The 138,180-nt window shown below is 55.4% G+C and overlaps 6 protein-coding genes across 8 annotated transcripts in view; 3 read left to right on the forward strand and 3 right to left on the reverse strand.

Annotated features, from left to right (window-relative positions):
* Positions 1-4,783: 4,783 nt before the first annotated feature.
* TYMP (thymidine phosphorylase) lies at positions 4,784-19,018 on the forward strand. The gene is made up of 10 exons (XM_077807947.1): positions 4,784-4,908; positions 12,546-12,698; positions 13,508-13,710; positions 14,098-14,196; positions 14,643-14,772; positions 15,350-15,468; positions 16,013-16,175; positions 17,259-17,489; positions 17,810-17,950; positions 18,671-19,018. Exons 2-10 carry the CDS (start codon positions 12,557-12,559, stop codon positions 18,883-18,885), a joined length of 1,443 nt encoding a protein of 480 aa, XP_077664073.1. The 5' UTR covers positions 4,784-4,908; positions 12,546-12,556; the 3' UTR covers positions 18,886-19,018.
* Positions 19,019-20,233: 1,215 nt separating this feature from the next.
* Positions 20,234-22,390, forward strand: SCO2 (synthesis of cytochrome C oxidase 2). Its single transcript, XM_077807948.1, has 2 exons — positions 20,234-20,341; positions 21,344-22,390. The coding sequence occupies exon 2, from the start codon at positions 21,355-21,357 to the stop codon at positions 22,342-22,344; it is 990 nt and encodes a 329-aa protein (XP_077664074.1). The 5' UTR covers positions 20,234-20,341; positions 21,344-21,354; the 3' UTR covers positions 22,345-22,390.
* A 1,917-nt stretch (positions 22,391-24,307) lies between these two features.
* Positions 24,308-45,683, reverse strand: NCAPH2 (non-SMC condensin II complex subunit H2). Of its 2 annotated transcripts, XM_077807950.1 has the most exons (21): positions 45,633-45,659; positions 40,797-40,916; positions 40,188-40,289; positions 39,659-39,714; positions 37,912-37,993; positions 36,457-36,528; positions 35,918-35,997; positions 34,887-35,041; positions 34,156-34,251; positions 33,863-33,990; positions 33,635-33,706; positions 33,245-33,311; positions 31,298-31,405; positions 29,522-29,575; positions 28,636-28,706; positions 28,189-28,306; positions 27,637-27,702; positions 26,643-26,698; positions 25,912-26,013; positions 25,042-25,191; positions 24,308-24,711 (listed from the first exon to the last, which is right to left on the reverse strand). In XM_077807950.1, the coding sequence occupies exons 2-21, from the start codon at positions 40,902-40,904 to the stop codon at positions 24,574-24,576; spliced, it is 1,881 nt and encodes a 626-aa protein (XP_077664076.1). In that variant the 5' UTR covers positions 40,905-40,916; positions 45,633-45,659; the 3' UTR covers positions 24,308-24,573. The 2 variants fall into 2 exon arrangements, with proteins under 2 accessions (XP_077664076.1, XP_077664077.1); XM_077807951.1 differs by lacking the exon at positions 40,797-40,916 and having other exon boundaries at positions 45,633-45,683.
* Positions 45,684-45,806: 123 nt separating this feature from the next.
* On the forward strand, positions 45,807-65,747 carry LMF2 (lipase maturation factor 2). Of its 2 annotated transcripts, none has more exons than XM_077837734.1 (14): positions 45,807-45,963; positions 49,179-49,432; positions 53,172-53,200; positions 54,394-54,590; positions 55,063-55,241; positions 56,006-56,138; positions 58,208-58,342; positions 58,802-58,907; positions 60,010-60,106; positions 61,069-61,251; positions 61,875-62,043; positions 62,868-62,979; positions 63,703-63,811; positions 64,238-65,747. In XM_077837734.1, the coding sequence occupies exons 1-14, from the start codon at positions 45,867-45,869 to the stop codon at positions 64,589-64,591; spliced, it is 2,154 nt and encodes a 717-aa protein (XP_077693860.1). In that variant the 5' UTR covers positions 45,807-45,866; the 3' UTR covers positions 64,592-65,747. The 2 variants fall into 2 exon arrangements, with proteins under 2 accessions (XP_077693860.1, XP_077693869.1); XM_077837743.1 differs by lacking the exon at positions 45,807-45,963 and adding an exon at positions 46,839-47,533.
* Positions 65,748-67,718: 1,971 nt separating this feature from the next.
* Positions 67,719-90,404, reverse strand: MIOX (myo-inositol oxygenase). The gene is made up of 10 exons (XM_077807343.1): positions 90,225-90,404; positions 74,950-75,030; positions 72,549-72,629; positions 72,023-72,185; positions 71,660-71,772; positions 71,083-71,192; positions 70,479-70,546; positions 69,257-69,306; positions 68,693-68,805; positions 67,719-67,827 (listed from the first exon to the last, which is right to left on the reverse strand). Exons 1-10 carry the CDS (start codon positions 90,402-90,404, stop codon positions 67,719-67,721), a joined length of 1,068 nt encoding a protein of 355 aa, XP_077663469.1.
* Positions 90,405-133,343: 42,939 nt separating this feature from the next.
* ADM2 (adrenomedullin 2) overlaps positions 133,344-138,180 on the reverse strand; it is an 11,344-nt gene continuing 6,507 nt past the window's right edge. The window contains exon 2 of the mRNA XM_077807952.1: positions 133,344-133,713. Coding sequence (XP_077664078.1) covers positions 133,344-133,713 — 370 coding nt within the window. The remainder of the gene's footprint in view (positions 133,714-138,180) is intronic.

Consider the following 138,180-nt stretch of genomic DNA (forward strand, 5'->3'; position numbering starts at 1 on the left):
AAACTCTACAACTCCAGGAAAAGGGAGTAAGGGAGAGTCCTCAAATGAAAATCTTCCTTAACTCTTTCATTTCCAAATGCTTTCACTGTTTTTCCTTCTCTTTTTCTGTGTCTTTTATAAAACGTTGTGAAGGGTGTTAATGGAGTGTTTGCCATGTGACTAAGCAGGCTGAGGTCTCTATCCTCCAAACCCTGAAGTATGCTTTCCTGTCTAGTGTTGTACAGTGACAGGGTCCTGGTAACACCTTTGACTCTCTGGGCCCATTTATTCCACAAAAACTAACACAAGAAGCTCAGCTTTAACAACCAATTCAACCCCAGTGAAAACCCAGCCTCTGCCGTTCTCAACAGCCTCCTTGGGCACAGATGGGGACTCCAGTCTCGCCCAATCAAACAATGAAACTATAAACTTTCCACACTTATGATGTTTATTAATAATCCCCCACGTACACTATTTGTCAGGTATCACAAGTTCTTTACCAAGGTAGGCTCCACAGAAGGGACAGTGGGTCTGGTGGGATCTGTGACACATATTTATTCAATTAAACCCTTACTTAAAAACCATGTGATTCTACTCATCAGTATACCCAAACAACAGAAAGCCCCACACAGAGCCACTGCTTTTAACCCATCCGGAAGCATGACAGACTTACAACATACAGTAATTACAACAATCAGAAGACATAAAGAGATGAGGACATAGACAGTGAAATATTGCAGAAGGCCACAAATTAGTCGACAACAATTGAGGAACCTGCAGAACCCAAAAATAGGGAACTAGATTGGATTTTTTCATACCCCTTCTTTATGTCACTCTTCGGATACACAACCATGTTTGATCCATTTTCATGGATAACAAGATTAATACCTGCCTGTTACCCACATGTGGCATTCCAGGTGTTCATAACCTTACTTTAATCACTAATATTAGTAAACTGTCAATCATTCTTTAATCATTCCTATACATTATTGCGATCTAACTGCCTAGTTACCAAATTGCAAAAAACAAACCAACCCCAAAGCCGCATCTAACTTGTGCAACTTATGGTGTAACTGTCCTTTTGTGATTGTTTGTTTACTTGCGCACAATGAGAAGACATAACTTGTGACCTGAGGTTATGTCCTGAGGCCTTGATCATTTCAGCCAAAAACCCCTCCCTAACATGACTGTCACACAAGGCCTTACATTAATATAACAGGCCTTTAACAATAACAAAGCCCAATAACCCAATTATTGATATTTTCCTACTTCCTATTACAGCTTCAATAACTTTCATGGTTAATTCTATAAGCATGCTTAGCCGATAAATTATATTTTACCCAAAACTATAGCTCTCCATCATCATGTAAGGGGTCAACAGACCCCCATTGTTAGGGTGATAATCTTGACAGTAGCCCCAACACTTCACTAATTAGCAGTGACCTGATCTTCTTTTTCAGGTGATGTTCTCAAAAACAGGAACCAGAATAATGCCTGTGGGTCTCTAATAGTTTTTAACAATGATATAAAACAAAGCTTTGGAGTGATAACAGCACAGCTGGTTCCCCCAACAATTATAACATTTTAGTGAGTTACTAGGCAATACTGAGCATTCAGGGTATAGTTTAGTCTTTGCATGGAATCTTCCACCTTGTCAACTACACCAGACATGATGACATACCAGCTGCTGCTCCTTTGGACCCATCTTGCACGTTTTATTTCTCCTCCTGACCACACACAGGGGGATCACCTCAGAGACACTGCACCTGCATGAATACTGGTAGGCAGGGCTCTTCACATTGATCAGCCTTCTTTAACCACCATCTTTAACACAATTTGGTTTTGTTTCTTGTTACCCAACTGAATACCTATTGCATACAGACCTGACATATGTGTGGGAGTATTATACATTGGTACGAAAGTTTCATTGATACAAGCTGGACAGGCAACATATTTTGGTTATTAAAGCTCCTTAGGATGACATGTATAAACAGTTCCCAAATGCTATGACTGTCACAGGTTACAAGGTTGGATTCTGACTGATGTGAAATTGAATCTCAGTCCCAAAAGTTACCTCTCGATTGCTGCTTTCGGTGAAAACTTCTTTTTCTACGTGTGGCACGTCGCATGTGAAATTTCGCCTGGCTGTAGGTGCAAAGCAAATGACTCAGCCAGGCCCTGGTTGGTGAGCGCACCATGGAGACTGCTGATGCAGGATGAGCAGCCCCACCAGGATTTGGGATTCATCTGTGGCCCTTCTCTGTGGGGACAGACCTTCCTCCTGGTACAGCTTTAATTAATTAGCAAGGCAAAACCTATTTACGTTTTGTTTGTTACCAGTGATTTGAATTTATTATACAACTAAACTAAGCTTGTTAATAATGTGATATGATTTTAAGCACGTGTGGCACCAGCCATGCTCTGACACATCATATGAGAAGGGCTACCAACCTCCAAGGTTTTTGTGTTTTATTTTCCTTTTTCTCTTTTTGACAGCAACATACCGTTGGTAGATGTTTGCCTGTGTGTGTGTGTGTGTTTTCTCTGGGTGCTGTCCCAGCTCTGCACAGAAGACAGCACAGCAGTCCTTGAGCGAACCGCCCAATGACCACAAGATCCGTTAAGGTGCGAAGGTGCCCAGCCAGGTTTATTGTCAACAAAGCACGGTAATTGCACCTGGAAGACTACGAGGATACTAAGACATGTATGCCTATGACAATGGACGCGGCTCAGTGAATGGCGGGACTTTCCATTCCCCACTCAGTTAGCCAAAGACATTCCCTCTGAGACTCCATTTTACACATCGATACAAACAAGTTATGTACTGCCCCTCTGACGTAGTTAGTTGACACCCTCTGATGTAGCCACTTATCACCCATCACCTTGTTCATCTCTATCCATTGCACTGTTATTCTGATCTTGTCTTTAGGATAAGTCAGCGTGTTCCTGTTCTCTTTAGGGAATGTTTTGGTCCCAAGGTGTTCTGGTACCACCCTTCTGGAATGTGTTTGTATGAGTACTCTGTGCCTAGCACCTCTTAGGATTGTGTGTTTCTGCAATACCAGCCCTGGTCTTGTCAGATTCTGTGAGCTTGCACGCAGGCAGAGCCTGATTTCTGCGCACTTTGCTTCTTTGCTTTATATCAGCAAAGCTTGACCACTCCTTTAGTTAAGGGCTTAGGCCTCACACCAGTCCTCTGATACAAGGCCTTATGTTTCAGGCTCTCTTTCTACTACACATACCAATGCACCAGCTTAACCATCTTTTAATTTCATAATTTGGTTGGTGCTTTGCATTGCCCCAAAACCTGGGGCTGATAAGGGAAAGGGACCCTCTGTTAGAATTATAATAATCATCAATAACCTTGGAATACTTGACCAGTAATGTGAGTCTCTTGCTCTGATTTTATTTTTTATTATATTGGTTTATCTTTTGTGTAGGAAGCAGTGATCCTACAAAATCAACTGGAGGGTTATTTGGTCCCTGACGTTTTTCAGAGGGAACCTCTGTAGTCTAAGGCCTTTTTGGATTGAGGAGCAGTAGTAGCAACTGTGACAAAGCTCTGTCCTTGCCTCCGTGGGTCCTGTGTTTCCTGGCAGATTTCACTAGCCTCAGAGGCTCACTATGACCCTGCACGTAACCCTTCTGTCTCTCAGTCTACTGTCTCTGTCTCACAGTCTACTGAGCCATTTTCATCATAAGCCAGAGGGGGAGGTGAGGAGAAGTTATCCTTCCTTGCACAGTCTCTGTTGTCTCCCAGCCTCAGTGATTAATCAGGGGGCAAAGGTGTGTGCGGGGGGAGCCCGGGCCCACCCTCTACTCCGGGCTCCAGCCCAGGGACCCTAATAGTATCAGTTGTGGTAGCTGACCTTTTAGAAACATGACACGTACAATTCCCTGGGCTACTTCCCCCACAGCAGCCCCCACTTCCTCAAGCTCCACTTCACCCTCACCTCAGAGCCTCCTTCCTTGTGCCTGACATGGTATGTACTACTCAGACTTTCCAACAGCACAGCTTCCTCCCACAGCTCCTGACATTCACACCCACCTGACTGACTGGGAGGCTTTTATCTCGTTTCAGCCAGCCCCTGATTGGCTTCAGGTGTCCCAATCAACCTAGCATTCTCCCTGCCTTCTGGAAAGTTCTTAATTGGCCCCAGGTGTCTTAATTGACCTGGAGCAGCTTCCATTTCACTTAACCTGGTACCAGGGATTTGTTTAGCCTGGAGCTAATATATCTATCTCCCACTACTTTTCTATAGCCATCTGGCCTTGCCCCGTCACACAACCATTAGCTAAAAGTGGAGAGTCACGTCCCATCTAAACTGTACAAAACAATAGAATATCTGGTTGTTAAGAAAGCATTCCAGCCGTAAGGAAGTATAGCGCCAACAGTGGCCAGATCAACAGACAGACATTAAGATGTTTAAAGGAAAACTTTGCAAGATAACACTCTCTCTGGCAGAAACACATATCAGCAGTTTCAAGCTGGGAAAGCTAAACTTCCCTTTTGTTGTACTTTGTCTGGTCTTAAATTGTTTCTGTCTGTTGCGTAACTGGCTTCACAATATTTGAATTTACTCTTGTACGTAGAGGGGTAATGTGCTAGGACTAGTTAAAGAATTGTTTCGCAGTGTGCTAGGATTGGTTAAAGAATTGTTTCGCAATGTGCTAGGATTGGTTAAAATATTGTATTATAATACTTTAGTAAAAATGATTGGTTAAGGTACAGATAAGCAGGACCTACGTTTAACTATATAAACTGAGGTCCAAAAGGAAGTTCTTTGGAACCTTACTACTGGACACAGCCCAAGATCAAACCTTCCAGAACTCAATACTCTGCACCATCATTCCGTGCAGAAGCCAGAACCCCAGACAATCCTATCCTGACTGGCCATCAGGAGAAGTTAGTCTGCTGTATCGGGAGTGGTAAGCATTGTGTGCTTAGTGAACTTTGTTGATTAATTGTTAATAAATACAAGTTAAGGATATTATTGGGTAAAGGGTCTTTCACTGGGAAAAGGTCACACCAGCCCAGGGCTTGTCAGACTTTTGTACTTGTGACCCCTTTCACATAACAAGCCTCTGAGTGCGACCCCCCTTATACATTAAAATCACTTTTTTATATATTTAACACCATTATAAATGCTGGAGGCAAAGTGGGGTTTGGGGTGGAGGCTGACAGCTCACGACCCCCCGTGTAATAATCTTGTGACCCCCCTGAGGGGTCCCGACCCCCAGTTTGAGAATCCCTGCACCAAGCCATAGAGAGACATTGAACCGTAGGCCCAGGGAGGGTAGCGATTGGGAGCCCTAAATTGTGAAGGTAACGCCAACATTCAGAGTTTTAACTGCTAAATTGTTTTTTCCAATATTTTTATTTTCCTTTTGTGATGCTGGCAGGCCAAGGGCCAGTGCATGCTAAGATCCCCATGTCTCACCTGGATACTAGCAGATACATAGCTGGAGTCAATCTGACTCACCTGTGGATTAATATTAATAAAATAGGTATTACAATTATAAGAAAATGTTTAGCAGTTAGACTCTATTGAATGCTTGTGAGCCGCTGCCTGCATTAATCTAACTTGTAATAACTCGTATATCTGGACGTGACATATCTTGACTTTAGCAAAGCTTTTAACATGGTCTCCCACGGTATTCTTGCCAGCAAGTTTAAAAAGTATGGATTGGATTAATGGACTATAAGGTGGATAGAAAGCTGGCTAGATTGCCGGGCCGTAATGATCAACGGCTCAATGTCTAGTTGGCAGCCGGTATCAAGTGGAGTGCCCCAGGGGTTGGTCTTGGGGCCGGTTTTGTTCAACATCTTTATTAATTATCTGGATGATGGGATGGGTTGCACCCTCAGCAAGTTTGCAGATGACACTAAGCTGCGGGGAGAGGTAGATACACTGGAAGGTAGGGATAGGGTCCAGAGTGACCTAGACAAATTGGAAGATTGGGCCAAGAGAAATCTGATGAGGGTCAATAAGGACAAGTGCAGAGACCTGCACTTAGGACAGAAGAATCCCATGCACCGCTACAGGCTGGGGACCGACTAGCTAAGCAGCAGTTCTGCAGAAAAGGACCTGGGGATTACAGTGGACGAGAAACTGGATATGAGTCAGCAGTGTGCCCTTGTTGCCAAGAAGGCTAATGGCATATTGGACTGCATTAGTAGGAGCATTGCCAGCAGATCAAGGGAACTGATTATTCCACTCTATTCGGCATTGGTGAGGCCACATCTGGAGTATTGCATCCAGTTTTGCCCCCTCTCCCCCCCACTACAGAAATGATGTGGACAAACAGGAGACAATCCAGTGGAAGACAACAAAAATGATCAGGGGGCTGGGGCACATGACTTACGAGGAGAGGCCGAGGGAACTAGGCTTGTTTAGTCCGCAGAAGAGAAGAGTGAGGGGGGATTGACAGCAACCATCAACTACCTGAAGGGGGGGTTCCAAAGAGGATGGAGCTCAGCTGTTCTCAGTTGTGGCAGATGACAGAACAAGGAGTAATGGTCTCAAGTTGCAGTGGGGAAGGTCTAGGTTGGATATTAGGAAACACTATTTCACTAGGAGGGTGGTGAAGCACTGGAATGCTTTACCTAGGGAGGTGGTGGAATCTCCATCCTTAAAGGTTTTTAAGGTCCAGCTTGACAAAGCCCTGGCTGGGATGATTTAGTTGGGGATTGGGTCCTGCTTTGAGCAGGGGTTGGACTAGATGACCTCCTGAGGTCTCTTCCAAACCTGATACTCTATGATTCTATGATTCTATAATCTGTGTTCCGTATTCGACTGTAATATCTGAGCGGGTGGAGGGTGAACCTCTGTGACTGTATGAATCACCATTCAGGAAAGGGAACTGTGAAGAGCTACAGAAATTGTTACGCCCCTCCTGAAGGAGGAGACCCATCGATACAAGACCGGCTCAGTTTGGATTTTACAACTGGAAACTCCCCTGGATTGAGAAACCATCTGCATCAAACAGGACTAAAGACTCTTATTGTTCTGCTCTCCTCCCACTGAAGATAAATCAGGCAAGGGGACTTCTCCCAGCAGCTGAGTTTGCAGCTCAGAGCACAGGGAAGGAGGGAGATAAAAACCTCAAGCCAAAGGAACTAGGTATCTCTATGCTGCTTGGATTCGGGGGCTGAGGGGGGAGGTGTTTCTAGGCATAAGCAAGAGGTCCCCAGCTACTTAGCCTGGGTTAGCCCTAAAGGACAAATAGAGCTTGCTGATTATTGAAGCCTATATTACCTTTGGAAGCCTATGGGTGTAACTCACTGATGTGTCTATGGGCTTCTCTTCATGTATAGACCTGCAGCTTTAGTAAAGATGCTATAGTACTACACTTCTCCCATCAGCGTAGTTAAATCACCTCCCTGAGAGGCGGTAGCTATGCCAACAGGAGAAGCTCTCCCATCGCCTAGTGCTGTCTACAGTGTGGGTTAGGTCGGTGTAACTGCATCACTCAGGGGTCTGGATATTTCACTCCCCTGAGCGATGTAGTTAGACCCATATACGTTTATAATGTAGACCTGGCCTATGCTTGCTTGCTTTAACCTTGTAGATAACTCTCTGGTTATTTTGCCTGGTCCTTTGGGATTAGGAATAACAGGAATATTGCTGCGGTTCTTGATGTAAGGGGTGATCACAGAGATTCACTCACCTGGGTGACAAGACAGACAAGTGTGTCCAAGAGGTCGGTCTGTGATTTTGTGTTAAAGCTGATAAAGTGCCTGCAAGGTTGGCACTTGGAGCAGTTGGTTGGTGAAAATCTCAGGGCTTGGCTACACTTGCAAGTTAGAGCACATTAAAGCAGCTCCAGGCACCCTAACTCACTACCCGTTCACACTGGCAAGGCACTTAGAGCACCGGGACTCTGCTGCTAGAGCGCTCCTGGTAATCCACCTCCACAAGAAACATAACACTGGGTGTGCCTCAGCTGAAATGACCTGGCGTCAGTGTGAACAAGGTGCTGCATTACTGCACTGTGATTGGCCTCCAGAAACGTCCCCTAATCCCCTGAAGTCAAGTGGCCACCCTTGTCATTGTTTTGAACTCAGCTGTAGGAATGGGGATATGCCCTTTCAAAGCTCCGTTTCGGACAGCCGGCTGCTTATCTGCTCCGGGACAAAGCAACCATTAGTGTGATATGTTGCTGCTGTGAACGTGTGAGAGAAAGTCGGGCGGGAGGGGGGTCTGCTGCTGTTTGAACTTACAAGACAGCATGCTGACATGCTCTCAGCCCCCCAAAAACCCATTCTCTCTCCCCCCACATACACACAACACACTCCCTGTCACATTCCACCCCCCCCACCTCCATTTGAAAAGCACGTTGCAGCCACTTGCATGCTGGGATAGCTACCACAATGCACTGCTCTCTGTGGCATTGCAAGAGCTGCTCATGTGGCCACACCAGTGCACTTGAATCTGACAGTGTGGACACACTGCAGCGCTTTCCCTACTGCGCTCTCCAAGGGCTGGTTTAACTCAAAGCGCTCTGTAGCCATGCCCTCAGTTTCAAATTAACAACCAACTTAGGGTCTGTGCCCTGGTTTTTAACAATCTGCCCTGAGGTTAGTACTCACACTCTTGCATCACCGTGGGGAGTGCCACAACTTTTATAGGCCTTTTTATCAGGGACTAAATCCTTTGACTTCCCTGAACTGAAGAAAGTGCATGGGAGTCACAGGCTGGCTCACAAACACGTGACAGCCTGTTTGCATTCCCACTCCCTTTCTGGTTACTAAATTAGCTCTGTTGTTTTGGAGATACAAAGCATTCATTCACAATGACCTTTTACCTTGTGTACATAAAGGAGTTCACTACAGCAAAAGGCTAAAATGCCCACATAAAATAACAGAGTAGCATACTTGAGGGCGAACCATTTAAATAGGTGAAATCTCAAAAATACCAGAATGAAAAATACGTCAGGGCATTGCAGAGCCAAGCAGAATCAAAAAAGAATATGATTCAAATATTAACTCAGGGTGCACTTCAAAATTTCAGTGCACAAGCTGCTCCGATCACTTCAGAATACGTGGTGCAGAATGTGGGTTTTTTGCCACAGCTTTAATTACCATGAGCTGAATCTACCTCTAATCAACAAGCCTGGGCACATTAGCTTATCCAACATGGGTTGACCCAAGGCAGCTCTCTCAAGATCAGTCCAGAGTCAACACTCGCCTCCTGTCGGGGTGATCAATTTAATATTTATCCCAACACCATGTTACTTAGCTGAGATTAGATTTGACATTTAGAACACAGATACCCAAACAATATATACTGTTATATTTTACAACATTTTAGCCATAGCATGCTTGCAGCTAACAATGCTGCATTTATGGTAACTTACCCCAACACCTTAACAATTCCTATACGTTATTGCAGTCTTACTGGTTAGTTACCAACTTCCAAAAAAAAACCAAAACTCCCTCTAACTTGTGCAACTTGCAGTGTACCTGCCCTTTCGTGGTTACTATAGCAAAGCTAACAACCCAATTATTTCTATTCTCCTACTTCCTGTTATTATTTCTATAAGCACGCTTGGCAGATGAATTATATTTTACGAAAACTACAGATCCTCCCTGATCACTTCAGGGGTCAGTGTGATGGGGCGTCCATACCACACAGGACTGGAAATTTGTAAGGTGGCCAGATAGGCCTATTAACCCCACTGGCTGCACCTGGAGCAAGAGCCAGGGAGTGGGAATGGATTGCAAGCAGGTTCAGCTGGGCAGGACTAGGCAGGGCCTATAAATCCAGGAAGTTGGCAACAGACAGGGGTAGCTGCTAGGAAAGGTCAGCCACTCCCTGTGAAGAGGGAGAAGGGTTGGGAGTGGTTCACCCAGAGTAAGGAGGGAAACCAGAAGTTGTAGGAAGCAGGCCAGGAAAGGTGCAGTGAGGGCTGGGAGAATGAAGCCCAGAACTGCTGGCCTGAGAGTCCCTGGACTGGAACCGGGAGAGAGGGCAAGCCCGGGTTCCCCTGCCAGCTGCTGAGGGAGTGGCACCTGAGGAGTGAATGGGAAGACTACCTAGGACTGCTGAAGGAAAGACTTTGATACACCCCAGAAAGGGGGACTGGCGAATGACCAGGCTGGAGGGCGGAGTCACAAAGAGGACGCTGCAGGTCCTGAGATGAGAGAATTGCTGCAGACCTGGGAGAGAGACAGTGTGACGGCATGTGAGCACGGGAAGGGGCGTCGACCTTGAGAGCTAATCCCCAGAGTGACCAGGAGGGGGCGCCAGACAAGCGGCAAGGGGAGCACCCCTTGACAATCAACACCAGCAACGACAGCTGCCAATCAGAACTGGGCCGAGTCCCGCTGCCCAGCAACGCACAGACCAGCCCTTCCAGGCCCTGGAGCTCCCTCCCACCGAGCAGCAAACGCTTTGTTCTCCAGGAGCCGTAATGAGCTCCAGGTGGCAAACTGAGATGACGACCGGGTGGAACATCCCTGACTGGCAGCTGCACAGCACAGAAATCGAACGGGCTGACTCCATGGGCGCCGAACAGACAACCCACCCAAGCCCACAGGAAGCCCATGACATTTGGCCAACCTCTAAGGCTTTGCCTAGACAGAGGATTTGCTTCAGTTGCTGCCATGGAGACAGCTCCACCCTCTCACCCAGGCAGAGCTCACTCCTGCTTGACACCGAGGTCAACTGCAGGTTGCTGCGGAGCAGCTGCACGGATGGCAGGCCCTGAGCATGTGCAATGTGACTGAAGGAAACGCAAAGCGAAGCCAACGCCAGCCCAGCCCAGCCCAAAAGCCACCATGCAGACGCTGCCCCTGGTGGCTGGGTACAATAAACCCACATGCACACGTCTAATAACCACACTCGCAGTAAGTTACGGCATCCGCCACTCTCAACAGGAGCCCGGCTCAGCTGGACGTCATAAAATCATAGAGTATCCGGGTTGGAAGGGACCTCAGGAGGTCATCTAGTCCAACCCCCTGCTCAAAGCAGGACCAATCCCCAACTAAATCATCCCAGCCAGGGCTTGGTCAAGCCTGACCTTAAACACCTGTAAGGATGGAGATTCCACCACCTGTCCCCACCTCCCTAAAAGCATTCCAGTGCTTCACCACCCTCCTAGTGAAATCGTGTTTCCTGATATCCAACCTATACCTCCCCCACTGCAACTTGAGACTGTTACTTTCCTCCCCACATCACCTCCCCACAGCCGAGCCAGTACGAGCCACGCTGAGCTGGGCTTGGATTTAATCTTGGCCGACTCTGTGCAACCCCAGCCCGCAATTTGTGTCTTCCCTGAGTCCTCCCTCTGGTCCCGTCCCCATGCGACGGGCCCCTGTGTCTAGAGCTCAGGAAGGGTGGTCTCCTTGTGCAGGCACTGAACAGGGACTCTGAAGATCTTAGCTGAGTCCCCGCAGACTCCTTGTGTGACCCTGGCCACGTTCTTGTGTCTCCCGGTGCCTCAGTTCCCCTCTGTAACATGGGGACCACAGCACTGCCCTCCCTCACTGGAGAGTTGGGGCCATAAATCCAGTAACAAGCGTGAGGAGCTCAGAACTATGACTGGGTCATATAAGTACCTGGAGAGAGATGGAAGTTCCTCAGCTGATTACAGAGAGCCTAGGCAGGTGGATTTCTGGCCCAGTCCGCACTGTCTGATGGCATTAAGCTATTACTGTCCTTGCATACCCTCAATAGAGCCGTGACCTCAGCTCCATTGAGGGCAGGAGCTGCCCAAATGGGCCTCACAAGGCCAATTTAGGTCACCTGACCAGCCTGGAGCCCAGAGAGAGAGAAAAAAATTACTTCTAACATACCCTTGGACTTTAGACACTGGGCAGACCACCTGTCCCCATGCCCCGCAAACAAGGACAGCTCCCTGGCTTGCCAGCATCCTCTGGGAAGAGAGCCAGGAAACTGGATTTAATGAATGGGGATTTCACAGGCACCTGTCCCCCTGAACAGTACCCACACCCCAGCTGAGAGGGGAGAGGGCCCAGTGCCTGGTGCTGCCGGGGAACTCTGGCCCAGGGCATCAGGGCAAACCGCACCTCTGAGGGAGAGAGGCCTGGGTCTTCTGTGTGCCCTGAGATTTGAACCATGGTTGCAGGGGGCCCTGGGGGTTCACCCCAGGGAGGGTTCACCGGGCTAGGGTCACCTTAAACCCGCCCAGACGGCTGATCTCGGGGCTGGAGCAGCAGGTCCAACTCCCCCCGGCCGGGTGTCCCCAGGATGACTCTAACTAAGCCCCGATTGGCTGAGCCACATGGGAGTTTCCCAACACACCTCTCCCGGCCCGGGACGGCCCGGGGCAGCGGGGCCCTTCAGCCAGGACTGGTCCCGGGAGAGGGGCGCGGTCGGGGCAGAGCCAGCTGCTTCCCCGGGGGCTGGGCCAGGAGCTGCCCGGGGCAGGGACGCCTGGAGACCGGCCCCGGGCCAGTGTTCGCCCCATGTCCCAGCGAGGGGGCTCCCGGCCGGGACCCGAGTCCCCGCCTGGGGTCTCTCCGCTGAGCGCCCCGCGGGACCGGGCAGCGCCCTCCGCAGCCCCCGCCTGCCGCCCATGCCCCGGCCCTGTCCCCGCAGCGCCCGGCCCCATGGACCGGCCCGGCCCGGGCTCGGGCAGCAGCTTCCCGGCGCTGATCCGCAAGAAGCGGGACGGGGAGACGCTGCGGGATGAGGAGATTCGCCACTTCGTCCGGGCCGTGACCCGCGGGGGGCTCCAAGAGGGGCAGATGGGTGAGATGGGCCGGGCACCCCCAGAGCCGACCCGGGGACCTCGGCGGGGGCTGGCGCGAGGGTCCCGGGGGGTGGTCCCAGGGGGGTACTTCCTGGGGAGATGGGGAGCCCAGGGGGCAGGGGGGTCCGGGGGCGATGGGGAACAGGGGTTAGGTCCTGGGGGGATGGAGGACCCAGGGGGAAGGGAGGTCCTGGGGGTGGGGGATGCAGGGGGCAGGTGGATTCTGGAGAGATGGGGATTAGGTCCTGGGGGGATGAGGAACAGAGCAATCAGGCAAGTCCAGAGGAGAGGGAGACAGGGGTTAGGTCTTGAGGGTATGGGGGACCCAGGGGGCACGCGGGTCCTTGGAGGGATGGGGAACAGGAGTTAGGTCCTGGGGGTGGGGGATGCAGGGAGCAGGTGGGTCCTGGAGAGATGGGGATTAGGTCTTGGGGGGACAGGGGACACAGGGGGCAGGCAGGTCCCTGGCAGGATGGGGACCAGGGGTCTCTGCTCTGAGCTGAGAAATGGGCTCCCAGACTGAGTTGGACGTGGATACTAGGGGAGCCCCGTCTGCTTTGGCCCCGATGCAGCAATGGACTGGTTCTGCCCAGGACGGAGGCCCTAAAGTGCCTGGAGTTAATTGCTCCCCTGGGTGGACTCCCGCCCATCCCCTCCTCTCCCCACAATACACCCCAGCCTGCCCATTCCCAGACCTGTGCGACCCTGGACCATCACACCCTGCCCAGTTCCCATCAGTGCAGGTACTGCGTATCCCCCCGAGCTCTGCCTCCAACCCCTGGTACTCAGCCCTGGCTCTGTCCCCCAGGGGCCATGCTGATGGCCATCCGGCTGCGGGGCATGGATCCGGACGAGACGCTGACTCTGACCCGGGAGATGGTGGTGTCGGGAAGGGTCCTGGAGTGGCCTGACAGCTGGCAGAGGCTCCTGGTTGACAAACACTCCACAGGGGGCGTGGGAGACAAGGTCAGCCTGCCCCTGGCCCCGGCCCTGGCTGCCTGCGGCTGCAAGGTGAGTGCCAGGGCCCGGCAGCCTCTGCTCCCTGCGCAGAGGCCCGAGTGGGGCCCAGGGGTTCATGGCAACCCCACACGCCTGCCCGGGTCCCCATAGCCCATAGCCATGCCTAGAAGGGTGGAGATGAAGGTGGGTGTGCTGGGAACCCGGAGAGGCCTGTGATTCCCAGCAGGTGGGGCTGGCAGCGTGATACTGGGTACACCCAGGTGCCCTGCTGCTGGCCTGGGTGTGCCATTGTACAACTGCCAGCAGAGATGGGTGCCCTGGCAGAGCCTCTGCCCGGTGTGCATTCCCTTTGGCACCAAGGAAAGGGGCTCATCCCTCCCCATCTCTCCTGCCCAGCTGCCTCTCACCAGGGCCTGTGGCTTTTTCCTCCCCTGCCAGGTGCCCATGATCAGTGGCCGGGGTCTGGGCCATACCGGGGGCACGCTGGACAAGCTGGAGTCCGTGCCAGGGTTCAACATCTCTCAGAGCTCCGAGCAGGTGAGGGGGCCGCAGCAGGGGCTGAGTCCGTGCCAGGGGAGGGAGACCCGAGGGCCTGCCTGGTATTGTGCTGCCCCCAATCCGGTGCCCCGTGCCTCTGGGACAATGGGAGGGGGCACAGAGCAAGCATCCATAGGGGCTCAGCCCATGAAAGGGGTGTCTGATGGAGGCAGTGGCAGACCTGAGCCGGGGGAGAGCCAGTCAGTGCCTTGGTGCTCCCCTCATCCAGGCTTCTCACTGAGCCCCTCAGACAGCTGGGCATCCTGCGCCCAGTGCCTCTGCCCATCACCAGGGGCGGGCATCCAGGCTCTGCCCACCTCCTGGCACAGGCCAGCTGCTTTGCACTTGGCTGTTGCCCAGAAAGGGCCCTGCTGGGGTAACTGGCCGCACCTGGCTTTGGGGGGTGCATGGGGTCACACACTGACAGCCCCTCCCCACTGCTGCAGATGAGGAGCATCCTGGAATGTGTGGGGTGCTGCATTGTGGGGCAAAGCGAGGATCTGGTCCCAGCAGACAAGGTGCTCTACGGCCTGCGGGACGTCACGGCCACCATCGACAGCCTGCCCCTCATCACAGGTACCACAGCAACTGCCCCCACCCTGACGCCTGGCTGCCTCCCCCGGGGCCTTTGCAGGGGGCAGAGGAAAGTGGGGTGGCACCGATGGGGCAGGCGTCCCTGGAATCTACACTGTGGCTGCCCCCTTAGGGTGGCAGAGCCCGCAAGGCGCAGTGGGAGCCAGCGCTCTTCACCCAGTCAGCGATGTCTGAGATCCAGGGGGAACTGGGAATGGTGAGGACCGTGGGGGGCCCAGGAGGCTGCCCGTTGGGCTGGGAGACCCACGTTCAGAGAGAAGAGAGCTGACCTCTCACCCCAAAGTCCAGCCCCCACCAGCCCTGGTGTGAACTCCTTCCCCTTGGGCTGGCTCAGAGCAAAGAGCTCACCCCTTGTGCCATGCATGGCGTCACTGCCCAGCAGCGGGTCGGCCAGCGGAGGGTGCCAGGGGACTCGCAGGAGGGGAGACGGTCGGTGGGAGCCAGAGAGCAGAAATCAAGGCAGGGCGTGGCAGCAGTCCCCGGGGCAGCAGCGCCCTGCCCCAGCAATGGAGGTGCCCAGGCCTCCCCATCTCTGAGCCGGCTCCCCCTGACTCTGCAGCTTCCATTCTGAGCAAGAAGGCAGCAGAGAAGGTCTCGGCCCTGGTGCTGGACGTGAAGTTTGGCAGCGCTGCCCTCTACACCAGCCTGGAGAGCGCCCGGACCCTGGCCCAGAGCCTGGTGAACACCCAGACCCACCAACCCTGGGACGGGGGCACAGCCATCCCCACCCACCCCAGGAGCCCCGAGTGTCCTGACCTCCTCCCTACTCTGCTTGCAGGCGCCTCCTGTCCGCCCACAATCCCTGTGCTGACTGGCCTCCCCAGCCCTCTCCCTATGGGGCTAGAGGCCTCCTGCAGGTCCCTGACACCAGGAGCCATGCCCCGTTCCCATGCCTGTGCCACAGGGGCGGGCGACCTGTGCTCTGGCACAAAGGGAGCTGGGACGTGTCCGTCACTCCAAGACAACCCCCAGAGAAAGGTCTGTTCTTCCCGGGGAGCCGAGTCTGCCATGTGCAGCAGGACGGCAGGGTGAGGCCAGGCCAGGCCAGGCAGGGCAGGAAGGGAGGGGTGCTGGGACCATCAGCCAGCCACACGGTCTGCAGCCCCTGTGAGATGGTGATGCAGGGTGAGAGCTGCCCCCCGTCCCCTGGGGAGACGCCAGGCTCCTGTCCCCAGGCCCAGCTGTCCCAAACACTCTCGGCCCCTCCCTCCCATCCCTGCAGGTGTCGGTGGGCAGCCAGCTGGGGATCTGCACGGTGGCCATGCTCAGCAAGATGGATGGGCCTCTTGGGCAGCGCGTGGGCCACTCCCTGGAGGTGCTGGAGGCCCTGCAGTGCCTGGAGGGCCAGGGGCCGGCGGATCTGCACCAGCTGGTCACCACGCTAGGTGTGGGGAGCTCAGGAATTGCAGTTCTGGGGGAGACATCAGCTGCCCGAGGGTTAATGCCATGAACATGGGCGGCAGGTGACCCGGGGGCTTTGGGAGGCTACTTCTTAGCTGGACCGCCCCATCTGCCCAGGGGACCCATACCTCCCACCCTCCTTCCCCCACCGGAGCCCAGAGCCCCCCCACCAGCCCCGGGCCACCCGAGTACTCCCCACTCCCCTCAGCCCTGAATCCCCAGGCAGGTAAGCAGCTCAGCGTGGCCCCCAGCACGGCAGGCAGTGCAGCTCCAGCCCCCGAAGGCCAGGCGGGCGGGCAGCTCGAGCCCTGGCTCCAGCCACCCAGAATCCCTGGCTGCAGGCTGGCCCCCACTAACCCCAACCCCAGCCGGGGCAAGGACGCCGGAGCCCTCCCAAAAGGTGGGGGTGAAAGCAGCCCCCTACCTGCCCCCAGCTGCCTGCCCAGCTCTCCCCCAGCGCAGCTCTCCCCGACCCGGCTCCAGCTGGGGGGGCCCTTGGAGCCACAGCCCAGCCATGACAAGAGCCGGGCAGGCAGTTGTGGGGAGCCTTGGCAGACCCTGTACCTGCCCGCAGTGCGGGGGGCCCAAGCAGCCCCAGGCCCCTGCCCCCCCCATGCCCCACACCCAGGGCCGTGCGGCTCTTATCTGGGTCAGACTGCGGCTCCGAGGCCCCCCCACAGCCGGAGCCAGGTCAGTGAGACGCGCGGGCCGTGTGAGGAGGCGACGTGGAGGCGCTTGAGTGAACTTCCACACAAAGCGGCCACCTCCTAGCGCCAGCCCTTTGTCCCCTCCTGCCCCTGGCCAGGCTACAGTCATATCCCCCCGCACCCGTGAGGAGAAGTGGGGGGCGGAGGCCAGTAGCTGAGAGCGGCTATGGCCATTGGGCTCCCCGTCACAGCAAGGTGACTGGGTGGAACGGGGCCCGTGGGCAAGCCTGGGGGCAGGGCGTGTCGGGGACGACGGGACGAGGAGCAGCACCTTGGGGCAGAGGGGCGGGAGGGGGCTGCGGGAGGGAGGGGGGTCTCCGTGGGTAGGAGCGAGACCCCAGCCCCTCTCTCCCTGCGCAGGGGGCTGTCTGCTGTGGCAGTGCGGGGAGGCCGGCTCGGTGGGGCAGGGCGCTGCCCGCATTGCAGCCACGCTGGCGGATGGCTCGGCGCTGGGGAAGTTCCAGGCCATGCTGCAGGCCCAGGGGGTGGAGGCCGGCGTGGCCCGGGCCCTGTGCACAGGAACGGAGGAGCAGCGCTACCAGGTGCTCGGCCGGGCTCGGGCCCAGGAGGAGCTGCCCGCGGCCCAGGACGGTAAGCAGGGGCGGGCAACGAGGGTGGGGCAGCCCCAGCCTGCAGGGGGAGCTGCTCTCTGCCCCTCATCGCAATAGGAACCAAGGGAGCCGGTGCTGGGGAGAGGGGCCCAGGCTAGTGCCCCCTGCCCGGGCCCAGAGGGACACCCTTGGGCAAGAGGGGAGGGCAGGCCAGTGGGATAGGCAGCTTGTGCTGCCCCCCGCACCTCCATGTCCCCAGATTCCCGCCACCATCCCCACATCTGTGCTCCCTGTGACCCCGGCTCGCAGGCTGGTCTGGTGCCTCAGTAACTGCTGGCCCGTCTCCGCCCTTCTCCCCAGGCACAGTGCAGCGGGTCGAGGCCCTGCCCATCGCCCTGGTGCTGCATGAGCTGGGCGCCGGCCGCACCCAGAAGGGGCAGCCCATCAACCACCTTGTGGGGGCCGAGCTGCTGGTGACGGTGGGGCAGCGCGTGGCTAAAGGTAAGAGCCAAGCGCGCCCCGCCCAGGGCGCCAGCATGCAGGGCTCTCCAACCACCCCCTGCTCTGCGCTGCCTGCCCTGGGGTCGGCTGCTGGGGCCAGACAAGGGGGCAGAGTCCGGCCAGGACTTCTGTCTATCTTAGGGTTTTATTCCGCTGCCCATTCCCATGGTATCTGACCTGCTCTGGGGCACCCATCCCGAGCTGCGCCCAAGTGCCCTTTGCCTGGCAGTTATTCTGCAGCTGGCAATGCCAGTTCAGTAGTCCAGAGCCTGGGGGCTCACTTGGGTTCCCTTTGCCTGGGTGTAGGTGGCACTTCTGGACTGAGGGCCCCTGGGCTGGAGACTGGCTTGAGGAGGGGAGAGACACCTGGCTCTACCCCCTACCAAACTGCAAACGGGGTAACTGGCTGGGATTAGAGCAGGTGGAGGGAGTGGTAGGGACTCGTGAGGAGGGGTGCCCACTTGGAGAGCCCCAGCCCATGACTTCTGAGACCCCAAGAAGACCTGGGATGCACCTGCCTCCCCTCCCTTGGGTTAGGAACCAGTTGGTTCTACTTTGGGTCCTGTTTTGATCCCATCTCTGCCCAGGAAACGAGGCCCTTGCTGCCCATCCCAGTCCCGGCAGGTGCACCCCAAGAGCCCCGCTCCCTCCCAGTGCTGTCCTTCCCCACGCCCAGCAGGGGGTGACAAGTGTCTCAGCCCCTGCCCCCCATCTCTGTAGGTTCACCCTGGATCCGGATTCACTACGACACCCCGGAGCTCAGCAACGATCAGAGACAGACCCTGCAGGGGGCGCTGGTCCTGGCAGGCTCGGAGCCCTTCCTGCCCAGCTGCAAGGTCGCAGAGGTTGTCCTGCCACAGGGCAGCCGGACACTGGAGGAGCTGACAGAGGAGCAGGGCTTGGGGAGCAGCCAGGAACTGCTCTGCTCCGCCTGAAGGGAGGGATCCCCAGCCGCTGCCCCCATGGACCCTCTGACTCCTGGACAGTGCAACTCGCCACCACCCTTCAGCCCCACGGCCAGCCCCTGCCAGCATTAACGACTGGGCAATAAAGCGTCTTGCTCTGCTACCCCCTAGTGGCCATTTGTGGTAACAGCCTGTCCCTCCCCCTCTGCTGCACTGCAGCCAGATGGTTTGGGCTGGGCCGGACACTTGGCTCTAGGGGTGCTGCTGCCTAGAACGACCCAGCCCGCCCGTCCTGTCACTGGCACCCTCGGGTGTCTGCCTTGCCACCCCGATTCAGGCAGGCCGCTCACGTCAGGCTGCCGCAAGCTGCTGTTCTGCCCTCGCCTCCCGTGGGGACAAAGCGACTCCATTCGACACCTTCCTCGACCGCGGGCGACCTGCACTGGGGTGTTCAACGGGCTACTCCTGGCAAGGGCCCACCCCAGGTCTCTCGACGTGCGTGCAGCCCTCCCACTAGGGGTCACGTGCTGGGGCTGGATCGGGCACCCCCAAGTTTGGGGGAACCATGGGGGGCATCCCCAGCCAGGGCTGCCCCCCATGCCCATCATAGCCCCCTGGCTGGGGAGGGGCTCTGCAGGGGCATGGGAGACGCCCAGCAGGGAGCTCTGCAGGAGGGGGGTGTGGGGGACACCCCCAGATGGGGGTGCTGTGCGGGAAGGGGGCACCAATTGGGGGGTTCTGTGGGGGGAGGGTGGACACCCCCAGATGGGGGGTTTCTGTGGGGAGGGGGCACCCCCAATCTGGGGGCTCTGCAGGAGGGAGGGGACACCCCCAGATGGGGGTTCATAGAATCATAGAAGGTCAGGGTTGGAAGGGACCTCAGGAGGTCATCTAATCTAACCCCCTGCTTGAAGCAGGACCAGTCCCCAGTTTTTGCCCCAGATCCTTAATTGGCCCCCTCAAGGTTTGAACTCGCAACCCTGGGTTTAGCAGGCTCAAACCACTGAGCTATCCCCCCCCCCCGGGTTCTGCGGGGGGAGGGAGCACCCCCCGTAGGGGGGTCTGCAGGAGGAGGGACACCCCTAGATGGGGGTTCTGTGTGGGGAAGGGGGAATTGGGGAGCACCGGGGGGGGAGGGGGACACCCCCAGCACAGGGTTCTGTCGGGGGAGGGGGTCGAGCCCTCGCAGCCCCGCGCGGGCCCAGCGCTGTGCGGGCTGCACCCCCTGCTGCCGGCAGGCGGGTATTACACATGAGCCGCGGAGCCCAGAGCGCAGGCGCAGAGTTAGCGTCCGGGCGGGGCCCGAGTGCCCGCGCTCTGAGAAGGGGAGGGGGCTGTACAACCACGCATGCGTTGGGCGGTGCCCTGGGTGCGCGTGTTGGCGTTGGGGGATTCGCCACGGCACTTCCTGGTTTGGGCGCGCCCCGCCCCGGCGCGCGCTCGGAGCGAATCTGCCGGTGTAGAGAGAGCACGGCGCTGCCGCCAGGTGGGAGGAGGGAGCTCGGCGCCGGGCTGGCGGGGGGCTGCGGGTCGGGAGTGAGGGGCACCGGCAGGGCTGGGGGGGCCGGGCTAGCGGGGGGCTGCGGGTCGGGAGTGGGGGGCACCGGCAGGGCTGGGGGGACTGGGCTGGGCTAGCGGGGGGCTGCGGGTCGGGAGTGAGGGGCACCGGCAGAGCTGTGGGGGCTGGGCTGGGCTAGCGGGGGGCTGCGGGTCGGGAGTGAGGGGCACCGGCAGAGCTGGGGGGGCTGGGCTGGGCTAGCGGGGGGCTGCGGGTCGGGAGTGAGGGGCACCGGCAGAGCTGGGGGGGCTGGGCTGGGCTAGTGGGGGGCTGCGGGTCGGGAGTGAGGGGCACCGGCAGAGCTGGGGGGGCCGGGCTAGCGGGGGGCTGCGGGTTGGGAGTGAGGGGCACCGGCAGAGCTGGGGGGGCCGGGCTAGTGGGGGGCTGCGGGTTGGGAGTGGGGGGCACCGGCAGAGCTGGGGGGGCTGGGCTGGGCTAGCGGGGGGCTGCGGGTCGGGAGTGAGGGGCACTGGCAGGGCTGGGCTGGCCGGGGGCTGCGGGTCAGGAGTGGGGGGCACCGGCAGAGCTGGGCTGGCAGGGGGCTGTGGGTCAGGAGTGGGGGGCACCGGCAGAGCTGGGGGAGTGTGGGGCTGGCGTACCAGGGGGCTGTGGGGCATCGGCAGCGCTGGGGGGAGCCCAGTGCTGCAATGGGAGGGGCGTGGCTGGAAGGCTGGAGCCAGGTCTATCCGCACAGAGCCGAGGGAGGTGAGGGTCGCCCCATGGTCCAGGAGCCTCTAGCCTGAGCTCCAGCGTTACCAGGCTTCTCCTGCCATGCGGGTCTAAAGTCGGTTGTTTCTCCCATCTCTGTTCTGGCTTCCCACGATCTCCCCGGGCCTGGCCCGCAGGCCGCCCACAATTCCCGCAGTGCAGAATGCTACGGATGAGCCCAGCCCAAAACACTCGTTACTTGAGGCTTTTTCATCCTTTCAGCTTTGCCCAGGATGTTTCAGTCCCTCCCGCTCCGGAGCCGCTGGCCCTTTGCCCCATGCGGTGCCCAGCAGCTCAGCCTCCAGGGGAAATCCTGGGCTTTCCGGGAACGTGCCCAGAGACGCCCTCCAGCCGGCTGCGCCAGGTGGTTTGAATCGACAGCCAATAAAACAGTCTGGCCGTCACCCTGCTTAAAAGCCTGGGAAGTTGGCAGTAGCGGGTACACCAAGCCTGCAAGGTGGTTCCCAGGTGCAGCAGCAGGGACTCAGCAGCAAAGGTGGGCAGGTCAGACCCTTTCCTGGAACAGGGTCACTAGGAGACTGTTCGCCCAGGGGCGCCCGTCGACCGGCGGCTCCGCCACACGGATACAGCTGAGGACTCGGCTGCTCATCACCTGCCTCTTTGGGGGGGCAGTCCTGGGTGCGTGGCTCTACATCCGCTCCGAAAAGGAACGGCAGCAGAAGCTGCAGCGCATCCAGGAGCTGAAGAAGCTGGCCATCGGCCAGGGGGACTTCCACCTGGTGGACCACACCGGGCAGCCCCGCTCCAAGGCCGATTTCTTGGGGCAGTGGGTGCTGCTCTACTTCGGCTTCACCCACTGTCCAGACATCTGCCCCGAGGAGCTGGAGAAGATGAGCCAGGTGGTGCAGCTGCTGGACCAGGAGCCTCAGCTGCCCCGGGTGCAGCCGGTCTTCATTACGGTGGACCCCGAACGGGACAGTGTGGCCGCTGTGGCCAAGTACGTGAGGGAGTTCCACCCACGCCTGCTGGGGCTGACTGGCAGCCCGGAGCACGTGCGGGAGGCTGGCAGGGCCTATCGTGTGTACTACAGCGCCGGGCCCAGGGACGAGGACGATGACTACATTGTTGACCACACGGTGATCATCTACCTGCTCAGCCCCGACGGGCTCTTCCTGGACTACTACAACCGGAGCAAGAGTGAGGCGCAGATCGTCCAGAGCATCAAGGGGCACATGGAGACCTACCAGACGCTCTTCAGCTGAGCACCACACGGCAATAAACGCCCTGCTTGCAGCTAGGGCAGAATGACGGGGCCTGATCTCCTTTCTGTAGCCCGGCACTGCTGCTCCATGCTGAGCGTTGTGAAACAGGCAGCGGGGAAGGGGCCTTCTGCAACTGCAGGGGCTCGGCTCCTCCAGGGCCCCTTCCCTTACAGCCGCAGGGGCTCATCTCCTGTGCCAGGTGGGGAGGACCCCCTACAGCCGCAGGGGCTCGGTTCCTCCTGGGCCCAGTGGCCAGGATCCTTCCCCTACAGCCGCAGGGGCTTGTCTCCTCCTGGGCCAGGTGGGCAGGACACAGACACACACACACACCCCTGCAGCCCCAGGACCCCCTCCCCTTACAGCCACAGGAGCTCCTCTCCTCCTGGGCCAGCTGGGCAGGATCCCCCTGGAGCTGCACAGTGAGTGCTGTTCTCAAAACTGGCTGGACCAGGCCTGTCACCATCAGACCCAGCTGCTGTTTTGCAGCTCCCAGCCCTGCTTGTGGTGCTATCATTAATCCTTAGTACAGGCAGAGCAGCCAAAATCCCTGAGCCTCCAAGAAAAGAGAGCGGTGTGAGGGGCGCGCGAGCGGTTGTGGGTGATGGCGCGCTGGCAACAGCAGGGCGGCTGTCCTGTATGTTGTGGGTGTTGGCTTGATGCAGCACCATGTGCCGGAAGCCGCAGGTGGGATGGTGGAGGGAGGTGGAAGCTGCACTGAACCTAAGGATTATTCAAAGCCATGCTGGATGGATATTGGAGGGGGGGGTGTATTTCCCACCAAGTCTCCTGGGAGGAGCTGGCTGGTCTGTGGGGCTCAGCCCACCCTGGGGAGCCAGGTCTCCTGCTGTCGAATCCACACCCTGCAGCTCTAATGCCACCCCTTAAAGGACTTTGCTCCTTCCACTAGGCCAGTTTGCAGCAGGTCCCAGGCCAGGTGTGTCCAGCAGCTCCCCCCACCACCCCCAGGCAGGCAGGCTCAGGCAGCACTTTGCATTTATGGAGCCTGTGCGCTCACGTGGCGGGGAGAAGAGAGGCAGAGCAGCATGGGCCACATGCTCAGTCCATGCTGCGCCTGCCCCTACTTGGAACATTGGTTGCCCCATCTCAACAAAGCTCTTAGAGTGGGAAATGGTAGAGAGCAGAGCAACACAAATGGTTAGGGGGCTGGAACAGCTTCCATCTGAGGAGATTAGAAAGACGGACTGATCAACTTGGAAGAGAGACAACTAAGGGGTATATAATAGAGGCCTGTAAAATCATGAAGGATGTGGAGAAAGTGAACCAGGCAGTGTTGTTTACCCCTTCACACAGCACATGGTCCAGGGGTCACCCAATTACATTAACAGGCAGCAGGGTTAAAACAAAGGGAAGTATTTCTTCACACAATGCCCAGGCCCCCTTGGAATGCATTGCGAGGGGATGCTGTGACGGCAGAAAGTAGAACTGAGTTTCACAAAGAATTAAGTAAATTCCTGGAGGACAGCTCAGCAGTGATTATTAGCCAAGCTGGTCAGGGACAGCCCCATGCTCTGGGTGGCCCTTACCTCTGACTGTCAAAAGCTGGGACAGGACAGGGTCTGGATCACATGATAAATGGCCCTGTTCCATTCATCCCCTCGGAAGCCTCTGGCACTGTCAAGATGACAGGACGTTGGGCCGGCTGGCCAGGGGGTCTGATCCCATTCTTATGGCTGCCACAAGGGTTGTGGAGCAGGGGCTGCCCATGCTGGCAGCTGAGGAAGGAATCACTCCAGGCAGAGCCATGTTTTTCTTTAACAGTTACATGCTGGGGGACTGGGGGGAGGGAATAGGAAGGATGAGACAGGATCCTCCACACCCAGCCTGTGAGCATTTGGGGTCAAAAGCTGGGCCCACCTTGGGAATGGGGAGGGCATAGCTTGTTTATACGCCCTGGAGCCTGAACCTGCCCTGCTCCTCACCTGGCGGCCCAATCCCCCCCATTCACAGGGAAGGCACTTCCCAAGACCATACCCATGGTTTATTACTGCACAGGCTGTGCCAATGGAAAGAGGCAGAGCAAAGGGAGAAGAAGAGGGGCCCACCCCACATGAGGAGGCGCTGGGCCCACAGAAGACAGCTGAGGCAGCGAAAGGGACAGGCTGTACAGGGCATGCTGCCAGAGCTCAGTATATATACAGGGAATAGGCAGGGCGCTAGGAACGCAGCAGCCCTGGCGGTGCCATGCACCCCAGAAACCCACGGGCGCTCTCAGTTTGACACAGAGGGGGCCATGTAGGTGTGGAATCGCTCGTGCGCTCGCTCTTGGGTCAGGAGTCGCAGCCTCATGGTGTCCACCGCCTCCTCCAGGCCCGGCTGCTGGCTGATTTCCACCGTGTAGTCGTTGGCCTGTAAGGGGGCAACAGCAGGGTTAGGGGACCGGCTAGGACTGGGATCCAGGAGTGGGGGCATGGGCCTGTTGCTGGGGCACACCACTGATGAGGGGGCACAGGTCAGGGCCTGCAGAGGGGCACATGGGAGCAGCAATGCAGGTGCATGGAGTGGCCCTGGGGAGTTGCGCTGAGAGCCAAGGGTAGAGGGCAGCAGCCTGCATGGGAGTTCCAACCGCAGGCAACTCTCGCAGGGGGGAGGCCGGACACCCGCACAACCCACAGCAGGGTGGAGGGGCTGATTGCTGTCCATGGGGAACAGGGCACTCCGCCTAGCCCAGACACTCACCAGCTGTAGCGAGGCCAGCATGGAGCGACACACCTCGAAGGCCGGCTTCCCTGCCACCAGGCTGGCGAAAGAGTGCCACTCGCCCACCCGCCCACAGCTCGCCGCCAGCTGGTCCCCATAGCTGTGGATGTCGAAGGCGGCTCGCTCCTCCTGCATGGGAAAGGGGGAGTTAGACGCTGTGCCCAGCACTGAGGGGCCAGGCCAAGCCCCACTCACCCACGGCCACTAGCAAAAGCTGGCCAACTCCTGGGGGAGCGGGAGGATGACCCAGGCAGCCCCCTGCCCTCAACCACATTACAACTGTCTCTTTCCAGGGCTGAGAGGCACCAGAAGAGCTGTGGTGGGAGCCAAGGGCGGGACAGCAGGTTGGGTTTGAGGGGCACTGGCAGAGCTATGGGGAAAGCCCAGGCTGTGGGTCATGATTGGGGGCCACCAGCAGCTGGCAGAGGGGGTAGCAACAGTGCTGGGAGCCCCCCAGGCCTGGGCTCCTGCTCTAGGTTATGCCACTGTTCATTCCCCAGGCAGCAGCTAATCAGAAACGCGCTCAGCCTGTAGTGCAGTGGGGTGGCAGGGCCTTTAGGTCAATAGGGTGAGAGGAGGTGCCCGCCAGGGACTGGGACCCAGGCCTGGGCTTCCCTGCAGGGAGCAGAGTACCAGGCTGAGAGCTCTGGCCAAATCTGCACAGAGCTGGGGGGGACGGGGACGTGCTCTCAAGCCTCACTTCAGCAACACCCTGCATGCCCCACTGCCAGGGGCCCAGCCACCCTCGCTCCTAGCCCTCTGCTGCGCACTCCACCCACCCCTGGGGCTCATCCCTGCAGAGAGCCCAGCTCCCACAGCCGGGGACAGGTTCCCATGCTCCGGCCTCACCTGCTCCTGCAGCTTGGGCTCCATCTTGTCCTCCCAGTCACGGATGCGCTGGGACAGCACCGTCTCGCGAGCATACTTCTGGGAGTTGGCAATGAACAGCTCCTGGGGACAGAGATGGGGGATCAGGGAAAAGGAGGAGGGGGGAAGATTCCAGCATCCGCCCTGGCTGTGCCTCACTCCCAGCTCCCCACTGGCTCAGGGGAACATTGACACGAAGACGTGGGCAGGGGTCACTTGAGCCAGCATTGCCAGACGTGGCTGCTCCCCACACCTAAGGTGGCGCTGGCAGGGGGGCTGCCCCCCAGCTGCAATGGGTGTGGTGGTGCTCACCTCTCAGCGCTGAGGGCTCACCCCAAGGAGCAGCTGGGCAGCTCCCCATCTCTGCTGGAGAGCTCAGGCCTGGCCCTCTAACTGCACGGCCTAGACCTGGGGGAATCAGACAGCTAAGAGGCTGAGAGAATCCAGTGCTGTCTCTGGCCCAGCTGGGTCGAGGCTTTCTGACCTGCTAACAAGCCCAGCCTGCCCCCCACCATCCCTCTTATTCCTGGGCTAGGAGGGAATGAACATTTACAGGCATCCCTGGAAAGCCACGGCCCTTAGCTGCACCGTCAGGAAGGGCACAGCTACCCAGGCAGCAAGAAGGGCCGATAGTCAGGTGGCACTGCAGGGCCAGGCTGAGGCAGAGAGGCCCTGCGCTCTGCCCCAACCGCCCCCAGGGGATGGGTACGTACCACGTTTCTCCTCACCAGCTCCTCATAGCTCAGGGAGTCAGGAATCGCGCAGGGGCCTGAAAGCAAAGGGGAAGCTGTAGCTGAGAGCAGCGCAAGCTGTCACGGGCGCCCTGCCAACCCACTGACAGGGACCGCGCTTCCCCAGCGCCATGGGGCTCACTGTCCCCAGAAAGCACATGGAGCTTGCTACCTGAGCAGCTGGGTATGTGCAAATGTGCACACGCACGTGTTCGGGGTGGGGAGACACACCACTCTCCTAACATAGGCAGGTTTTGATGAACCCAGAGGCCAGATGGGGCCTGGTGCAGCCAACCACATCTCTGGGGCCCTACCAAATTCAAGGCCGTGAAAAACACATCATGGGCCATGAAATCAGACCTCCCCTGTGAAATCTAGCTTTGGAGGGGCAGGGCTGGGGGCACCCCCACCCGGGACTCCTACCTTTCACTGGGCTCCAGCTGCTGGTCCCCCAGGCTGGGGAGGAATGGGACTCCCCCTGCACAGCCACTCTGGGAGAGGTCGGGGCCGGGGACGTTGAGAGAGATCAGACCCATCTCTGAAGGCAGCGCAGAAGTGAGAGTGGCAATCCCACGACCCCCTTACTACAGTTTTGTGACACCCCTCCCCCAAGACCCCTTTTTGGGTTGGGACCCCCCAGTTACAACACCCTGAAGTTTCAGATGTAAACATCTGAAAATGTGAAATTGACCAATTTTTAAACCCTCTGACCATGAAATTGATTAAAATGGACTGTGAATTTGGTAGGGCTCTAGGCATCTCTAACTTAACTGCAACCCATGGAGCCTACAGGTCCCAGCATGCAGTGTTCCATGTAAGGCGGAGCACTGCATGCTGGGACACATAGTCCACAGGTGCCCAGCTATGGTAATGCCCGCTCTGTGTTACACATCCTTGCTGTAGCTCCAGGCTCGGGCACGTTGCCACACAGGCCCCTTGGGGTAAATGAGGCTGCACCAGTCTGGGACTACGTTACCCAGGTTGCCCTCGGCCAGCTGCTCCAGGGCCTCTGGGTGGATGTCCTCTTGCTCCAAGAAGTCATCTGCAGAAGGAGAGAGGACTCTGGTCAAGGGTTCGTGGGAAAGTTCCTGCCCGGACATCGAGCCCCATTTAGCTCTCACGTGCTGAGTGCGGAACCGCTGAGCCAAGGGGAGCAGGGATTGTGGGGAGCCTGCTCTGACCTTGACCCACCCAAGAGAGGACAAAGCTGTCACACAGCAGCTGCCCTGGGCCAGGAAATCCTGCCCTGGCTTCCAAGGGGCAGAGCGGGGCACAGAGCCTGCCTGTCTAGCTCAGGTATGGCCCAGGTCAGAGCAGACGCTGTCCGACAGCTGCAACAGCCCCAGCACGAATTCTCACTCCAGTTTCTAGCGGGGTTGGGCCCAACGTAGCAAATGCCACCCCTCTGATGGGCACTAACTGGCCCGGACCTCCAGGGCAGGAGTGAAGCACAGTGGCCAGGATCCCATGCCCAGGGTGGCAGTGATGGTGCACAGATTGCCCCAGGCTCTGAGGCTTTCGGGAGTACCTGCCCCCCCGTCGTGGTCCAGGTAGTCGTCCATTCGCTCCTCGTCCACGGCATTCAGCTCCTCCTCGGCCTCCTCCCACAGCTCCTCCTCCTGCAGATGCTTCCCCAGCAGCAGGCCCTGGGAGAGGTAACAGGCCCAGCCGTCACCGCTGGTCTCAATGTGAATGCCTGCCTACCACCAGCCAGCGGCCGTCCTCGGGATTTACTTCGCCATGACACCCACAGCCCCTGAGCAGTACGTGCCGGGTGGGGCTGCCCACGTGGTCCCTGCCCTGTGGGGAGCACGCCCGGGAAAGGCGCCCTAGCCACTGGCCAATCTCTGTGGCTGCCCAAGTGCCACCCAGCCCCATAGCAGCACGAGTCCTCACAGGAACCTGCCCCTTTCTGCAGGCGGACCAAGGGCACCTCCACATTCACACTCGTGCCCCAGCGTAGCTGCTGCCTCACCGTTCTCCTCTGCAGCTTCCTCTGCACGGCCAGCCGCTCCTTCAGCTGCTTCCAGTACAGAACCTCCAGATCTGCCAAGACACAGTGGGAGCGTGAGAACTGCCCTGCCAGGCAGAGACGGACGGAGCCAGGCGGCATGGCTTGGACGCCCGGCACAGCTCCTGCCCGCGGGCTCTAGGCACAGCCCTGGCTTGGCTGTAGTCACAAACTGGCTGGGCTCCACCCCCGAGGGAAGAAAGAGCTCCAGGACAGGCGCATGCAGCCAGAGCCCTGGGGCGGGAGCTGCTGCCAACCAACTGGGCATGCAGTTCCCATCCCCCTTCAGTGAGACAGCTGGCTGGACATCCCACCCCAAGCAGTTTGGCCCAGTGCTCCCTGGGGTGGGGGACGTGCGTGTCCAGGTGGGGAGAGGGCTCAAGGCACATTCTCTCCCCGACCCTCCACCTCACCGGCTGGATCTCCCGCCACGTGGGAGCTGAGGGCTGGTATATGCTAGAAAAGCATGTTGACCGAGCTGCATCACTTGGGGATGTGAAAATCCACATGCCGAAGTGACACAGACCTAAGACCCCGTGTAGGCGGGTTCTTCTGTTGACCTAGCTCCCACCTTTCAAGGAAACAGATTGGCCTGCCAGTTGGGAGAACCCCTCCCGTCGGCATAGCTAATGTCTACACTGCAGTGTGCCTTCCAGTGTAGACAAGCTGGGAGGAATGCTCTGGGGCTGGGACAGCGCTGACGCACTCATTGGTTTCGCTCTGCGAGGCTCCGTGAAAAGCAGGCTCCAGAGGTGTTTGGGTGTAGGAGGGGAGGGGCGTTTAGCGCAAGCAGAGTGGGCAGCGAAGGGAGGTTGCCTCATACGCACATCACCAGCCACGTCCCACTCACCAGCAAACGTGGGCCCTTTCCTCTTGGTTCTTCTGCTGTCAGCTCTGTCGTTCTCTGGGGAGAGAACGGAAATGGGCAACACTAGACAGCCAGGTTCTACAGGGATAGCCCTGTCAGTCAGACACCAGCCAGCAGATTACTGGGGGCAGGAGTGGGATTAAGGACAGATGTGTGGCTGACCCAGTGCTTCAGGCACCAGCCGAGGATTGGGGTGACCTGGGTTCAAGTCCCTGCTCTTCCAAACTCCCTGTGCCTCCTGGGGTGAGTCACATCGTCTCTGGGTCTCAGTCCCCAGGTGACCAGAAGGGAGGATACCCTGCCAGGCCTCAAGGGGGGTGCGGAGGAGCAATATATTATAGGTGGCAAGGCTCTGATACTACAGCAATAGGGCCCGGATAAGATGGACAAACACATGGATGCCAGATGATGATGCTACCTCCTCTCCAAGAGCCCTGGGGCCATGCAAAGCTCCTTTACCAGCCCTGGTACCACACGACGGTTACAGGGTTACCAGAACCTCTCTGGAGAGGCAGAGCAGCCTAAGGAGACCTGCACCACAAGGGGAAGAAGCGGCAAGAGAACCTGATAGAGGGATGCAAACAAGTGAGTTAGGGACGGTCACATAAGACATAGCTCTCTGCGCTCTCATGATACCCGAGCAAAGGGCAGCCACTGATGAGAGGAAACGCCACGTGCCGCGTTCAGTCCTCTCATAGTAGTGACCTTACTGAACTCAGAAAGGACCTGACATGTATCTGTAGATGAGAACACCCACAATTCTATTAGGCAGGGAACAACGTATAAGGAATAGAAACCAGAGTAATTGAGAGGTGCTGGGAAGAACCATCCCCTACGGGCAAGGCCCATGAGCAATGCGCCCCTGGCAGCGGAACAGGGCTCCAGAGAATGAATTTTCATTTTTAGGAAGCTTGTGGGCCCTCAGCTTTATAGACAAAGCCTTGACAATGTGACCCACGCGTAACTGATGCAGCTATATCTGCCTGAGTCTGCAGACAGTCTGAACCAATAGCTCTGCACCATTCTTTCCATTTGACCGACTCTGAATTGTGATGATGACACTTTAAATGTCAGTACCATTAATTATTTCACTGCCGATCATTTCGGCAAGAACGCCCAACTAGTATGGCCTATCCCATGATTTCTAACCCCCTCCCCAGGCTCGCACCTTCTCCCCTGACAATCTCCACAGTACAGTTCTACACTGGGCAATGCAAGAGTCTCTGGTGCGTGTGGACCTGAGGTGGGGGGACAGCCTGAACTAAATGGAATTTGATATCACAATAGGCGGACGTGGCCACTCTGCCTTTCAACGTCCATTGCCCGGCTGGGGAATTCCAGTCTGCTGCGCCGGGCACAGAATCCAGGGCACATGGCAGAATTTAGGACCAGCTTGCTGCGGAGCACACGGAGCCCTGCTGTGAGCAGCATATTCTGTTCTGGGGTTTCCAGTCCCTTCCTGATGCAGCTGGTGCTCGTCACTGGGCTGGATGGAGCCTGGGGCCAGTTCTGTGATCCACGCCAAACGGCAGGCAGGCGACAGGCTGAATACAAGGGCCGCCGAACGGGTGGGGCTGTAGTCCCATGTGACACCGGCAGGACAAGGGGAGTCCCCAGGACAGAGTCCAGCCACCAGCCGCCACAGGACTAGGATGCTGAGGCTGTGGGCATTGAGAGGCCACGTCTCTCGGCAGAGAAGGGCCCTGCCAGGGAGCAGGCTGCAGGGGACGGGAGCAGAGCTGGAGCGAAGATACTCACGGGTTGCAGAAAACCACTGCATGAAGTCCTGCAGCTTCCTGGGTGCCCTCCTCTTCCGCTTGCTGCCGGGCACATCGTCCAGGTCACGCGGCCCCGTGAAGGGTCTGCCTGGAGCCGGGTGCAGAGAAGGGAATGAGCTGCAGTCACAGTGGGTGGGGAAAGGAAGGAAGCAGCAGGGGGTTCTGCCAGTCTCTGCAGCAGCAGCCACCAGTACCGGTTCCAGGGAGACCCCAGGGCGGCTGGGTGGGTGTTAGGAGCCACTGACGCCCAGTCATACAGTCACATGCCTCGGGACTCAGGACAACGCCCGTGAACATAGTCCCTGCCAGATCTACGGGTAGTGATCAATGGCTCCATGTCTAGTTGGCAGCCGGTGTCAAGTGGAGTGCCCCAGGGGTCGGTCCTGGGGCCGGTTTTGTTCAATATCTTCATTAATGATCTGGAGGATGGTGTGGATTGCACCCTCAGCAAATTTGCGGATGATACTAAACTAGGAGGAGTGGTAGATACCCTGGAGGGCAGGGATAGGATACAGAGGGACCTAGACAAATTGGAGGACTGGGCCAAAAGAAATCTGATGAGGTTCAATAAGGATAAGTGCAGAGTCCTGCACTTAGGACGGAAGAACCCAATGCACCGCTACAGACTAGGGACCGAATGGCTAGGCAGCAGTTCTGTGGAAAAGGACCTACGGGTGACAGTGGACGAGAAGCTGGATATGAGTCAGCAGTGTGCCCTTGTTGCCAAGAGGGCCAATGGCATTTTGGGATGTATAAGTAGGGGCATTGCCAGCAGATCGAGGGACGTGATCGTCCCCCTCTATTCGACATTGGTGAGGCCTCATCTGGAGTACTGTGTCCAGTTTTGGGCCCCACACTACAAGAAGGATGTGGATAAATTGGAGAGAGTCCAGCGAAGGGCAACAAAAATTATTAGGGGTCTGGAACACATGACTTATGAGGAGAGGCTGAGGGAAGTGGGATTGTTTAGTCTGCAGAAGAGAAGAATGAGGGGGGATTTGATAGCTGCTTTCAACTACCTGAGAGGTGGTTCCAGAGAGGATGGTTCTAGACTGTGGAACCATCAGTGGTGGAAGAGGACAGGACAAGGAGTAATGGTCTCAAGTTGCAGTGGGGGAGGTTTCGGTTGGATATTAGGAAAAACTTTTTCACCAGGAGGGTGGTGAAACACTGGAATGCGTTACCTAGGGAGGTGGTAGAATCTCCTTCCTTAGAAGTTTTTAAGGTCAGGCTTGACAAAGCCCTGGCTGGGATGATTTAATTGGGGATTGGTCCTGCTTTGAGCAGGGGGTTGGACTAGATGACCTCCTGAGGTCCCTTCCAGCCCTGATACTCTATGATTCTATGATCTGCCTTTCAGTTCAGAGGCACCTCCAAACTCGTTGTGGCTCTGTTGCACTGGAAGACGTGCTGCGGGGGCCTGACACCACCCCTCTTCCCAGCACAGAGCAGTGCTGCAAGCGCCTTGGGAGGCAGGTTTGGGGCTGCTCAGGAAGGAGGAAGTTCCCTTTGCTTTCCAGCGTCAGGGTGTCAAAGTGCAGCCCATGATATTCGACAGCCTGGACTGCAGCCGCTCCCGCTGTCAGAGCAGGGGCCTTTCCCAGAGAGACCCCCAGGCCCAGCAGGCAATGCAGGCTGGGTGCTCCAGTCCAGGCAGGCAGGGACACGTACTCGCTCCTTGTCAAACGGCTCAGCTCAGGACGGGGGCAGCCACATTCACTCCACTAGCCACGCCCATCTAGGGGGAACGGTAGTTTGCTCCATGGACAGCAGGAGGTCACAGCACACGCAGCCCTTCCAGTGGTTCCTGCTTCCAGGAGCTAAACACGCAGGCTAGGGTATCATCCCAGGCCCTGCTATGGTCAAGCAGCTGCTAAACCCCGGAGAGCAGCCAGGCCAAGTCACTGGTCAGCTGGCCCCTCGTTACCTTTCTTAAAGGGCTTGTCCTCAGAATCGTCAAAGGGGTCAAGGCTTCGCCACAGATCCAGCATCTCCTGGCACAGAACATGAGTGAACAGTGAATGGGACAGCTTGATGGCCAGGCTGTCAGTTCCCACTCAATTCCCCGCTGCAGTCCCCCTCCCTGAGCAGGCAGGGAGCATCCATTGTCACCAAAGCACGGCTTAGGCAGCCAGTTCAGGACTCACAGCGATTAGCTCTAGGGCCTGTGCCCATTGGCAGCTGCTCCCTGGCATACACAGTGCAGTGGGGAAGTTCCCAGATCACCAGCCTCCCCCTGAGTTACTATTTGGGAACTGCTCTCATTCCCAAAGGGACTCTGCTGCCCCTCTGGATGGTCCCTACAGACCTCTCTCACCTTTACGTGGGCGCTGCGCTCCACAGCAGGGGCCCTTTCCCGCAGCATGTACCCCTTGCCCTCGGGCGCACTCTAGCGGGCAGAGAACAAGGCAGTTAGTTTCCTGAAGCATCGTACAGAGGCGAGAGTGATCAGCTGGGCCTGTGGGGACCCCAGGCTGCTGGACAGGAGTGAGTGCAGCAGTCCCACCTCCCCATGCCGCCCCCACGACGACGGCCCTACTCCTACCTTCTGCGGCTGAATGTGCTCGACAGCCGCAGGACTGGTCTCCACGCCCCCTTCTGGGGCATCAGGCAAGAAATCACCTCCTCCTCCTGCATCGTCATCGTCGTCACCACCCTCTGGTGCCACAGCGCCTACCAGAGAGGGGCACAGTCAGCCCCTGAAGAGATGGGTCCCTTTCCATCCATGGGGCCACAACCAGCCTTGGAAGCCATCCATCCTCCGCCCTCCCGAGAGGAAACCTCTCCTTCAATTCTGAAGCCCCGGATCTCACACAGCAAACCGGCAGCATATCTCACCTTCATTTTCAGAGAAGTTCAAAACTGGGACAGGAGTCTCACAGGCACTGACCTCCATGGGCGCGTTTCCAGACCCCAGGGCGGCATTCTGCCCTCCTGGCAGGGATGAGGCAGAATCAGGGGAGGGGGGAGACTTGTTAATGATGTCTCCCAAGCATTATCCTGCTGGGATCTCATCCCTTGGCTCCCGAGGACCCCCCCTTGAATAGCTGCTGGTTTGGTGACCAAGGCTCACTCCAGCCTGCCATAAACGAGGCCGGCTTGTATAGCCAGCTTCCCCCATACCCCTCAGGTCGGCCTCTCTGATGGAGCAGAAGCACCTAGCACAGGGCTACAGCCACAACACAGGAGAACCCAGGAGCCCTCCGGAAGGCATCGCTGCCTTTGGGGCGAGCTGCCTCAGCCAATCCCCTTGTCTCTCCCGCCCAGGCCGTGCTGCAGCAAGCCTCTGTCATCGTCCCCACAGCATCCTCGCTGGAGGCAGGTCCAGCCAATGGAGAGTGCTCCAGGCCCTACGCGGGAGTCATGCAGCAGCTAAGCAGCCTACCTGGCCCGTCCCAGAGAACGGAAGGGGACAGGGATGCTGACAGGGCAGGAATGAAGAGCCTCTCCACAGATGTGAGGGGGAGCAGCGAACAGGACGGGGACTCTGCGGCTCCCACATCCCCTCCCAGGAGGTCTTTGGAGCGGCTCTGGGAAGGTAAGGGGAGATCCCCAGCCCAGCCCTGCACCTGTGGTACTGCCGGGGTCCCCAGCCTGGTGTCTGGCTTGGAAGCACTGCGTGGGTGAGAGGCCCGCCAGCTCCAGCATGAAAGCTCCGCTGGCGTGAGGGGTGCACGTGTTCATGCGGAAATCCTTCCGGCTGGCCAGGATCTCCCCCTTCCGGCTGAGGAGAAGGAGCAGCATTAGAACAGCTCTGACCCAGCACCATCGCTGGTTTCCAGGGCACAGCCGGAGCGTGGGTTCGTAAAAGGTCACATGGGGTGCTAGGAAGAAGGGAGAGAGACCCAGACCTGGGAGAGACCCACTGGGTCCCATTGAGCCCAGTCACATCCCCAAGCCAGCAATGAATGGGACTTCTGTTGGCTCAGATCCTAGTGAGGGGGCCTACATAAGGGAGACCAAGATCTCCTTGTCTCCAGGCTGGCCATGCCCTTCTAAGCAGCACAGACTGGTGTCACATCCCCCTGTTGTTTAGCCAGACAGGGCAGGTTTAGCTCCGCTCATCTCTTCCTAAATCTCAACCTCTGCACCCCAAATGTTTTGTTGCTCTCTGAACTTCCCCCACCCCTGGACAGACCCCCTCTTTCCAATACAATAGGGCCAGAGCTGAGTGCAGAATCCCAGCTAGGATCTCCCTGGAGCCAGGCAGAGGGGGGCTATCCCCTCCTGCTCCAGGACACAGGGCCTCTCTCAGCCCAGGCTCATGGTGGCCCATCTCACATGGCAACCTCAATCGGATTGGCTTCTCACTCTCCCGCCTCCATCCCTGGCTGCTCTCCAGGCTTGTGCCTCCATGATTGTTCTTCCCCCCAGTTGCGTTTCCCATGAAGAATCTCATGTGATGTCCTGCTCACATCTCTGAACTCACTGGAGCCCTCTGGATTCTTTCCCTCCCGCTGCTGTTCTCCCTCCTCTAGCTCGTTAATGAAGATGTTGAGTAGGGCCAGACCCTAACACCAATGGTGAGAAAATCCAAGAGAGATAGATAGCAGATGGCAAGAGAGGAGTGACTGAAAGGCATTACAAGGGAAGCCTTTACCTGAACAGGGGGTTGTCCTTCTTTTCTGCCTCTTCTGGGGGTACCAGGGCCATCGGAGTCAAGGGGACAATGTTCACAGTCTGCAAAGATAGGACAGCATGATCCCAGCTGCCCATCGCGGGAAGAAAGGGGCCCAGCTGCACTCCACAGACAGGGCCCTTGCAGCTGGGAAGAAGCATTTACGCATACAGAGAGCTTTTTCATCTGCTTCTCAGGGCTATCAGGGCAGGCTGGGCGCTGGGCAATGCTGTCCTGCCAGGGTACAAACACCAGCTCTCACCAGCCAGATGACAGTCCTTGGTACCCACGGCGTGTCACCACTTGCTGCTGAGGAGGGTTCTGTCTGCAGAAATGGCTGGAAATACTCCTCGCTGGCAGAGTCTCCCCTGACGGCACTGCTCAGTTAGATGGGGTGCTGGGGTGGGCAAGCTGGCACGTAGGACACAGCAGACTCTAGTCTCGGAAACCCCCTGATCAGGAGGCAGAAGGGATATGAGAGGGGCAGGGAGGGCATGAAGGACGGGGACCGTGTCACTTACATTAGGCTGGTGATCTTTCTTCATGTCCACGCTCACCACGTTGGTGTCCTTGATGTCATCCAATGAGAGGAACTGCAGGGAGAGAGCAGTGACATGGAGCACTTTTCACAGAGAGCTGTGTCTCTTTGACATGCCATACAGACACACTCTGCTGATCCCCACAGCACCCCCGAAGGCAGGTCAGGATCTCTGGGCCACGGGGGAGGGAAGTGACATGCCCAAGGTCATGGAGTGACTCCTGATTTCTTGCCCTGGGCTCAGTCCATCCTGACCCAAACGAGAACAGGTCTGCAGATCCGCATCTGAACCCGGGACCGGGGAGAGGAGGCAGAGAGCCAGTGGGAGCTCTCCAACCGGTGCATAGGGGCTATGGGCTCCCAGATACTTGGTGGCAAACTCCTTCCAAAGCAAGCTGGTCTCTTAGCAGAAATGCCTTAGAACATGGTGGCCAGTGAGTTTGGGGATAGCAGCAGAATTCACCGATACACTGTTATCTGTATAGAGGCAGTGTGACACACACACAGTGCGCTGAGCCTGGGAGCCTCAACAGGCCCTGAGAAACATCCCTAGCTCCCAGGGGCCTTGGAGCTGGGAACCTTTTATCTCCACAGACACCACAGGGCAGCCACTGCTCCCCCGAGGGCAGCACGCCAGGCTTCCACAAGCCGCGCTGCTGGTTAGCCATTACAGCTATATTGTGCACCTGCTAAAGGCTCTCCCAGCCCTCAGAGTGGCCCGGCAAGCATTCACACACGCTTCAGCTGAGAGCCCTCTGTCCCAAGAGACGGAGAGAGGCATGGAGGTCCAGCGTTTAGTCTCTGGGGTGGAGCTGGAGGGCTGCAGAGGCTGAGGGCTCTGTCCCACAAGGTGAAGGGGTGAAATGCTACAAGGCTACACTTACGGTGGCGTGTAGAGAACAGATACTGCATGGCCAGCTAGCAGTGTAGACACATCTTAGGCAAGTAGAATACAGTCCCCCACAGGCCTGACCCCTGGGGTATATACACGCCCAAGCAGGGCCTCCCACGTCTACACGGCTATTTTCAGCAGTGCAGTGTCCCACTGCCTCCCCACTGCAGGAGCCTTTCACTCTGGTGTGTAGCTACAGGTGTGTCTGCACTCTACAGCTATGTCTGCACTTATGGTGGTGAGTAGAGACCAAACCCTCAGGCCCAGGGTGTTTGGGGGCAGGGTCGAGTCTAAATACCCCATAGCCAGAGAAGAGCAGTTTGGGAGTGGCCTGCTGGCAAGTGATCGTAGCAACTAATCAGGCCGGGCACAGTTAGACTTGGCACCCGAGGCTGCAGCCTAAGGTCACCCACCACCATTTAACCCACCTAGCACACTCCAGGCAGAGGACCGTCGGAATACTGCCTGCACTCCCACTGCTGGCACACAGGAAGCACTCCCACTGCACTCCCACTGCTGGCACACACACCACACCTGCTGTCTTACCTCTTCCTCCTCCGTCCTGGGCCCAGCGCTGACGTCAGCATCGGTGCCGTCCTCCCCCACCGACGTAGGCTGTTTGTCCCGCCTGGGTCAGGGAGGGAAGAAACACAAGAGGGCACTGGAGTTTTTTAAAACCATTATTATCAGCTGGGCAGTTCCCAGGAGCAGAGCCCAGGATGTCCGAGTCATTGGTTGGGTGTGCCCTGGGGCAACAGTTACTCTGACAAAAGACACAGGGATGTAACATGTCTCCTCCAGCCCGGGAGTGGGCAGCAGATGAAGCTCCCAAGGCCTCTTTTGTCCTTGTGAAGGGCTATCGAAGGGCCCAGCATTAAATAGCCCAGGAGGGAGACAGCCACATCGGTAAATTATTCTTCTGATGGGAGCCAACTAAAGTGCACTTGATTCCTATATGCAGGCCTGGCTCGGACCTGGAGCCCACCACTCCTGTGCAGGAGTGCAAGTGGCAAAATGGGATTTGGCTGCAGTAGGGAGGAGGGGCTTAGGCCTGGCCAGCAAATCCCTTATTTGTTGAGTCGATTCCCTTTCCGTCAGTGAATGGGGAAGGAGAAATGGAGGCATGTTTCACTTCGAGGCAGCTTGGAGAGAACTGTTTAACACACTCCATTTCTAGCAGCTCCAGCTCCCCAGCAGCATCCTTCCCTGTCGGTTCTGTCCCTTCCTGCCTCAGCAAGGCCCTAGCAAGTGCCCCCGGTGTGTCAGGCCTCTGGCTGAGAGAAGCAGAGGAGCCCAAAGTGAATTCCATTTCGGAGGTGGGTTCGTGTGGCTGGAGCCAAGTGCCTGTTCAAAGTCAGAGCCATAAGCAGAGCTTCACCCGTCCGGGGGATTTCCATTTCAGAACGGCTGCTGCCATCCACCCTGAACAGATCTCTCCTCTCTTAACCGAAGACCTGTACCGAGCATGGGCCAGTTCGAATGGGGATATACAGGGAAGGAAAAGTTACTAAAGAGACGACATGCTACATTTGAAAACTGCTACTACATGCGATCCGTCTGCTAGCGAGGTGCCAAAAACCCCCATATACCAGGCCTATTCGGCCATCCTGCCTAGATCCTCTTTCTATTTAATACCTCACTCACTGGGCTGCATTGTGTGTTTTGTTACAGTAATTAAGTTGTGCACTGAGACTGCTTGTAAAGCCTTTTGGGATAAAATGATCACACCAGCTAAGGCCCCAGTCCTACAGCTGGATCCCCACCAGAGACCCCTCAAACCTGCACGGAGACCCACTGACTTCAACATTATTCCAGGAGGATCCTATTGCAGGACAGGAGCCTAGCATTAAAACCAGCAAAAAATAGCCACAGAGATGGTCCTGGATGACAACAGTTTAAAACCAGATAAAGACCGAGCGTGCCTTATGATCTGAGCAGGGAATCAGGACTCATGGGTCTATTCCCCGCTCTGCGGGGGACTTCCTCTATAGACTTGGTCAAGTCACTTTGCTTCCCACCTGCAAAAGGAGGATAATTTACCTATATCTAAGGGAAGGGGGGTTGGAAGGATTAGTTAGTGATTGCGAAGTGCTACAAGACCCTTGCTTGGAAGGGTCTAGGGAGGGGCAAAGAAACGTGAACGTGATAAAAAGGACAGGAGCTACGGGTCAGAAAGAGATGCATTAGCTTGCTGAGCTGGGCTGGTGGAACTTATTATCATTATCATGGTGGGACCCCACCCAGACAGACTTTGCAAGAGGCAATCTCCCGGAAAAGGAAAATCTTTACTTACTTTTTGTTGGAGATGAAGTCGAGGGCCTGGTAAACAAGAGAGTAGAGATATTCCACCTGCCAAAATAAGGCAAGAGGGTTAGAGGGTGGGATGTAAGGATCTCAGGGAGGCTGCCTCTATTAGGGGATAGTGCGGATGTGGTCCTTAAAAAGGCCCCAATGTTTGTTTTTGATAACTTCAGTGTCCTCACCAGGTCTTGACACTTTCAGCCTTAACTCCAGCTTAGGGGAGCATTTTGCTTGAGGAACAAAGAACTATGCAGTGAGACTGGTAGCGTCTGCAGGCTGCACGTCCATAAACAAATAGAGACGGGGCTAGCCACATTGGGGGCTGAGTGATGTCTATTGTTTCAGGGCTACATTTAATAAATCAGCACATGTGCAGGTGGCTTAACACTTTCAGAGTCAAGCAAAACTCCCCAAAACACCCACTGTACAAGCCTCCAGCTGGCAAACTCCCCAGAAGCTCTCCTCCTGGCCATGCAGGGGCAGCAGGAGTGAGTCACAGCAGTTCTCCTTGGCTTCCCCACCTTCTTGCTGTAGATGCAAGCAGAACCCTGGATCAGCAGAGCTGCCTCTATGAAGTTCATGGTGGTTTTGCCGCCATCGAAGGAAATGCAGATCTGGTCCAGCTACAGAACACACACATGGGACGACATAAGCTGATTTCACAGACTGGGTTTGAGAGACAACACAGCAGGAAGAGATACTTTGGAGGGGACAAAGCCCTGGCCCCACAGCAAACCTGCAGTGGCACCTGGGGGACGAGATGAGAGGGGTGAATGGAGAACGCGTTCTCTTATAACCTTTGAGGCAAGAGCTCTTCCATAGGTGGCAATGGTTCTCCGAGGAACAGGTCTGTGCTGAGCATCATTTCTAAAACTACTGTGGATCCAGGAGCACTTCACAGGGAGGGCAGGGAGCAAAAGGAACAGATCTGAGGTCCAGGATTTGATATTTAGAGTTTAATGCCAGTGACAACGTGTCAGGGCTGGCCTGAGGGACAGGAACATTAGGGATCGAAACAAGCACCACATGCTAGGAATTCCAGCTGCATGGCCACTGGCCACACTGTGGCACTTGGATACTGACATTCCTCCCCGCCACCCTGTTCTTTGTGGAAGGAAAGGATGCTTTACCTCCTCCAGATACTCCCCCAGCTGGGCTGCCACATCCACCTCCCAGTTCTTTGTGAGATCCCGGATGGGCTGCAGAAGGTGCAGGAAGCGTGACTCCACATCCTCCATCGTAACAGATCCCTAGAATTGCCAGGAGGGGACACAGCATGGACACAGGTCCATCAGTTTGCTGACAATGCTGTCCTATGTGGCCTGTAGTCATTCAATGGGATGCAGTCAGCTCAAAGCTGGCTCCAATTTTGTTTTTATAAAAAGTCAGCTTTTGTAAAGCAGGAGGCCAATAAAAATGTTTTAACTCAAACAAAAAACAGGGCTTTGTTTTGACATAAACATTCCCCTGTGTTGTCACAACACACAGTAACAGTAAGCTAGTGTCTGAGAACCTACAAATAAAAAAATATTTATCTGATTTTAGACCTACACAAATGCCTGGAAATAAACAAACCTGACCATGAAACTGACTAGAAATCCCAGTGAAACTGACCAAGCCAAGCTACAGGAAATAAAGTAAAGCATGTTTCATAAATGACTGATTGTATTATTTATACATTAGCAGCACCTGGTCAGAATTATGGCCTTGTTGGGCTAGTTTTTGCCTCTGTCTTCACGAACAAGGTCAGGTCCCAGACTCCTGCACTGGACAGCACAGTATGGGGAGGAGGTGACCAGCCCTTTGTGGAGAAAGAAGTGGTTCGGGACTATTTAGAAAAGCTGGACGAGCACAAGTCCATGGGGCTGGATGCGCTGCATCCGAGAATGCTAAAGGAGTTGGCGGATGTGATTGCAGAGCCGTGGGCCATTATCTTTGAAAACGCATGGTGATCGGGGGAGGTCCCCAACGACTGGAAAAAGGCTAATGTAGTGCCCATCTTTAAAAAAGGGAAGGAGGAGGATCTGGGGAACTACAGACCAGTCAGCCTCACCTCAGTCCCTGGAAAAATCCTGGAGCAGGTCCTCAAGGAATCAATTCTGAAGCACTTAGAGGAGAGGAAAGTGATCAGGAACAGTCAGCATGGATTCACCAAGGGCAAGTCATGCCTGACTAATCTAATTGTCTTCTATGACAAGATAACTGGCTCTGTGGATGAGGGGAAAGCAGTGGATGTGTTGTTCCTTGACTTTTGCAAAGCTTTTGACATGGTCTCCCACAGTATTCTTGCCAGCAAGTTACAGAAGTATGGTGGATAGAAAGCTGGCTAGATCGTCGGGCTCAACAGGTAGTGATCAACGGCTCCATGTCTAGTTGGCAGCCTGTATCAAGCGGAGTGCCCCAAGGGTCAGTCCTCAGGCCGGTTTTGTTCAATATCTTCATTAATGATCTGGAGGATAGTGTGGACTGTACCCTCAGCAAGTTTGCAGAGGACACTCAACTGGGAGGAGAGGTAGATATGCTGGAGGGTAGGGATAGGATACAGAGGGCCCTAGACAAATTAGAGGATTGGGCCAAATGAAATCTGATGAGGTTCAACAAGGATAAGTGCAGAGTCCTGCACTTAGGACGGAAGAATCCCATGCACCGCTACAGACCAGGGACCAAATGGCTAGGCAGCAGTTCTGCAGAAAAGGACCTAGGGGTTACAGTGGATGAGAAGTTGGATATGAGTCAACAGTGTGCCCTTGTTGCCAAGGCCAATGGCATTTTGGGCTGTATAAGTAGGGGCACTGCCAGCACATGGAGGGACGTGATCGTTCCCCTCTATTCGACACTGGTGAGGCCTCATCTGGAGTGGTGTTTCCAGTTTTGGGCCCCACACTACAAGAAGCATGTGGAAAAATTGGAAAGAGTCCAGCAAAGGGCAACAAAAATGATTAGGGGACTGGAACACATGACTTATGAGGAGAGGTTGAGGGAACTGGGATTGTTTAGTCTGCGGAAGAGAAGAATGAGGGGGGATTTGATAGCTGCTTTCAACTACCTGAAGGGGGGTTCCAAAGAGGATGGATCTAGACTGTTCTCAGTGGTAGCAGATGACAGAACAAGGAGTAATGGTCTCAAGTTGCAGTGGGGGAAGATTAGGTTGGATATTAGGAAAAGCTTTTTCAGTAGGAAGGACTGAAATGCGTTACCTAGGGAGGTGGTGGATTCTCCTTCCTTTGAGGTTTTTAAGGTCAGGCTTGACAAAGCCCTGGTTGGGATGATTTAGTTGGGGATTGGTCCTGCTTTGAGCAGGGGGTTGGACTAGATGACCTCCTGAGGTCCCTTCCAACCCTGATACTCTATGATTGTTAATCTGCACACCTGAGCTCCAATTCTGCAAACAATTAAGCACACATGACCTGACTCCTGGGTCTTAGGATACAGTCTGGTACAAAAAGTAATTTTTCCTCTGTTGATATTCACACCTTCTTGTCAATTGTTGGGAATGGGCCACATCCACCCTGTTTGAATTGGCCTTGTTAGCACTGACCCCCGCACTTCGTAAGGCAACTCCCATCTTTTCATGTGCTGTGTATTTATACCTCCCTACTGTATTTTTCATTCCATGCATCTGATGAAGTGGGTTCTAGCCCATGAAAGCTTATTCCCAAATAAATGTGTTAGTCTCTAAGGTGCCATAAGGACTCCTCATTGTTTTTACACAAGTGCAGGCTCACTCATGGCCAGACTGCTCTGAACATGGACATCACTCCAATGAAGTGAGCTGTAGCTCATGAAAGCTTATGCTCAAATAAATTGGTTAGTCGCTAAGGTGCCACAAGTCCTCCTTCACTTTACACATAGGATTTTCTTACGCTTTAGGAAGGAGCTGCCTTTCATTGCACACCTGAGTGTTCTCCTCAAAACCAGCCCATCTTGTGTGCCTCTCCTGCTCCCCATCCTGCCCTCCCATGCTGTGGAGGGTGCCTCGCCTCCCCTCCCTTTTTTAGCCAGTGTCAGGTAGTGGGCCTTGGTGCTTCATACAGGACCATGCTGACTGCAGTATTTGGCTGTCAGAGAGGGATGGAGAGGTCAGACCCAGGAGCGAAGAGAGCGGATGGGGTGGGGGAGGGTCAGGAAGTGTGAAAAGTTGGAGCAATAAAGACTCAGGGAGGGGTCAGACCCTAGGGCAGTGGTTCTCAACCAGGGGTACGTGTAGCTCTGGGGGTTCGCAGTGGTCTTCCAGGGAGTACGTCAACTCATCGAGATATTTGCCTAGTTTTACAACAGGCTACATAAAAAGCACAAGCAAAGTCAGTACCAACAAAAATTTCACACAGACAATAACTTGTTTATACTGCTCTGTATACTCTACATTGAAATGTAAGTACAATATACATATATTCCAATTGATTTTTTTATAATTATATGGTAAAAATGAGAAAGTCAGCAATTTTTCAGTAATAGTGTGCTGTGACACTTTTGTATTTTTAGTCTCAAGTTTTTAAGTGAGGTAAAACTTGGGCTGTGCAAAGCAGATCAGACTCCTGAAAGGGGTACAGTAGTCTGGAAAGCCGGAGAACCACTGCCCTAGGACACAGGGGACGTCCGATCATGGTACGCAGGCACAAAAGGGGACAAGGCTAAAGGAACCAGGATCTCCCCAGGGATGCATCAGACTCAGGATGGTTAGTGTATCTTGGGGAAGACCCTGATACCAGATTGGGGTTTTCCCCACAGCACCCCCCTCCGCTCTGGGCCCCCAAATGCCCCTCCAAGCTCTGGCCCCTCATCCCCACAGCAACCATCTCAGCTCTGCCCCGATCCCCACCCCCCCATTCCCCACAGCTGCCTCCCATCCCCACAGCATCCCGCCAGCTCTGCTCCCCGTCCCCACAGCACCCCCCCATTCCCCAGCTCTGCTCCCGACCCACAGCACCCACTATCCCCACCTCTGCTCCCCGACCCACACCATCCCCACAGCGCCCCCACAGCTCTAGCCCCCACCCCCCAGTGCTGCCCCAACTCTGCCCCCCGTTCCCACAGCATCCCCCTCAGCTGTCCCATCCCCCAAGCTCTGTCCCCGTTCCCACAATGGCCCCCCAGCTCTGTCCCCGCCCATTCCCACAGCACCCCCCTGGCTCTGGCCCCCCCGTCTCCCGAACACCCCTCCAAGCTCTGGCTCCTCATCCCCACAGCATCCCCCCAGCTCTGCCCCATCCCCACAGCACGCCCCATCCCCACAGCATCCCCCCAGCTCTACTCCCCATCCCCACAGCACCCCCCCATCCCCACAGAACCCCCCCAGCTCTGCCCCATCCCCACAGCTGCCTCCCATCCCCACAGCATCCCCCCAGCTCTGCCCCAGCCCCACAGCTGCCTCCCATCCCCACAGCATCCCCCCAGCTCTGCCCCAGCCCCACAGCTGCCTCCCATCCCCACAGCATCCCCCCAGCTCTGCCCCAGCCCCACAGCTGCCTCCCATCCCCACAGCATCCCCCCAGCTCTGCCCCATCCCCACAGCTGCCTCCCATCCCCACAGCATCCCCCCAGCTCTGCCCCAGCCCCACAGCTGCCTCCCAGGCCCACAGCTCTGCTCCTCGTCCCCACAGCTCTGCCCCACCTCCACAGCGCCCCCCCAGCTCTGGCCCCTGTCCCGCCCAGCGCTGCCCCCACCTGTTCCCACGGCGCCCCCCCAGCTCTGCCCCTCACCCCCACAGCGCCGGTCCCCGCCCCCAGCGCCGGCCCCCGCCCGTTCCAAAGAGTGTCACGTGACGGTACCTCCCGGAATGCGGCCCCCCAAAACCGGCACCTAACAGAACACCCCCGCCCCCAGTCGGTTCCCGCGCCCCGGGGCGGGGCGAATCCAGACAATATGGTACCGGAGGGGTGGGGGAGGCACTGGGGTATCCGGACCGCACCACGGGGCGGGGGCGGGGGGTGTCGCGTCGGGGAGACCAGGACCGTGCCACACTCACCCCGCGGCGCAGGGGGAATAGCTCCGCTCCGCCTCAGCCCCCGCGGCCGGCCGGCCGCCCTTTCGATTTTCCCGCTCAAGAGCGGTGACGTCGGCCAGCGCGCGCGGGGGCCGCGGTGACGTCGCGGCGGGGGCGGGTCTCCCCTGGCGCGGGGCGGCGCCGTGGGGGCGCGCGGGCCGCGGGGACGTGTCGGGCGCTCGGAGGCCGGGTCCCGCCGCCGCCGCCGCTCGCGCCATGGGGGAGCCGCCGCGCCTGGCCCGGCAGCTGCTCCTGGGCGGCCTGGCCGCCGTCTACGTCGCCGCCTTCGCCTCGCTCTACCTGCAGATACCGGGTGCGGGGCGGGGGCCCGGGGGGGCTCTGTCCCCAGGCGTCAGGGCGGGGCTGCCGGGGGCGGTCCCGGGGGGCTGGGGAACGGGTCCCGGGGGGGGCCTGCCGCGAGCTCGAGGCCTGGGGCGGAGGGGGGAGCGCAGCTCCCGGGGGGTACCGCGGGGGGAGGGGGGAGCGAAGTCCCGGGGGGGGTCCTGGGGGGGCACTGCGCGGGGGGGCGTGGGCGGTACCATGGGGGAGGGGGGAGCGCAGTCCCGGGGGGGCCCCTGGGGGGGTACTGCGCGGGGGGATGTGGGGGGTACCGTATGGGGAGGGGGGAGCTCAGTCCCGGGGGGGGGGGCTGAGGGGGGAGCTCAGTCCCGGGGGGGGGGCTGGGGGGGAACCGCAGGGGGAGGGGCTGAGGGGGGAGCGGCTGAGGGGGGAGCGCAGCCCCTGGGGGACCTGGGGGGGTACCGCAGGGGGAGGGGCTGAGGGGGGAGCGCAGCCCCTGGGGGACCTGGGGGGGAACCGCAGGGGGAGGGGCTGAGGGGGGAGCGCAGCCCCTGGGGGACCTGGGGGGGAACCGCAGGGGGAGGGGCTGAGGGGGGAGCGCAGCCCCTGGGGGACCTGGGGGGGTACCGCAGGGGGAGAAGCTGAGGGGGGAGAGCAGCCCCGGGGGGATCTGGGGGGGTACCGCAGGGGGAGGGGCTGAGGGAGGAGCACAGCCCCAGGGGGCACAGGCCCGGCCCGGCGGGGTACCTCGGGGGGAGGGGCTCGCTGGTTTGGCGACGCGGTGTTGGTTATGACAGACCGCGAGGGGTCCCAGCCCCCCACACTGGGGGGCCGGGGGGCGGGGAGTTCCCTGGGAACGGGCTGTGGTACCTCAGTCATCTCATCGCCTGCGGAGAAACCCATCGAATGGCCTGGGTGGCTCCTGTTGGGCCTTGTGTCAGGCCCCGATGCCTTTGGGGCAAAGGGGAGGAAAGATGCAGGAGTTGGCAGGGCCAAGGCTGGTGCTCTGGGCTGCTCCCTGGAGGTGGGGTTGGGAAGGAGGAAGAGGAGGAGCAGACAGAGAGGCCGAAAATGAACTAGGAGCGGTAGGACGTAGAATCCTAGACTATCAGCGCTAGAAGGGACCTCAGGAAGTCATCTCGTCCAACCCCCTGCTCAAAGCAGGACCAATCCCCAATTTTTGCCCCGGATCCCTACATGGCCCCCTCAAGGATTGAGCTCACAACCCTGGGTTTAGCAGGCCAATGCTCAAACCACTGAGCTATTCCTCCCCCCCCGCCCCAGGATGTGTTGGTCTCCTGCCTGTAGCGGGGTCAGATGCCACCCTGAGACTCCAAACACCGGGGAGGCGGGTAATGTGGAAACAAGGGGAACAAGTCAGTAGCTCCTTGGGGGAGGATTGGCTCAGTGCAGTGAGGCTCCTGGACCAAGGCATGAGGATGGGCAGTGAAGGCCCTTGTTGGGGAGGGGGAAACCTCTGTTACACTTCATTGATTCCTGCTGTTTTGGGGTGAGGGGGAGCAGAGCAGTTCCCAGCTGAAGGGCCTCATTCAGCAGTGACCCACGATGGCTAAGTGGCCAAGGTATGTAACTTGCCTCCATCTGGTGTTCTGTGGGGACTAAATCCTGCTCCCTGTCCCCCAGTGTAAGCAGGTGTAGCTCCCCTGAAGTCAATAGGAGTTGGTTCCACCTGGGCCAGATCTGGTTGGTGTCTGGAAGTGGTGGGTTGAGGTGTGTGAGACCAGGTGGAGGATGAGGGGGTTCTGTCTAGGTGTTCATAGAGTCCCCATTGCCCTACTATGCTAGTACCCCTCAAACACTAGTATTTAATCCTAACTCTGAAGTAGGACAATATTATCTCCTCCCAAGACACAGACTGCATTGCACAGGAAGTCTGGCTGAGCTGAGAATTGACCAGGATCCCCTGAGTTGTAGGCTAGTGCCCTCCCAGTGCCTTCTTACCTTGTACCCCCCTCCTGATAGCTTTTCCCGTTACCCTTTTCTTCTGTATACATTATCCATGCCCACAGAATGCTACCCTGCTCCCAGTTGCACTACCCTACTCCTTATCACACCATTCATGCTGCTGCGTCTCTCCCTGCGAGCTGTGCCTGCAAATACAGGCTGTGCTTGACCCCAGGTGAAGAGTTCTGTGCCGCTACCTTGGGAAGCAGTTCCTCGAGGCCTTCCAGCTGCTGCCTTCTTCCTGGGGACTAAGAGGAAGTAGCTTCTGCTCTGCCCAGCTGGTCCCTCCCTTTGCCCAGTACTTCCAGCCTCTGTTTAACCACTTTATTTGAGAGTCTTTTCTCTGTTTCCTGCCAATTGCTGGCTGGGAGCCGGGCGAGCGGCCAAGTGCTTAGCCACTCCGAGCAGGGCTTTTAATCTCCCTAGTTTGAGGCTGTGCTGGAGCGTAGCAGGGGGGTCTTTCTGATGTTGGCATCTCTAAATCTGGAGTGGCCCCTAAAATCCACAGGGAGAGGATAATTCCCCCCCCCCACCCCACCCCCATGAGTCCAGAGCTGCTCTAGAGAGTGAAAGAAGATGGCTGTGGCACAGTTTGGGCCCCTGCCCTTGAAACGGTCACATCCCGCAAGGGAGCATACCCTGCAGGCTGGGGAAGGAGAGAGAGCCCTTGCTCGGCAAAGACTAAAAAGCTTCAAGTCTGTTTAAGGCCTTGATCACATATGGGTCCAGGCTGTGCTGAGTACAGTGTGCTTGGGCCTTACAACAGGTGTGAGTGGTCCCGGCTGCTATACCTCTGCGTGCTGCTGGGCCCACCAGGATGGACTGTGCATCACTCTGCTCTCCTGCAGCTGCTCCCCCAGTTGGCTGGGCAGAGGCCTGGTTTGCTTGGTGAGCAGAGTCCTTGTAACCATTCCACGTGGGCAGCCCTGCAGGCTATGGCCATGGATCGTTAGGCAGCTGTTCACCCCAGGAGCTGCAGGTGGATGTTTCCCATGGTATGTTCATTCCCTCTCCCAGGCTCAGTGGCAGCAATGGAGGGTTGAATGTTGCTGGTAGGCTTCTGGACCTAGCTCTGTTCCTCTGATCCTGGGGAAGGTGGTATTCAGTGGGACCTCCTCCCAGGGCAAACTTGCTCACCAGAAAGGCTGGGTGTCCCTTGGAAAGGGAGGACCACATGTTTCTAGCGGACGGATAGTTACCTGGGGGGAGAGGTTGCTGGGGGTTACAACTTCCTTTCTTGTCTCCTTCCCCCCCCCACCCCAGGGCTCTATGGGAAAGATGGCATCCTGCCAGCCCGCAAGATGCTGCGTGTCTCCGGGAAGGGCTTCTGGGAGCAGCTGCGGGACTCCCCAACGCTGCTGTGGTTTGGCCCACACCTGGGGCTGGACACGGAACAGGGCATGGAGCTGCTGTGCCTGCTGGGAATATTGACCTCCTTCGGCGCCCTGGTGCTTGAGCCCCTGCGGGACAGCCTCGTCTTCCTGCTGCTCTGGGTGTTCTACCTCTCGCTCTACCAGGTATGTGGGCACTGGGGGGTGGATGGAGCAGTACATGGTTGGGGGTAGAGGCAATCCCTTGGAGTGTGGGGGCAGGGGAAGACTTCTCATCTGTGACAGGTACATGGTGGGAGTACCCTCCTTGCTGCTCTGCACCCACCTGTAGCTTGGGTCCTAATAGAGCAGTGGGTTAGCAGAATCCCTGCTTGGGGCAGGGTTTGCTCACCTGATCCTCTTCCCTGCTGTTCTTCTTTAGCTTCTCGCTCTTTAAAGCAGCCCAGCCCTCCTCCTGTCAGTCCTCTTCCCTCACGTCTGCCCAGGGCGAAGGGTTGGGTGATTTTTCTCTCCATAGCAGGTGTTGGTCTTGCCATCTCAGGTTGAATTCAAGTCTCCATCCCTGCCGCTGTTCCTGGTGGCTCCATAATGTCCCCCCAGTTCCTTCTGGGGTTAAAATTCTCCATATTTGGTCTGTGACTACTGATTGGGCTTTGGAGTAGCCTCTTGGGAAGTGGGTATGTCACATTCTCACCTGCTCTTAGCAGGAATTTTACTCACTTAATGACTTGGGCTAGAAACATCACACTATACTTTGCTTCAAAAAAACAAAAACCCCAAATCTTTTAGCTCTCCAAAGCAAGCCAGGTTTGCAAAGAATCACTTTGCTAAGTGCACCACCACAGAGGACAGGATATTGCACACAAGCATAGTGGTGCCTAACATTTTTAGCACACTTAAGGAATCTTAATCTGCTGGTGGTGCTTGCAGGCTGCCTGGGCCCCATAGCTCCCTATTGAGGAACTTGTGGTGAGAGTCAGGTATCCTGGCAGTTTGTAAGCATGGTTTCTCTTCCTTCTCACACCAGAAGAATTAAATGCAAAAGGCGGCACTTGCTGTATTGTATACCCTGAATTCCCTTGCGTAGGCAGCGTGGCTGAGTTAACCCTGTCATTGCTACCTTAGCTTTCAGAATATCCTGGCTATTGAGTGTTTGATGTTTTGGCCTTAACACTGCATTAATACTAGTGCATTGCATTTAATTGCTGGCTCTGATCTCTCTGATCAGAACAGAGCTTCTCCCAGTTGCTGAGACGGGAGTCGTTTCCTGGCAGATCTCAATCAAAAGTGATTCCTGCAAGGATCTGTGCAGGAGAGTGGAGCTAGTTGGGTCAGTTTGGGACACTAAGGAGACCAGCCATCTGGGATCTCTGCATCCCAGGTGCTCTCCCCAAATCCGTACACCTGTCTGGTATCCCTGTGTGCACCAAGCAGTGAGTGCTGACAGCCTGCTCCAGCACTAAGACTGTGCTGATGTTATACTCACCCCCACATAGGGCTCTGGCCCCGTGCCAGCCAGCCAGGTCCCCATTGAGAGCCTGCTGGGTGGTTCTGCCTCTCCAAAGAGCTCCACTCCAGTTCGGCTCAGTCTGACCAAAGTACTCTAATGCCAGCAGCCACCTCTGCCAAACCACCCTCAGCTTGTAGCAGCCCTGCCAGTTGTTGCGGTGGTAGGTGTGGAAAGGGGACAGGGTGGGGAGCTTTTACTGTGGCCATGAGTGCTGTCCCCAGCTGTGCAGAGGGAGTGAAGTATCCTGGCTGCAGCTTTGTGTAGCCAGGAAAAGCAAAGGTAACTGGACTGTCCTCTTCGCTGGGACGGTAGCTGCCTCTGAAACAGGGCCAGGGGAGGTGCTCTCTACCTTCCAAACTGATGGAGTTTGATCTGCTAGGTGCAGTATCTCAGAGGCCCTCTCTGTCCCCAGGGCAGTGACCTCTGGGCCGAGGTGTTAGGGAGCTTATTCCTTCACCCACTTACTTCCTTGGTCCTTCTCGCATGAACAGAGAGCAACAATACCCAAAGTCCAAAGGTACAAACACTTTGATGTTTATTGGAGTGAACTTCCAGCAAGCATGATTCCAGTTTCCTTCCTTAGTGTCCCCCTTCCCAGCTTGGACACCACAGAGCCTTACATCTGTGTCCCTGTTCCCATTCCTGCCCTTAGCAAAACATGATTCCAATTTCCCCCCCCATTTCCCTGTTCTCATTTCCCCCACACACACCCACTTCCTGATTGACTGCAGACTATATAGTAAAACTTGAGTTCTGCTTAGCTATACCTTAGCCAATCATTTTCCTGAAATTTAACTAACCAATCCTAACATATTGTAACATGATTACGTAACCAATTATATCCCACCACCTTAATTAGTTTACACCCAGCAAAATTAATTATACAGCAGACAGGAACAATCACAGAACCAGGCAGAGATTATACAGACGAACAATAGCAAAGTGGGAACTATAATGACAAAACAATACAGAAGTGAGGATTTCACATCCCAGCTATGGATAAGTGAGTTCTTGCCAGACAGGATGCTATCAAACTAAGTTTCCTTTTACATCTTTTAGGCACTTCCCTTTCTCTGGAGGTGATAGGCATTATCAGGACAGGACTGTATTCCTAACAGCCCAATAGCACGTTATTTCAATGTGACTAGTTTGGAATGTGAGGAGGTGACCGGTCGCTTCCCAGCTTAGGGCTGCCTCTGTTGCTTAGCCAAAAGCCTTAGCCTAAGCACAGGGCCTCAGACTGTCACAGTAAGGGAAGGCCCTTACACTGGCAGACAGTGATTTTGATTCTCTGTTTTATACCTCTAGAACTATCTAAGTGATAAGAATACACCTAAATTCTTAGCGTATAGGTCTTTACAGACAGGCCTGAATATCTATATCCTAACACGAGGCTTGGGAGGACCATCCCCTGCCTCTGCCAGGAGTCTTGCCTCCCTTTCACGCAGGCCCGCTAGCACCTTCCTGGCTTTAGGGATGTTCCACTTGCTGCCTCTTCCCTTTTAAGGTGACACTTGAGAGAAACATCATTCCTCTTATTGGAGTCTCTAGGGCTCCTCCCCTCTGGAGCAGCACTGACTCAGAATCTGGCAGTAATCCAATCCCCTGCGTTTCTAGTATAGTGTTGGCATGTCCACAGCTGTGGGCGAGTCAGGAGCTGGCCTCTGGAGTCAGCCTGTTACACTGTCAGTATTGATCGTCTTGCCCTGATCTCTGAGCGTGCTTAAAGCGTTAGCGGGAGTGAGAAGCTAATAGCACCAGGGCTAGAGGCAGCCATAGTGCAGGCTGGTATGAAGCAAGATTCAGCTGCAAATGCCCATCAATCCTGACTCTCAGCCCCCCGCTAGCCCAGCCCTGGGCTCCCCCAGTTCTGCTGCTACCCCTCAATCCCAACCCACAGTCCCTTGTCCTTTGAGTCTTCCTTGGATAATCATCTGGGTGCCAGGCTCGACCCAGACAGCCCATCCCACTGGAACAAGCGAGGCCTGAAGCAGACTCTCCGGAGAGGAGGCTGGTGCAGTAGCTCCCAGCATCATCCAGCCTTGTTGGAGCACGTGACGTAGATGTGTCACACCTCCCCGCCCCCTCTGTCTTTGCACCCCTCCCCTCACCCAGGCATTTTGCTGGGGCCTTACCGTGGCCCCACAGCTCTTGGCTGTGTGACAGTGCCTGGTCTCAATTCCCAGGGGTTGGATCGGGGCCTGTTGCCACAAGGGAGCTGGCATTGCTACCTGAAATGTGCCCAGGAGAAGGCGTTGTCTTCCCATGATTCTTTGCACTCTTCTCCGCTCTAGTTTGGGTGGGATAGAGAAGACCGGAATGGGGCGATCCTGTGATCAGAACCTATTTGTACCTGTCACTCCGTAATGCACCCTGGGTCACCTGTTGATACCCTTGTGCTCCCTCTCCCCACAGGTGGGGCAGGTGTTCCTGTACTTCCAGTGGTAAGTGACTCTGTCTCCCCAGATTTACACGTGGCCACTCCTGTTGGGTCGTTCAGCCCTTTCCAAGCACAGCTTTGGTTCCCCGGCAGGATGGGCCCACGATGGGTGGGCCGTGGAAGCCCCAGCTGTATCCTGCAGGTGTTCACATGACCTCTTGTGTGGCTGCACTGTAGCTCTGTAGGGGTTCAGAGTGGCAAGTCTTGTGCTGTGCTGAATCAGTTCAGAGAAGCAACACTGAAGTACAGATCCCTGCACCGTGCTGCCTGGACACTGCTGTCCTAACTCAGTGTAGTCAGGCAGGCCTCTTGTGCTGAGCATTCCTGGGAACTGTCCAACTTGTAAATCATGCTTGGTCTGGTGTGCCAGAAACTGGTTCTGACTGTTACCGCCTGCCACGTGCTCCTGGGGTGGGGGGAGGTGGCTGTTCTCTTTCAAGATGGCTGCTGTATGTCTAGGTTTGTGGGACTCCTGTTTCCCTATGAATGCTCGCTGGGGCCATTTAAACAGGCATTGTGGGGAGTGGGCCACAGTTTGTCCTATTTTCAAAAACGGTTCCAGTAACATGCTAAAGGCAGGAGAAAGACACTGACTCTGCAGTGGTACCTGAGACCATCAGCTGGGGAAGCTCGCCTCCCCTCTGGGGAAGAGGGATCACCAGCTAAGCCGGGAGAGTCTACCCTAGCGATGGCCACTGCTACATCCTCCAGGAGGGCCCAAGCTCCGGGTTGCCTAGGGTGTTGTGTACAGGTGGTGGGCAAATGGGGTTGGTGCCTCATCGCGGTGACAGTTAGTCACTGGTGACCCCGTGGCTGTACATAGGCAGAGGTTGCAGCTCAGCTGTATCGTGCCCTGCATTGCAGCCTCTGGGGGCTTGGTCGCAGTACAGCCCTGCTAGTGCCTTGCTGACCCCTGGACATGGGCACTCTGTAGGAGCAGTCTGGGTGGTCAGCGCTCTTGTGCAGCCATGCATGCTATCCGCATGCAGGTGGCTAGAAACGATTTGCGGCCAGGTGAAGCAGCCTGACCGTGACCTTTCAGACCTGGCCTCTTGGAGGCTGCCAGACAAAGAGGCATGTGGAGGGGGCTTCTATGAGGCACCCACGGGGCCAGGACAGTTGAGGGGAGGTTGGCCCCAGCAAACAGGGAGCCTCTGGCCCCTCTGTCTGATGCCTTGTGTGGTGTGCTCCCTGCAGGGACAGCCTCCTGCTGGAGACAGGCTTCCTGGCCGTGCTGGTGGCCCCCCTGCACCTACTGAAGTGGCGCTCCACAGCCTGGCGGCCACATGACAACATCACCTTCTGGCTGATGCGCTGGCTGCTCTTTCGCCTCATGTTCGCCTCGGGGGTGGTGAAGCTGACCAGCCGCTGCCCCACGTGGTGGGGGCTCACAGGTGAGGGGCTTGGCATGGCCACAGTGCGGGGGCGGCATCGCTGTGGCTGCTCTCTCAACCCATGCAAGCACTCCTCCCCAGCACCCCGGGGGGTGAGTTAGTGTCACTGACCCTTTCCTACAGGTTGGGTGGGCCATAGAGCCTGGATGAGAGAGAGGTTCCTGGCTCCCAGCCCTGTGCTCAGCCCACTAGGCCATGCTGCCATTTCCAGACACTGGCAGGGTTTCCTGCACCAGGTCTCATGGCAAATGCACTTCTGTGCAGCCCAAGTGACTTGTTCAGGACAGCACTTAATATTGTGTGCAGCTTGCTCCAGCATCTCTACATATCCCTGCATGGCCTCTGTCCCCATATGGTCCTGGCTCTCCCGCTCTCTGAGCCGCATCCAGTTATTACCCTGCACTGGCTCCTCCTTCCTTGCTTGTGTCTAGCGCATCCCTTCATGGCCCTGACCCTGCTCTCTCCCACGCAGCCCTGACCTATCACTACGAGACCCAGTGCATCCCTACGCCGGCCGCCTGGTTTGCCCACCAGCTCCCTGTGTGGTTCCAGAAGTTCAGCGTAGTGGCCACGTACGTCATCGAGATCGCTGTGCCCCTGCTGTTCTTCTCCCCCATCCGCCGCCTCCGCCTCTTCGCCTTCTACTGCCAGGTACGTCCACAGCCAGCGAGGGCTGGAAGACTTCGGATGCGCCCCTGGGGATAGGAGCCGGAAAGAGAGTTTGGGGGCCTTGTGCTTGTCCCACGTGTTGTCCAGTGGGAGCCATTAGTTCAGATCTCGCTTTCGGGTATAAGACTTAGGGGACAGGAGACCAAGGGGGATACAATGGAAATGAGCATCCCAGCAGTCTGTTCCCATCATGCATTGCAGGCTCACAATGGTCAAATGCCAGTGACCTTGGACCCTTCAAGTTCTGGGCCCAGAAGGAGGTGTTCCTGCCTTGCTCACTGGAGACAAAGGGCAGCAGAGCCTCAGACTGAAGGGTGCAGCTTACAAGCAAGATGGGTTTCCCCCTGCCTTGCAAGGCCAGACAGGGAGGGTCCCCCTCTCCTCTCCCCTGGATACTTTCCTCTCGTGCCACGGTCCTGGCCCTTTGGCTGCTGGTGCCAGCCAGAAGGATGGTCATGCTGCTGTGTGGATCTCTGTTAACCCTCTGGAGTCTACAAGCTGCCTCCTAGGCTGAGCGGCAGGCAGTGCCAGTGTGGGGCAGCTCCCCTACAGGGAGCAGGACCCCTCCGTGGGGGAATGTTGAGAGTGGAGGCCTCTTGGGCAGGGAGCATGGGAAGGGATGTTCGGTGTTTCTCTTGGCACTTTGTCCCCGGGCTCAGGAAGGGAGGTGCTGGGGATGACAGGCCTGCACTTCATGCCGTGATGGGACCCAAGCCATGACTCTGAGTTCCTGCCCTCCTCCGCAGGTCCTGCTCCAGCTGCTGATCATCATCACAGGCAACTACAACTTCTTCAACCTGCTCACCATTATCCTGTGCTTCTCGCTGCTGGATGACGAGCACCTGGGGCTGGGGCGCAGCAAAAGGAGACCCACCAGCGGTGAGTCTGTGTGGGTTAGGGCTCTGCTGTGGTCTCAGCTCACCTGGGCTCAAGCTGTTCCACAGGGTGAGGTGGGTCCTGCTCTGGGGGTGGGCAGGTCCTGGGGCTGATCCAGAAGTGGCAGAGGGGAAGCCCTTGGCAGAATTCTCGGTGATCAGTCCCATGTGCTGTGCAAGGAGCTTGCTCTGAGCCCTGTAGCAAGGGGGCAGCGCCCTGGTGCAGACAGGAGATCCTGCAGCAGACTCAGCTGGGCTATTTTAAACTGTCCCATAATTAACTTTTAGGGGGCTGTAGGTCTAATAAACACAGCTGCACTGAGACAATCAGGGGTGCTGTGGGGTAGGCAGGAATTGTGGGAGAAGCACATTGGCTGCATGCATCTGCTAAAAGAATGGTGAGAGAGAAGGTGGGTGAGATGATGTCTGTCAACAGCAGAAGCTGGTTCAATACAAGATAAGCTTTTGAGCCTCCCCAGCTGTTCAGGTCTCAAAAGGTACTCAGGCCTGGTCCACAGCGGGAACTTGAATTGGCAAAGCTACATCTCTCAGGAGTGTAGAAAAATCCTACTTTGAGAAACATGGCAATGCCAACCTAACCCTCAGGATAGACAGTGCTTGGTCAACTGAAAAATTCTTCCATTCAGCTAGCTACCATCTCTCCAGGAGGTGGGTTACCTACGCTGGCAGGAGAAGCCCTCCTGTTGGCGTAGGTGGTGTCTACACTAAAGCTACTACAGCAGCTCAGCTGCAGCAGCGTTTTATGTGTAGACATACCCGAAGTGTAGCCATGCGCAGTGTCTCAGCTAAACGTTAGCATAAGGAATTAACACACATTGTAAGAAACCAAGGTGCAGCGGGCTGTTAACACCCTTCAGTCATAAGAGAAAAGATTTGTTAGGTCACAGATTGTTGTAATGAGACTTAAAATTAGTGTGTCTGTTTAGTTCATGATTTTTAGTGTTCAGCAGAGTTCTCCCAGGCTCATCTTTGGAAGGTGCTGTACAGGCTTCCTTTGAGGACAAGGACTGAGAGCTCAGGTGTGGAGTGATCACTTTGTGAGAAATGTTCACTTCTGGTGATAAGATGGTTTTGTCTTATCATTTTTTTGCATGAGCTCATCCAAGAACGTTGTGATAGCTGTTGTGAAGTTTGATGCACTGGATGAGGTACACCATGTGTTGCAATAGGCCTGCATAGGGTCTTGATCATTGTAGCCGTGGAGATATGACTGCAGGTTTTGCAGCTGTTCTGGCAGGGTCTGGTGCCGCTTTGAATTGGCGTGCCCTCAATTATGGGGAACTTGCTTCTGATGATGATGGGTGCATGCTTGAAGGCTGGAAGAGAGGGGTTGGAAAAGGTTTCTGTTAGGATGGGGTCCCAATCGAGTCAGGGTAGTAATTATTAGATGCCAGTACAAGTTCCAGTGTGGGGTGGTAGGTGACAACTAGAGGTGTGTGGTCAGTGGGTGTTTTTCTCGATTGAAGCAAGTTCTCTCAGGTTATTAGTGTCGCTTGTTCCATGATGCAATATACTTCTCTGGTGGATAGGCCTTGCTTGGTGAAGGCGGTTTTAAGTGTGTTAAGTTGTGCATCCCAGACTTGCTCCTCGGAGCATGTTCTGTGGTACCTGGGTGCCTGGCTGTAAGTAACGGATTCCTTGCTATATCTGGGGTAGCTGCTGGATCTGGAGAGGTGGCTGTTGAAGGATGTGGAGCATAGCTCAGTGGTTTGAGCATTGTCCTGCTAAACCCAGGGTTGTGAGTTCAATCCTTGAGGGGGCCATTTAGGGATCTAGGGCAAAAATTGGGGATTGGTCCTGCTTTGAGCAGGGGGTTGGACGAGATGACCTCTTGAGGTCCCTTCCAACCCTGATATTCTAGGATTCTATGATTAACAGTGCCTCTCAAACTGCCATTGTTGGGTTTCAGAGTTAATAGTTGAGCAGGCCCCCATGGCACAATTATGCTTCCCTTGGAGCTGTTTCAGGCTCTGATCAGATTCTGGCAGACAGCATTGTGCATCAGTTCCACTCAGTCCCTTAACATCACTTGTTTCCTCCCCTACCCTGCAGCCTGGCCTCCAAGCCTGCTGTCTGTCCTCTCCACGCTGCTGGAGCTGACTGTCTATGGGTTACTCATCTACTGGAGCATCCAGGATTTCGGCCTGCATTTCAACTGGGAAAAGCAGCTCATTGAATCCAAAACAGGTGTGGTGCTTCCTCCCTTCACTGCAGGGTGGGACAGCATGCTCAGCCCACAGCTGGGTGCTGATGTGCCCTCTGGCTGGTATCCCATCTCTTCTGTGATCCGCTCTGGGCCTTGCAGCTCAGCCAGGAGAGTGACACTAGCAGGACACAACCTTGAGCAGCTCCTGACCCAGCTACCATCCAGGCAGCATCCTGGCAGGGCCTCCCTCAGGTCAGGTGCAACTTGGCTCCCCGACCCTTTTACTCCGCCCAATGGTGAAGTTGGTCCATGTCCTGGTGAGCCTGTTGACTTTGGGTGAGTGACTCAAAACGAGCCACCTTGTTGCTAACAGTGACACCCCTCGGTACCTCTGTGTCATATGACCTGCACTCCTTCCTGGAGGAAAGGGGTGATTTGTGCTTCCCCCCTTCCCTGCCCAGGCACTATCTGACTCCTGTGGTTTTACCCCTCCTCTCTAGCTTTCACTTATCATGACTTCATCCAGTGGTTGAAGACAGTGACTCTCCCTTTAGTGGGGTTGGGCCTCCTCTCCCTGGCCTGGGAGATTCTCTCTGCCATGTACAGGTGAGTCACTGTTCCAGGGGCAGGCTATGCTGCTTGCTGTGCCTCTGAACTGGAGGGGTTTTGTGGCAAGCATCAGTTCTCTGCTGTATCATCCCCTCCTAAAGCTGAGGGGAACTGCCCCGGAGGTGCAGCCATGGGGTCTGGAGTGGTAGAACAATGCAGCCAATCCATGCACAGATCTGATTACTCCTGACTTGGAGCTAGAGTACAGCAGGTCTGAGGGAATTGGCACCCCTCAGATCAGTGGGGCAGGCTGTCTGCCTGGGGGATCCCAGGATCCCCACAGCTCCTGGTTGTTGGCGTGGTCTGCAGGAACACTGCATTCAGATCGAGTTTCATGCTGTAGCCACTGGCTGCCCTGGGAGAGTCTTGTCAGGTTGGCTCATGGGCTGATGAGGCGCTGCTATGCTTAACCCTTCACCCACAGCCTCAGGGGCCCCACAGGGTCAGACTTCCCTGCAGAGTTGGCTGGAGTTGTCTACACTCTCCTTACCCCTCTCCAGTTATCCTGGCTCGAGTGAGAGCAGCCACACTGCTTAAAGCACTCACTGCTGTCTACACTGGCGTGGCGCAGCACGTGAGTGCAGCTCTTTGGGGCACTTCCCAGGGTTCCTAGTGCTGCAGTTAGCTCTGAGGGTATTGTGGGGGAGCCTGTCTGCCCCTCTTGGGCACATGGGGGTCAGGGGAGAGACACTGGTGGGCTACCTGCACTCAAGGAGAGCAGCCTGCAGTACACTGCAGAACAGCTGTGCTGGCAGCTGATGAGTTGCACTAACTGGAATTTTAGCCTGTACCCCCTGCTGGGCCAGCAACTCGTATGAAAAGCCTCGCTTCTGTGGGTTAAGGGGTTGGGGATGGGATTGAAGTTAAACTCCAGTTGTCTTTGCTGCAAAGTCTCTAGTCCGGAGCACAGCTAAGGACTGCGGCTGGCAAACCCTTCGTACAGCGGTGTCGTCTGGCGGCCTGGGCCTCTTGAAGTGGGGCAAAGTCTGCAGCCCCTCCCCCAGCTCTGCTGTTCAGTGGGTGCTTCACTTCCAGTCATGTGGCTAATGGGGACTTTGGCCCTGTCTGCTGACCTGTCCTTCTCATGCCTCCCACACAGGTGTGCCTGCGTCCGGGGCTTTCCCTGGAAGCTCTGGGCTACTCTCCAGTGGGCTGTCTTCGCTGCTGCAGCAGCAGGGATGTTTGCCGTCAGCCTGGTGAGTGGGTGGGATGGTGTGGGGCAGCGGCCTATCATGTCTTGTGTGATCAGGGGATTGGCGGTTGGCTAGTCACTCCCCTTCCATACCTAGTACAGGCCAGGCAGGGTCACTGCATGGGGTGGTGCCTGGTTCCTGCAGCCACCCTCTAGGGAGCCCAGGCTGGTAGAGGGCGGGCAGGGTTCAGGGTGCTGTGGGCACTTCAGGAAAAGAGAAAGCAGGTGGAGACTGAGCACCATCCATTACAATTCAGGGTGAGGCTCTGCCTCAAGGCATTGGGGCCTTCTGGGTCAGAAGACATACAGGATGCGGGAGGGACAGGAGCATGGTTAAAGCCCCGGGTGATCGGATCACGCTACCTAGCTCTTGCAGCTCTAGCTTCGTTGCAGTCTCGGGCTCGGACTACTGGACCCAGGCCCATCCCCTGAGGCGTAGTAGAGGGCAGTGCCATCTGCTAGGGGGAGCACGTTGGCGATGCAGCCGGGCAGAACAACCTGCGCTGGGGAGCAAAGCTGTGAACGCTGCCAAGGCTGCGTCCTGGCAGCTCTCCCCGCTGGTGAGGCTTGTCTCTAAGGCAGCCTCAAATTTTGGAAGGGCCACTGGTGCTGGAGGGTTGGCTGGGTCTGGGGAAATGCTGTGTGGCATAGTATGTGACCAGCCCACAGAATCCCCACCATGGGTAACAGGGAGTTAGATACTCTGGCTGGGTAACTGCAGGGGTGATTTAGTCATGCCCTGAGGTCAAGGTAAAGCTCCATCTTCTGGGCATTGGCTGGCACTATCCTCAGGGCTTGGGTGGACAGCATTGGATATTGACTGCTGCAGACGCCAGCCAGGGTTGCTTCCTGGCGTGAGTTGGGCAGGGCCAGCAGATGAACTGGCCCACTCTGCTGCATCGCCCCTCCCCGGTGCCTATTGCACAGGGTGATTAAGCCGGCCTCTTCTTTGCTGCTGCCTCCCAGGTGCCCTTCACCTACCTAGAGTACGAGTCGAATGGGAAGCTGTGGCCCAGCATCCACCGGATGTTCAGTGCTGTTGACCGCTACCAGCTGGTGAACTCATACGGGCTCTTCCGCAGGATGACGGGGGTCGGGGGCCGGCCAGAGGTGGTGGTGGAAGGAAGCTATGACAAGGAGAACTGGACGGTAACTCGCTGCTATGCCCTGCCAGTGATCTCATGCCGCTGCTGTAGCTTTTCCCTAAGGGGGGGGAGGGGGCGGGATACGTCTGGGTTGTGTGGGGAGGGGGAGTCTAGGTTAACCACGAGACCCAGCCTCTGTTGGACATCAGCAGTGAAATCAACACTAGTTAGCCCCATTGACCCCTTGCGGCTCCAGGTGGCCGTGTTTCCCTGAAGAGGAGGTGACCATCCCTGGGGCTTGAACAGGAGTGACGTGCTCTGGAGGTGCTGCTTGTGCCATGTGGCCATCAATGAGCGCCGCCCCCCTTCCCCCCAGCAAGAGCTGGCTGTAAGCCCCATTTGCAGTTTGGCCTTCTGGTCTAAGGCCCCATGCATCTAGATGTGGCATCCTTCAGTTCCTGCCCTGAACTGTTGTGTTGGTGCTGTGTGCTGTTAAACAGCTGCTGTGTTCCACCCCATAGGTAGCTGCATTTAGGAATAGGGCAGTGATGCTGTAAAGTGCTTTGGGGCGTTGCCGGTGGCATCCTCATTCCAACCATGTTGGTCCAGAATGTTCGAGCCCCATTGCATGTGGGGTGAGGTAGCAGTTCAGAGGCACCTTTGCCCCATTCTCCTCTGTCCCTGCAGGAGATTGAGTTCATGTACAAGCCAGGGAACATCAGCGCAGGGCCTCCTGTGGTGGCCCCGCACCAGCCCCGCCTCGACTGGCAGATGTGGTTTGCGGCCTTGGGGGATCACGCTCACAGCCCCTGGTTCACCAGCTTCGTCTATCGCCTGCTGCAGGGCAAGAAAGAAGGTGAGGGGGCCATGCATGCCCAGCCATTCTGTGTCCCAGGCTGAGCTCGGGGTGGGCGCTCTCACCCTGTGATCAGCCCCTCACCCTGCCCACCCAGTAAATTCACATGGTGCCCTGGGCCGTGGGTGTTACTCTGCTTTGTCGACGGAGCTAGTTACTTCAGTGGGCTGTGGCTTGGGGCTGGGGGCACCAGCAGAGCTGCGTGCATGAGAAGTCCAGGGCTGGGATAGCAGGGGGAACTCTGGGTCAGGATTGACGTGAACAGAGCTGTGTCTTCCATACCACTCCCTGCTTGCCTCTTAGCCTCAAATTGGCCAGCGCTCTGAGTCCTTGCTGCTTTCCTGCCCCGCCTCCCCAGTGCCATGCAGTGCAGCCAGAGCATACCTGTGCTAAGGTGGTCCCAGCCCTAGGCCTGCCCAAACCTGGCAAGCTGCACTCCCTGGGATGGCAGCAGGGGCCTCCCCGTGTGAGCCCAGCAGCTGGGGTGCGGTGGTAAGGCATGCTCTGTTCTTCCTCCTACTGGGGTCCCCACAGTGACAGGGCAGGGAGTTAGCTGCCCCATGCATCATCGTGGGAGTTCACTCCTGCTGGAGCGCTTGGCCTCTGCATTGGCTGCACTGGAGTCGTGGCCATCAAGCTTCTCTCTGCAGCACTGAGAGCTAGAAACCCTAATGTGAGAGCTGAGACTCTGGTGAGATCACCAGGCTCCACAGGCTGGGGCCGGCGGCATGGCTTGATGCCTGGTGTTAATGCAGCTGGGCAGGAGGAGCAGCCTGGGGTAAAGGTGTGCTGGGGCCTTGCGCTAACTCCTCTGTTCCTGGCAGTGATCCACCTGGTACAGGTTGATGAAACTAAATACCCATTCAGCTCCCGGCCGCCTGCCTACGTCCGAGCCCAGCTCTACAAGTACTGGTTCACGGAGAGCACTAAGGCCGGGTGAGTGACGCCAGCCCCTTTCGCCATCAGCCTCCATCTGAGGGGATGAGGAGCTGGCTTGAACAGCAGGCACAGCCCACTGTCCCCAGGGCTCACCCTGCGCTGCTTATTCCCATGGCCAGCATTCCCTGGTGCGTAACATGTTAATGATCTGAGAAGGGGGTGGCAACAAGGAAGCAAAACTTGCAGAGGATTCTGTTCTTTAGGTTAGTCAGGACCAGAGAGGACTGTGAGGAACTCCAGAGACTGAGCCAAATCAGGGGAATGGGCAAGAGGCGAGCAAATGCAATTCAGTGTTAAATGTGAAGTAATGCATGCTGGAGGGAAACATTTAATCACTTAACCGGAAAGGCTCTAAATGAACTGTCAGCCCCTGAGGTGGAACTGGGTGACAGCTGTCTACGCACTGCAGCTGCAGTCAGAAGCTGTTAGGATGTGAGGAATGGGATGGTGAATAATGGAACTAGAGTTGGGCAAATACTGGCATCTGTCCTGTGTGTGCGGTGGGGAGACTCTTGGCTGCAGAGGGCCTAACCACTCGGAGGCCACTGCCTCCCAGCCTGGCTTCTGCAAGTGGGAATATTCTGGTCCTGATGCAATAACCGTTCAGGGCAGGGCCGGCTGTGCTGTCAGGAAAGCTCTCCAGGAGTGGGAGTTGGGACCGCACCTGCCGCTCAGCATGGCTGATCTGAGCAACTCCTGCCTCTTCTCCCTTCTCTGCAGGGGCTTCCCCCGGCAATGGTGGCGGCGGCAGCACGTGGAGGAGTTCTACCCCACTGTGTTCCTGGGAGACCCCAATCTGGAGGCCATGCTCAATCAGTACGGGCTGAAGGTAGGATTGGCAGAACACCACATCTAGGCTGTGAGCCATACGAGGCCTGGGCCACTTCCTGGGCACTTCCAGGGGGAGTGTTCTTGGAGCAGGGAGGGCTGCCTGCCATGGGGTTGGATTGCAATGTGTCCCCCTGTGTGCACACACCTTGTATGTCTGCCTTGGAATCACTTCTGAGCAGCAGAGCCCCACATGCCCCCTTGCAGTGGGGACAGATATGTCATGGCCCTGTGTTAAGACCAGGTACTCAGCACTGCATCTCAGCGAAGTGGTGATGGAGGAATTGAGCCCCTAGTGGTGGGTGGCTCCAGAGAGGCTTGTCTGCCCCGAAGCAGGGACCACCCATAGGCTTGGTGGGGCAGCCAGGGCTCCAACAGCCCAGCTCTGTGGCTGCATCTGCACTCGTGTCTCTCCCTCTGCATGCAGGACAAGACACCCCTGAAGCGCCCTACGGATGCCTTCCTGCCCATGACCCTGCAACTCATCCGGGAGCTTAGCCGCCCCTACACAGGCCCTGCCGTGGTGTGGTCTCTCTACCTCACTGCTGCCACCATCTGCATCCTGCGAGTGCTGAGCAGCAGGACACTGGGCAGCGCCCCCATCAGCCGGCACAAAGGCTCCAAGCGGCCTGATGTGGCAGAGGGAGACGGAGACCATGCGGGCAGTGAGAAGAATGGGCAGGTGAAGAAGAAGGAGGCAGAGGAGAAGGTCGAGGGCAGAGCCAGAGGGGCTGGAGATGCCCTTTCAGATAGCCTCCGTAGCACCAAGAAGAAGAAGTAGCCCCGGAGGTGCCAGCCCTAGACCCCCCACCCCTTTCTTCCAGGCAATGACTGATATCACCTCTGCTCTGAACTCCTGTTTCTGGACTTGCCGCTCTCGCCTTGCCTGGCTCCACTCTGATGGCTCCTCCTAGCTCTCCTGTCTCCATAACCATACGGCAAATGGATCTTGTCTGCTCCGGCCACAGGCCTTACTGTGGGGGCCCACTGGTTATCAGCCTCCACCCCTACTGGCTCCATGTTGGCCTGGACTTTTTCCCCCATAGCCCCGAGGATTTGAGCTGTGGAGCTGCCTGCTCCCCGGGAGGCTGCTCTGCCCCAGCTCAGGAAAGGTGTGGAATGTCACTTACATCCCTGTCTGCCCAAGGAGAGGCCATGCCCTGACCTACCCCTCACCCACCCTGCTCTGTGGAGCAACAGTTGTCATCCCCTTCCCTTAGGACTGCAGTCTCTGGACACCGGTGAGGTCAGTCCCTTCCCTCCCTGCTGGGGAGTTTGCTGCCCCTGAGTGCCATGGGCACTCCCGGTTATTGCTGCTGAACAGTGGCCTTATTTTGCCCATGGAGCTGGCCTTTACAGCTGAGAAGAGAACTGGGGTTGGGTACTTGGTAACGGGGATCCCTACAGCAGACCCAGGGCAAGGAGCCACATACTCTTTTCCCCCATGGCCAGTGGCTCTTGGGGGCTGAATTGCCCCAACCTGGCAGATCTCCAGCTCCTAGGGGCACTGTAAAGTGGGCAGGGTGGGAATCCTGGATCTCATCCCAGAGATGCCTTTAGGCAAGGAGCCGTGGCCCAGCTTGGATAAGCTGCAGGCTCCAGCTACGCCCAGCCCTTCCCCTTGTGCTCAGGGACAGCAGTACTATGCTCATACAGGCAGGCAGGAGGCCCAATAGAAACCATGCCATCCTCTCCCCTTCCACTACTGCCTTAATGCTGCCCCCTCCTGTACCAGCCTGCTGTGGGGGGGTGGGGGTTGCTGTGCTTGCCCAGGGTTGCTGGGCAATCCCATGATCGTGTTCAGGGGCATGAGCACCTGTCTCGCTTGCCCTGGCCCCTCCCTGGGCACAGAGCCTGGCTGGCACGTGCTTCCCAGCAGCTGTTAATGGAGCGGAGACATTTCCTGTAACTTTCTAAATAAAGCCTTTGACATTCCAGCCCTGCCTCCCTTCCAGGAGTGGGGGGTGGTTAGCCCCTCACCCAGGAGCCAGTGCATCCAGCCTGAGACAGGAGCTGGGGTGCGTAGGGCATGGGCTGACAGTTCCTGCCAGGCTGCCCCAGGTTGTAATACTAATCCCCCGGGGCCACGTGGTGGGTGCGTGCACACATTCCCTCCTCCTCTGAATGTTGAGGCCCGGATCCTTGGCCAGCAGGGCCCTGGAAATGTGGCTGCAGAAACTGCAGGGCAGCTGCCTGGCTCAGGCTGATCTAGCCTAGCCCCTGTGTGCTCTGCCCCCTGAAGCTGTGGTACCAGGATTTCTGCCCTAGCTGTCTCCATGACACCACCGTGCCCCCCCTCTCCCCGTCCATCCTCGCCATAGAGCCGCCTGACCTCTAGCGTAACAGTGTGAGGTGCTGGAGACGGCTCATGTTTTCCCCTGCTGGGCTCCAAGGCTGAGTCCACACGGGAGGCAGCTGCTACAGCAACTGTGCTATGAAAAGCCTCCTGCCCCTTCTAGGTCAGGGACTCAGCGCAGAGCCTCTGTGTTCTTTGGCCTTTGGACCTGTTTCTATTGTTCTGTCAGGCCTACATCCTCCCCGTACCATCTCCTGCAGGCTGCTGATAGTGCCAGCTGCCTTTCTCTGCAGCTCTAGCCTCTTGCATGGCTTCAAGCGGCCCAGCTTGTGTCCTGGGGCCATGGGCCCTTCACTGCCCCCTTAGAAAGCCAAGCTCTCCACCATGTGAACCATCCCTGGGGTGAACAAAGGAGCCTTGGTGTAGGAGGAGATGCTGCGTGTGCAGGCCCGGAGAGCAGGTGCTGAGGCAAGCTGCACGAGGGCCTTGGGCTGAGCCCAGCGGGGCTGGGTCTGAGTAGATGGTAAAGGCAAGAGGGCACTGGTCCCTGCCATCAGAAGTGGGGGCGGGGGGAGAAGAGGAGTCAAGCCCAGGCAAAGGGGTTCAGCAAGAAGAGCTGCTGCTGCTCTTTACTGCAGCAGCAGAAAGTAGCTGGCAGGAGGAGGCTAGGGTCTGTGCTGCGGCCTGTTAGCCAGCTCGGAGCAGGTCAGCCTGGGCCCTGGTGCTCTGAGTTTGTGTTGGAGCTTTGGGGGCCAGGCCAGGGTGCGTGTTGGTAGCGAAGGAGGAAGGGTGGGGGCAGGCAGTTGGTTGCAGAGATGCTGAGGCAATGGTGGCGGCTGCCCCCTAGGAGGAGCAGGAGAGCCAGGCCAGGAGCGATGAGTTACAGGTGCCCCCAACATGCCAGCATCAGCTCAGTACCCTAACTCCCTACCCCCTTTGCTGTGATGCTAGCTCTGCAGGGCTCTGCAGCGTGCATGGGACAGGTCCCGCACCATGTATGCTAACAACCTGTTTATTGAGCTCTGAAAACAACCCCCAGCACAGCGGCGCCCCGGTTGAAGGGGAGATCAGACACAGCAGCGCTGCTCCTGCGTACCCCGCCCTGGCTGCAGGGGGCTAGAAACTGAGCTGCGCCGGGGGCTTTCAGCTGCTTGATAATGACTGTGTGGGCTTGTGCAGGGGCAGAGTGAGGGGCAAACGAGGGGTGCTTCGTGGAGGAAGCGGTGTCTCTAAGCAGGGGGTGGGCCAGGGCGGGGGGAGTGGGTGGCTGCAGCTTGCTCTTTGCCCATGTGGCATTGAGTAAAGTACCTGGGCCTCCGCAAGCTGGAGTGGGGAACAGAATGAGAAATGGAGCCATCTCCTCTCACCGCTTCCCCCCGCATGTACCTTCCCCGGCCCGGGGCGCCTGGATCCCCCAGCAGCCCAGCCCAGCGGCTCTAGGGGACCTCCTTGCAGGCTGATCGGTGGGAGAATGCAGGGCCAGGCCTGAAGGCGGCTGTTCCCTAAAGGCTGGCTCCTGTTGTGCTCAGGGATTGAGCTCAGCCAGCTGGGTGAGGGTAGGGGACTGGGTGGGGATGCTGTCTCGGGGCCAGGTGGGCGCTTGCTCAGCGGGTCACCAGTACAGCTGGCCGGGGCAGTACTTGTCAATCAGGGACTGGTAATACGGCTTCAGCTGCGTCACGTCGGGCAGATCCTTGCACTTGGTGTAGAGATCAAACTTGCTGCAGGGAGCAGAAAGCAAAGGCTGAACTAGGCTGTTCCCCTTCTGCTGTCCCTGCCCCACTCACCTCCCAGGAACCTGGCTGCACCCTGCCCCATAGCAACAGGGCAAACATCCCAGGAAGGCAAGGATAATCCACCCCAATGCTGCTCTCTGTCTCCACCCCGTGGAGCATGGAGGTGATCAGTTCTGTCCCATGTCTGTAACTGGGCTGGCTCTCTCCAGGGCTCCCTGTGGGCACAGCAACTCGTTCCATATACGCCTCCTAGCCAAAGCCAGTCCCCAAACACTGACCCTCAGAGACCAGCCTCAGCCAGGGAGCCTGCCCCCTTCCCCAGCCACAGCCCTGCCCCCATTCCCTGCTCACTCCAGCCTCTCTCTGTTCACCCTGATCTCAAAGCCTGTGACTGCCAGATGGGATCAGCCCTGAGGTCCCCCCAGTCCTGGATCCTGTCTCCAACAGGGGATGGAACCAGTTGTGCGAGAGAAAGGTGCAAGCACTCTGTAATAGGAGGTGAGGAGTGGGGAGGATCCCACATTAGGTCCCCTCCTGCTCTCTAATAATTGGAGCACAGCTCAAGCCCAAAAGCTTAATATCAGTGCAAAAACATGTTAGCATCAATAACTGTGTGTGTTCCTATTGGCCACATAAAATGTCCAAGGCCTGGGTGAATCTTAAATTTTTGACCTTGATGACTTCATGTGGCAGAGAGTTCCACAGCTCGCTGGTACTCTGTGTTGTGTGGGGGGGGAGTATTTCCTAGTATCGGTTTCAGATTTGCTGCCTTTGATTGCATGGCCACTATGCCCATCCTCAGGGCCTAGCTCAGCAGCCCCTTCCCCTCTCCCCATGGCTGGGCACGCACTTGAATTCCTTGACCCAGGCCAGCATGCGCAGGTCCTCGTTGCTGCACAGGTGCATGTAATCCCCGCCCGTGTGCCAGGGGTAGAAGGAGTGGAAGCGGATCATGTAGAAAGCCTGCACGAGGAGAAAGGGTGAGAGGGCCAGCATCGGCCCGGACCCAGCCATCCCACCAACTCTGATGCAGCCCAGCCCAGGGGGCAGCTGCTCCTTCTCCAATCCCCAAATCTCCCCTTTGTGTCCCCAAGGCTTTTGGTACCTCATCCTGAGAGCCTGCGTGGGTGGGGGGGTATCAGCCCTGTGCCAATGGGGCATCAAGGAGTAGGTGGAGGCAGAGGAACCGGACTGTGAAGACCTCCTGCTGCTGCAGGGGGTAGCATAACCCAGCTGGACAGCAGGGGAAAGCCGATGGGGCAAATGCCCAGCATGCTGTCCCTGTGGGCAGCAGGAGACAGTCCTGGGGGGTTGGCTCAGCTGCGGGACAGGCATGAGCCAGTTCTCACAGCCACATACCCCCATTTTGCCCCCCCACCCCCCAAAAAACCTCCAAAAATCCCAAACCACTTACCTCCTGGGGGAGAGCAAAGTGGTTGAATTTCATGACTTTGTACATGTACTCTGGGGAGAAAGAGCAGTGTTAGTCCCATGAGCCCAGGCACCCAGACTGGCTCCAATGCCCTGTCCCAGCCTGTCTGCTCACAAGACACTGCTACCCTTCTCGGAGCTTGTGGGCTGTGCCAGCCAGAAATGAACCTACTGTAAGGAGTGGATGTAGCCCTACGGCTCCAGGCCCCCAGCTGAAAACCAGGCCCTGGGAGCTTCTTGCTGGCACCCTTGATCACTGCCCACATCTGACAATATTAGCCCCGGTGCCAGGCGCTGTGCAGATCAGTCAGGACGGAGCACCCATCGCAGGAGCTGACAATACCAAAGAGACTGCAAAGTGGTGCAGGCGTGCAGCCCGAAGGATGCAGGGGTGGGAGAAGGCAGAACAGGGTTCTTCTGTTCCTGATTCTGACAGTGATTTGCATCTTTGGGCAAGTCTGTGCCTTTGTTTCCCCAGCTGTGAACGGGGGATACACAAGTCACGCACTACCTACTGGCGCACCTCTGTTAGCTGGCAGCAGCAGTAGGCTGCTATCCTCTGTGGCCCAGCCGCTAGCGGGCGACAGGAGAGATGCTTTGCAAGGGTATTCCATCACAGTGCCCTAAGCCCCTATGGATGGGGAAGGGCTGCTGGGGGGAAGATCCCGGTTGCTCTGGGCAGAGGAGAGGATCATGTGTCTGGAGAGCCGCCCCCACACCCACCGTTTTGTTTCTCTGCCACCCAGCTGCTCTTTGGTGGCGGCTATTGGCATGGGGGGGGTGCACAGGCCAAGGGTGCAGCAAGGTGAGAAGAGGGCCAGGGAAGCAGGGCCCGACGCGCAGGAGGTGGGGAGTGGGACAGTGGGGCAGGAGAGGGCGGTGGGTTTGGGAACTGCAGGTGGGAAGGGGGGGTGCAGCTGTGGTCCCAGGGGCGAGGGAGATAGTGCGAACGGAGCCCTATGGGACACTGACCACAAGGGGCAGGGGAGGACCCCCAAGGAGCGAGACGAGGGCGAGCCGGGAGGAGAGGGCAGCCGAGAGCTCCAGGAGCAGGGATCTGCTCCCACTGGTGCATTGACCCTCACCCTGAAGGGGCCCTGAAAGCAAATCCCCACCCCACCCCCAGCTCCGTTCTCCAAGGGGCTTCCGGAGCCAGGCCCAGCCCTCGGCCGCAGCCAGGAGCCCCCCGCCAGGCACGCCCTTACCGTCATGGCCCCAGGACATAAGCACGTTGGCCAGGCCGCTGTGAGGCTGGTAGATCCCGTACTGCGAGCTGAGCAAGAGAGAGAGCCGGTCAGCGGAGCTCCCGGCAGGGCCTCAGCCCTCCCGCCTCGTCCCCTCTCCTTGGGGGAGCGCCCCACAGGGCTACAGGGCACGAGCACTGGCTCCGAGACACAGGCCGGGTGCCTGCAGGCGGGTGCGGAATATGAGCCGCAGTAACAACCGGCCGACTCGGCGTGTTAATTGTTGGGGAAACTCAGCCTCGTGCCCCCCATTGGGGGGGAAGGGGGCAGGACCCAGACCTGCCCCTGAGGGGCGCAGTGGGGACTCAGGACTGCAGCTGTGCCATTGGAGGGGGATTACACCTCACCCGCCCCAGTGCCCAGCTGCTCTCACCACCCCAGGCCCAGCGCTCTGCTGCTCCAGCCTGCAGACCTTGGGAGGCTGCTGGGTGTAGGGGCGGCCGGGGGGTCAGGCAGAGCTGTCCCAGTGGGTGGCTGCCCTGTAGGGTGCGGTGAGCCTAGGGGTCACTTCCTAGTGGAAGGGACTCCCAGGGCTCAGGTGCTCTGGCAGGGGGAGGGGACTCACTTGTACAGGGGGTTTTTTGTGTCGGGGTTGTCGTGGAAGGTGGAGTCGCTGAAGACGACGGACTCCTGGACCCTGCAGCCCACGGGGAACGTGTCACCCACCACAGCCCACTGCAGAGAGAACATGGGAACAAAGGGCTCACCAGCCAGGGCCGAGCTGAGGGCCACCTAACCCAGTGTCCTGGCTCCAACCATGGTCCCTTCAGTGGGCAGCTGGCGGGGAGGGTAATCTGCCCTGCACCAGCCCCATCCTGGGCTCTCGTAGCCAGATATCAGCTTGAGCTCACCCATCGCCTTGCATTTGTGAGCATTAACTGTAATAGCTCCAGATCTCCGTAGGACCCACGGACGCGGCCCTTCCCTCTGAATCTTGCTGGGTGCTTGGCCCATCCCGCTGGAAACACACAGTTGAGGAGCTGGCCAGGGATGGGGGACGGCCCCACTGGCTCCCGTCGCAAAGGGCTCTGTGTCTCTGGCAGGTGGCCCGCATGCACCCAGCACCTCAGGGCTTTGCCCCCCTCACTCCCCCCCCCCCCCCGGCTGATCCCCAGGGGTCACACGGGGGTAACCAGTCATACTGAGTGCATTCGACTGAAGCACACGCTGCCTCCACGGCTGTTCACCTGAGGCTCCCCGGCCAGGGCCAGGATTTTGCCCATGTCATGCAGCAGCCCGACCAGCTGGAACCAGTCTGTGACAGAGAGAGCAGAGAGGGGTCAGCCTGGGGCTGGGATGGGGGCAGCCCACGCGCGGGGCTGTTTGGCAGCAGAAAAACCCACGCTGGTTTCTTGGCTGCACCCACGAGGAGCCGCTAATGCAGCAGCCTCTCGTCCCAGAGAAGGAAGGGGGTCGGTTCCTACCTACCCAGCTCTGTGGAGACCCCAACTGGGATCCCGCACCCAAGCTGCCCCAGTCCCAGCGCACAGAGGGGCTGGCCCTACCTTTGTCTGGGTGGGCCTGGCGGATGCCCTCGGCGGTCTGGTACGCGTGGTAGGAGTTGGGAAAGTCCACGTCAGGGTCTGATTCATCCACCACGTTATCCAGTAAATCCAAGGCCTCCATGATGCTCATTCGGCGCTGGGCGCAGGCCCCGTACTCTGCACCCTGGGGAGAGGGGAGCTGGTGAGGCCCAGCTGTGAGCACAGGGGTCACTGCCAGCTCTAGGGGCCAGAAATGGGGCGGGGAAATGTCTGCAATAGCCTCACTCCCTTGGCTGGGGTTCCCAGGGACTGTCAGGGGAGCAGCGTTCCCTAAGGGGCTCTGGGTTGGGCTGGGGAGGGGAACGGAGGGGGCTCCCATGGGCTGGGGCTCCTGGGGAGCCGGGCTGTGGCTAACCCTTTCCTAGACACAACCGCTGGAGATTCATAGTCCCCTCTCAGGAAGGGGCTGTCTGCAGCATCTCGGGGGGCTGGATCAGCAGTGCTGGAGGGGCACAGGTGGGGTTCTGTGAGTCCCCAGGAGACGTACCTTCTTCCGGACAAAGTCCACGGTCTGGTGCGTGTGCATCAGCAGGTAGGTGTTGTACACACGATCTAGCAGCGGCCCGGCCTGGAACAACACACCTGTGACTCAGATGAGAGCCCAGGCCTGCTACTCCAGCCCCAGCCTCTTCCACAGGAGGTAGCTATGGATCTCTGGCCATGGGGAGCAGGACAGTAGTGCTGGCTGTGGGAGGAGCTCCCGGCTATTCCAGTCCTGGTCACTCCCAGCAGGGGGTGCTATGGGCAGCGGGACAGGAGTGCTGACTATGGGAGGCGCTCCCAGCTATTCCAGTCCCGGTCTCTCCCAGCAGAGGGCGCTGTGGGGAGCGGGACGGGAGCGCTGGCCATAGGGGACTCCCGGCTATTCCAGTCCCGGTCTCTCCCAGCAGGGGGTGCTATGGGGAGCGGGACGGGAGCACGGGCTGTGGGAGGCGCTCCCGGCTATTCCAGTCCCGGTCTCTCCCAGCAGAGGGCGCTGTGGGGAGCGGGGCGGGAGCGCTGGCCATAGGGGACTCCTGGCTATTCCAGTCCCGGTCTCTCCCAGCAGAGGGCGTTGTGGAGAGTGGGGCGGGAGCACTGGCCATAGGGGACTCCCGGCTATTCCAGTCCCGGTCTCTCCCAGCAGAGGGCGCTGTGGGGAGCGGGGCGGGAGCACTGGCTATAGGGGACTCCCGGCTATTCCAGTCCCGGTCTCTCCCAGCAGAGGGCGCTGTGGGGAGCAGGGCAGGAGCGCTGGCTATAGGGGACTCCCGGCTATTCCAGTCCCGGTCTCTCCCAGCAGGGGGTGCTATGGGGAGCGGGACGGGAGCACGGGCTGTGGGAGGCGCTCCCGGCTATTCCAGTCCCAGTCTCTCCCAGCAGAGGGCGCTGTGGGGAGCGGGGCGGGAGCACTGGCCATAGGGGACTCCCGGCTATTCCAGTCCCAGTCTCTCCCAGCAGAGGGCGCTGTGGGGAGCGGGATGGGAGCGCTGGCTGTGGGAGGCGCTCCCGGCTATTCCAGTCCCGGTCTCTCCCAGCAGAGGGCGCTGTGGAGAGTGGGGCGGGAGCGCGGGCCATAGGGGACTCCCGGCTATTCCAGTCCCGGTCTCTCCCAGCAGAGGGCGTTGTGGAGAGTGGGGCGGGAGCACTGGCCATAGGGGACTCCCGGCTATTCCAGTCCCGGTCTCTCCCAGCAGAGGGCGCTGTGGGGAGCAGGGCAGAAGCGCTGGCCATAGGGGACTCCCGGCTATTCCAGTCCCGGTCTCTCCCAGCAGAGGGCGCTGTGGGGAGCAGGGCAGGAGCGCTGGCCATATGGGACTCCCGGCTATTCCAGTCCCGGTCTCTCCCAGCAGGGGGTGCTATGGGGAGCGGGACGGGAGCACAGGCTGTGGGAGGCGCTCCCGGCTATTCCAGTCCTGGTCTCTCCCAGCAGAGGGCGCTGTGGGGAGCGGGGTGGGAGCGCTGGCCATAGGGGACTCCTGGCTATTCCAGTCCTGGTCTCTCCCAGCAGAGGGCGCTGTGGGGAGTGGGGCGGGAGCGCTGGCCATAGGGGACTCCCGGCTATTCCAGTCCTGGTCTCTCCCAGCAGAGGGCGCTGTGGGGAGCGGGGCGGGAGCGCTGGCCATAGGGGACTCCCGGCTATTCCAGTCCCAGTCTCTCCCAGCAGAGGGCGCTGTGGGGAGCGGGGCGGGAGCGCTGGCCATAGGGGACTCCCGGCTATTCCAGTCCCGGTCTCTCCCAGCAGGGGGTGCTATGGGGAGCGGGACGGGAGCACGGGCTGTGGGAGGCGCTCCCGGCTATTCCAGTCCCGGTCTCTCCCAGCAGAGGGCGCTGTGGGGAGGGGGGCGGGAGCGCTGGCCATAGGGGACTCCCGGCTATTCCAGTCCTGGTCTCTCCCAGCAGAGGGCGCTGTGGGGAGCGGGGCGGGAGCGCTGGCCATAGGGGACTCCCGGCTATTCCAGTCCTGGTCTCTCCCAGCAGAGGGCGCTGTGGGGAGCGGGGCGGGAGCGCTGGCCATAGGGGACTCCCGGCTATTCCAGTCCCGGTCTCTCCCAGCAGAGGGCGCTGTGGGGAGCGGGGCGGGAGCGCTGGCCATAGGGGACTCCCGGCTATTCCAGTCCCAGTCTCTCCCAGCAGAGGGCGCTGTGGGGAGCGGGGCGGGAGCGCTGGCCATAGGGGACTCCCGGCTATTCCAGCCCTGGCCTCCCCCTTGGCCCCTCCTAGCCCCAGCAGGGAGTGCAGTTCCTGCAGTCACCGGGTCGCCAGCCTGTTGGCCAGAGCAGATCGGCTCCAGCCTGAGCGCCTAGCACCGGGACCCGTCTCTGCCTAGACATGGGGGATTGACACCCCATGCCCATGAGGTAGGTCCCAGATATCCAGTTGCAGACGACAGGGCGGCGGGAGCTCACCGTGTAATTCCTGTAGTCTGTTTTCAGCTTGCCATGCTCAGCCCCTGCCTCCGGCCGGTAAACTTCAGAGGGATCTGCGTCCTGGGGCGAGGGAAGGCATGAGGGACCAGCGAGGGCAGTGCCCACCTGCTCCCCTCCCTGCCAGCCCCTCCCACGCGGCCCTGGCCAGGTCGTCCTTACCAGGGGCTATTGCCTCAATAGATCAAACTGTATGTCCAGGTGGTATGTTTGTCTGTATGCTGGGTCAGTATGTCCAACTGTCCGTTAGTCCGTCACTCTGTCTGTGCATGTGTCTGTCTGTCCGTGTTCCACAGTGGACTCCCAGTTCCACAGAACATGTCAGTGAGCCTGAAAGCTCTCAGAGACCTGGTTCCCCAGCAGCCTACCTGCCGGGCTGGCCGGCACTGGGAACCCCGGCAGCCCGGACTCCCCAGCCGACTACCAGGCAGGCTTCCACAGAGCCAGGAAGTGCATCCACAGGCAACAGACCGGTCTGCTTCCTGCAAAAGTTTTGTTGCAATTGACACATTCCCATGGAACAGTTCGACTTCAACAAATCGGCATTTTCTGATGGAATCATGATCCAGTGGCAAATTCCCAACCAGCTCCAATGCCCAGCTCTGTGTCACTAGTGATACTCTACACCTTTCCTCCTCCTATAGTTCTGACAGGTTTCCATGCCCCCCCCCCAGCTATTATAACCCACCAATCAGACTCCAGTGCTCTCCTTCTTGTCCAATGAGATGGCCATATGGCTCTGGAAGTCCTGTCTATTTTTCCAGGACCCCCTAGGTTGCAGGTTTGGTCACGTGCACTTATAGCGCCATTCAGCCATTTTGGGGGGGAAAACAAGATTTTTGGGGGGTACTTTTTTAATGTATCCTTACTGGAATCATTCAAAACAAACCAATAAATATAAATCTCATCCTTCTTCCTTCTTTTTCGTTTAAAATGTACTTTGTGTGCAATTAGCACAAATCTAAATCAAGTTGATTAAATAATTGTACACAACCACTACAGTAGTACAAGTTAAAATAAATTAAATACATGCAACAAAGCTTAGTAACAGAGTAATAGTATATATATATATATATGAGAAAAATCAATCTTTATATATACTCATGCATTATCCTCACTTTTGCTGTTAGTACAATTCTAAATTTAGTCAAATTACGTAATTGTACAAGTCTATATAGAATAAATACATGTAAAAAATCTTAATAACAAAGGAATAAAAGAGAAGTGTTATGTTATATATATATATATGTAAGCAGTCAGAATAAGCTTTACCCTGACATCTGGTGGTGAGCTGTGGAAAAGGACTTCAGGGGCTGATCTCGTTTGCATGGGCACACCCACCCTGCCTAGCGTGATGGACTGCTTGCCCAAATGGTCACTTTGGCTGCTGTGGGATCCCCAGTCTCTCTGTTATTGGGGCAGGAGTAATAAAGCATTGTTATCCTGGTTATGTGAATCAAGGACAGTAGAACTGTACTTGGCATTTTATGACGGAGGGACTTGCCCTCAACTAAAGAGCACTCGCTAGACAAGGGACATGGGTTCCAAAACCTGGTGAATTGAGACAGGCTGGGGGTAGGTATATGTACTGGGGAGTGTGGGCTCTTTTGAAGGTTCTGAACACTACTTTAATTCCTTCTCTTCTTCCATGGTGTAATAATAGAACTACTTTTGGCTCCGTTAGGAGTCTTGTTTTATCCTGCAGAGCTGAAATTGCTAACACCTGGGTGTGAGCATTAGACATACTTTGGGCTAGTAGTGCACCAGCACTGAGGCTCCCCCTATTACCAGCTAAAAGTCAGAGAGCTGAAGGTGCTGAGAGCTGTGTTAAATGGGGGGGGGGCCTGAAGACAACTTGGTGAGTGGACAGCAGGACAGTGAGAGCGGTGTGGATGGCTGGCAGAGAGGAGTGGACAGCAGGACAGCTCGGGGAGAGTGGAGTGGATAGCAGGGCGGCTGGCAGAGAGGAACAGACAGCAGGACAGCTGGCAGAGAGGTGTGGAGAATGGAGAGCGGAGTGGAGCGGATAGCTGACGTGGCAATTGGCTAGCTCAGAGAGCGGATAGCTGGGTGGCTGGCGGAGAGGCGTGGAGAGCGGAGTGGATAGCAGGGCGGCTGGCGGAGAGGCGTGGAGAGCGGAGTGGATAGCAGGGCGGCTGGCGGAGAGGTGCGGCTGGTGGTGAAGACTGCAGCAGAGCCCTATGGAGAGGCATGGCACTTGGCCTTTGACCGGAGCAGCGGAGCATGTAAGATGCCCCCCACCTCCCTCCACTTCCACCCGGGCTGGGAGGTAAACTCAGCAGATGAACTTCTGAACTCTGGGGGGCTGCACTGACCAAGGACAGAAACTGGGGTTGGGGGGCGGGTGACTATTGGGTTGCTGGACTTAAGACCCTGAGAGGAAAAGGACACTGCCAAACTTACTTGGGGGAGGGTCTTTTGCTCATGGTTGGTGTTATGAATCCTGTTTGTGGTGTTTCCCCAACATTATGCCTCATTGTTTCCCTCCTTTATTAAAAGGCTTTTGCTACACTCAGACTCTGTGCTTGCGAGAGGGGAAGTATTGCCCCTTAGAGGTGACTGGGGGGAAGGGGGGGTGTAATTGTCCCAGGTCACTAGGTCGGGGCTCAAGCCAGTTTTGCATTGTGTTATTGAAACAGAACCTCTAGATACTGAACCCGGCCCTTGTTGCTGCCAACTCTGACGGGCAGAAGGGTTACATATATACATAACTTTTCCTCATTTTTAAAGGTATGTATTCTCTTATGCAGTTAGCTCAATTCTAAATCAATTAAATATATGCAAAAAAGACTTAATAACAGAGGAATAAAGGAGAAATGTTTATATATAATTCTATGATATCTATCATGCATTTTTCTAATTTTCAGAAAAAAATATTTGTATGCAGTTAGAACATTTCTAACTACATTACACACATGCACAAAGGCTGCAAGGGATTCCTGATCGGAAGGGTAAATATAACTTTAGGATTAATGACGTGTGTACGGGATCTAGTTGTTCTACAGCCGCCTTTCAGAGATGGCCAAGAAGGTTTTTAAAAGGGATGGGGAGAGTCGGGAGAAAGATGAGAAAAGCCATTTACGCAACAGAAAGTGAATATTTTGGACCTCATTATGATGGACAAAGATGAATTAATCACTGGACTGGAAGTTGGTGGTTGCAGAGGCCCAGTGATCATGACATAAAATGTTTGATTCCACAATCCTCATTTCTGGGGTCCACACTTTAAAAAGGATGTTGAAAAACTGAAGAAGATGCAGAAAGGAGCCACAAAAACAACTCAAAGCGGGGGGAGAAAATGCCTTGAAGCAAGAGACATAAAGAGCAGCCCCATCTGTTTAGCTCATCAACAAGCTGCTGACAGGCGACTCTTGGTTCCAGTGTATAGGGACTTTCGTAGAGAGAAGCGACTGGGCACTAAAGGGGTCTGTGCTCCAGCTAAGAAAGGCAGAACAAGAACCAGCAGCTGGAAGCTGAAGACAGACCAAATCAAATTAGAAATAAGGCACATTTTGTCGTAGTGAGTGAGGGGGATTAACCATTGGCACAAATTATCAAGGGGGGCGGGGTGGTTTGTCCATCTTGGAGGTCTTCAGAGCAAGACTGGCTGTCTTTCTGGAAGATCCACTTTAGCTACACCACAAGTTATGCGGTAGTGAAACACAAGCTATTGGGCTCCATACAGGGGGAACTGCGTGAATTTGAATGGGCTGTGAAATGCAGGAGGTCAGGTTAGATGATCTAATGGCAGGGCCGGCCTTATGGGTGGGCAATGTGGGTGACCACCCAGGATGTTGTGGTCAAGAGGGAAGGAGCGTGCTGGGTCTGGGGTGCAAGGCCGTGGAAGGGAGCTCGAGGCAATGTGGGGGAGGCAGCGGGGGTCAAGGGATATGGAGGCAGTGGGGAACCCAAGGAGACAGTAGGGGACATAGGTGATCGGGGAATGGGTGGGGAGCCTGGGGAGACAGTGGGGGCCAGGGGCAATGGGGGGATCAGTGGGGGGCAATGGAGGCTTAGGGGGATGGGTGGGGAGCTCAGGGAGGCAGTGGAGGCCAGAGCATCAAAATACAGGTTCACCCAGGGTGCCATTTCCCTAAGGCCCGCCCTGTCTAATGGTCCCTTCTGAGCTTAAACTCCATGAACCTATGAATCTACCCCACCGAAAACTCCCAGCTCTGGGAGCAGGCGACAAACCACACCCCCCTGCCTGAGCCAATTAGCAAGTCGTCTTTAACGACGCGGCCTTTTGCATAATCACACATCATAAAATATTAGGGTGCGTCACATTTTTCTGCGCCAGTCAGAAGGTTTTTTTGACCCCCGTAGCCTTTTACGGTACTGTACCAGGCTTTCCCCCAAAATTTCCCTATTCCATTTACTCATCATCCTCTTCTCCCAAATGGCAATCAGCCCCTAGTGGCTTCCACCGTAAAGAGGCCTCATAATTTTAGTAAAATTTTGCCTACATGAACTGCACAGAATGAAGACTTCAATCCAACCCTGGGGAAGGGGCGGGGCCTCAGGGGGAAGGGGCAGGGCAGGACCACAGTTCAGGCGATGGTGGGCCCCCCATTTTTAAGGGGCTTCCGCCACTCCTGGATGAAGTACCCTGCATGTTGTGATAGGCATGTGCAGGACCCATGGATTTTGAAAGGTGTGTTATGGGGGATGTTGATTATCATGACAGTGGAGATTTGCCTGCACGTTTTGCATTTGTTGTTCTGGCAGAGACTGGTGCCACTTGGCATTGGTGGGTCCTAGTCTGTGGGGAGCTTGTTTCTAATGATGACTTGGCAAAGTTGGGGGGTTGTTTGAAGGCCAGAAGGGGCATTCGGGAAAGATTTATTTCAGGATGGGGTCCCCATCGAGTATGGGCTGTAAGTCTTTGATGCTACCCCATGTGGGTTAGGGATTAATCACAGTTTTAATCACACTGTTAAATAGTAGAATACCAATTGAAATTTATTAAATATTTTTGGACATTTGTCTACATTTTCAAATATATGGATTTCAGTTACAACACATGATACAGAGTGTACAGTGCTCACTTTATATTATTATTTTTCTTGCAAATATTTGCACTTTAGAAATGATAAAAGAAATAGTATTTTTCAATTCGCCTCATACAAGTACTGTAATACAATCACTTTATCGTGAAAGTGCAATTTACAAATATAGATTTTTTTTCTGTTACATAACTGCCCTCAAAAACAAAACAATGTAAAACTTTAGAGCCTACAAGTCCACTCAGTCCTACTCCTTGTTCAGCCAATCGCTAAGACAAACAAGTTTGTTTACATTTATGGGAGATAATGCTGCCCACTTCTTATTGACAATGTCACCTGAAAGGGAGAACAGGAATGGCACTTTTGTAGCCAGCATTGCAAAGTATTTATGTGCCAGATATGCTAAACATTTGTATGCCCCTTCATGCTTCGGCCACTATTCCAGAGGACATGCTTCCATGCTGATGACGCTCGTTAAAAAAATAATGTGTTAATTAAATTTGTGACTGAACTCCTTGGGGGAGAATTGTATGTCCTCTGTTCTGTTTTACTCGCATTCTGCCATATATTTCATGTTAAAGCAGTCTCAGATGATGACCCAGCACATGTTGTTCATTTTAAGAACATTTTCACGGCAGATTTGACAAAACGCAAAGAAGTACCAATGTGAGATTTCTAAAGATAGCTACAGCACTCGACCCAAGGTTTAAGAATCTGAAGTGCCTTCCAAAAATCTAAGAGGGATGAGGCGTGGAGCATGCTTTCAGAAGTCTTAAAAGAGCAACACTCCAACATGGAAACTACAGAACCCAAACCACAAAAACAAAGAAAATCAGCCTTCTGCTGGTGGCAGCTTACTCAGATGATGAAAATGAACATGCGTCAGTCCACTCTGCTTTAAATTGTTATTGAGCAGAACCCATCAGCAGCATGGACGCATGTCCTCTGGAATGGTGGTTGAAGCATGAAGGGACGTATGAATCTTTAGCACATCTGGCACATAAATATCTTGTGAAGCCGGCTACAACAGTGCCATGAAAATGCCTGTTCTCACTTTCAGATGACATTGTAAACAAGAAGCGGGCAGCATTATCTCCTGAAAATGTAAATAAACTTGTTTGTTTTAGTGATTGGTTGAACAAGCAGTAGGACTGAGTGGACTCATAGGCTCTAAAGTTTTAAACTGTTTTATTTTTGAATGCAGTTATTTTTGTACATAATTCTACATTTGTAAGTTTAACTTTCATGATAAAGAGATTGTATTACAGTACTTCTATGAGGTAAATTGAAAAATACTATTTCTTTTGTTTTTACAGGGCAAATATTTGTAGCAAAAAGAAATATAAAGTGAGCACTGTATACTTTGTACTCTGTGTTGTAATTAAAATCAATATATTTGAAAATGTAGAAAACATCCAAAATTATTATTTAATAATCATTATTTACATAAATGATATTTTATTATTGTTTGACAGCACGAGTAATCACGATTAATTTTTTTAATTGCTTGACAGCCCTAATTTTAAGTCATGGCTTTCCGACTGCCTGAAGGACAGAGGTAAAGGTTCCCCATTTGGCACCTTCCCTTGACCCTTCCATTTTTCTGAGTTTTTTGTGATTATCTGAAGAAACATGTGCCCCCAACCTCACCTTCCCTATTTTTCTCAAGCTAATAGCTGGTAATTAAAATTGTGTCCTCTCCATCTCCTTCTACTAAACATATTATTTTTAGTCAAAGGTCTAATGAAATAAAAAATCACCCCAATTAATGGTTTAGAAAGTATTTCTTACATGCTACGTACAGCGAGAGAAAGAGAAAGAGTAACCCAACCTTTAAAAAGTATAATTCATAAATAGGGCCCAAGGATAAGACATCAGACCTGGCTTTTAGGGGAAACTTTGACAACTGTCTGGAACCTTTATTTAGCAAAGCAAATGTTATATGCTTTGTTTGTCAGTTGGCATACTTTAGCACAGGTGAGCACTATGTAATATAAAAGCTCTCCCCTGCCTCCTGAGGTGTTATCTCCCCACCTTTCTTTTGCCAGTCTTTCTAATCATTTTCCCAAGGGGATCAGCAGTGAGAAATAAATAAATTACATTAACAAGGTCATCGGACATATTGGGCATATATAACAGGCCAAAACACCGTGCTTGGTCGTTTCTAACTGGCAAGAAAAATGCTCGGTGATATATTGTAGCAGTATCTGCAAAGGAACAATTAAATTTTTAAAATTACGTATTTGTCATCACATTGAAGGGGTCCCAAGAAATAATTCCCCCGCTCTTATATCAAACGTTACATTGTACACAAACTGTGACCCTAGAGCAGTGGTTCCCAAACTTGTCCTGCCACTTGTGCAGGGAAAGTCCCTGGCGGGCCGGTTTGTTTACCTGCCGCGTCCACAGGTTCGGCCGATCGCGGCTCCCAGTGGCCGCGGTTCGCTGCTCCAGGCCAATGGGAGCTGCTGGAAGCGGCATGGGCCGAGGGACGTACTGGCTGCCGCTTCTCGCAGCCCCCATTGGCTTGGAGCAGCGAACCACGGCCACTGGGAACCACGATCGGCCGAACCTGTGGACGCAGCAGGTAAACAAACCGGCCCGGCCCAGCAGGGGCTTTTCCTGCACAAGCGCCGGAACTAGTTTGGGAATCACTGATCTAGATACTTGATAGAGATAAATACACAAGACAGCATCTGATAGACCTGAGAAATCATTGAAAACAGAGGCGTCGTGGTGACTAAAGCCCTAACGCAGAGGGGTTTGGGAGGGATTGAAGGCCTTGCTGAAGTGAAAGAGGATATGATGTAAGAGAGGATTGGAAGAAAACAGGAAAGCTCAGAGGTATTTTGCACCAAATATGAAACTCAAATATGAAATTGCAGAACTGGTACTTGTTAAATGTAACCTATCACTTAAATCAGCCTCTATCCCAGATGACTTGAGGATAGCTAATGTAACACCTGTTTTTAAAAAAGGCTCCGGAGGTGATCCTCACAATTACAGGCTGGTGAGCTTGAAATGATAGTAAAAAACAAAATTATCAGAAGCACAGATGAACAGAATATGCTGGGAAAGAGTAAACAGGGATTTTGTAAAGGGAAATCATACCTCACCAATCTAACAGAATTCTTTGAGGGGGCCAACAGGCATGTGGACAAGAGGGATCCAGGGGATATAGTGTACTTGGACTTTCAGAAAGCCTTTGACATGTTCCCACACCAAATGTTCTTAGGCAAAGTGAGCAGATGAAATTCAATATTGATAAGTGCAAAGTAATGCATATTGGAAAAAATAATCCCAACTATGTATACAAAATGATGGGGTCTAAATTAGATGTTACCGCTCAAGAGAGAGATCTTAGAGTCACTATGGATAGTTCTCTGAAAACATCCACTCAATGTGCAGCAGAAGTAAAAAAGCCTAACAGAATGTTAGGAACTATTAGGAAAGGGATAGATAATAAAACAGAAAATATCATTATGCCACTATATAAAGCCATAATACACCCACACCTTGAATAGTTCCTGCAGTTCTGGTTGCCCCATCTCAAAAAAGACATATTAGAACTGGAAAAGGTGCAGAGAAGGGCACACCAGCACCAAGCCAGACAAGCCATGAGACCATGGTAGCTGACAAAGAAAGTAATCGCAAGGATGGGGCAGAGGAAGAGAACCAGAAGATGGCTCCTCAGCCCCGCTGTTGTTTGAGGCTCTGAAACTCAATCAGGAGACCCCAAGTCATTCAAACAGTGGGGTGGAAGAGACGAGGCACACGTAAGTTATTTTGGGATGTTCTCTTGCCTGTGTTATGCAGATCAGACGAGATGATCACAAGGGTCCCTTCTGGCCTTGGAATCTATGAAGCTGCATGTAAGAATGTTTAAGGCGCTGCACAAAAGGCGCGGTAGGGGTGAGAAGAGCAGGCTATGGTTGCTGAACTTGCTAGAGCAGTTGGTTGCCCCACACCCGCCAAAAGGTCTGTGGAGCAAGACCAGCCTGAGGTGAATTTTTTGTAAAGGCCGAAGAGGCCTCCTGACACAAAGTGTAAAGGTTTTAAAGTGTGGCATAAAAACTAAAATCAAACCTGGCTTGTGTTTTGTATTTAAATCCCTCAGCAGCTGAGCACTGTTTCCTCAGAGGCCTTGGAGTACCGGGAGACTACCATCTCTGAAGGCACGACTGGGTTCGGCCCAGCCTGCGCTCGCCAGACCCGAAATCAGATGCTCAACCGGGTGCTGGGAGAGCAGAGTGTGATAATTTTGCAGCTGGGTTTTATCTGACTGCCAAATTCCTGCCTCTAAGTTAGATAAAATGTAGGTGTTTGTGGCCGTTTCAGGATTTTTCATTTCTTTTTTGTATTTTGCTCAATGGGTCAAATAAGTGAATAATGTAAAAATACTGACTATTAAACCGTTTCAGAGGCGTTGAACATTTTGTTTGTATCCATCGCCTCCCAAATATTAAAATATGGGTTTCCTGAACACTCCATTATTGTTTTTTCATTTATTAAATCCAAGTTTTATCAATATACATTCCAGGCAGGCGCCTTAAACACTGAACGAGTTACAGGTTAACAAAACGGGCAGCAGCTGTGGACAGAAAAGTAAAAAGTGTTATGAATTCTTTTACATAGAGTAGGAATAGTTTCATCTAGGCCTGCATTTTGTCTCCTGCCCGGGTGTATTGACCAATTTTACACAGTTGGAGTTCCTTTAAGTTGGGCTGTGTGTGTGTTGTATAAACTAGGGCTGAAAAACAAGTCTGAGTGTGTACACTTTGGGGGATTGTCTGTGCATGGCCTGTGTGCACCCAGGGGGACGTGTACAGGCTTCCACGCATGTGTCATGCGATTGCCTGGTTTTTATTCTTCATTCCTCTGAAATAACTTGTTATCGACCCCCATACGGCCACGTGCAGGCAGCACACACCGGTTGCTGAGCAGGGCTTCGCACGGCCCTCTGCGTATGTCCAGTTTCCGTTTGCGTGCACTTGTGATGCATGCACTGGCTGTCCACATGTGCCCAGAGTGCATCGTTTTCTAAATACAAGGGCACTGTTCTCTCCTTACTAACACTGGGGGGGGCGGTTGGTTGCTGGCTCCCAGTACCAAAAGAAAGGGGAAGGGTCGATGGAGAATCAGGACCCTGAGACTGACAGTCCCCAGGACCAATGGGGAGAGGCCAATGCTCCAGGTCAGCCTGATTGACAGGGCGGGCCGGCTAATCAGGGAGTCAGGGGGGGTCCCATCCTGCTGTGAGCTGGAACTGCCTGGGGCAGGCAGCTTGGGGCTGAGCTAAGGAGACAGCAGGGGCCCACGGCAAGCTGGGGAGCAGAGCTGGGCCAGATCCAGAGGGGCCAGAGAAGCAGCCCAGGGAGCTGGAGGCAGAGCTGCACCCAGGCTGAGGCAGAGTGGAGCCGGGGCCGGGGCTGGGGCTGGAGCCGTCCGGAGCCGGGTGCAGTGAGCAGCTGGGGAGAGTGCGTGGGTGGGTGGGGGACCCTGGGCAGAGGGCCCAGCGCAGGGAGACGCCCCCAGCCAAGGCGGGGATCAGAACCCGACGGGGCCTGACGCTGGGAAGAAGGGTCCTTCCACCGAGAGCCCGAGGGCATGTGGGAACCGGCAGAGCAAGGGTCAGACCCGCAGCATCTCTGCAGCACAGCCAGGGCCCGGACAGGGGCCTGGGACTTGTGAGGAGCAGACTGAACTGCCCTGACAGTCCAGAGATGCTGGCTGCGATGTCCCTGGGCCACAGAGCGGGGTGACAGGTTTTCCTTTCACCTTTCCCACTGTTTCCTTATTTTTAAAGTTGCTTGCTGTTTAATCAGTTGTATTTGCTTTGAACTATATGTAATGATCAGTGGGTCAGGGAAATGTCCAGTGCGGAGAGAGCCCCTCAGAGTGGGGACACCCTACCCCCTGCCTTGAGTGACCACGACAAAGTTGGGGGTCGAGCCCCCCAGGAATACTGGGCCCAGCCTTGTCGGGGTTACAAGGACTCTGTCACACAGGAGGGTGGAAGGGGAGCCCTCGAGGTCAGGTGGGCCCCTGGGTAAAGGAAGTGGGAGTGAGGACTCAGATCCTTTCCCTAGCCCACTTCACCGGGGTAGCATATAAGCCAGGAAAGTTCCCCACAATAGCAGGCCCATTCCCCCTGCTTACATAAAGTTCCCCCTGCTTACATAAAGTGTTACGTTGGAGGGTGGCGGAACTGGTAAAGCCTTTTGTTAGTCTCGAAGGTGCCACAAGTCCTCCTTTTCCTTTTCTCTTTGTGAATACAGACTAACACAGCTGCTCCTCTGAAACCTGTGCTATGAAAGAGTGTCGGTATTTCAGACATTAACATTAGCCAAAGGCAGCATTGCCGTCTTTATCCTTTCAGAGCTTGGTGTGGAGAGAGAGGAATTTGGGAGGGGGAAGGGCGATCCTGCAGGTCCTGCATAGCCTTGTTACTGGCCTTCAAAAAGCAACTAACTAACACCTGTTCTCTGTCTTCACACTTAAGATACCTGTGTTATCTAGCAACACAATGACAAAATGGCCAGGAAGATTTCAAAGAAAATAACTTTTTCCTCATGGTGCTTTTCTCAGGAGTTTGGGAGAGTTTAAACCAGGGCGCTCTGCAGTTCGGCTTTAATTTTTTAAATAGCAGCCACAAAGGAGAGTGTGGTGTGTGAGTGTTTGTGTCTGTGCGGGTGTTTAATTTATTTAGAATTGTACTAACTGCTTAAAAGAATATTTTCTCGAAAAACGAGGAAAATGCATGAGGCATTATGTATTTATATATAAACACTTCTTTGTTCCTCTGTTACTAACCCTTTTTGCAAGTGTTTAATCTGTTTAGAATTGAACTAATAATATAAATGCATATTTTTCTCTAAAATAAAGGAAAAAGAGCAAAGAAAATATAAGGGGGCATTAGATAGATGTGGCGGGTGTCTGGGGATAGATAGATAGATAGAGGGGGTGTCTGGGGGTAGATACTTTTATTCGTTTGTTAAACCTTTTGCACATATGTATTGAGAATTTTGCTAGCACTTTCATACAATTATTTAATTGGCTTTATTTAGAATTGTAGTAATGGCATAAAAAGCATATTTTTTCTAAAATGAGTGAAAGGCATGAAATATGTATTTAATCATTTCTTTTTAATGATTCCAGAAGAATGAATTAATTAACATTTTTTTTAAATCTCGTTTTTTTCCCAACCAGGCCCATGGCACCATAAATGCACACATGGCTCGAAAGGAACCCTAGGGGCCCTGGAAAGGGAGGGCATGATAGGAAGGTCTTCCAGAACCATACAGCCAACTCACTGGACCAAAAAGAGGGTCTAATGCTGAAGTCTAATTGAGACAAAATCATGGGGGAAGGGGAGTTGGAAACCTGTCAAAAATATATGCTGAGGAAAGGTACAGAGATGTCACTACTTATGTCATAAGAACAGAAGAACGGCCATACTGGGTCAGAACAATGGTCCATCTATCCCAGTATCCTGTCTTCCAACAGTGATCAGTGCTAGATGCGTCAGCAGGAATTAACAGAAATGGGCAATTATTGAGTGATCCATCCCCTGTTGTCCAGTCCCAGGTTCTGGCATTCAGAGGTTTAGAGACACCCATAGCATGGGGTTGTGTCCCTGAGCATCTTGGCTAAAAGCCATTAATGGGCCTGTTCTCCAGGAATTGATCTAATTCTTTTTTGAACCCAGTTATATGTTTAGCCTTCACAACATCCCATGTCAATGAGTTCCACAGGTTAACTGTGTGCTTTAAGAAGAAGTGCTTCCTTTTGTTTTAAACTGGCTGCCTATTCATTTCATCAGGTGACCCCTGGTTCTTGTGTACAGGTAAATAACACTTCCTTATTCACACACCGGTCGTGATTTTACAGCCCTTTATCCTATCCCCCCTGTGTCGTCTCTTTTCCAAGATGAACAGTCCCGGTCTTTTTAATCTCCCCTCATTCGGAAGCTTGTTCCCTTCTCTGCACCTTTTCCCATTTCAAGGTGTCGTTTCTGAGATGTGGCAACCACATTTGCACGCACGATTCAATTTGTGGGCAGACCATGGATTTATCTAGTGACACTACGATATTTTCTGTCTTATTACCTATCCATTTCCTGATGGTCCCTAACAATCCGTTGGCCTGTGTGTCTATCTTTTACTGATGGTTACAGGGCTCACTGTTTTATTTAGGGCTCAATTTTGCCCTGACCTATGGCGGGGAGGAGTGTGGGGACAAGAATCCCCCTATCCTCCTAGCAAACTCTTGTAGGGCCCGAGCGTAAGGGTGAGAGGTGGGCAAGTGTGCCTGACACTGCTATGAGATCAAGGAGAAGGGGCTGGACCCTGAGCCCTGGGCGTCACCTAGCATCTGAGCACAGCAGATCTGGCAGATCTGTACATGTGGGAGCCAGTGGGGGAAGGCAGGATCTATATGTATAGGATTGACTAGGAGCATCCACACACATCTGGGAACCTGTAGGGTCTGTGTGTGCAGGATACCTGATGGGGTATGATGGGGTCTGTGCACAGACAGTAGGGTCTGTGCATAGGGGATCAGATGAGAAGCAGCAGGATCTCTGTGTGTGAGATCCAGCAGGGTCCAGTGGGGTCTGAACACAGAGGATCCAGTGGTCTCTCTGCATGTGGGGGATCCAGTGGAAGATGCAAGCTCTGCATGGGGGTGGGAAGGTACAGTGGGGTGTGTACACAGAGGAGCCAGAGGGAGCCGTAGGACCAAACCCAGCAAAGGAAAATCTCAGGGGAACCACAGGAAAACCTTCCTGCCAGCCTGGCTGGTGAGTCATGTCCCCAATGGAATGAGTGGGAGCCTTGTCTCTTGGGACACTGAAAACTAGCCAGGGCCTAGCCCTGGCTAATAGACGCTAGGCAAATCCGGACCTGGAGGATGGGAGGCGGGGGGGCCGATGGCTGGGCACGATGGGAGTGACCCCACGGCTTTTCCTCTGCTGCCTCTAGGATTCAGATCCCAGGCCAGTCTGCCTCTCCCTACTCACCAAGCGTATGACCTTCATCCCGGCTCCTCACCCTGGCAGCCCCTGGAGGAGGAGAGTGTGTGAGGAGGGGAGCTCTGTAGTCTCTGGGGCCAGGGCAGGCGTCTCTCTGGGTTTATAAAACCCCCTGAGTTATGCAAGGAGGGCCTAGGACTGGCCAGAACCTGCCTGAAGAAGTGCTGACCCCAGGGCGCAATGAGTCACCAGTTAACTAGCCCTGGGCCAAACTCTCATTGCTTGGAAGTAGCCTCTGGGAAAGCAATTAATGTGTGAGCCTTTGACAGCTAAGGAATGACAGCTGCAGGAGGGGTGGGGGCGGGAGAAGGATCTTGTTGCTGATCCAGAGAACTCGTATCTGTGTCCTTGAGAGGCACAAACCAGTGGCCTGTCCTGTGCCCCGGGCAGTGGGTCGCACTGGGGAAGGGGAGAGGCCATCCCAGCAGAGCGGGCCCTGCGGAGCTAGAGGCCTGGTCACATACCCAGACGTTTCGGGGGAAGCTCAGGAAGTTCAAGCTCCGCCTGGCTAACCCAGAGCACTTAATCTTTCACCCCATGCCCTTCCTCCGTCCTTTCTCATTCTCTAAACAGCACCACCCGCCTGCCTGGCACACAAGCCCGTAGCCCGGGGGTCATCTTGCACTCCACCCTCTCTGTAGGTCCTCCCAGCCGGGGACCTCTGAATCTTGCCATTGCTTTCTGCCTAATAGCTCTAAGATCCGGCCTTTCCCGGCCATCCACCCAGCCAGACCTCTCACCGTCTCTGGCCTTGACAAATGCCATCCCGCCCTGCTCCCAGCCAGGCTCAATGCCGCTGCAAAGACCATTTGCCTTTTGGCCATGTCTCCCCCGGCTCCCCCTTCTCTTGCGTGGCTTCTCTGCACGTTTGAGCCCCTTCGTGGCCTAGCCTCATCCACCTTATCATCTCTCAGGCCTTGTCTGCGCGAGGCAGTTGTATCGCTTTAACTCTCCTGGTGTAATTAAACCAGTAGGAGCCCCTTAGTGGAGAAGCATTTATTTTACTAGATGGGTCCTTGATGCCAATATAGCTATTCCTGCCTGGGAAGGGTAATAAAGTACCCGTACAAGGCACCTTTATACTGGTATAACTGTGTCCACACTACTGGTATCACAAGTGTAGTGTTCACCCCTAGCCAGGATAGTTCCACCAGGCTGACTTTCAAGTGCAACTCCTCAGGCCTCATTCACTATCTGACGCCTGCCTGCAATCGGCTCCTGGCATCAGCCTCCATCAGCCCCTTGTCAACTTTGCCAACAAGCTCCTTGGTCCTTTCTCCCACGCTGCCCTTCATGTGTGGGACGAGCTCCCTGGAAGCATCCACAAAGCCACCTCGGCAGCCACCTTCAGAGCCCTCCTTAAAGCTCTCCTCTGCCATGATGCCCACACGAAACATGACGATGGTGAGGCTGTGTCATGCAGATAGGGGCACGGCCCATCGTTTCGCCCTGTGTGTGTACAGCGCCTAGCGCAGTGGGGTCTCGGTCCTGGGCTCAACCTGCCGGGCGCTACGATCGCACTGTCGTGAGCTGGCTGGAACGTTGCTGTGGGAAAAGGAGCGTGTGACCACACCCAGGAGCTTTTGGCTGTTTATTGTTCTGGGTAGGGCTGCGTGTGGGAAGGCAGAACGGATCCAACTGGGAAAGGCAGAGAGAGAGAGAGTGTAAAGGAGCAGCTGCAAGCACAGTGGCTGACGCTGGAAGAAACCTGGAATGAGACGAGTGCTCTTGGTGCTGTGAGCAAAAGAAGCTGTTTCCTGCTTTCTGTTTCCTTCTGGACTCAGGGCCACAGCACTTTGTACATTCTTTGGAAACAAACAAAACCGCATAGAAGAAAATACCCGATTCCATCCTCTGCCACCTGGAACATCCCCGGGGGCCCAAAACTTTTTGACTAGCCGCTCAGGTCAGAAAGGGGCAACAATATGAACAATAACAATACCGGGCTGACTATGGACTGTCACAAAGCCTTGGACAAGGGCCCTCTCAAGATGCAGCTCAGGAGAACAAGTGGTCGTGGGGTAAAGGGTCAGTCCCCAGGGCTTTCAATCCTGCACTAAGTTCAGCCCTGAATCTTTGGCCCTGTGCTAAGGGGCAGAAGCGTCTGGGGTAAATTCCCCTTCCAAAGCCCAACATGAAACAAAACTTCTATCTAATCCATCTACCCTCCCCTCCCTCTGCTTCTGCATCCAGCCAATCACCCCGCTCTCTCCCCCTAGCCACCCATCTAGCTATCTGTCTATCTGACTATCAGCACTCGATGGATAGAGGATGGTGTCTGGGTTTTTAATGGCCTAGCCCTGTGCATGGACAGTGCGTATCATAGGCCGGGGAAGGCTGTGCCTCCCCAAACAGCCCCATGGAGCCCTGCCCACCCTGCGCCCCAAGGCCCCCTCCTGCTGCTAGCTAGCCCCAGCCCAGGCAGCCTGCTTCTCTTCCGGGAAGGGAAGCCTGCTGGGGAAGGGGCAGCTGGGACTGGAGGTGGCTGGGGCCATGCTGCCTAGTGCTCCAGGGCTGGGGGGCGGAGGCGCGTGCTTCCCACCAGGCACTCAGGTGATCCGGGGCTGCAGGGGGGCTGGCAGCTGCGGGGGGAGGGGGGAACGGCTCTGGGCTTTGGAGGGGGGGCTCAGGTGGATGGGGTGGGCTGGGCCAGGGGCTAGCCTCCCCGAGCCCTTGGTTCACCCATGGCCCTGAGTATTGCTGGGAGTTTGATGCCTTTACCTGCCCAGCTGGTTATCCGTGAGCAGGGAAGACCATTGTTTTGTTTCTGAAACTGGAGCTGGCTGGAAACTATTTGTTCCGAACTTTCATTCTGCAGGTTATTTTGTTCCTTGCCCAGGGACAAGGGATGCCTGGCTGTGAGCAGGTACCAGCGCTCATGGGGCTTGAGACGAGGCTGCTGTTGTTGATCTGCCTTTATGCAGCATTGGAAACATGCCTTTCGAAGCACAAGCTGCTGCCGGTGGGTTTCTGTGTCCCAGGCTTCCTGCTTTCCCAGATGGGGGATAGCTGGCATGCTTGGGATGTTTGACACTATAAACTTTCCCTTCCAAATGGCAGCCATCCCAGCTGAGACAAAGGGCAGTGGGGCAGGGATGAAACCGATATGGAGCCAACACAGACTGCTTCTGAGGCTAGAAAACCAATCAGTTACAGCTACAACCCCAAGCTGATGGATAGGCCCAGGAGAGAAACTGAAGCTCTGTCTAGACCAGTGAGAGGGGGGCCTGCACAGAGAAGTTGGGTGATCATAGCTGCCCAGCTTCCATTCCTGACCCAGGGTTTTTTTCTGATGGTTATTTCTAACTTTGGTTATATATTGTTTGACAGAAGCTGGGATTGGGTGACAGGGGATGGATCACTTTATGATTCCCTGTTCTGTTCATTCCCTCTGGGGCACCTGCCATTGGCCACTGTTGGTAGACAGGATACTGGGCTTGATGGACCTTTGGTCTGACCCAGTCTGGCCGTTCTTATATTTTCCTTTATGCAAGAAAATGCTTTATGGGTCTGGGCCTGAGAGTAGCATAATTTTGACCTGCACTCCCATCCCATCCCATCCCATCCTATTCTCTATTCTATTCTATGCAGAGGTGGCAGTGATGCCTATCGAGATAAGGTTGCCTGACAATTTCCCATTATAACACTCACTTTTCAGTTGTTTGTAACTTCTCCAAACTGTAATGCGCTGAAATTTCCCACGCTAGGTGTCCACATAAAGGATTTTTTGTTAAAGTTTCATCTGAATCAGTTCAGCCATTTCTGAGACTGGGGTGAGAGGGAAAGACATTGTTTTGCCCATGTTAATTTTTTTTTTTTACAACCGTTTAGTTGAGAAGCCTTAGCACCTCCCATGCTTTGGAGCAGGGACTTGAAGTTTGCCAGGTATATTGCTCTGGTGTCACTGAGGTGTAAATTTCAATGAGCACATGCTCATTAGAGACTTCTTCGTGTTTGGTAGCTAAATACTCTGAAGGTTCCATCTACAGGGAGCTTGGTCCATCTCCGCACAACTCCTACATGTGGCTGGATGGCGCATGGGCCATCTCCCAGAGCAATTGACCATGCACAATCCCAGGGCAACAGGGGCTGAGCAGAACTTTCCCTTGCAATTGCCAAGGGACACTGTGGGGGGCCAGGTACCAGAACTGAGAGCAGGGCGACTGTCTCTCCTGTGCTTCAGTGATCCTACAGCTGGGCCCAGGTGGCATAGAGGAGAAGGAGGACATGCAGAGGGGTGCAAGGTTGTTGCAACTAGTTACACTGCTCTCCTATGCTAACTATTCCACCCTGCCGGTGACCCAAGATGCGGGTCAATATGGTTCCACATGATGGAATTTCTCCTGTTTCAAGGTCTCTTTTTTTAAAAAATTTAGGAACTTGCGTCCAAACACCCTGTTACCGAAGATTAAGGTTGCAAAGTCCGGCACTCAAAAGTTAGGCAATGCCAGGATTAAATTAGCCCCTCATCTCCCAGGGGTGTTGCGAAGATCAATACATTCACGTTTGTGGAGATACTGTGGTGCGAGCCCCATAGATACGCTATAATGTGGTGTTCAGGGTAGGGCTTGGCTGGTGTGGGTTAAATAAGGCCTAGGGCTCCTGCTGAGTGGAGGATACAAAGGGATATCGAATAACTGACTGAGACGGGTCCTGTGGCAAACACCCCATAAGATCACGTAATTAACGACTGCATTGAAATGGAGACGCACGAGGGGGCTCAAATAAGGTTGCAGAGGCAGCTTAATACTGGCCTTTCCTCCAGTCCGGTGGGGTCTGCTCCCCAGTCTCAGCCTGGCCCCCACGGAAGCTCTGTCCCCTGTGCAGGCGAGCGTTACCCTGGACTTCCCCAACCCTTCTGTCAACGTTTTAGCTCCTGAGCTGTCGCCCCATTGATTATTCCAGTCTAGATCCCCCCTCCTGCCAGCTCTGCTGCGGCCCCCTCAGTCCTGATCTCTGGCCTCCCTTGTTATTCCAGGCCCGTCCCTCTCAGATCTGCTTGTGCCCCACATTCCTAACCCGCAGCCACTTCTGCTAGTCCAGCTCTGGGTTCTCCACACTCAGAGCTGTGTCGAGGCCTCTGTCTGCAGCCGCCCCTCTCTTCCCCCTCAACTCCCCGCTACTTCCCAGATGCTCAGCTCTGCTAATACTCCTCAATCCCAGCCCGCAGCCCTCTGCAGTTCCAGTCCTTGACATGTGCCAAACTGGGTGGAGGGCTTGTGCCCACCTGGAATGCCTGGGTGAGCCCCTGCCATGTAGTTTACCTGTGGCCTGGCAGGGTTTGAACCTAGACTCACCAAGGTAAAGGCAAGTACAGGGACTCCTGCTGTCAGCACTTCCAGTTTGCATTGCCTTAGCACAGGAAGGCAGCAAGGTTTAGTGGTGTGAGCAGAGGATTGGGAGCCCTGAATTCCAGCTTGGACACCAACACATGGTGGCCTTGAGCAACTGACTTAATGCATCTGTGCCTCCGTTTCCCCATTTGTAAAACTGAGCTAATATGTAGTCACTGCTGGTGGGTGAGGTGGGGTGAGGGTCAATGTACATGCGGATGGTGCAGGGCAGACATACAGCTCTGTACAGGGGTTGAAACAGCCAGCGACCAGAGACAGGAAACATGAATGTGCACAGGGAACGTGTGGGAAGGAATGAACTTGTCAGCAGAGGGCACTGTGACCTCAGGGGAAAGGGCCGCCAAATGGGAACTGGGGGAGAGTTTAGCCACAGGACACGCTCTAATTTACAGCCCCCAGCCCGGCAGCCCCTGCAGTGTTGTCTTTTGCTACCCAGCCTCCCTCCCCGAGTCACTCACACCCTTCTCAATCAACGTCTCTCTTTTTTTTTTAAACAGTTCTGTGTTGATGAAAGCTGGGAGCGAATCTGGGGAATCTCCCCCCGGCCCCCGTCTGTCTCTTCCCCACCCACCACTGGCTCTTGATCCAAATCAGCTTGAATCTGTTTCTAAGCCCACTTTTTCCCTGGTGTTACACACACACACCCGGGCTGCCGCCAGTCACTGGTTAAACAGCATTAGCCTCAGCTGGTCCCAAAGCAGGTTTCAAAGCCCTTGAGCCCTCTCTCTCGCCCTCCAGGAGCCAGCAGGAGTTACTGGGGTCCTGGAACGAGAGAACGTGGGCCTAGTATAGACAGGGCGCTGCCTCTCTTGCTCTGCCCTCCTCCTTCTACCCTGGCCCTCTCTCTCCTGCTGGTCTTTTGGGTCGGTTCAGGTTGCCCTATGCACCGCACACCACAGCTAGCGCTGGATGGCCCCAAGCTCGGGCTCTGCTTGGCTGACGGGCTCTGAAAGAACTTGGGCAGGTTCCACGCTGCATCCGGCAGAAGCCCAGGGTGCCTCCGAGCGCAGCAAAGCCGTGCTGAGTGGGAAGGGAGTGAGGCAGCCACAGGGGGAGGAAGCAGCCCTGTTGGGGGGCTAGGGTCAGTGTGGGGAGAAAGGGGAATAACCTTCGTTTCCCCAGTCAGTCCCCTATGGTCTCCAACCCTGGGGCTGCCCACCCAGGCCCACCCACTAATGCTACTACCAACAAGACAGTGGCAGGCTCTGAAAGGCCCTTTGTAAACCGTGTGTTTATTTCTGCGGCTCCCAGGTCAGGGCATCCTGTGCAGCTCCGATCCCGCCAGAGCTCATCTGCAAAACCACAATGCAGCACATGGTCTCCGTCCCATGGGCCTGCCTGCGAGCTCACTGCCGCGACCCAGGAGGAATCCATCCCGACTCAGTCCCGGAGAGGGGAGAACCATATTGTGCTGCTGGTGTGACAGCGTATGGGCGCTCCTGGGTGCTGTTAGTTTGGGAACCACCCAGCTGACAATTCGCAAAGGGGCTGGCCTCAGAGGAGCTCACCGGGGAATCACTGAGGTTGACTGATGACGTACACATCATACAGCGAGGAAGAAACATCCCTTCCCCGGGAGTCGCTGGTACCCGAATATTCCAAAAGAGAGAAAAGACATTCTTGTCATATTATTGGGAGGCACCAGGTGGCGTTGTAGTCGATAGGGTTACACGTTCTTTCTGAATGATTGTATCGGCAGTTAGATCTTGGAGAAATGCGGTGGGGTTAGGTGCAGTGTAGTTCTTAGAAACGGAGTGTTAAGCACTCTTGACACAGTTCAGAGTGTTTGCTGCCTTATTTCTCTAGCTGAAATAATTTCTTAGGGTTGTTGCCTACAGGATCCCCCCATGAGCAAACACGTTACTATTTACAATGCAATTACATAGATGTGCATGTGGAAAACAGTGAGAAAGGCAAACATCAGCTGTGTTTGGATTATTCATGGGGAACAATTTAGTAGATGATTGTAGCACTTTGCTCATGGATAATCTACAGAGAAGACTTTGGTTCTAACAGATGGGCTTGTTATATGCAATTGCCCAGTGAACGGTTAGTGCAAAAGTATTTCACCAAACTATTTGCTATTGCAAAATGAGTGTAACATCTCACACTATGTGATGGGTCAGCTAGATCACATGTTATTGGTTTTGCTCCGAGGTTGGATGTTTCCCAAACCCACAGAGTCCTTTCAAGTGTAAATAGGGAATCGAAGCAGGCAACAGACACCACAGGACCTGATGGGTTGTTTTAATTCAGGCAAATGTTTGCAAATACTTTTTTGCAGTATCTTAGCTCTATCTTAGTCTGTTTATTGCCTTCCTGTCATTTCGGTGAGGCGCTCAAAACACCACGGCGGTGGGCAGGCGCTATAAACACTGACTGCAGATGAGATTAGCTGGAGGTCTCCGAGTATGTCTGCAGGCCGGAGGAGCCAGGAAGGGCTGGAATTGGCATGAAGAGAGGCGTGTGTTTTGTTTTACTGTTAATGAGTGGCCTTTTCACAAAGAACAACCACTCCAGTCTGGATTAAGGGTTTAGCTCATCCCCAGAGGCTAATTGAGAGCTGACCCGTGGATTCACAGAGCCGGCCTGGACTATACGAAAAAGAGGCCTGGCTGTGCACAAATGCTGGAACGTGGCACCACAACTGAGATGCTCTGAGCTGGCAGAGGGGAAGAAGCTCTCTGCAGCCTTCTGCATACTGCTGCCTTACCCTACGGCTAAGCTTAGGGCCAGACTAGCCTGGCTCCTGCCCTATGGTTCCGGCTGGGTTCTCTCTGAATTGCCAAAGCAGACTCAGAGCGGGGTGCTGCTGGCTAGTGTCTCTGGGAAAGATCCCATTCTCCAGCTGTCTCAAGGGAGACCACTCCCAGTCATAAGCTACCTAAGTACAAAGCTACAGGGCCAGAGAAGGCAGCGAACTTCTTCCTCAAGCAGGCCACTGCGGGCCTGGCATGACTCAAATGAGATGATGATTATTGGGAGGCGGAAGGTTGCTGTGAAGGGGGAGGTGGGGTGGAGGGATAGGAGTGGGAGCAGTGTGGGGGAAGGGGGGGTGGCCCCAGGCTGGAATGGGGGGTCCTGGTATTTCCTGCCGGGTCCACGGCCCGATCCCAGGTGCAGCTGCCGCTACCCCAGCCCTGCCAGGTCCCGCTCTTACCTCTGCTCCCCGCCCCGCCCCCAAGCCGTGTGCATGAGTTTATGTGGGGATGGATCCCCCACAATATTTCCATGGTGGGGTGCTAATCCCCCTCCCCGACCTGGTTCCTCTGGCCCTGGTATTTATGGGTTTTGTGTTACCAGCCTACGAACGTGACAGGAAAAGCCCTCGATCACAGTGCTAGCCCCTCCTGGGGTACAGCAGTATGTGCTGGGTCATGCATGTCTATCCAGGAGGAGGGGAGATTTATTTCCTCTGCCTTTATAAAGTCAAACCCTTTGGTGACAGGGCTCCATTCTCCCCATTGGGAATGACAGTGTTTCGTTGTGGATGAGAGTTCCCCCGGCCAAGCTGGATTCTGCTCGCCTACCAGGACTCCTGCCTGGGCTCTTGCATAACTATTCCTTTGTCTAAACGAAGCTGGGCACCACACACCACGACTGATAACCCTCCTCTGCAGTGCACAGTTCAGACCTGCTCCCCGTCCAAGCTCCCTGTCCAGCGCTGGCTGAGAAGGGAACAGAGCAGGTAGCAGGAATGTGAGTTGTGAAACATGGTGTTGATTGCAAACAACCTGAACCAGGTATCGCAGACACAAACACCAGCCAGATAACCAGCCAGTCAAACGTGCAGGGCCCTGGTGTCAAGCCCGAACCCCCCCGGGGTGACATCAGGAAAGAATCTGGCCCTGTGCTTCCTTAGTGCTGAACAACCCATTCATTCTCTCTGTATAAATGTTTAAAGTGGCGGTGTGAAATTCAGCGCGATCAAAATGATGCTCGCGGAAAGGTGGAATTCAGGTGGGAGGGGATGCCAAAGCCAGGGCTAAGGACATTTTCCTTCTCTGTTTCAATGTTCCACGGTCCCCACTGCAAGGAAATACTGCAGAGAATTCAAAGGGGGCAGGACACACAAATGATCCTGGGGCTGGAAAACAAGCTGCCCCAGGTGAGGTTAAAAGGCGCTCAACAGATGCAGCTGATCAAAGAGAAGTGTCGTGCGGTGGCTTGATTGCTGCATCTGACACACGGACAGGAGAGCTGAAACTGGGCAGCTTTTCAGTCTTGCTGACAAAGACGGAACAAGATCCAACGGCTGGAAGCCGGAATGAGACCAACTCAGCCGTGCAGGAAGGTGCAGCCGTTTCTTGGCAGTGGGAGCGGTTAGATGTTGGAACCATTCACTGGGGCGGTGGTGGCCTTTACAATGAGGTTAGAGACCTTCCGGAAAGATAGGCTTTAATCCAGCCTCTGGCAGAAATTCAGCTGTTTGTGCGTGTTGTGGGTAAGCCTGGATGGGCATGGATGTCCCGTCCAGCCTGTGACTCTGTGAATCCCCCTGGTCATCCCCTTCCCTCACAGGCCATGGGGAGAATGGGGTTGCCAGGATTGCCCTCCTGATAGGGTTGCCACCCTTCTGATGTTCACCCAGACAGTCCTGGTTCTGGCTTGTGTGTCCCAGTGCCATTTGACAAGCCCTGATCTGGGGAGGAAGGGGCAGAGCCGGGGGCGGAGCCTTGGGGGAAGAGGTAGAGCAGGGGGCGGGGCCTGGGGGGGTCCAGCTACCAACCATTAGGTGGGTGGCCACCCTAGCCCTCAATGTGCGCATACCACTCGCAGCTGTGTATGATGGCAATGTCTAAATCTCATCCTTTAGGCTTCAGGTGGTTGCCTCCAGGGGTCAGGAAGGAATTGCCCCCTCGATATGCAGTTGTAATTGTGGGGTGGGGAGTGGCAGGTTGCCTTCCTGTGAAGCATCAGAGGTTGGCCACAGTGAGAGATGGGGTACTGGCGGGGATAGACCAGTGTTGTGAGGTGGTGCAGAGCATCCTCTGTCTTAGATACCTGGCTGGTGGGTCTTGCTTACATGCTGATGGTCTAACTTCACCCCAGATTTGGGGTCAGGAGGGAATTTCTCCCAAGTCAGCATGGCAGGGACTTTGGGGGTTTTCACGTTCCTCTGCAGCATGGGTCACCTGTGGAGATCACCCGGGCAGGTCTCACCTAATCAGTTCCTGCCATCGCAGACGCCTCAGATATTGCTGACATCTCAGCCTCTCCTGGTCTCTGCCTGTAGGGACAGTTAATTAAAGTCAGCTTAAGTTTGGTTAAGAAAATAATATCTGCTTTATGGTTTGTGGCTAGTACGGGAAAGGCCCCAATCAACACATAAAATAAGGTCATGAGAATAATAAGTAATATTGTTTATAGTGTGGGAAAGAAGTTTGGGTCAAAAGGAACTGCTCAAGTGAAAAACTGCAGTAATAAGACAAAGGGAAACTGTCTTAAAAGAAACAAGTGAAAACCTTCCCATGGTTCTCCTGGTTAGGGTAGTGGGTTGGGGGAGGAGATAAGAAAGGAAGGCCTTGGCAGAAGGGAAGGAGCAAGCCTGAACTGCTTCAAACTGGGATTTTGCTAAAGCTAGCAAGGTAGCTGAGGTGTATAAAGAGAACTGTGAATGTGAAGGTGCTTTGTCAGACCAGACCTGATGACGCCGGGGCACGGCAGGATGAGACGGTCATCCCCAAGCCTGGCCTGTTTGTAAGTATACTGAACACTGCTTGTGAACACTTTGTTACTGTACTGGGCGTAGTGATGGCTGAGTCTTAGACTGTCAGACGAGTGTGGAGCAATTGTATAAATACCATTTGGCCTTTGGGTTTAATCAAGGACTTTCTGGTTACATTAGTATTGTGGTAGTACCCTGCCTAAATTATACCAGTGTTCTGGGGACCCACAAAGGGACGCCCACTGGCATTAATTTCAGTTGCTCTAAACCCCCAGACTGAAGGCGTAGAGCAGGGGTGGGCAAACTTTTTGGCCTGAGGGCCACATTGGGGTTCAAAACTGTATGGAGGGCTGGGTAGGGAAGGCTATGCCTCCCCAAACAGCCTGGCTCCGCCCCTATCCACCCCCTCCCACTTCCCGCCCCCTAACTGCCCCCCTCAGAACCTCCGACCCATCCAACCCCCCCTACTCCTTGTCCCCTGACTGCCCCCTGGGACTCCCTGCCCCTTATCCAACCCCCGCACTCCCTTACCATGCCGCTCAGAGCAGCATGTCTGGCAGCCTCGCCGCTCGGCCAGAGCCAGACATGCTGCCGCGCTGCCCTGCATGAGCACGCAGCCCCCCGCCCAGAGCACTGCCCGCATGGCAGCATAGCTGCGGGGGAGGGGGGCCAGCGGGGGAGGGGCCGGGAGCTCAGGGGCCGGGCAGGATGGTCCTGCAGGCCATAGTTTGCCCATGTCTGCCGTAGAGACCTGCCCTCCAGAGTTACGATAATTTCTCTCCTAACCAGAAAATCAATAGCAAAAGGGAGATGGAAGGTACTTTGGATACCTGTGTGGAAAGCTTCTTGGCAAAGCTCGGCAGAGGGCTGTTGAGTGCCACTGAACTTTTAAAGAATAAGACCCATGGGTGACCAGGAAGACAAATATGAACACTGCCTTCTTAAACCACGCAGGTAAAGAAAGCCCAGCCTTATGCAGCGGGTGTTACAGAAGCTGCACTTGGTGGCTAAAGCTTTGCAGGCAAAGGGCACCACCTTGAAGGATGAGTGCAAAAAGCACAAAACTGAGCCCAGGGCCGCGGAGAGAGATCAGCGGATGAATGTGTCACTTTGGGAGATAAGTGTTTTAAAGAAAGAGCACACCGAGTTCAAAGTAGCTTCCGCACAAATTCCCACCTCAGAGTTCAGAGGGAAGTAACCAGTCAGGGGTTGTAGATGTGTTAAAAAACTAGAAGAAGTCATCATGAGGGTGCTAACGGGTTAAAAGCTTGGTTTAGTATTGAAACCCAGTTATGGCAGTACAGCTCGAGGACGGTCACGCTCGGTGGAACTCTGGTCGTCACATCATGCAGACAGGAGGTTAGGTGGCAAGATCACCACCACTCTGCTTTTGTCCCCAGGAGCCTTTACAGCCAGTCCGAAGGAGCATGGACTCTTTGCCCTAAGAAATGCTCTGTGAATAATCAATTGTAAATGGCTGCTGCAGGCAGAGGGACAATTTCCTTTGATTATGGATGATTTAGTCAAAATCACTGAAAAGGACAGAGGGATTTCTATGAGGTTGGACTGCTTCCCAATGTACCAGTGGGGATGTAACCTGGGTACAGTTGTGGAGGCAAATTATTAAGAACAATGCGAGGGGCGTTGATCAGCTCAAAGAACAGATTGTAAGAAAAAAGGGGAAACCATCTAGTAAGTTACAAAAGAAATCCTGCCTGTCAGAACAAGACAAATCTCAGTGTAACAATCATAGAATCATAGAAGATTAGGGTTGGAAGAGACCTCAGGAGGTCATCTAGTCCAACCCCCTGCTCAAAGCAGGACCAATCCCCATCTAAATCATCCCAGCCAGGGCTGTGTCAAGCCGGGCCTTAAAAACCTCTAAGGAAGGAGATTCCACCACTTGCCTAGGAAACCCATTCCAGTGCTTCACCACCTTCCTAGTGAAATAGTGTTTCCTAATATCCAACCTAGACCTCCCCCACTGCAACTTGAGACCATTGCACCTTGTTCTGTCATCTGCCACCACTGAGAACAGCCAAGCTCCATCCTCTTTGGAACCCCCCGTTCAGGTAGTTGAAGGCTGCTATCAAATCCCCCCCTTTACTCTTCTCTTCTGCAGACTAAATAAACCAAGTTCCCTGAGCCTCTCCTCGGAAGTCATGTGCCCCAGGCCCTAATAATTTTCATTGCCTTCTGCTGGACTCTCTCCAATTTGAATCATAGAATCATAGAATATCAGGGTTGGAAGGGACCTCAGGAGGTCATCTAGTCCAACCCCCTGCTCAAAGCAGGACCGATCCCCAACTAAAGCATCCCAGCCAGGGCTTTGTCAAGCCTGACCTTAAAAACTTCTAAGGAAGGAGATTCCACCACCTCCCTAGGTAACACATTCCAGTGTTTCACCACCCTCCTAGGGAAAAAGTTTTTCCTAATATCCAACCTAAATCTCCCCCACTGCAACTTGAGACCATTACTCCTTGTTCTGTCATCTGCTACCACTAAGAACAGTCTAGATCCATCCTCCCTGGAACCACCTCTCAGGTAGTTGTCCACATTCCTTCTGTAGTGGGGGGCCAAAACCGGACACAGTACTCCAGGTGTGGCCTCACCAGTGCTGAATAGAGGGGAATAATCACTTCCCTCGATCTGCTGGCAACGCTCCTACTAATACAGCCCAATCTGCCGTTGGCCTTCTTGGCAACGAGGGCACACTGCTGACGCAAGTACTGTATGCTAACCCATTGCAGCACTGGAGCCCGCAATCGTCTCACTGATGTCTCAGACAGCTGAGACAGAGAAGGGAGGAAAAGTGGCAGTAAAACAAAACATTGCTAGGATATAGCAATTACCAGTGCCCAGGCCAGAAGAGTTCTCCTGCCTGTGGAAAAACTTATTCGAAGTTTAAATATCAAAATAAAATGTCAGGTTAGAAATGTGAGCAACTGCAGTACGTCCTCAGCTCCTAACTCGCAGTTTACAAAGGGGAAAAGTCCGGAGCATCAAACCATTTTTAGGAAAGAGGAAGGTTCAGAGGCTCCGCTGGCCAGGTGAAGCCAAGCAAGTTAAAAATATTTATTTGGTTTCTTGTAATAAACTGTTTACAGCGCAGCAAGAAGCCTCAGGATTTAATTTTAGAACCCCCCAGGTATTTAAAAAGAAAAGGTAAAATGTATGTGTGAAATAAACTGACTTTAAAAAAAAAATCCCCTGAAATCTATCCAAATCTTTCATTCAAAGCTGCAGAATTGACAGACAGTTTTTGCCAAGCCCAGGCAACCAGTGTTCGAAGGGTTTATTATTTAGCATGTAAACCTTTGCTTTTATACAGTTCAATGTCTTTTTAACTAAGGACAAGAGCACGTGATCGTGGCTGTGGCAGAGTCAGCCAGGACCAGGAGAGTGGGGAGAGACCCTGGATCCTCTTTCCGTAGTAAAACAGCAGCTAAAAAAGCTGCAGAAGAGGAATGAAAAACTCCAAAGACAGCACCCCTCTGGAGCAAGGGCCAGGGCAAGGTATACAAGAGAAGTAATGTCAGGAACACGGAGCCTTGAGGTGGCCCTGAGCAATCAGACAGCCACTTTGATAAGGGTCCGTGGAAACTCTGCAAGCTCAAAATAAAGTTGCACTTCATGTGAAAATTGATGTAGCTGATATAATGTGATAGCAAAGAAAGTGGGAGTTAAACTCTGGAAGGAACGTGCACTTCCCCCTGGACAGTGCAATGTATATGTAAAAGGGGTAAAAGAATGGTAACAAAGCATGCTACTGAATTAAAATCTTCTTTTTCGGGAGGCTGTGTGCTTCGGAAGCAGAAACCAACCCAGCACCAAAAAAAGATCCGTGCATTTAAGAAATGGTGCTTAATCAGTGTAAACCTTTCCAAAAGTTATGATGAATTGTGTTGTAAAGTAAGGTTTCAGAGTAACAGCCGTGTTAGTCTGTATTCGCAAAAAGAAAAGGAGGACTTGTGGCACCTTAGAGACTAACCAATTTATTTAAGCATAAGCTTTCGAAAGGTGCCACAAGTCCTCCTTTTGTTGTAAAGTAAATGTTGTTAGGGAGTGAAACCCTACATGGTGGTGGTGCGTAAATGAAGAAGAGTAACAGTATTAAAACGAAGTAACTGAATAATAGACTGAAATGCCCGAGCTTGAAAACAAATCCAGCTAATGGCTTACGGTTAAACCTGTTACGAAAACGTTGGCCAATCTGGGGGTGATATTCTGGTGCACGCTGCTGACCAGGAAAGCCATCAAAAAGTATTGGAACCCCTGTGTGCAAGCCCTGGGACTACCCCTGCAACCCAGCCAGCAAGCTGCAGACAGACAAAAGAGTGAAGTGATTTTGGAGCGGCCCCTCCCTGGTTCAGACCCAGCGCTGCGCTCACCACTGGGCGGGACGAGCTTTTGTCAGGGTTTCACCCCTGCCGAGGCAATTGCTGCACGTCTCTGCAGCAGAAGGTTGAGTAGGAACGTCCCCGCCCCCAGCAGCGTAGACAGTAAAAGAGGCTTTAACACAAGCACCAGGTCTTGGCACCCCAGACGAGACAAAACTTTTTGGATTGTTTGTAGGAACCAGGGACGCAGCCGTTTCAGCTGCGTGGACTCAGGACGGTCATGAGAGAGAAAACCTGTTGGCCGTGCATCCAGGATACTGAATGGCGCTGAAAAGACGAACTGCCTGGTTCATGGCCTCGACACGTTTTAGGTGGGGTTGGGACGAATAAACCAGTTCACTGTTCATATCCCTTCAAGTATCCTTTGTGTGGTAAAATCAAGGGTGATACAGCGCCTCTCCACGCGCGAGTGCCCTGGGAAAGGGGCCCTAACCTTTTCTCCCATGTGCAGTACATCAGTTAAATTCTGCAGGGCTGCACCCTGAGGGGCTGGCAGCATATGCTGATGGGTCGTGCTATCACCAAAGAGGGCCCTCAGGCGCAGGACCTGGGGGTTGCTCCCCCTCGGGGCCGGCTGTGCAGTACAGGTGTAGTACGCACCCCTCCCTGTCCGCTGCATGGGCTGCTGTAACAGAGGCATTCCCACTCTGGGACAAAGGGCAAGTGCCGGCAGGTGTGATCCGTCCAGATACGTTCAGACTCTCAGTGAGTGTCTCGCTTGGCGGACCATGAATTTATTTTGCCTGCAGCTCACGAGCCTTGATGTTATTGAGCCCTTTTTTCCTATGCCTGGGAACCAACAAATCAATGAGGCGAGTCAGCGGACCCTGTGGGTAAGGTAAAAGCTCACTCCGGACATGGGGAAGCCAGCAAGAAAACAGCGCAGGGGGGATGAAGCTGTGGCCAGTGTGGGTCCTGGCCCCTGCTCATCCGGTCCTCGCTGTTCCCCCTCCAGCACTTTGCTTTAATAACATTCCAAGACGCTGCTCCACAGGGATCTGCTCTTAACCAGAAAGCGATGCCCCGGGCGCTAAACCAGTTCAATGGCAAATCGCTCCTTGGTGCTCAGCGAAGGGGATGATTGAGCTTGCCCGCTCTGATAGATGCTGGAACTAGGGGTGCTGCCCTACCCCCGGCCTGAAGTGGTTTCCATTAGACAGTTGGGTTCAATGGCTCTCAGCACCCGCACTGTCCGAATTACTGCAGCATCCCGGCCTGCTTTGAATTCCTCCTCGGCCTCTTCAAAAGGAAATGTTGCGACTGGTGAGTGACGTACCATCGGGGGCCCACTGAAGTGCTGATGCCACTTAGCAGGGACTGACTGAGGCAGCCGGGTGGCCCGATTGTAAAAAAGATGTAACAATTCGTGTTAGTTGTTGCCTGGTTTGTGCTAAAAGCCACCCACCAGGGAAACCAGACTGTGGATGTACCCGGCACAGCACTTCCGGGATCCGTGGGAAAGATTGCAGGTTAACTACGCAGGGGAGTTGCCCCAGCACAAGAAGAGGCAACCAATATTTACGGGTAATCGCTGGTGCCTTTACTAAACGGATAGAAGTGTTAGGATATAGATATTCAGGCCTGTCTGCAAAGGCCTATACTCTAAGAATTTAGGTGTGTTCTTATCACTTAGCTAATTCTAGAGGTATAAAAGAAAGAATCAAAATCGCTGTCTGCCGGTGTAAGGGCCTTTTCTTACTGTGACCGTCTGAGGCCCTGTTCTTAGGCTAAGATCTCTGGCTAAGCAGCAGAGGCAGCCATAAGCTGGGAAGTGACCGGTCACCTCCTCACATTCCAAACTAGTCACATCGAAATAAGGCAATCTGGGGCTGTTAGAAAGGTGATAACGCCTATCACCTCCAGAGAAAGGGAAGAGCCTAGAGGATGTAAAAGGAAGTTTAGTTTGATAGTTTTCTGTTCGGTAAGAACTCACTTACCATAGATATCAAGGTCAGAAGGGACCACCACGATCATCTAGTCTGACCTCCTGCACAACGCAGGCCACAGAAACTCACCCACCCACTCCTGCGAAAAACCTCTCACCTATGTCTGAGCTACTGAAGTCCTCAAATCGTGGTTTAAAGACTTCAAGGAGCAGAGAATCCTCCGGCAAGTGATTATCAACAGACACAGCTGGGAAACCCTTATGTCTTTATAGATGTAGTTGTGAAATCCTCACTTCTGTATTGTTTTGTCATTATAGTTCCCACTTTGCTATTGGTTGTCTGTATAATCTCTGTCTGGTTCTGTGAATGTTCCTGTCTGCTGTATAATTAATTTTGCTGGGTGTAAACTAATTAAGGTGGTGGGATATAATTGGTTACATAATCATGTTACAATATGTTAGGATTGGTTAGTTAAATTTCAGGAAGATGATTGGTTAAGGTATAGCTAAGCAGAACTCAAGTTTTACTATATAGTCTGCAGTCAATCTGGAAGTGGGTGGGGGAAATGGGAACAGGGAATGGGGGTGGGGAAATTGGAATCATGTTTGGCTAAGGGCAGGAATGGGAACAGGGACACAGGTGTAAGGCTCTGTGGTGTCAGAGCTGGGAAGGGGGACACTAAGGAAGGAAACTGGAATCATGCTGGCTGGAAGTTCACCCCAATAAACATCGAATTGTTTGCACCTTTGGACTTTGGGTATTGTTGCTCTCTGTTCATGCGAGAAGGACCAGGGAAGGAAGTGGGTGAAGGAATAAGCCCCCTAACAAGAAGCCTTGCCTACTGTCAAGGTTCCTTCCCCACTCTGAACTCTAGGGTACAGATGTGGGGACCTTCATGAAAGACCCCCTAAGCTTATTCTTACCAGTTTAGGTTAAAAACTTCCCCAAGGTACAAACTTTGCCTTGTCTTTGAACCGTATGCTGCCACCACCAAGTGTTTTAAACAAAGAACAGGGAAAGAGCCCACTTGGAGACGTCTTCCCCCAAAATATCCCCCCAAGCCCTACACACCCCCTTTCCTGGGGAAGACGTAATAACAATCCTCACCAATTGGTATAGGTGAACACAGACCCAAACCCTTGGATAGTAAGAACAATGAAAAATCAATCCGGTTCTTAAAAGAAGAATTTTAATTAAAGAAAAAGTAAAAGAATCACCTCTGTAAAATCAGGATGGTAAATACCTTACAGGGTAATCAGATTCAAAACATAGAGAATCCCTCTAGGCAAAACCTTAAGTTACAAAAAGACACAAAAACAGGAATATACATTCCCTCCAGCACAGCTTATTTTACCAGCCATTAAACAAAAGAAAATCTAACTCATTTTCTAGCTAGATTACTTACTAACTTAACAGGAGTTGGAAGGCTTGCATTTCTGATCTGTTCCCGGAAAAAGCATCACACAGACAGACAGAACCCTTTGTCCTGTCCCCCCTGCCCACTCCAGATTTGAAAGTATCTTGTCCCCTCATTGGTCATTTTGGGTCAGGTGCCAGAGAGGTTACCTTAGCTTCTTAACCCTTTATGGGTAACAGGATGTTGCCTCTGGCCAGGAGGGATTTTATAGCACTGTATACAGAAAGGTGGTTACCCTTCCCTTTATATTTATGACACCTACTGGATAAGCCTCGGCTCCTGTTACAGCCAGACTCTTAGTGGAGCATGTCTTTTCTGGGGGATACCCCATACCATAGACAGTAACTGGGGAACAACCTTCACAGGGAAGGTGATGAAGGATGATTGCATCATCCTGGGACTTCAGTAAAAATTTCACATACCTTAGAGTCATAGAATCATAGAAGGTTAGGGTTGGAAGAGACCTCAGGAGTCCAACCCCCTCTCAAAGCAGGACCAACCCCAAATAAATCAGCCCAGCCTTATCACCCCCAGGCTTCTGTCTCGGTGGAAAGGCCAAACAGAAAGATCAGAATGATGCTAGAGAAGGTGGTATGTGAATCAGGCAAAGAGTAGGATGCAAAATTAACTATGGTTCTTATGGGTTTAAGGGGAACCAAAAATAAACCAACCGTAGTCTCTCCTTTTACTGCCAACAAGCCAAGAAATGAGACTCCCAGAACATTTGTTCTCTGATCCCATGCCAAGCCTAATGAAGGAAGGGTTGGTCACAGAACAATGGATCAGACAGCTGGAAAAAGAGGTACAAGTCATGTGTGTGTGTAGGGCAGAGTAGCAGGGATGGGATCATGCCAAAAATGAGGGCATGCTTTAACAACAAGCCCAAAATCCAGAGGACAGAGTGCTGGTACTGGTAACCCCAGAAAAAAACCCGTTTCTAGCACCCAGGTGGTGAGACCCCTGCTATATGATGCAAAGCAGGCAGCTCTGCAGGTCTCTGGGCTGAATAGAAGCAGGACCTAAAAGCAAGGATTGATGGCTACCTGCTACTCCAGTTAAACCTGGTTAATTGCTCCCACTAAGGCCATGTCTACACTTACGAGCTGACAGCAGCCCAGCGGCACCGGTACAGCTGTGTTGCTGTAAGTGCATTCGTGTAGCCGCATTGTGCTCTCTTGGCAACATAATACAACCAGCTCAAGGAGCGGTGGTCACGACATAACCAGCAGAGCGTCTCCCGCCAACATTGTGCTGTGCGTACGAGAGCTTAAGCCAGCAAAAATTACGTTGCTCCGGGGGTTGTTTTTTCATACCCCTGAGTGACAAAAATTTTGCTGACATAACAGCGAGTGTAGCCGTGGCCTAGGGCAGCACCAGAAATTGTGGTTTGTTTTTCAGGCTGTTGGTAGCGTCCCCAGAGGCCGGTGTGATTGTGCGTGGAGAAGGCACGTCAATAAAAGGCAGAAATAACAATCCGAGTTTGGGGATCTGAGGAAGCCGCTGTCATTGAAGTGACAGCCGGAAGTCAGCTCAGTCAGGGTGTGAAATAAACAATGCCGCTGGATATCACACACAATTCTGCACGTGGCCTGAAGACAAGCAAAAATACGCTGATTGCATAAGAATTGACAATTGGAGCATCAATCTCCATTTAGGGAATGGTACCTTGAGTTTTCCATATGTGCATCTAGGCATGAGGGGCATTATACGTGTTTTGAGTTTCCTGTAACATTTAATCAAACAAGCGTTTAGCAATGTGTACCCTTCTGAGCATCAGGGAAGGTAGCCATAGGGGTGGCACAAATACCGTACATTGGAAAAAAAACAATGCCCCACGGCAGGACCCAGTAATGGACAGGTATTAAGGCCCCTTAGAGAGCTGTTCAATTTATACATGTACCTGTGTTGTTCAACTTGACTTCACTGCGTCTGCCAAAGGGATTATGTCTGCCAGGGTTTGGCCAATTGTAACGCAAAATGATAAAGGACTCTTGGAAAGACTTTGTTGACAGAAATGCAGATATAAGCAGGGTCTGAATGAACTGATGAATTCTCCCCTGACAGCTAGCTATGAGGGGGAGAGACTTCAGGAGCAAACTGTATTTACATAAACACACCTTCTCTGCTTAGATATCCAGCAGATAGAGCGGTGTTGCTCAAAGTAATTAACTTTGGCTGGTTTTGGGTTACAATCACTTTAGGGTTGAATGTAGGGGTAGTGAAATGCTGTTATCAATGTGTTGCCATTATTGTATGAATGAAGGGGAGCAGAACTGTGCTTAACCGGTCCCAAATGAGGAGACCAGCCTCAGCTGAAAGGACCTTCTTAAACCAGGTGCTTGAATGCCAGAGCCCTGGGAAAGTAAAAGGGGTGGGGAAAGGTGTCCCAGCCAGGCAGTATGAACTCTTTCTAGGGGTCACCCCCCCCAGACTGGTTTACCCTCTTCTTCCCCACTGCTCAAATCAAAAGCTAAATAGGCTTCATTATGAGCATCTTTGTTATTTTAAACGTTCAGTCAGAGCTAAAATGAGTTGTGGTGGGGCTGTGTTTCTGCCCAGCCTGCACAGAGCTGACAATCACAGCAGAGAGGCAGGTGGCAGCAGAAGGCGACTGACAGTCGGCTGGCGAACGAGCGGCTGGTGAAGCGGTGAGCAGAACAAGCTGCTGGCGAGGCAGTGAGGAACCGCGGCTGGCTGGGCAGCCAGCAGAGAGGAACCACGGCTGGTGGGTCGGCCAGGCGGTGAGGAGCAGCAGTTGGCGGGGTGGCCAGGTGGCCAGCCAAAGCAAGTGCTGGGATGGTGGAGCAAGCAAGGTGCCTTCTTCCCCAGGTGGGAGGGGAACTCACACAGATGCACCTCGGAACCCTGGGTCCTCACTGACCAAGGACAACCCCTGTGAGTGGGGTGTGGAAAGGGAGCAGCGAGAGGCACAGGAAAGGAACTGTTGGTTGTAGAACTCAAGAGCCTGGGGCGGAAGGCCCTGTCCCACGCACTCTGGGGTGGGCGTCCTGCGTACAGTGTTGTGATTATGAATCCTGCTTGTGGCGTTTTCCCTAATGAATGCCGGGTGACGTCTCTCCATTCATTAAAAATGTCTTTCCTACACTCAGACTCTGAGCTTGCAAGTGGGGAAGCAGGGCCTCTTAGAGGCGCCCGGGGTGATGTGTAATTGTCCCAGGTCACTGGGTGGGGGCTCGTGCCGGTTCTGTGTTGTACTGATGAAGACGAACCCCTGGATACTGAACCTGGCCCTGGTTGCCACCGGCTCCACCTGGCAGGAGGGTTACACATAGGTAAAGGCACCTGAATCAATTCAAAGGTGAAGCCGATGGTGCCAATCCACCTGTGATATAACAGGATGGTTTGGAGCCCGAGCATTAATCTGGAGCCGGGGGGCACTGAGACCCTGGGGGAGCACGATCAAACTTTCCAACACGATCTGGCTGGGACATACGAGGCCCAAAGAATGAGCAAAGCAAAGACCTCATGAATCAAGAACTTCCACATGTATCTAATATGCATGATGTTGTTAATTCGTGTAAGGAAGTACAGCATAAAGTAAATGAAATAATCAGCCAGACCAGTGAGGATCATCAAAACAGGGCAATCGCCAGGGCCATGACACATTCAGTGGATGGGGGGTATGCACTAGACAAAATCAAAGTCACTCTCCCTGATATAGAACACAGCAAATCACCCTCTTTTATCACCTCAGAGAAATGGACAACTTGGTGTGGCAAAGATCATATTGATTGGTGTAAAATAACCACAGCAAAACGTTGCACGGGTCCAATGCCATAGGGTTAACTGTGGGAAGGATACAGGACACCTTATCCCATTCACGCTAGCCATCCCAGCAATTGCAGAACACCAGATCATTCAAACCATTGTTAGAATAGCACCAATAGGAGCACTGGAAGACCCATAAGGCTTGAAAAGAATTAGTTTCTTCTCCATACTGTTGCCAGATAAGGTCTGGAAAGACCCGGACTTAAGAACATAAGAACGGCCACACTGGGCAGACCAAAGGTCCATCTTGCCAGTATCCTGTCTTCCAACAGTGGCCAATGCCAGATGCCCGAGTGGGAATAAACAGAACAGGGAATCATTAAGTGATCCATCCCCTGTCGCCCATTCCCAGCTTCTGGCAAACAGAGGCTAGGCACACCATCCCTGCCCGTCCTGGCTCATAGCCATTGATGGACCTATCCTCCATGAACTTATCTAGTTTTTTTGATCCCTGTTATAGTCTTGGCCTTCACAACATCCTCTGGCAAAGAGTTCCACAAGTTGACTGTGCGTTGTGTGAAAAAATACTTCCTTTTGTTTGTTTTAAACCTGCTGCCTATTAATTTCATTGGGTGACCCCTAGTTCTTGTGTTATGAGGAGAAGTAAATAACACTTCCTTTTTAGTTTCTCCACACCAGTCATGATTTTATAGACTTGCCCCATTGGCCGCACCTGGGGGACACCGACAGGTGCAGATGCAATGTCTTGCAGACAGTTGCCGGCATGTGGGTTCAATCCCCAAACTGCCCAGTGTGAGTGAGAGGCTGGGGAAGTGAGGAAATGCAAACCTCCTATTCTGGGAATGGTAAATAGAGGGTGGTGGCTGGAAGTAGCCACTTTCACTGCAGATCCAAAGATGGTTATTCTGATTGGCCGATGTCTTGTCTCACACCTGAATTCACTGCGCTGATAGGTGGACCTAGACAAATTGGAGGATTGGGCCAAAAGAAATCTCATGAGGTTTCAATAAGGACAAGTGCAGAGTCCTGCACTTGGGACAGAAGAATCCCATCCACCGCTAGAGGCTGGGGACCGACTAGCTAAGCAGTTCTACAGAAAACGACCTAGGGGTTACAGTGGACAAGAAGCTGGATATGAGTCAGCAGTGTGCCCTTGTTGCCAAGAAGGCCAATGACATTTTGGGCTGTATTAGTAAGAGCATTTCCAGCAGATCGAGGGAAGTGATTATTCCCCTCTATTTGGCACTGGTGAGGCCACACCTGGAGTACTGCGTCCAGTTTTGGGCCCCCCACTACAAGAAGGATGTGGACAAATTGGAGAGAGTCCAGCGGAGGGCAACAAAAATGATTAGGGGGCTGGGGCACATGACTTATTAGGAGAGGTTCAGAGAACTGGGGTTATTTAGTCTGCAGAAGAGAAGAGTGAGGGGTGATTTGATAGCAGCCTTCAACTACCTGCAAGGGGGTTCCAAAGAGGATGGAGCTCGGCTGGTCTCAGTGGTGGCAGATGACAGAGCGAGGAGTAATGGTCTCAAGTTGCAGTGGGGGAGGTTTCGGTTGCATATGAGGAAACACTATTTCACTAGGAGGGTGGTGAAGCACTGGAATGGGTTACCTAGGGAGGTGGCAGAATCTCCATCCTTAAAGGTGTTTAAGACCCGGCTTGACCAAGCCCTGGCTGGGATGATTTAGTTGGGGATTGGTCCTGCTTTGAGCAGGGGGTGGGACTCGGTGACCCCCTGAGGTCCCTTCCCGCCTGAACACTCTAGGATTCTGTGAAAGACCTGACAGACCTGACATCCCAGACACTTTTTTCATAATGGAATTAAATTACAGGCTGAATTCAGATTACCAGAGGACGCTTTAAAAGCGGTGCCCAAGTCTAGACAGCCTATTCCTCAACCTGTGGAACTCCTTGCCAGAGGATGTTGTGAAGGCCAAGACTATATAACAGGGATCAAAAAAGAACTAGATAAGTTCCTGGAGGACAGGTCCATCAATGGCTATGAGCCAGGATGGGCAGGGAGGGTGTCCCTAGCCTCTGTTTGCCAGAAGCTGGGAATGGGTGACAGGAGCTGTCCCAGGGGTTGGCAACCTTTCAGAAGTGGTGGGCCGAGTCTTCATTGATTTGCTCTAATTGAAGGTTTCGTGTGCCAGTCATACATTTTAACCTTTTTCGAATGTCTCTTTCTAGAAGTCTATAATATATAACTAAACTATTGTTGTATGTAAAGTAGATAAGGTTTTTAAAATGCTTAAGAAGCTTCATTTAAAATTAAATTAAAATGCAGAGCCCCCCGAACCGGTGGCCAGGACCCAGGCAGTGAGTGCCACTGGAAATCAGCTCGCGTGCCTCCTTTGGCACACATGCCATAGATTGCCTACCAGTGGGCTAGATCATTTGATGGTTCCCTGTTCTGTTCATTCCCTCTGAAGCACCTGGCATTGGCCACTGTCGGAAGACAGGATACTGGGCTAGATGGACCTTTGGTCTGACCCAGCATGGCTGCTAATTATGTTTTTATTTCTCCTTGAGCTTGGTTCGTTAAAGCTTAATAGGCAGCAACAGGGAATTGGGTAGTTAACTAGCCCTTCCTGGTGGGAACAAGCATACAAAGTGGGACTACATCCACGGTGAAGATTTCAATCAAAGCTTCAGTAGTTATCAACATAATTGTGGTAATTGTACGTTTGACTTTGTATTATTGAGTTTATTTGTTGTACAAAATGTTGCAAAATCAAAACAAGAAGTTTGTTTGAAATGCTTAATGTAATAAAGTCCATATAGTATGTAGGATTTTAAGGTGGGGAATGTAGGGGTAATTACTTAAGGTTAGCTTAAGTTTGGTTATGAAAATAATATCTGATTTATGGTTTGTAGCTAGTACAGAAAAGGCCCCAATCAACACGTAAAAGGCTCCAATCAACACATGAGAATAATAAGTAATATTGCTTGTAGAGTGGGAAAGAAGTTTGGGTCAAAAGGAACTGCTCAAGTGAAAAGCTGCAGTAATAAGACAAAGGGAAAAAACTGTCTTAAAAGAAACAAGCGAAAACCTTCCCATGGTTCTCCTGGTAAGGGTAGTGGGTTGGGGGAGGAGATAAGAAAGGAAGGCCTTGGCAGAAGGGAAGGAGCAAGCCTGAACTGCTTCAAACTGGGATTTTGCTAAAGCTAGCAAGGTAGCTGAGGTGTAAAAAGAGAACTGTGAATGTGAAGGTGCTTTGTCAGACCCGACCTGATGATGCCGGGGCACGGCAGGATGAGACGGTCATCCCCAAGCCTGGCCTGTTTGTAAGTATACTGAACACTGCTTGTGAACACTTTGTTACTGTACTGGGCGTAGTGATGGCTGAGTCTTAGACTGACAGACGAGTGTGGAGCAATTGTATAAATACCATTTGGCCTTTGGGTTTAACCAAGGACTTTCTGGTTACATTAGTGTCGTGGTGAGACCCTGCTTAAATAATAATTACAACAACAATTATAATAATTATATTATATATATATTAAATAACAAAGATAATAATAATAACAAATCCAGCCCTGCCTGTAGCAGACAACAGGTTAGTTTCCTGGGGACTGAAACACTCTTCTTTAGCTGACGTCATAGGGCTCAGCGGAGGGGGATTTGGGTGGAATGTCACAGCCTGTGTTATACAGACAGTCAGAAGAGATGATCTCTTGGTCTTAGGCTTTATGAAACACCCCAGGCACTGGCTGACAGCCCGGGATCCTCCGTCCCCTGACCAGGCCCAGCCTGGGAAGCGTCAGTAAGAGCTTTCCCCCGACACATTGCCCCCCAGCCAGCGTTCCTCACCTGGATGCCCCCTCCTTAAGGTAGTTCAGTCTCCATGGCCCAGTCACTTCTTGCTTATGGCAGCTTTGATCTGTGGGGACCCCACTGGCTGAGAGAGCCCAGGTTAAAAAAACTTGCAATCTTTAATCTTCCTTAAATACCCCTACTTTTGTTTTATGCTAAGTGCTTACAAGTGCTGTGTGGTTCACAGTGAGCTGTAGCTCACGAAAGCTTATGCTCAAATAAATTGGTTAGTCTCTAAGGTGCCACAAGTCCTCCTGTTCTTTTTGAGAATACAGACTAACACGGCTGTTACTCTGAAAGGAGCAGCAGGTTAAGGTAAAACTGGTAAACTGAGGCACACTGCTCCTTTTAGGGCAGAGGATCTGGGATTTCTGTGAGGAGCCAGCGTCAGGTGCTGGAGATCACAGAGGAACAATTCAAAGGGGCTCAGGGCCTGGGGTGCACCTACTTTTAGGCTGCATGGCAAGGACAGGGCTGGCATGACCCAGAGGAGAGTGCATGCAGGTGGAGTCAAGGACCTGACGCCCAGGCAAGATGCTCTCATGCGGGTGGCAGGAGGGTAACAAGGAGACTCAAAATCCTGGGAGCTCCGCTAGAAGGCTGATCCCTAGAGAAAGGTACCTGTTTAGGACAGTGAAAGGCACCCTAGAAATCCGGCTATTGGAGCTGGTTGGGAAATGGGAATTTTCTAGTAGGAATTTAAAAAAAAATCCTGCAAACTCTTTTGGTTAAATAAACAAATAAATGGGTTCTCCGAAATTGGGTTTTGGTTTAAAAAAAATAAGTTTGGCTTTAGAAAATAAAAAAAACCTGAACATTTTTATCCAAAACGAAACATTTTGACTCAAATATTTATTTTTTTATTGGAAAAAATGGAAGAACTTTGACAAAAGTGAAAATGTTCTGCAAAAACGTTACCTTGGCCAAAACTCATTTTCCACCCGGCTCCTACTGCACGTAAGTGGGGGCCCAGCCCCCACCCCCCAGCTCCTGGGCGGGGTTGAGTCAGTGCCGAGCGTTGGAGCTCCCTGGCCTGAGCTGGCTGGGGCTGCCCTGACGGGGGGAGACTGAATTAATTTCACCACACTCCTCTGAGTGGGAGCTATTCAGCAGAACAAAAAGCAGACGGGAATTGGGAATATTTACTTCTAGCCATGCAGACCCTGGCTGCCAGCCAAACGAATGCTAGAGAGGCTTTGCTGGAGATACCATAGACTTGGTCTTCAAAGGGTTGTCAATATGCAGGTGGAGAGCAGGCCATTTCCCATGTCCCTGTTCTATTTGCTTCAGGTGTTATCAGCCCTATCTCTGACCCCAAGGCTATGAGTTCGGCCATGGGCGGCACATGCCCCCCCCAGTCGGGGAGGCTCGCCCCCTGCCACACCTCTTCTGCCTGAGGCCCCACCCCCACCCCACCCCAGCCATCCCGCCAGCACAGCCCTGAACCCCAGCCAGCCCAAAGTGCCCAGAGCTGGCCAGGGCCAAGTCCTCGGAGCACTGAGCCCCGCCTCCCGCAGCCACCCCCAGCCTCCATTGCCCACCACCCATGAGTCCAGCCCGCGAATGGGTTGGAGGGACAGATCGGGATACTTGGGACATACTCTCTTACCGGTAGCCATGCCTCCAGTTAGGGTTGCCTGCCATGTCTGATGTTACGATCCGCTTTACAGTGGCTTATCACTTTGCCAAATTGAAACCACTCAGGCCGAAGTTGCCCACGCTGGGCGTCTGCCTCGGGCTGGTATGTTCTGGGAAATTTCAGCTAAAACGGCTCAGCCGTTTTGAGAACGAGGTCGGGGCAAATACCGTGTTTTGCCCCTGTTCTAAAACCCCAGCGACTCTCAACCATTTTGCTGAGAAGTTTTAGCGACCCCATGCTCTGGAGAGAGGGGTGTGAAATTTGCAGGGGTGTCACTTTGGCCTCTGGGCGATGCCTTTTGCCATTCCCATGAAAACCCACCCAACTGTGGCCAAGTTAGGAGCCTCTGAAAAATGTCAATTCCATAAGCTCAGCAGAGACTTCCTAGAGTCCAGCACAGGGGTGGGCAAACTACGGCCTACGGGCCAGATCCGGCCCCTCAGGGCTTTGGATCCGGCCCATGGGATCGCCACCCCCGTGGCACTGCACCGCTCCGGGAAGCAGCCACACCACATCCCTGCAGACCCTGGGGGTGGGGTGCGGGGGCAGAGAGCTCCGTACGGGGCTCTTGCCTGTGGGTACCGCCCCCAAAGCTCCCATTGGCCAGCAATGGGTTACCACGGCCAATGGGAGCTTCGGGGGCGGTACCCACAGGTGAGGGAAACACGTGGAGCCCTCTGCGCCCCCACCCTCGCCCCCAGGGGCCGCAGGGACATGGTGCTGGTCGCTTCCCGGTGTGGCGCAGGGCCGGGGCCGGAGCAGGCAGGCAGGGAGCCTGCCCTGGCCCCGGTGCGCACCGCTGCCACCCCGGAGCCGCTCTAGGAAAGCAGCACGAGGCCGGAGCCTGAACCCCTCCTGCACCCTGCACCCCAACTCCCTGTCCTGAGCTCCCTGCCACATTCTGCACCCTTCCTGCACCCCAGCTCCCTGTTCTGAGCCCCCTCCTGCACCCTGCACCCCTCCTGCACCCCAACTCCCTGCCCTGAGCCCCCGCCACATCCCGCACCCCAACTCCCTGCCCTGAGCCCCCTCCTGCACCCTGCACCTCTCCTGCACCCCAACTCCCTGCCCTGAGCCCCCTGCCACATCCCACACCCCTTCTGCATCCCAACTCCCTGCCCTGAGCCTCCATCGCACCCTGCACCCCTCCTGTACCCCAACGCCCTGCCCTGAGCCCCCTCCTGCACCCTGCACCTCTCCTGCACCCCAACTCCTGCCCTGAGACCCCTCCTGCACCCTGCACCCCTCCTGCACCCCAAATCCCTGCCCTGAGTCCCCTTCTGCACCCCGTACCCTCCTGCACCTCAACCCCTGACCTGAGCCCCCTCCTGCACTCCACATCCCTCCTGCACTCCAACGCCCTGCCCTGAGCCCCCTGCTGCATCCTGCACCTCTCCTGCACCCCAACCCCCTGCCCTGAGCCCCCTGCCGCATCCCGCACCCCAACCCCCTGCCCCAGCCCTGCAAGCAATTTCCCCACCCAGATGTGGCCCTCAGGCCAAAAAGTTTGCCCACGCCTGGTCTAGCAGTTCAAGTCACTGGAGATACCCTCTGCCCTGTGAGCATGCCCTGCCCCGGCTCTCACTGAGCATGTTCCCTCTCTGGGCTGCAGAGGCTGAGCAGGACTTTCCCGGCAATTGCACCTCCCAGCTGCCAGGAGCCAAGAACTGAGAGCTGGGGTGAGAAACCAGGGGAGACAGGGACTAGGAGGAGCCATAGAGATAGGGGACTGGGATGCTAAGCTGAGGAGGGGGGCTGGGACAGGGAGGTCATGTGGGGGGTGGATAGGGACTGGAATGAGGAGCCGAGGGTGCATGCAGGAGGGATGACTTGGGGAGAGAACTGGGGCAGAGGCAGGGGTCCTATGGAAAACATAGGGCTTTGACTCTGAATTCCTTGCTTCCGCATACAACCTGCAAAAGGGAAGGCTTGCCTGGTGGTGAAAGCACCACACGGGGTCTCGGAAGAGCTGGGGAGTCTCCCTGCTGCGCCACCGCCTGCCCGTGTGACCCAGGGCTGTCCCTTAGTAGTGCTGTGCCTCAGTTTCCCAGCTGTGCAATGACACTTCCTTTCTCTCACCCTGTGGCTTGTCTATTTAGACTGGGAACTGTAGACTAAAACTTGATCCTCTACCCTAGGAAAAGTGGCTGGGTTTAGCTAGCCTGTGTTAGCTAAGCCCAGCCTGTACTGAGTGGCTCTTCTTAGCCTAGACAAAGCCTAAGTGCATGGTCAGCATCAAGCACAACCTGTTTATTGGAGGGTTCTAGCCTGCTGCCCATCACCGGGTTATCTGGGCGCCGTCTTGTGACGTTGCACTCCATATGTTTTATGGAAATACGTTTATAAGTGTCAATATAATGTAACTGGAATATGCTTCATCCAAAAGGTCTCTTGTAAGGTATCATTACAATGACTATGATCTATTGAGTGTGTTCCTCGCATTTGTTTGCATATATTATTTCTATGTCTGGAGTTAGGAGAATAAGACATAAACTTGTTTCAGAGTAGCAGCCATGTTAGTCTGTATCCGCAAAATGAAAAGGAGGACTTGTGGCACCTTGGAGACTAACCAATTTATTTGAGCATAAGCTTTCGTGAGCTACAGCTCACTTCATCGGATGCATAAAGTGGAAAATACGGTGGTGAGATTTATATACACAGAGAACATGAAACAATGGGTGTTACCATACACACTGTAAGGAGAGTGATCAGGTAAGGTGAGCTATTACCAGCAGGAGGTGGGGGGGGACGTTTTGTAGTGATGGGCCATTTCCAGCAGTTGACAAGAACGTGTGAGGAACGGGGGGGGGGGAGGGGGAATAAACATGGGGAAATAGTTTTACTTTGTGTAATGACCCATCCACTCCCAGTCTCTAATCAAGCCTAAGTTAATTGTATCCAGTTTGCAAATTAATTCCAATTCAGCAGTCTCTCGTTGGAGTCTGTTTTTGAAGTTTTTTTGTTGAAGAATTGCAACTTTTAGGTCTGTAATCGAGTGACTAAAGAGATTGAAGTGTTCTCCAACTGGTTTTTGAATGTTCTAATTCTTGACGTCATTTATTCTAAATGGACACAAATCAGACGTGTCCATTGGGAGCTGGGTGTCTGGGTGCTGGAGACAGGAGTACCTGCTGAGCTATTTCAGTTAAGTCTGCAGCTTTGGGGGCGTGGACCAGACCCTGGGTCTGTGTTGCAGCAGGCTAGTGTGTCTGGCTCAACAAGGCAGGGTTCTGGAGTCCCAAGCTGGCACAGAAAATGGGCTCAGAGGTAAATTCAACACCTCAGGTGACAGTCCCAAGGGGGTGTCTGTGACCGAACCCATCACACCATTCATATAAAATCGACAGCCAGGGCTAGGGCTTCCCGAGATCGGCTGGCACCTCTGCATGCTGCCGCAGGGCAGGGACTAACAATGCGTGTTGGGGACAGAGGAGTCAGATCGTCAAGGGCATCTGGCAGCAGCTGAGGGTATGTCTACACTTGTACTAAGCCTGGACTCCAGACGTGTGGACTCTGTGGGTACGTCTACACTGCGATGAAAGACTCACTGTGGCTGGCCCGGGTCAGCTGACTTGGGCTTATTGGACTGGACCCCGGGGCTATTACATCACAGTGTCGACCCTGGGGCTTGGGCCAGAGCCTGGCTCTGAGCACCTCCCCACTCACGGGGTCTCCGAGCCCCAGCTCCAGCCCAAGCCCTGTGAGCCCGAGTCAGCTGACCCGGGCTCTGCCAATGGGGGCCATGTGTTTATACCCTACGTTTCCAGGCCTGTGCTTTGGCGTCTACACTGACTTGTAAACCTGGGCTCACAGTTGCTGCACCAGGTCTCGCTAATGCAGCCCTGCTGTACTACGCGGACCTGCTGACTCAGGTCTGTGCCTTGAGCTGCATCCACACTGCAAAACGACGGGGCTTGGACCCGAGCCACAGCGGGTCTAGCAGGCAGAGGCCCTGACTTCCCCAGTTCCTGGGGGGTGCTCGACTCCTGCTCCAGGACCCGCCCCCATTCCACCCCTTCCCCCAAAGCCCCCACCCCTTCCCACCCCTGCCTGTTCTGCCCCCTCCCCATACCTCTTCCTGCCCCCCATTCCTCTCCCTTCCTCCCCAGCGCCTCTGAACCCCACCAAACAGCTGATTGTGGCAGGCAGGAGGCACTGGAAGGGAGGGGGAGGAGCTGATTGGTGGGGCCGCCGGTGGGCGGGAGGGCTGGGGGGAGAGGGAGAAGCTGATTGGTGGGGCTACCGGTGGATGGGAAGTGCTGGAAGGGAGGGGGAGGAGCTGACTGGTGGGCCAACGAGCGGGAGGGCTGGGGGGGAGGGGGAGGAGCTGGTCCGTGGGGCTGCTGGTGGGTGCTGAGCACCCACAGAGTCTGCGCTTATGCTAGCAGGGCCCAGGTCCTGAGCGCTTGCTGACCCAAGTCCGATTTGTATGTGGACGGAAGGAGGGCTGGGGCTCAATCCAGAGTCAGACCCTGGGCTTAGTGTGCAGTGTAGACATACCCAGAGTGGACCTGGGAGTGGGAGAGAGAATAACCCAATAAGAACCCTCAGTAGCTCCGTGGGGCTTTTCTTCTTCCAAGCTCTCAGCAAAGATGAATGAATGTGGGCAGGCGACTTGGAAAACGGAGCCTGCAGAAATAAAGGCAACAAGGAGCCATCACCCTCCCCCTTTTCTGGGACGGGCGGTTTCGAAGCCTGTCAGCCTGGGCTGGAAGGGTTCAGGCCCCCGCCAGCGGGAGATCTTTGATGTCTCCAGGTCTTTGCTGCGGCGGGAGCGTGATTGACGGGCCCGTCTCTCCAGCCGGCGGTCTGGCCGGCGGGAACGCAGCGAAAGAATTGCCAGGGGTGCATGGGGAACGGAGCCAGCCCCGGCCTAGCTCTGGGAGCTTGTCTCCTGCCAGATTAAGAGTGGAATCTGAAGGCGGGGGGGCAGGGCGCCGTGTCCCCCCCGCTTCGCCCCCGCGGAGGATTCCAGAGCAGGCGCTTGCCCATGTGATTCAGCAGCAGGCTGGGCCCTTTGGGCTCGCGGAAGATGCAGAGAAATGAATAGGAACAACACCTTGAAACCTGCTGCCGCTGCTCTGTGTGTGGAGGGGTGTTCTGGCGGGAGAGCAGGGAGACTGTGCTGCTTGGAAACCCCAGGGCCCGGAACTGACCCTCCGTGTCGCCTTCTGCTCTCCTCACTTTGGTAGGGCTGACGGGATCAGCGAAATCAGAGAGGGAACAGACTCATTAGCCCCTTCCGGGGGGGGCGGAGTTGGAGTTGTTCCCCACGCTCTGTTCTTCGGGGTTTTGTCCCGTTCCGTTTGACATGAGCAAGGGCGTGACCCAAAGCCCATGCCATTGACTAGCCCGGTCTTTGGATCAGCCGCTGTCATGCAGTTCTCACTGTAAATCAGCCCTGCCGTCCCCTGGTGCTGTCATGCAGCTCCTCTCTGAATTCCCCCCAATTTGTCAGTATATTTCGGGGGGGGGGGCTCCTCCCCAGAAGTGGACCAAGAGGGGCTGTCCTCTCCCTGCTCCGGGGTGGGCCGCCTCCGCATTACCAGCTCAGAGCTGGGCCGGGGCTTTTTGCTGATCTGTGCAGACCGCACCCTTCAGGCTCTCTGCTTATCCTGTTTTGCACGGTACAGTGCTCCGAAGTTGAGCCTTTAACAGCCGGGATTCCCGTGCTTCCTGGGCCCAGAGCACTTACCATACAGCCCCGTGTATGTACATTTGTGGGGTGAATTCCTGCTCAGTCTTGGGGGGGGTTGGATTATATCCCCCCAATGGGTCCTGGCTGAATCTCACTGGGCTATCCCCTGCCCGCACCCACGTTGCGCATCCCCAAAGGGCCCCCATCCCAGAATACTCAGGAAGATGCGAAGCGTGAGGATGGTTCAGAGGGGTTGCTAGGGCAAGTCAGTACACGACTGGGAGCATCACCCCTCCCTTTTGGCCCTTCCACTAGTTTTCAGCCCATGTGGCAGGACTCGGCTCCAGTTTGCGTGAACTGCAGGCTGGCAGGGAGCCGCCGCCCTGCGCACCCAGCCAGTCTCTGTGAAATCAAGCTGGGTCGTGGTTACCTCATTCATTCTCCTACCCCTTTGTGTTGCATCCACCTGTTGCAACTTGTCATTCACCTAGAGCAGGAGCTCTCAGCCTTTCCAGACGCCTGTTCCCCTTTCAGGAGGCTGATTTGTCTTGCGTACCCCCCAACTTACAACTCACGTGTAAGCTACTTGCTGGCAAAATCAGACATAAAAATACACAAGTGTCCCTGCACACTGGTACGGAAATATTGCTGGCTTTCTACCATATCATTATCAAATAAATCAATTGGAATGTAAATAGTGTACTTACCTTTCAGTGCGTCATACATAGAGCAGTATAAAGTCACTGTCTGTGTGAAATGTTCGTTGGTACTGAATTCGCTGGTGCTTTTTATGTAGCCTGTTGCAAAACTAGGCCAATATCTGGATGAGTCTCTGTACTCCCTGGAAGACCTCTGTGTATCACTGGTTGAGAACTGCTGACCTAGACTGCGTGCGTACTGCATGTTTTCACACCGCAGTCCTGATCGCGGGCTGCAGCATCCCGGCACTGCCATTGGCCAATAAATATCTCAGGAGAAACTGTCCCAAACACGTCATTAAATTCCAGATTCAGGCCAGGTTCCCATCTGGTATAAATCATTTGTGGGTCCGTTTATTCCAGCTGAAGGCCTGTTACACTTACTGGAGTCTTTCTATGCACGGAGCTTGTAATTTGATTTTAGAGAAGCACCCGTCATGTTGGCCAAGCATAACTTGTTGTTTTTTTATCTTAGCCCATCGCTGTATTATCTGAGCACCTGCCAAGTACAATCAATAGCAACAGCGAAATCCCTAATGGACTTCGGGCAGTCTCTGCGCTTCTCTCTGTTTGGAGTGGGCCTTGACAGTTTGATGGGGTCTTTTTAAGATTTTATTAATTTCTATTATTTATGTATTGTTTGACTGCCCAGCAGAAGAGGATGTCACCCTTGTGAGTGACAAAAGGCCATAAATTACTGTTCTTTATTTCTCATGGATCCTTTGTCCTCCAGGTGTTAAACTTTTCCTCTTACTATTGGTTGCACTTTTTTTTACCAGGAAGTGGAGCTGGATTTATGAGCAATAACTACTAGGCTTTGCCCCAAGTCTCTTTATGAACATTGGTACAATGTTTGCCTTCTTCCAGGACTTTTCCTCAATAACAGTCAGTCTCACAGGGTCGCTGGCCCTTTATGGGTCTCTGCTTCCCCTGTGACATTAATAACTCTCCTTCTCAGGTGCGGTACATCAATCAGGCCCCTTAGATAAATAAAGCACAAGCCTGAATGGATGGAGAGTAACTTCAGCAAAGGCCTGGGGAAGGCTCCTAGCGGCTGCAAAGTTCCTGCAGGGCCCCTGAGATGCCAGGCCAAGGCCAGGAGAGAAGCCAAGGGGGTTCCCTGCGGCGTCTCTAAGCCAGAGAGAGGCCGACCCAGGGAGAGTTTTGGTTCCTTCCCTGGGGGGAAGGAAGGACTCCAGGGAGGAAGACCTGGAAGTAGCTGCTGGATGAAGAGCGGACTGGGACTGAGAGGGGCCTCAGGACTGGCAGAAGGTGCCAGAGTTGAGTATAAACTTTTGTGCTGGGGAGATAGACTCTATCTGATGACTCTGAGAGGTGCTTTGAAATGTTTTGGTTAAGCCCGCCCCAGGAAGGGGGATATTAGACACGAGAAAGCCTTTGTGGATTATTTCTGAGAACCCTGGAAGGAAACTGAGGCAGGGCTGCTGCAGAGCCCCTCCCCACACCCCCGAGGGGGTGTTCAGGAATCACCAACCCTCTTACAGTCAGAAAATGTCATGGCTCATCGTTCCCTTTACACTCCAGGCTGCCGGGCTGCTGATCGGTCTGGATTCACTGTTTCCTTATCGGCTTCGTATCAAGACTTGGCTCTGAAAGGTGTGACGTGTTCCAGGGTTACCTGAGATGCCCGGGGGTGAACCACCACCTGCTTACAGCAGGAGCGCCCTGCCAGTAGGCTCCTTTCCGCCGCCTCCACAGAAGCCGCGCACCCCGATTACTGGCATCACCTCCATTGCACCAGTTACTTAGATGTGTCCACAGGAAAACCAAACGGAAGTGTTTTGAACAGAGCTTGAGCGAGTGACTCAAAGCAAAGCAAGGAGAAGGGTTTGGAAATTGGTTAGAACTAAAAGGAAAACCTAAGCCACAACTTATAGCCTGTACGTATTAACGAGGTCCTCGCCGCTGTGGCATGGAGCAAGGAAAGGGGTTCTTCCTGTACTGTAATCCACCCCGGAGAGGCAGTGGTGAGCCAAGGAATAAATTCTTCCATCACGCCGGTGGCGTCTCGCCCCAGACGTCAGCTGGCTGACGGACCTGGCATAGGGCATGGTGTTTTTCACTGCGCTGTCGTTGGAGGGTAGATCAGCCCATAGCCCCAGGCGGGTCCCCTCTTCCAAGACTTTTCTTGGGGCTCTTTTGTCTTTGTCAAGGCTCCAGCCGGCACCTGGGCCAGCCAGTAACCACGGGACTGGCCCCCCGGATGGGCCTAGTTCTCGGTGTCAGCTCTCAGACTCCCCCGCCTCAGGTGACGCGTCTCATGTCTGGTGGTTTTAGAACCCAACACCCTACCCGTGACATCACCTGACGACTGTTTCCGGTACCAACATCTCACACCAACCGTGACGCCCAGCCTTCAGCGGAGACCCACACGGCCTGCTGAGAAGACAGATGGGGCGCAGGGATAGACTAGGTCTGTTTCACCAAAGGTCTTAATTGTTTTACCCCTTTCTCCTTATTTGACCTGCCACACCCCTCTGAAAAGCAGTCCAGCTCCTCGGCCATTTCGGAGGCCTCTTGATTTCCACCCTCCTCATTATTTATCGCTGGAGCCACTCTGTCTCCAGCATTTCGTCTGCCCCCTGATCGGCCAGACTCCTCGCCAGGGAGCATGGAGAATAGACCCAGCTCCACCTTAGATGACACATCCCAAAGCAAGAGGCTCGCTGGGTGAACCCGAGAAAGTGCTCGCTGGCTCGTCTCCCGAGGAGCAGGGCTGCAGGTACAGGGATCCGTCCCTTGGCTCGATAACTCGCCCCAGCAGGACGGTAACTCACTACCAGCACTCTCCCATGCCAGCGTCTGTGAGCACGCCACTGCCCTCTCCTGGATGGAATCCATGCTGCTCCTCTGTGTGTCATTGGCCCTACACTGCTAGCAGGTCATGGCGATTCCGCTTTAATTCAGCAGCAGGAGGCTGTGATCTTGGAGCAGATGGATCCAAATTCTAGCCCTGCTGTTGCTGGGAGGTCTAAGTGGCCGCAGCCCAGTGACAGGGGGAAGTTCTAGCTGGATTTGGTTTTCTTACCTTAGCTACCAAAGGAAGCGCTCCCTTTCCGCTCAGCAAGCCACATGGGCCCCTTTTCTCCCTTGCCTTATTCTTTGCAGAGCAGCTGTCACCATTTGTCTCCATTGTAGCCCCCCGGCCTTCTCGTGCACTGGGGCGCCTTTGATATTCCCTCCCGCTGCACCTTACTCACTCGATTTCTTAATTCCCTCCATGTTTGCTTTCCTGATGCCTGGCCCCCCGCACGGCTCCGTTCTGTGACTCCGCACCACACACAGGCTCCCCCTAGGGCGCGTTCACGTAGTGCCTGGTCAAGGGCGCCTGGCTTCCCCTCGATTTGCAGGGGCTGTTTGGAGCTTTAGCTGCCCACTGTTCCTGTGTGCGGCTCGGTTGGCTTTGGGTGTCTGAGCGCTGGCTTCTCTTGCGCCCGGCCCCTTTGTCCCTCCAGTGTGGCTCAAAGCAAAAGGAGTAAAGAGCAACGCAGACATTGAAATGCTGCTAGATTCACCCCCGTGTGCCCCCTCGCAACCACCGCGGGAGGCCCCAGTTCATCCCTTGGCCTCCGGTGTTCACAGCCCAGAGCCTGTGTCTCTCCTGCCCAGCACCTGGAGTCATCGTGAATACCTGTGCAAAGGGCGGGTGCGGCACTAGCTGGTTGGAATGGCCATACACTACCTTGCACCTTGCACCAGCATCAATGCCAAGCCAAGGTCCCAGGCCTGGCAGAATCAGGCCCAGGAACCCCAAGACACTTTGCACAAGTGACTGGCTCAGCCCCCTTACACTCCTTGGGACCACGATCACTATCCTAGAACTACTGGAGGGAAACTGAGGCAGTGCATGGCAAAGTGGGCTGCCCCAGCTCAGCGGCAGATCCAGGAACAGAACCCAGCTACCCTCACACCCGTGTCTAGGCCTTAATCACAAAACCACCCGCCCACCTACAAGGCTTCCAATCGGCTGCCTGAGCTAGCCCAGTCTTGCCCTACCCTGCCAGCTGAGAGCAGCTGGGGGAGGGGTTTCTTGATGAGCATGGTGTATTGATTACTTGATTCAAGCTCAATTAATAGAGTGATGGGCTGACAGACACCAGAGGCTGGTCTTTGCCCCGGGGGGTCCCTCCTGCGGGCAGCTGCCCCACGTGTGGGTAGCCGCTCTGGGCCAGTGCAGCCACCCTGTTGCACAAGTCCCGCTCGCTGCACAGAGCAGCTAGCCGTGCCGGGGGGCAGCATTGCCAGGTGTGCGGTTTTTCGACCCGAACACCTGGTCGAAAAGGGACCCTGGCAGCTCCGCTGACCGGGCCGTTAAAAGTCCGCTCAGCAACGCAGTGGGGCTAAGACAGGCTCTCTGCCTGCCCTGGTTCCCCGCAGCTCCCAGAAACAGCAACATGTCCCTGTGGCCCCTAGGCGCAGGAGCCAGGGATGCCTCCCGCGCTAGCCCCGCCCTGAGCACCGGCTCCGCAACTCCCATTGGCTGGGAACCGGGGCCAATGGGAGATGCGGGGCAGCATCTGAAGGTGCAGGCAGCACGTGGAGCCCCCTCCCACAACCTGAACTCCTCATTTCTGGCCCCACCCTGGAGCCCGCACCCCCAGTTAGAGCCCTCACCCTTTCCCGCACCCCAACCCCTTGCCCAGCCCAGTGAAAGCGAGTGAGGGTGGGGGAGAGTGAGCCACGGCAGGAGGAGGGCTGGAGTGAGTCAGGGGCGGGGCCTCAGAGACGTGGGGTGGGGCCTCCGGGAAGGGGTGGGGAAGGGGCTGGGCAGGGGTGTTCACTTTTGTGCAATTAGAAGTTGACAGCCCTGGGGGGGCGGGGCTGCAGCTGGGCTGTGGCAGGGGCGGACATCCAGCTGCAGAGCTGCCGGGGGGCGGGGGGAGAATCGCTCCCGGGGGGCGTGAGCCCCCTAGATTTGCCTCCTGTGGCCTGGGGCTCTGTGCTCACAGCCAGGAGAGCCCGGGACCTGTCCTGCTACCTTGCTCCCGCCGAGGGCAGTCCAGCACTATCCCCTCCTCCCCTGGCCTGGGCCCTGGGCAGCTCCATCTTGGCGCACGCTGATGGGCCCAGCCAGGGCCCCTGCGCCCACACACAGTCACTCCGTTGGGGTCCAGGGCCTCTTTCCAGGGCTCCCTGCCCCACCCCCCGGGGGTGGGTGGGGATGTGTCCAGAGCAAGGAACATGGAGGGCGGTTTGGAGGGGAAGGTCATTACGGAAACGGGGCAATGGGTGTTTCCTTTTGTGCCTCACCTGGAGCAGTAATGCGGGGGGAGGCGGGTTGAACCAGGGCCCCCTGCAGCCATGGGCGTGGCTGCTTGGCTGACCTGGCTCTGCTGGGCGGGAGATCCCAGCCCTGCGTCCTACGAGGGACGGGGGACCCCAGAGTCCCGGTGAGAAGCAAAGTATGTTCCCCGCCTGCAGAGGGGCCCGGTGCCAGGCGGATTCCCTGGGCTGGGGCAGCGGAGCCGTGCGGGCCCCGTGTGGGTGCTCCCCAGGGGCCGGGAGCAGAGAGGTCGCAGGGCAGGGAGGTGCAGATGGCTGGAGAGAGGGGGCCATGCAGAGCTTTAACCACCGCGCTCTCGTTATGAACTCAGACCGGGTCAGTGGTGTTTCCCACAGTGTTTAATGCCAGAGCCTCAGTTCTCTGAAGGAGCCGCGGCCAGGTGAGCCGCCCGGCGGGTGCAAACTGGACAGGGGCCAGCTGATAACAGACAGGGCTGGGCCCTCTGGGGGGTAGTGACTCTGCGTCTGGGCGGTTCTTGGCCAACTCTGCTAGTGACTGTCTGAGGGCTCCCAGACCGGAGGGGCCTGGCCTGCTCCAGAGCAGCTGGGGCCCCCTAAACGCAGCCTAGGGGGCACATTAACCCCAGCCATGGAGCGAGCCCTGTAACAACTGCCAGGCACCTTAGCCCCACAGCAGGCCATGGGTCTGCTCCCCCAAAGTAGCCCCCCAGGAAATGCCCGAGCCCGGTGCCTGGGGGTTGAGGCCAGCCTTGCCAACACTTGGGCGCACGAGATATGTGACCCATCTCCCGGGGCATCCCAACAGCGTGCGCTTGGCCCAGGCCCCGTGAGAACAAGGCCCTCGCCCGTTAAGTGCTTCAAACTCAACCTACTTTCAGTGCTGGCTGCAGGCTGACCTGCAAGGCCCCTGACAATCCCACCCCTGACACCCAGAACCCCCACCCCTGGGCAGCTGCCCCCAGGCCCACTGAAATTTTGGTGGCAGGAGGATCTATGTCCTAGCTGAGCTTCTGTCGCCCACCCCCCTCCTGATCCAATGTGAGAGAGATCCCACCCCTTTGTGTGGAGTGCACATTGTCCGAGGTGGGGGGGGGAGCACCTTTGAACCCTGTTCCGCACCCGGGCGTGCCATCGTTAAGCCGACCTAACCCCCGGAGTAGACGTGGCTGGGGTGGTGGCAGAATTCTTCTGTCAACCTGGCAACCGCCTCTGCTGGGTGGATTAACTACAGAGCTGGAAAAACCTCTTCCACCAGCGTAGGGTATGTCTACACTATGGCCACTGCAGCTCCATGGCTGTGCCCTGGTAGCCTCCGTGGTGCAAACTAGACAGTAGACTGCATTACGCGGGAAATGCAGTGCTGTTATCTAACCCCTGCGCCGGGTTCCACCTCCTCAATTACAGGGCAGAGAAGAAACGGGAAAGGTCCAGAGAAGGGCCGCGAATGAAACTAGGAACAGGCACATAGGGGTCGGTCTGTGCCGGGGGAGAGGAGAGATGGGCTACGGGGTTTGAAAAGGAGGAGAGAGGTGAGCAGACCCTGATGCAGAGAAGGCTGGTCAGGCTGCCTGCCCCAGCAGGTGTGAGCAACAAGTGTAACGTGGTAGAGAAAATGCCCTTAGCGGAGTCTGATTCACTGTGGAACTTGCTGGTGCAGGAGATGGAGCAGATAGCACCAACAGTCACCCCTTGGACTTGTCTACAGTGAAACCTGCTGGAGTGGAAATTTCACGGGCCCTCGGTCCACCTGGAGCTCAGGTTCTGACCTGGTCCCAGCTGGGAGCAGGAGAAATGTGCCCTAGGATTGCAGAACCGAGCAGGTTGCCTGCTTTCCTCTGCAGCAGCCGTTAGCAGCCGTCGCTGGAGGCAGGGTTGGGGGCTGCATGGCCCATCACCAGCCTGCTCTGCTAGGGATGCTGAGCCGAGAGACCAGCTGAGCGCACCTCCCCGGGCTCTGAACAGCTCACCAGGAAGGTGCCAGTTCCCGACAGGTTCGGGGCAGCTCCTCTCAGCTCACCCAGGGCAGACCCTCTGCCTGTCCTGGAGCCTGGTGAGGGGCTCAGCCGGATTTGTCTGGGAGATGCCCCATGGCAGGGTGGGGTGGCATCGCCCCCTCCCACAGCTGACCCCAGGGAAGGACCCTGAAGCAAGGCAGGGCTGGGAGCGTGGAACGGCGCAGGGGTTAGATAACAGCACTGCATAGCACCACTGCCTTGCATAGCCAGAGTCCAGGGGAGACAGGGCCCGGGTGGGCGATGGCTTGAAGTCCGAGTGACGAAGCAAGAGGAAAAGCAAACAAAGCAGCAGCGACCAGGGGCCGCGTCCCCCCGGCCCAGCTCCCCATGTTTGCAGAGCAATTCCGCAATGGCCTGTAATTAGTGGTGAGTCCTGAGGCCCCCCCGGCTAATCCCCAAGGAGAGACCTGGCTCCCAGGAAAGGCAACGGAGCTCTGACCTAGGAGGACACCCGCCTTTCTCAACTCAGCGCCATCCGCCCCTCAGAAACACCCCGCACTGCGCGGCCGGTGACCCCTGGCCAAGGCTCAGCCCGGGGCCGAGCCAGCTGAGGGAGACTGAGCCACGCTGCACAATGCGGGGCATGTGGGGGAAGGTGGCGCTCGGACCCCGCCCCAGCCAGCAGCACCCACCGTCCTGCTCCAAGCGGCCTGCCGTGCTCCCTGGGGTCCCCCCGCCCACTGGGGAACGGCGGGCTTCAGGGGAGACGCCCTCCTGGTGCTGGGGCGCAGGCTGTCATGGGGTGCTGCTGGCCACGGGAGCTGGGGAAGGGCCATTGTAAGCCCTGGGTGGGGGGTACCGCAGGCCCTGACGCAGCGGGACTGGGAACCCGGCTGCCCTGCGGACCCAGCAGGGCGGCCCCCAGTGCCTTGCCGTGGCCTGTTGTGCAGGGAAGCTGCTGACTCAGGGGCTGAGCACGCCAGGGGCTCGGCCCAGCACTGTCTGCTCCACTGAGCACTGGCACAAGTCCCCACTCCTGCTTCCGTCAGCAGGACTGAGCATGGCCCGGGTGCCCCTTGGACCCAGGGTCGCCATCCTGCTCTCTGCTCGGGGGGCCAGGCCCCAGCTGCCTGTGCCACTGCCCGCCGGCACTGGTCATGGGCCTGCCAGGGAGTCGGTGCCAGGGACACGTCCTCCCCAGCCAGCCTGAGCCCCGGCCCCTTGGGGCTCGGGCTGGGGCTTGGGGAACCCTCTCCCTGGATTCCCCACCCACAGCAGGGACTCCTTCTTGGGGACTGATGCTTATTCTGTAGCCCTATATATGCCAGGGGCCTGGGTGACCTATGGCAGCTCTGCCCCCGGGCACCCCTTGTGCCTACGGTGGAATCCCGCCATGGCGTTGCCCCAGGCCCACAAGCCCGACCCAAGCTCCTGACTCTTAGAAGAGGTTGGGGCACCCCAGAGTTCGCACCACCGCAGGCCAGGGGCCTCTCCGCCTAGTGCTGCCCCCTAGGGGTGACTCTAGGCAAGGCCCTGGAGCCAGCTGTGCCCCAGTCCTGTTCAATGGCCGCTCGCTCTCTGTCCCTCTCTCTGGCCTGTGGAGGAACTGGCCCAAACCCCAGCCCCTGCTCTGCTCTGACCTGGCTCAGGTGCCTCCCTCGGCGCCTGTGAGTGGGACACAGCGGGGAGCTAGTTACCCATTAGCGGGAGGTGGCTGCGCTCTGGCAGCCAGCCCGGCCTCGTGATGGACCCCAGCAGGCCAGTGAAGCAGGCCAGACTGCACGGGGGCATCTGGCAAGGCACAGCTGGGACCCTGCAGCCTGCATGCTCCTGCATGACAACCTGAGGGATCCCAAAGCACTTCATGGACTGCAGGCTAAGTCCTGCCCTGGGTTATGCCACTGGGTCCACAGAAACCTCTCCACCCAGCGCTGACAGGCAGCCACCTCTGAGGTGGAGCACAGCAGCTGCCTGACAGCATCCAGCAATGCTACAGCAGAGTTTAGGAGAGGCCGTGAAGGGGGAAGCACAGATCCAATCAACAGAAGAGAATTTGGGGAGGTGGAAAGCAATTCCCAGAGTTGGCACATGCCCAGGATGCCCTGAGCATTATGAAAAGGGCATGGGGAATCTTCCTTGCCCATGGGGGTCAGGTCTTCAGCTTCACCTCTCCCAATTTGGGGAACATTTGGCCCCCGGAATGAGTGGCTGGGCTCCGGGGAAATACCCCACCCCATATACCATGGGACCCCTGCTAGCCACATGGCCTCCCACATTCAGATGTGGGGTGCATGTGGGCAGAGACAGCCAACATCTCCTTCCTCTCCTACATCATTGCCCTTCTCCTGATCCATAGTGGGGCAGGGTTTGCTCCTCTCCCACTGGCCACACTGCCCCCCTCTTCCCTCAGGACTCTGCATCTCTACCCTCTGACACCTGCCGGACTGGCTGTGTCCTGCCCCACAACCCCATGCCCTTCCTTTAGGGCACAGCCACTGGCATCCTCTATGCATTATCTGGCGGGCTGGAAACCTATTGCCCCTCCCCGTGTCTATGCACTGGGCTAGGCCACCCCCTGCAGCCAGGGGGTCTGCAATCTCTGCATTGGGGGGCAGCTGTCCCCTTGTGCTGGGTGCCCAAGGTCCCAGCCAGCGCTGCATGGTACCAGAAGACACAGCAAATGGGGGTTTGGCTCTGGAAGCACTTTAGTAAAGGCTCCTACACAATGTATGGGGGGGCGTGACCACCCCCTGGCAGCACATGGGGCGAGGTCTCGGCCCGAAGCAATCCAGTCCCACGTGCTCGCACCCCACGGTGGCCCCCTCCTTCATCCATAGCTGTGGGGACTGTTGGGGTTCATGGGCGACGAGTCCTGGCGGCCTGACTGGCCCATCAGCTGCCAGAGGCGATGCCCGAGGTTCTGTACCTGGCAGGTGCCCAGTACGCAGCCCACGCGCATCAGGTGGGCGTGGTGGCGGCGTGGGGCCGCGTGGCGCTTGGCACGCCGGGGGCCAGTCAGTGAGCGTCGCGCTCTGCCTTTGGGGCTGGCCACGGGCTGCAGCAGGGTGGCTGGGGTCCCCCCAGGCTGCTCCCAGTCCAGCTGAGCTCTCGCAGCGCCAACCCGGAGCAGCTCCACCGTCCTCCTCTCCAGGGGCTGATTCCCCAGCGGCGTGGCGGGTCTCCTGTCCGGGGGCTCCCTGCACCGGAAAAACACAAAGGTCAGAATGACGGCCTGGCTCGGCCCACCTATATCCCCTCAGGTGTGCAAGAGTGTCGGAGGGAGGCTGGTGCATGGGCCCTGGGAGTGGGCATGGCTGGGTGGAGCTGGGGCCTGTGTCCTGCGCCACCCCCATGCTGCGTGTGCCATGTGCGACAGTGACCGTGCAAAGGAACAGTCGTGGCGGGGTGGAGGTGAGGGGGCACTTGTGGCTCTGCGGGCACGGCGTGTGTTTGAGCATGACTGTGGGCTGGGGCCGCGCTGAGCCCCCTCACTAACACCTCAACCCCAGGGGGATGGAGAAACCAAGGGGCCTGATTCTGATCTCATGCCCATGTCGCTTCATGGACCTTCGTGGCATCGCGCCCGGTTTGCGTTGGTGGAAGTCTGGGCGCTGCTGCAAGGAAGCTCACAGGGCTGAAGTCAGACCCAAGCATGGGGGGTGGCGGGCAGTCTCTCCCAGCTCACCAAGCCCCATGGAGCAAGTCCCAGGGCACAGAGCTGCTTTTCGAGTGGATTGGGTCAATGGCTGCAGCGTGGAAGCCGAGGGCCATGGTGTGTAGGCTGCGGGGGCACCCTAGCCCCCAGAACGGTCCCCAGGGCCCAGGGATCAAGGTCCTGGGCAGCACAAACCGGCTTTTGCCCCAGCCCCAGCCCTCCAGGGACCTCTCCAGCCGGGCTTTTCCCCTGCTCTAAGCACTGTCACGGCTGCAGCGACCACCTCCCGCCCCCGGGAGCAGCCTGCTCTGTAATCCGCCAAGCTGGGCTGCCTTTCCCAGGCAGGGATCCCAGTGACCCTGACCCGGGCACCCCTCCAGAGCGGCCTCCTCTGCCCAGCAGAGAGGCGAGGCAGGCAGGGCTAGACAGAGGCAGCTCTGGGGGTGTCGGTCCACAGCTGATGGCCCGTCCCCCAGAGGTCTGGGGAACAGCCAGACACAGAGTCCCCGGCTCTGGCTCCCCTCTCCCTGCAGGGCCTGGCGACTTCAGTGCTCAGCCTCCGTGTAAAACAGGCCAGTCCGTCTGGCAGTATTGGCCTTAAGAAGCTCTAAGGGGCAATCCCTGGGAACCGCCCCTTCCCCGCCTCCCAGGCCTGCTGCGAGGCTGTGAATGTTTGTGCAGGGCTCTGAAGCCGGAGCAGTATCACTGGGCGAGCCGGATCCCTGCTGGTGGTAACCGCCTACAAACACAGCAAGGGCGGAGAGCTTGAGGCTGGGAGCCCGAGAGTGGAGCCATAGCTTGGAGTTCCTAGGCTGAGTGTCAGGGGCCGATTCCCTGATCCAGAAGCCCCATTGCTTGGTGCAGTTTGGATCAGACTGGACCAAACCCTGGAGACTTGACCGCAGGGGCCGTGGCTGGGACCTCCCTGGCTTCTCTCGTTCTCAGCTGGGCCCAGTGGCATGGCCCGTGTCCCAAGGCATCTGCCGGTCTCGCAGTGGCTCCCAGAGGCAGGGCCAGCGGCTCATGCCCTGCCCAGCCGCACTGAGAGATGTTCGGCTTTTGCCCAGCCGCAGATGCCGCCCACATACTCTCTCCCTCAGCAGACCCTGACTGAGGTCTGGCAGTGACACAACAAGCCCTTTGAGATAGATCCCACAGCGGGCAGCGGCTGATGGAACCAGCCCCCAGCTTTCCAAGGAGCAGATGAGCCAGCCTGGCCTATAGCGCTCCACAGCCTACGGGGGGGCTTCCTTCAGGAGGCTGGGAGGGGACGGAGGTGGGATTCCAGGCAAAAGGGAGAGAAATCTGCTACATCAAGAAAATGCATGCTGTGAAATTATAGAAAGAACTGCTGGGGCACTGCTGCAAGGAAGCTCACAGCACCAGCAACAGGCACAGAACTAGCAGGGCACTGCTGCAGGGAAGCTCGCAGCACCGGGACCTGAACTAGCAGGGCACTGCTGCACGGAAGCTCACTACGCCGGGACCTGAACTAGCAGGGCACTGCTGCAGGGAAGCTCCCAGCACCGGGACCTGAACTAGCAGAGCACTGCTGCAGGAAAGCTCACAGCACCAGGACCTGAACTAGCAGGGCACTGCTGCAGGGAAGCTCACAGCGCCAGGACCTGAACTAGCAGGGCACTGCTGCAGGGAAGCTCACAGCGCCGAGACCTGAACTAGCAGGGCACTGCTGCAGGGAAGCTCACAGCGCCGGGACCTGAACTAGCAGGGCACTGCTGCAGGGAAGCTCCCAGCACCGGGACCTGAACTAGCAGAGCACTGCTGCAGGAAAGCTCACAGCACCAGGACCTGAACTAGCAGGGCACTGCTGCAGGGAAGCTCGCAGCGCCGGGACCTGAACTAGCAGGGCACTGCTGCAGGGAAGCTCCCAGCGCCGGGACCTGAACTAGCAGGGCACTGCTGCAGGGAAGCTCACAGCGCCGGGACCTGAACTAGCAGGGCACTGCTGCAGGGAAGCTCACAGCGCCGGGACCTGAACTAGCAGGGCACTGCTGCAGGGAAGCTCACAACGCCGGGACCTGAACTGGCAGGGCACTGCTGCAGGGAAGCTCACAGCGACGGGACCAGAACTAGGAGGGCACTGCTGCAGGAAAGCTCACAGCACCAGGACCTGAACTAGCAGGGCACTGCTGCAGGGAAGCTCGCAGCGCCGGGACCTGAACTAGCAGGGCACTGCTGCAGGGAAGCTCCCAGCGCCGGGACATGAACTAGCAGGGCACTGCTGCAGGGAAGCTCCCAGCGCCGAGACCTGAACTAGCAGGGCACTGCTGCAGGGAAGCTCACAGCGCCGGAACCTGAACTAGCAGGGCACTGCTGCAGGGAAGCTCACAACGCCGGGACCTGAACTGGCAGGGCACTGCTGCAGGGAAGCTCACAGCGACGGGACCAGAACTAGGAGGGCACTGCTGCAGGAAAGCTCACAGCACCAGGACCTGAACTAGCAGGGCACTGCTGCAGGGAAGCTCGCAGCGCCGGGACCTGAACTAGCAGGGCACTGCTGCAGGGAAGCTCCCAGCGCCGGGACCTGAACTAGCAGGGCACTGCTGCAGGGAAGCTCCCAGCGCCGAGACCTGAACTAGCAGGGCACTGCTGCAGGGAAGCTCACAGCGCCGGAACCTGAACTAGCAGGGCACTGCTGCAGGGAAGCTCACAGCGCCGGGACCTGAACTGGCAGGGCACTGCTGCAGGGAAGCTCACAGCGACGGGACCAGAACTAGGAGGGCACTGCTGCAGGAAAGCTCACAGCACCAGGACCTGAACTAGCAGGGCACTGCTGCAGGGAAGCTCGCAGCGCCGGGACCTGAACTAGCAGGGCACTGCTGCAGGGAAGCTCCCAGCGCCGGGACATGAACTAGCAGGGCACTGCTGCAGGGAAGCTCGCAGCGCCGGGACCTGAACTAGCAGGGCACTGCTGCAGGGAAGCTCCCAGCGCCGGGACATGAACTAGCAGGGCACTGCTGCAGGGAAGCTCCCAGCGCCGAGACCTGAACTAGCAGGGCACTGCTGCAGGGAAGCTCACAGCGCCGGAACCTGAACTAGCAGGGCACTGCTGCAGGGAAGCTCACAGCGCCGGGACCTGAACTAGCAGGGCACTGCTGCAGGGAAGCTCACAACGCCGGGACCAGAACTAGGAGGGCACTGCTGCAGGGAAGCTCACAGCGACGGGACCAGAACTAGGAGGGCACTGCTGCAGGGAAGCTCCCAGCGCCGAGACCTGAACTAGCAGGGCACTGCTGCAGGGAAGCTCACAGCGCTGGGACCAGAACTAGCAGGGCACTGCTGCAGGGAAGCTCCCAGCACCGAGACCTGAACTAGGAGGGCACTGCTGCAGGGAAGCTCCCAGCGCCGGGACCAGAACTAGCAGGGCACTGCTGCAGGGAAGCTCCCAGCGCCGGGACCAGAACTAGCAGGGCACTGCTGCAGGGAAGCTCCCAGCGCCGGGACCAGAACTAGCAGGGCACTGCTGCAGGGAAGCTCCCAGCGCCGGGACCAGAACTAGCAGGGCACTGCTGCGGGGAAGCTCACAGCGACGGGACCAGAACTAGCAGGGCACTGCTGCAGGGAAGCTCCCAGCGCTGGGACCAGAACTAGCAGGGCACTGCTGCAGGGAAGCTCCCAGCGCCGGGACCAGAACTAGCAGGGCACTGCTGCGGGGAAGCTCCCAGCGCCGGGACCAGACGAGGCTCTGCTGCCGGGCAGTCTGGAAGGACAGCAGCTAAAGGAGGAGGAGGGGCGCGGAGGGGAGGGAAGGGATCCAGAGCAGGGCGCGGGGGCAGGGAATCCCTGTAGCAGCAGGCGTGTGAGGCCGCAGGGTGTGGGAGCCAGGCGGAGAAGCAGCTACCTGCCGGGGCACACGTACTCTCCGGAGTCACTTAGGGCCGGCAGGGAGGTGCACGCGCTGCATCAAAGGCCCTTATCCCACAGACATGCCAGTTCTGGCTCCTCCAGACAAGCCAAGCCAGAGCCTCGCCTCCGAAGCGTCACGATT

This window comes from Eretmochelys imbricata, chromosome 1, assembly GCF_965152235.1.
Source record: "Eretmochelys imbricata isolate rEreImb1 chromosome 1, rEreImb1.hap1, whole genome shotgun sequence".
Classification (NCBI taxonomy): Eukaryota; Metazoa; Chordata; order Testudines; family Cheloniidae; genus Eretmochelys; species Eretmochelys imbricata.

What these genes read in the sequence shown, in the direction of transcription:
- NCAPH2 (XM_077807950.1), bottom strand. Translation starts at nt 40,904, where the DNA reads ATGGAGGATGTGGAGTCACGCTTCCTGCACCTTCTGCAGCCCATCCGG. An exon ending in CCAGGACGGAGGAGGAAGAG is followed by an intron (nt 36,529 to 37,911) that starts GTAAGACAGCAG and finishes CTCTCCCTGCAG; the next exon opens with TTCCTCTCATTGGATGACAT. An exon ending in AGCTGGTGAGGAGAAACGTG is followed by an intron (nt 26,014 to 26,642) that starts GTACGTACCCAT and finishes CTCTGTCCCCAG; the next exon opens with GAGCTGTTCATTGCCAACTC.
- TYMP (XM_077807947.1), top strand. Translation starts at nt 12,557, where the DNA reads ATGGACCGGCCCGGCCCGGGCTCGGGCAGCAGCTTCCCGGCGCTGATC. An exon ending in TGGCTGCCTGCGGCTGCAAG is followed by an intron (nt 13,711 to 14,097) that starts GTGAGTGCCAGG and finishes CTCCCCTGCCAG; the next exon opens with GTGCCCATGATCAGTGGCCG. An exon ending in GGACCCTGGCCCAGAGCCTG is followed by an intron (nt 15,469 to 16,012) that starts GTGAACACCCAG and finishes CCATCCCTGCAG; the next exon opens with GTGTCGGTGGGCAGCCAGCT.
- SCO2 (XM_077807948.1), top strand. Translation starts at nt 21,355, where the DNA reads ATGTTTCAGTCCCTCCCGCTCCGGAGCCGCTGGCCCTTTGCCCCATGC.
- MIOX (XM_077807343.1), bottom strand. Translation starts at nt 90,404, where the DNA reads ATGGCAGAGGAGAGCTTTAAGGAGGGCTCTGAAGGTGGCTGCCGAGGT. An exon ending in TATGTCCTGGGGCCATGACG is followed by an intron (nt 69,307 to 70,478) that starts GTAAGGGCGTGC and finishes CTTTCTCCCCAG; the next exon opens with AGTACATGTACAAAGTCATG. An exon ending in ACTTTGCTCTCCCCCAGGAG is followed by an intron (nt 68,806 to 69,256) that starts GTAAGTGGTTTG and finishes CTCCTCGTGCAG; the next exon opens with GCTTTCTACATGATCCGCTT.
- LMF2 (XM_077837734.1), top strand. Translation starts at nt 45,867, where the DNA reads ATGGGGGAGCCGCCGCGCCTGGCCCGGCAGCTGCTCCTGGGCGGCCTG. An exon ending in CACGTGGTGGGGGCTCACAG is followed by an intron (nt 54,591 to 55,062) that starts GTGAGGGGCTTG and finishes TCTCCCACGCAG; the next exon opens with CCCTGACCTATCACTACGAG. An exon ending in TCAATCAGTACGGGCTGAAG is followed by an intron (nt 63,812 to 64,237) that starts GTAGGATTGGCA and finishes CTCTGCATGCAG; the next exon opens with GACAAGACACCCCTGAAGCG.